This window comes from Ruditapes philippinarum, unplaced genomic scaffold, assembly GCF_026571515.1.
Source record: "Ruditapes philippinarum isolate M1 unplaced genomic scaffold, ASM2657151v2 ctg483_1_1_1_1, whole genome shotgun sequence".
Lineage (NCBI taxonomy): Eukaryota > Metazoa > Mollusca > Bivalvia > Venerida > Veneridae > Ruditapes > Ruditapes philippinarum.
Genome location: NW_026855476.1, coordinates 313,336 through 439,569, shown reverse-complemented (window position 1 = coordinate 439,569; position 126,234 = coordinate 313,336). Strand labels below are relative to the sequence as shown.

Sequence of the window (126,234 nt, the reverse complement as noted above, 5' to 3'; positions counted from 1 at the left end):
GAATCAGGATAAAATGATTTTGTTTTTTTTCTTTTGTTTTTTTAAAATAAATTGGTCGTTTTGTTTTAAAATTAAATCGACAAAAAACAAAACTTTAAAAAGAACTTGTTTTGAAAAAGGAACCCGTAACATTGACGAGTACCCAAAACAAAAAAATTTTCGGAAAAAAATTACGGATAAATTTTAGAAATCAAGATCAATATTTTGATCAACTGTAAAATTAACAGAAATTGTAGAAATCAGTAAATTTTATTTTAAAAATTTTTTCATAAACTGCTAGTTTAATTTTTTCCAATTTTTTAAAAATTTGGGTTAACCCTTTTAAATTTTTTAATCAAATTTGGAGGAAAAACCAAATTGGAATAGTTTAGTTTTTTTAAATTTGACCCCTGATCTTAAACATGGGGTCAGATTTTAATTTTAAAAAAATAGAAAATTTTAATTTCAGAATAACTTTAAATAAAAATTCCCATTTTTGTAAATTAAATGCAGGTCTGATCAGGGGCGGGGGGGGTTTTTTTCCCAAATGCCATAAAATTTAATATAACTTTTTATTCGGTTTAATCAATAAGAACCAAAAAAATATTGTCTGTATTTTAACAGAATTGGGCAAAGAAAAATCCGTTTTTGCCCGTTTTCGTCATAAAAGAGTTTAAAGAAAAACTGGACTTTTAAAAATGTTTAAGATTCTGGGGAACTCTAATTCAAAAGGGAAAAAAGGGAAAACTCCCTTTGATGATTGGAAAAGTTCTCCCTGTTGAGGGAAAAAATTTAAAAAATTAATGTTTAAATAATAAAACATTTTTTAAAAAAAGGGAAACAAATGAAAGGCGATTAGTTTTTAAGTTTTATTGCCGTGATTTTAAAATACAGGGTTTAAACTTTAAAAGATCCCGCATCGAATTAATGTCTTATTGTAATTACCCTGAACTTTGGGGATCCCACTCTTTTTTTTAATTTTAAAATTTTATATGTTTTTACAGACAACTGCACTTTAAATTAAAGGGAAAAATTACGGGAATCAATAAATGAAACATGATGTAGTTAACCCAAAATTTTACTTCCTCATTTGGGGGAGACTTTAGTGCCCAAATACCCGGTAAAAGTTCTAGCTTTGTCAGTATCATGTTTTAACGCAAACAGAGAAGTGAAAGTAAACAAAATTTACCTTTTGATGATTTAAAAAAATTTTTTTTTTTTTTTTTTGGGGGTTTTTTTATTTTCCAATTATAAAGTGCCCCTTTTGGGAATTTGAAAATCAATATACGTTTTAGGGGGAAGTTTAAAAAGGGGCCCTTTTAAATTTGGGGTTTTTTTTAAAACTAAGAGTTTTTGAGTTTTTTAAGGGCGGGCGTTTTGTAGTTAATTTATTATTTTTACCAATGTTTTACTTTTTAAGTTTTAAAAAATTTAAAGGTTACAGGTTAAATTATGACAGTTTATTCATCCCTTTTATACCTTTTGGGTTTACCATATTTGATTCTTAAAAAGCAATCGTTACTCGTTTTACTTCTTCTCAACGGGGGAAGAGGTTTTTTCAGGGCTGTCAAGATGAATGCGGGTGTCAACAAATTCTATAAAAGAAAAGTAAGTAATCTTGTTTAAAATTCTTGTTCATATTACAAAAGAATATTTCGTCTGAAAATTTTTTAGAAGCTATCAAAATAAACCATTAAAAATTTTTCACTTATTTTTCACTTATACTCTGTCTTTAGTCAGCGGGGGCGAGGTTATTATAAAAGGGTTTAAAATTTAAAAAGTTTAAAAAAAAATTTTTTTTTTTTTAAAATGGTTATTTTTGTTAAACATTGAAAATAAATTGTTCATTGCACCTTTCAAAAATCAATGTCTTTTATTTCTTTTTATTTACTTACTTTAATTTTTCATAAAAGGGTAATGAAATTTTTTAAACTTTTATACTGTTTGGGGGCCTAAAAATTGGGTTTATACTGGAAAAAGTGGGGACTTTTAAAATATTTTAGCCCCATTTTTTAAACTATTGGGGGAGCTTTTTTATTTTTTTTTTAAAATTTTTTAATACTTTTAAATATCACTATCGCATTTTTCTATTATTTTATTTTTTCCCATCTAGCATTTTTTTCAAACTTACAGGGCAATATAATGGGTCTTTTTGTAATTTCTAATTTTAAAATGTAACGTATATCTATACAAACTAAAATCATAGTTGAAGAATGCTTTCGAAATACTATACTAATCCGTTTATATGAAATAAATATAATACACATATTATTGATACTCTCTTTGTAATTTGAATAACTCGCCTTTTTTATAAAATAATAGTCTTTCCTGCTTTTTGTAAAATTAGAAAGGGAAATTATTTATATGGAGAATAGACTTTTCTTTTGATACCTTACAATTTCTTTTTTGTAAACCTTTTACTTATTTTCAAAAGTTTGTTTAAGATTGAGGGCTATTATGTTGTCAATGCTTCTTTCTATATTCTATCTCTTACATTATATTCTTCGGCAATATTTTCTAATCATTATAAAAATTCAATCAATAGACTTTTCATGATCCAAAAAATCAAATGAGGAATGCTGGGTAAATATAACAGTCGGCTAAGTTAGATTGAATGGCTATATTGATTAACTTTGTTCTTGTTAACCCAAATTTTGAATTTCTTTCCAAAAAATTTTGCCAAATAACAATATTCATGTTGGGTGGTTAGTAAAAAGCCCCAATTTTAAATAAAATCAAACAGGTCAATGAGACCTTTATTACTTGGGAAAAAACATCAATTTGTAATTAACAGAATATACCCTCAATTGGGGAAAAAAATATTTATTGGTGTTTTTGAAATTTCTGTTTCGTATGTTTTTAGTGTATGTTAGAAATTTCAAATTTAAATTTAATTTTTCAGCCCTCCCAAGGCTTACATTTGGGACAAACAAAATTAAAAATTTAATTTTCAAAGGGGGCTTTTGATTTCATCAATTTTGGGAATTTTTTAGTTTTTGAATGTTATTTATTTTTTTTACAGGGTTTTATCCGGAAGGCTTTCAAACCCTTTGTTTTTTTAACGTTTTTTTGTAGATTTTTTTTGTTTAATTTACTAAGGCAAATTTTGCTACGAAGAGTAAAGGTTAGTTAATGGCACCATGTTTTGAAATTCTAACAATCGGCTTTCTCTCAAAGAATGTGAAGTTATATTTTGTTCTTGTAAATGAAACAGGGCGGAATAAATTAGCATTGCTCCCGGGAAGCAAACACTCTCAAGGTTTTCAATAGTTCTTGAATATAATTTTTCAAGACAGAATTTAGAATGGCCAATTAACCTTTTAACACAGGGAAAAACGTTAACGTACTCTTAAAGATTTTTCCATTGAAAATGTTTTATTGGATTCAGTATGTTATGTTTGAACATTATTTTTTTGTTTCATTTGTTACATGTAAGATGCACGTTATTAAACTGTGAAAACCACATATTTTATAATCAATGTTATTTAATATTTTAATATTCTTGTTGTCTTTAGTGCTTTTTCTATTGTTACATCATTTTTTTTCCCCCTTTTTTCTTCTTTCTTTTTTTTTATTTTTTTACAATTTTTTTTATTTTTTTTATAGATTTGTTCTGGGCTTTTTTGTCCTTGGGTTGATTTTTTTTCTTTTACCCTTAAATCCTGGACGACAATTTAAAATTTTCATTTTTGAAAATTTTTAAAAAAATTATAATTGCCTATATCAAGAAATTTAAAATTTTTTCATTTTAAATTTTTTTTGAAAGTTTTTAAAGTTGAAAGGTAATTTTGGGATTAGCATTAATAAAAATTATTTTTTTGTAAAGTGGTTTTTTTATCCCCCCCCGAAAAACGGCGGGGAAAATAGAAAAAGTCTCCGCCCTCCCTCCGTCCGAAACCCTTTCCCTCCTTCCTTTCCTCCCTTCCCTCCCACATTTTTGTCCGGGGCATATCTCTAAAAGTATTTCAGTTATCAAACTTGAAATTCTAGGGATAGAAACCCCATTGAGGAGGAGTGCAGTGCAAAGAATTTTGATAACTCTACCTTGCATGATTTTTTTTTTTAGTTATTGCCCTTTTTTGTTATTATTCATAATTGATTTTTTCCAGAGCATAAAACTCCAAAAGCCTATGAGAGATATCAACATGAAACTTCATAGGTGCATAAATCCATTACTCAGGAAAGGTGTGCAGTGCACAAGAATGATAACTCTACCTTTCATAATTTTTTGAGTTATTGCCCTTTGTTAATTTTTCATACTTAATTTTCACCTGAGTGGAGCATAACTCAAAAAGGTGTTTGAGATATCAACATGAAATGTCATAGGTGGATAGATCTTTATTGAAAGGAGGAATGTTGTGCGCAAGAATGATAACTCTTCCCTATACAATTTTTAGTTATTTTGCCCTTTGTTCTTTTTCATGCCGTATTTTGTCCAGAGCTTATATCTCAAAAAGATTTTAGGGTTATTCAACTTGAAAACTTCAAAGGTGGATGGATCTCCATTGAAAAGGAGTTGCATAGCTTAAAGAATGATTTAACTTACCCTGCATTATTTTTTTATTATTGCCCTTTGTTATTTTTCAAAATTAATTTTTTCCATGCATAACTCAAAAGCCTTTGAATATCAAAATGAAACTTCATAGCTGCATACGATCTCACTCAGGAGGTGTGCACTGCACAAAGGAAATTGAATAACTCTACCTTTTTATTAAATTTTTGAGTTATTGCCCTTTGTTATTTTTGCATACATAAAATTTTCACCCGAGTGGAGCATAAACTCAAAAGTGTTTGAGATGTCAACATTGAAATGGTCATAGGTGGATAGATTTTATTGAGGAGAATGATTTGTACAAAAGAAATTGATAACTCTTTCCTGTACAATTTTTTAGTTATTGCCCTTTGTTCTTTTTCATTACTATTTTGTCCGTAGCTTATCTCAAAAAGTATTTGAGGTATCAACTTGGAAACTTTCATAGGTGGATGGATCTCATTAAGGAAGAGTGGTTGCAGTGCACGAAGAGCGATAACTCTACCCTGCATAATTAAATTAAGTTATTGCCCTTTTTTTTATTTTTTCAAAAAAATTAATTTTTTGTCCAGAGCAATAACTCAAAAGGCCTTTGAGAATATCATTATTTAAACTTCAACTAGGTGCATAGATCTAACTCAGGAGGGTGTGCACTGCCATAAAAATGATAACTCTAACCTTTTATAAATTTTTGAGGTTATTGCCCCGTTTGTTAAATTTTTTAAACATAATTTTTCAATTCCCAATTTTTTCTCAAAAAGTAAATTTAAGGTTTTCAACTTAAACTTTTATAGGGGTAGATTTTACTGAAAGGGGGGATGCGCCCCACCAAAAAAAAGATAACCTACCCGCATTATTTTTCAGTTTTTGCCCTTTTTTTTTTTCAGCCCTCAGTATTTACCCTAGGGTTTTAAATTTTGTAATCACTATAGGGCCCTCACTTTTTATTTTCCAAAGACCTTTTTAAAATGGAAATTTTTCTGCTCTACCCACATAACATTCTTTCCCAAAGAGCAAACAAAATTCCGGGGTATGGCCCTTTTTGACATGGCTTTTGTTTTAAAATTGTTTTTATTTAAAGGGAGTGTATTTTTTTTTTACTTTTGTTTAAAAAGTTTTGATTTTGTCCGGGAAAGTTTCCGGTTTTTTATTTTTTTAACATATTTTATTTTTACCCTAATTTAAAATCATGGATTTTTTCTTTTTCCAAATGTATTTGAGTTTAAAAATATTTTACAGATTAGTTAGGTTTGTTTCAGGCCGTAGACGGCATATTTGACGACAATAATTTGTTAGTTTATTTTTATTTTATCTTTGCATCTGGTATCATGGTTAAAAAGTTTTAAACTATTTTTCCTGTTTAGAGATTTTAATTTTCTAGGTACATATGTTAAATGGAACAGTCTCAATGATAGTTTTTATTTGACAAATATTCTGATAAATGAGTTACCTGACAAAATGTCATCAGTAACATTTAAGATAATTTTGTCTTGGTTTGGAATGATTTAGTTGTTCCCAGTAAAATGTCATATCTATATATATAGGCAATCTTAGACCAATATTTTTAAAAAGTTCTTTCGTTCATAATTTTGAGACATTTCGAACTAAGTTAACAAACGCTTTGTAATTTTAGGAGAGCTCTGCTTGCTCAACATGAAACAAGACGCGGAGAGTTTATGGCCAACTTCGGTAGTTTTCAAACGTCCTTGACGCTCGGCCGGAAAGCCTTACAGAAAATACAACACTATGAATTTAAGATTAAAGAAAGAAAAGATGCATGGCATGGTAAAGATGCTATTCATTTAAACCTTTTTATATATGTATGTATATGAATAATTTTTTATTGAATTAGTAAAATGTACGTGTTAACGTGGAAATGGTTGTTTAGAATATTACATACTTGAACATTCTAATGATTTTTGATTTTCTAGAGAAGATTTTTTTGGGAAAATAATGGCCATTTTACATGATTTACAAAATCACATCAGCAACAATCTTTTCTAAAATCATCAGAAACTTCATTGAAAATTTTCTTAAATGTCTCATTTGTTTTCCAATGTTTATACATTCTTTTTTCATGTGTGAGTGTAATGTTTAATCTATATACACTAAATTATATTTGACATAGAAATGCATCCTCAAGATTAAAAGAACCAAAAAGAAGAAGGTATCAAATCACACTAATAAACTTCAAACTCTTTTTATAACACGCTCGACTCTCTTTAAAGCTTTTTCTTGAGATGTTGCCTCAATCTTTCTGACGTTGTGGTTTCCGATGTCGCCTTTCAAGAAGAACATCTATATAATTTTTGATTCCACAACAAAATGATTATTGCTACCATGCAATTATAACGTTCACATAACAAATTCAAAATATCCATAATTTTTCACTTCTGTATATCTGTGTAACTTGTCTGTTTTTATTGTCACTGTTGTCACTTAATACGTTCTGCCTGTCACTATTTGTCTTGTGTCAATACTATTTATTTTATATTTGTATATTGTTGGCTTATTTTTTATAAATAAAGAATGAATTTTCACAATTATTGATAGAATAAAGATATTTTGTTTCATGCAGGGTAATCGGCTTAACAAGGTAAACATGTAAAAATGTATTTCATGAAAAACGAATGAGTATTTTTAACATATAACCACACTGTTTTTGCTGTTGGATAATAATTTCATAAATATTCTTCTGAAGTGACATTGTAGTAATAGTATATTTAAACATGTGATCAAACAAGTAATAATATTGTACAAACAAAAATGTCCAATGAATTACACTAATATTTACTACTAAAACTTTCACTATGCATAATTACATCCACAACCACACAAAGAGTACTTATACGTATTATATTAATCAAAATCTTGAAAAACTTCATCCTTTCCTCTGATCTTAGGCGATCTTTCGCAACTGCATGTGTCACAACTTTCTGTCTGTCTTGAACAATTCATTTTACACAATCGTAATATTCAGATATCACATCTTTGTATGCAGCACACCAAATATTGTCTTTTTTATATGCCCGAAAGAATTTCGGGCATATTATGTTATACCCCCTTGCGTCCGTCCGTCTGTCTGTCCGAGCATTTTGGGTTTAGGGGCTATATAACAGTAAATAGAACAAAAGAGAACAATAGGTTCATTCCGTGATCAAAGGGTTTAGGGGCTAGTAGCCCTTAAGAAAACAAAGAAAATAACAAAGAAAATAGCCCCTAAAGCCAAAATGTTGGAACGTCCGTCCGTCCGTCTGTCCGTCCGAGCAAACATTTTGGGTTTAGGGGCTATGTAACAGTAAAAAGAACAAAAGAGAACAATAGGTTCATTCCGTGATTAAAGGGTTTATGGGCTAGTAGCCCTTAAGAAAACAAAGAAAATAACAAAGAAAATAGCCCCTAGACCCAAAATGTTGGAACGTCCGTCCGTCCGTTAGCAATTTGGTTTCCGGAGCATTACTTAAGTTCCGTTTGGCCCACAATTTTCAAACTTCATAGGATGATTGTTCATATTGGGTAGAAGACCCCTATTGATTTTGGAGTCACAAGGTCAAAGGTCAAGGTCACTATCACCTTAAAACTGAAAACAGTTTCCGGAGCATAACTTAAGTTCCGTTTGGCCCACAGTGTTCAAACTTCATTGGATGATTGTTCATATTGGGTAGAAGACCCCTTTTGATTTTGGGGTCACAAAGTCAAAGGTCAAGGTCACTATTACCTCAAAACTGAAAACAGTTCCCACAGCATAACTTAAGTTCCATTTGGCCCACAGTGTTCAAACTTCATAGGATGATTGTTCATATTGGGTAGAAGACCCCTATTGATTTTGGGGTCACAAAGTCAAAGGTTAAGGTCATTATTACTTTAAAACTGAAAACAGTTTCCTGAGCATAACTTAAGTTCCATTTGGCCCACAATATTCAAACTTCATAGGATGATTGTCCATATTGAGTAGAAGACCCCTATTGATTTTGGTGTCACAAGGTTAAAGGTCATGGTCACTATTACCTCAAAACTGAAAACAGTTTCTGGAACATAACTCAAGTTCCATTTAGCCCACAATATTCAAACTTCATAGGATGATTGTCCATATTGGCTAAAAGACCCCTATTGATTTTGGGGTCACAAGGTCAAAGGGCAAGGTCACTATTACTTAAAACTGAAAACAGTTTCCGGAGCATAACTTAAGGTCTATTTGGCCCACAATATTCAAACTTCATTGGATGATTGTCCATATTGGGTAGAATACCCCTATTGATTTTGGGGTCACAAGGTCAAAGGTCAAGGTCACTATTACCTCAAAACTGTAAACAGTTTCCAGAGCATAACTTAAGTTCCATTTGGCCCACAATATTCAAACTTTATAGGAGGATTGCTATTTGAAGGAGGTAATACTTTATTTAATTTATGTAATGTCTTACAAATGCTTCATCCTTACACAAAAAAACCACTTTCGGGCATGTAATGCTCCGCCTAGCGGTGCTCTTGTTAATGTCTTATGAAATGTTGTTTTAATTAAGCAAGCTATTCACTTCTCTCAGAGTTCCTAATAGATGCCTTGATTGACAATAATTTTATAAAACACACAAAGTACGTAATTAATTTATTTTGACCACTTTCATATTTTGTTTAAAAAGAAAGTAAAAAGATAAGTGTTTTAGCAAACTAATCAGATGAAATTTAAAAAGGTTATCAGAAAAATTAGGATGTGACCCACCTACTTCTGATCTTTCTAAACTTGCAGAGGGCTTTGAGTAGAGCTAGAGAACCATTAACAGAGAAACAACGAAGGAAGTCGAAGAAAAGAAAGAATTCAGAAAAGAAAAAAGCAAAGCCACCGCCTATGACTAATGGTCTATCGAAGGACTATATAAGTGACCGTAGCAATGAGAATTTGCTCCAACCGGCAACACCAGACAAAATGATTGAAAAGATAAATGTGGAGTATAAACCTGACACCGGCGGAATAGAAATGATGGACATTCTTATTGATGTAATTATTTACTTAAAACTAAATAAGAAATATTCTATAACCGTATTAACTAGTCTACAACTATAATCTGTTTTACACACTTATATACAATGTGCGTTATCATGATGAGGTATTTTCACTAAAATGATAATATATACGTAAAGGTTTTGTTGCAAATATAAATATAGCTTTATATATGTTGTACTTAATAAAGTATTGGTTTTTATTTTGTAATGAAAAAGTTTTCTTCTTTCACAATATTAACTATAAACGTGTAGGACAAATTTAAGAATTGATAAACTATTTATATTCAATAAATCAGAATGATAATGGCTGATAATATTTTATTAAGGAGGAGGAGGAGGATAGTGCTGAGCAGATGTTTACTGATATGGACGAGAGTGTAGCAGATATGTTGGAATATAAGGATGATGGTTGTATTGAACTGGTACTAAAAGTTCTTGCCAGGATATGTGATGGTCAGCATGTTGGTCTACAGGTTTGTTGAAATCCTGGTGTTTAACATTTTCAAAAAACGTGATATGAATTCATTTATTAATGTATTGTGTTTTACTCATATCTGAAAATTCACATTCTCTTTTTGTCCCACCATATGTTTTTTATAACATTAAAACGAATTTGACTGCCTATACTATATGCCTAGACTTACTTTATTATTAAGGTAATTGACAAAACAAAGTTCAAGAAAATTTGATATTACTCAGTCTGATATTTAAATCCTTATTTGGAAATTATTAAACCTTTGTATAAATAAAGAACCTAGACATTATTATAATAACTTGCACTTATGAAAACATCTTTGAACAATGTGCAACAAATAAGTGGTTTATCTAATCGTTTTATATATGTTTATCAAATGTGTATGTTCATTCATATACACTGCTTTCTGTTTTAAAGAACTATCTTCGGGAACAGCCTGACAATGTCAAATCACTGAACATCATTGGCGAGACTGCACAGTTTTTGAATGTTGTTTACTCCAGTATCAACAAAAGGACAGTCGATCTTGTCATTCAACTATTTAGTACACTCAACGAATTTTGCTCGGTAAGAGTTGACTTTAAAAGATACATTGAATGTGTAGCAATGGTTTATTAAATGAAACGTGGAGTTTTGTCCCGAATTGCCTTTGAAATGTTTGTTGAATCACTTTTATTAAATTTGTACAAATAAAACTATTGGAAATTAGAGATTTAACTTTAGTAACTCTTGGACATTAATTATTAATATAATTAATAAAGCAATAAACAATCACCGAGCCAAATGAGTATGTAATGCAGCATATATTTCAGCTCGGTAAAATAGTAAATTAGATACAATGTAATGATAAATTGCATAGAATATTGTACAGATGATAAGAAATGTATTCGTCTATGCAGGGCAATCAAGAGAACAGAGAAGTGATTTATAACAAGAAAGCCATCGACTACATAAATTTTATTCTCAGGGCTGGTGAGATTGCAGACTGCTCTCCTGAGAAGGTATCCTAACCATCATAATCTAACTTTCTGATTTGTCAGCCATTTCTTACTCGCATTTACATATATTTTCTTTTGTAAAGCTTGAACTTGTTTTGCAATAGAGGTACTAAGTATTCATAAAAGTAGTTCATGTTTTCTGATTTTCTTTTCATGCCGTTGCAACATTGGCAAATATAGAGTGATGTTATCATCGTTTGTTGTGATGAAGTGTTGTGGTTCTTTAGGGGGTAGAGATTATGTCATACCAACACTTGGGGGTCATATGGCGACTTTTACAGCTTTCCTTAAGGAGGAAGACCTAAAGTGACCCTTCATGCATAGGCACAAGTTGTAAACGTTTGTAAGTGAAGAAAATTAAGCAATACAACTTTAGAATTACACCACATCTTTTTACAGGTACTTGATTTGAGAGAGTCTATTTCATCACTGATATTGTCATTGATCGAAGAAAACGGGCCTTCAGCCTCACAAGTTGCTAAGGTAATTTAGCAAATTTGTTTAATACAGTTTAAAGATGATTTGCTAAAGGGTAATGATTATATAGATTCATTTTATTTATTTATTGGAATGCAGTTCATTTTCTATTATTACGAAAAAAGGTAATTATAATTATCAAAAGCACATACCAATCAATAATTTAAGTTTAATGAAATCTTATAAAATTTCTGGAACCTTGTGATCTCTTGAAAAATATGAAAGCAGAAATGAGTACACGAAAGTCACATACTGACTTGAGTCTGATTGTGAGAGATAATGTAAAATGAAACATTTGTAAATGTTTTAAGCAGTATTTAAAGAATTAAACACCACAAGTTTGAGTTAATTATCACGAAGTCATCTATAAATATATTGTAGTCGCACTCATAACATGTATAATTTCAAAATGCTTAGGAGGTAAAAGACACGTTAGATAAGGAAGCTCTGTATCGCTGTATGGCACAATGTTATGAGATGCATCAATCGGAGAAGCCAAAACTTGAGGACATCGTTAAGTCAGAAGCTGGCTATATGCAGTCGGCGAAATCAATCGCTTCACTCGGTGGTAGTTTGATGAAAGGAGTTGTTGTAAGTGTATAGATTAATGTGTTTACTTAAAGAATTCCGTATAACCAGTCAGTAGATAAAAATTGAGTCAGTAGTACTGTAGTAGAAACAAACATGTTAATATATGATTAGATATTATATTTCAAATGTCTGAAAATAAAACTGGATTAAGCGTAGTCCGAGAATTATCAGTTACTCAAAGTGAAAGAAATGCGACAACTTATTTTGTCTATCAAGAACATCAGTTTGACTTGGTCTTTGACAAAAGTAACAGGATATTAACATAAATTTGATCTTGTGGCAAAATGTACTGCATTCAAATTACTGATACACGTATAATTAGAAATACTAAATATAATATTCCAGAAAGGACCACAAAAGAATGTTCTAAAGGAGAACCTCACGGCTGTAGGTTTCAAATTCTACTTGATTCTTGCACGCATGCATGACATAGATCCACAGTTGGTGGAACGTAAGTAAACTATGTTTATCCTATTTACTTTAACACGTTATACATTTTAACTTTCTCTTTTTTTAAGAAATTGTTAACTATATATTTTAATGATAGATCTATCAACAAATATGGAAAAGGAAATAAAGAAAGAAAGAAAAAAAGAACCCACCAAAATGTTTACACGTTAGTTTTTACATTTATTTACAAATTACATATGAATTCTCCTTTGATTTCTCATTATCAACAAGTTTAGCAATTAAGTTAATTATATGTTAAGTGATAGCAGTGTCTATTTCATTTGTTATTAAACATTCCATGTCATGTTATTTTTCTTAACGTTAACCAGAAAATTTGAATTATTTAACGCAACTGCAAATACATTTATAATATTAATATTTTTTGTATAGGTTTGTCGATAACACCAGAACAGACGAAAGCTTATGATTATTATAAGAAAAACAGTACGTCAGTCGAGATTGTGAAAGACGATGTGCTACAGAAAATAAACTTCAGGATCAAAAACAAGGTGTTACAAACAGTCATTATGATTCCTTCTAAATGAAAAAAAAAACGATTAAAAATATGCATTGTAAAGACAGTTTTTTCAAGAACACGTGACTTTTCTTGTCAATTTTATTTGCTCATACACCTACAGTTTCTAGATGAGTTCATCTCATGTGGTTGTACATACTGTCCTCATATTTTTATATATTTTCTTACAAATGTTGCTTTGATCAAATGAGTTTATTGATACTCCTTTTAGAAGATTTTTATGTTCCAACGTATTTTCTTTTAAAAAGTTTAAAAAGTTTAATGTTGTGGTAATTTCTGAACAGATACTTATAAGAGAAGAGGTGAAGGAGAAATTGAAGTGGAATGTTGACAGAACGTCTCCTAGCAACAAGATACGAGATCTAATGGACTGGACCCGGGATATTATGCAAGATATCTCATACCAGAGAAAGATACTGTTTAACCCTATTGCAATCATGTTTACCAAGGGCTGGTATGTACATGGCTATCACTTCAGATTACATTTATCATTATACGTTGAACCGTTTTGTGGGGTTCTTAACAATAACTCTTATAATAAATCCCAACAACAAAGAAGCTTGTTTCAACTAAATGAAATATGTTACATATATTTAGTTCAAATGCAACTGAAGACGTTGTTATATTTTTTATAAACTTGATATTATTATAGATCTGACGCACAAATAATAACAGACGATTAACATAAGACATTTCAGGTCCAATTTGTGGCATTACCTATATAATTTTAATAGAATGTGTGTTTTTGCAGGCTTCTATGGAATCATCTGGTGACGTTTCTCAGTTTTGCAATAAATATACTTATGTTGCTTACATGGAATGCTAAGGCAAGTCTCGAGGATTATGAGCGTATACAGAATGCTGGAAATACAACAAACGATACGTTTAACTTTGCATTGTTGAAAGAGTGAGTTATGTGTTTCTTAGTTGTGTGAGAATTGCATTTTCCATCCAAAGATTTAAGCATGAAAATTCAAGCTTTGTTTCTTTTAAATTCAAGGCTTCGTTTTTGTTTTTTTAATGTTATAAAATGCAAGATAATGTGATATATATGCCACTATTAGAGAAATGGTAAAACTATTCATAAACCAACTCTGTTTATCAAAGCATGTTTCGCTTTATTGAGCATCTGTAAAGAGACGATATGATAAATAAAAAAGACATAATGAGAAGTTGAAACATGAGGGAAACAAACATGTTGAAAAGTAAATATTTTGTTGTTTGTAAATCAATTAGATTATTTCTAATAGAAGTTAAAGCTTTAGATAATCTAAAAACTCTTTCTGTTTCAGTCCACAGCCTTCAATCGGACGCATACCAGAACATGAATATACTATAACCATGTATATTCTAAGTGGTGTACACAATCTTTTCTCGTTGTTTGTAATCATCAGTTACTTTTTATCCAATCATCCACGATTTCCCACGTGTTCAGAATTGGCTGACCCTTTCCGGTAAGAAATTTTGTAACAAACAAACAAACAAACAAACAAAATGTACTTCTTTAAGGCAAAATAATTGCACTCGTCCTGATCAGGGAAGCTTATTTGATGTCTAAACAGATATGATTGTGCAAATCAAGTTAATACAAAGATCTAGGGACAATTTCATGTGGATTGTCATCATTTCATTTTCACATTTTGTTTATTTTGTAGTCTTAAATAACATTATGCTCGTAATCTTAAATTGACATTACATATTTTATGTAATAATTCAAATGCAGTTTCTTAACTTAGTTACTTATCATACATGTGACTTATAGATAATAGCGCCATACACTGAATTTATAAGTCCGGTGCATTTGACGTACTCATCAAAGTTACTTAAAAGAACAAATTGAGCTTCGTAATAGTTAATTTGCCTCCCTCTCATGTGTATTGGAGTTCGAGTCCAACTTCGTCTCAATCATATTTCCTTAAATGAAATCAGTCATGGTTAGTTCCATGAGGCAAACGGGGAAGTGATTTGTACAAATTGCTAAAACAGTGTGACCTTAAATAAATAAATTACTTTCAAACGTATTTTCTGTTTATATCTTAGTTTTTTATTATTGACTAAGCTGGCAAACAAAATATGAGTTTAGTTTTAGAAATTTATTGTAAAAGTAGTTTTGATCCATCATTTTATTATCATTTTTCCTGTTGTAGTCAGTGCTGTAATAAGAACAAAGACAAGGGAGAAACGGTTGGGAAAAGGAGCTCCGAGGACAAGCCATCTAAACTTGATGTCAAATTCTTTAGTTTCACAACATTTTACTATATTGTAAATATATACATGTATATATATGCATTATCTTTGTTATGACTTTTTAACATTACCTAGATTTGTAATGACACTTGTTTGTGCTCTAATGAAACACGAATCGAATAGCGCCACATTAAACTTCTTTAAGATACTTTAAGAAATTTACTCACGAAAAATTAGTCTTTAGACAGTTTCCATTATTGTAAAATATGGCAATCCATTTTATTGATTGGTGATGAAAGTTTAATTGCAAGGAATAGTGAAAATCGAATACATAATGAATTACTTTGAATTTCCGTGTCAATCCGTATAAAATGGTACGTATGTTAAGTGCCTGCGTTATGTTACTTAATGCTTTATACCATCCGTTAATTTTCCGTAACTGACATTTTAATTCATTTTTCTTTTCAGCTTCTTCTTGCCATGTCTGCTGCAGGGACACAATTTCATGGCTATTTCTTTGCATTCCATCTCCTTAACATTGTAAATAATAATCAACTGCTAAGCGGTGTCATAAAGGCAGTCACACAAAATGGTAATACATTTGGTTTTATAATATAAATGATTTGTATTTACAGTCTTATCAGAACGTTATAGTATATCTGTATTGCCGTTAGGTTCTTTGCTTACTAGTGTTTAAAAACTTGTATGTGATATATTTAGAAATTAATAATTAATGATATTTTTTCTCTTTTGATTAATATTTTACTTTTCGAGTGTAATTCCCCGATATTAATTATTGTTTCGACGTGACACCTTTACAGAAAATATATTTTTAAATGTATGTATATTGTAGAAAAAATACTACTATTAAGCCAGTTAACAAATTAACCATTTTTGTATTTTTTGTAACCTTACTATTCAAATCTAAAATTATATATCTTTTTTGTCGTCAGGTGTGTCACTGCTATGGGTAGCTATTCTAGGCTTCATCGTTATTTATATATACTCTCTCGTTGGGTTCTCCTTGCTACGAGCCTACTTTGCACCGGGTGATTATCTGTATTGTTCAACACTTTGGCAGTGTACGGTAACAGTCATTAGATATGGTCTCATTGGTGACATGTTTGAGGTAAGAGTTTAGAGCAAGAAATATATATATATGAGCCGCGTCACGACAAAACCAACGTAATGCGTTTGCGACCAGCATGGATGCAGAACAGCCTGCGCATCCGCGCAGTCTGATCAGGATCCATGCTGTTCGCTATCAGTTTCTTTACTTGTTTTAGAGTTGGTAAGCGAACAGCATGGATCCTGATCAGACTGCGCGGATGCATTACGTTGGTTTTGTCGTGACGCGGCTCATATATACTTTTAATAGTCATTATATACCTGTTTTGTATTTTTGTGACGCTTGTGTGTGTCTCGTATCGGTAAATTTACTATATTGATTTACTTTGATTTCCAAATGAATATGAACAATAAATTGCAGAAACATTTCGTTGATAGAGGCAATGTTTCAAAGATATAAATAAGGCACAAATTATTCAATTTGTTAAGCTTCAAATCAACTTGTTTATTTTTCTTCTGCATTAGTAAATGCTAATATACAATATAAAATATTTCTTAATTATCAGGTTCATTTTTAACAAGTAATGTTTAGAGGTTAGTAAATTCATGTTCTATTCAATACATGAAAGTGTCGAGTATTGTATTAGATTTACAGATAAATGTCATTCAGTAATCTATTGTTGTTTTACATTACAGCAAGTGAAACAAGGAGAATCGGAGCGAACATTTGCAACATTCTGGCCTATAGTGTTATATCATGTGTCTTTCTTCATATTCATCACTACCATTGGCTTGAACATCATCTTTGGTATTATAGTAGATACCTTCTCCGAACTCAGAGACTTGAAGGTAATTTTGTCTAATCCGAATCTTACTTTTGAAATGTTGGGCAGTGTATCGCAGCTAAAGTCTGGACCTGTCGAATTTTTGTAATTAATTAGCCTGCTTTGAATTTGTAACTAGGGTGACTTCATAACCAAAATACAAATATTGAGTTACAAGTAAAGAGCCTGGTAACTCTGTATGAATTTACAGACTGGACTAGCTCTATAATAATGACGAAGACGTATTCCTTTCAGTTACAACAGGTTTAGGGTTTAAGTGTACGCACTATATTCTAACTTTAAATATTGTAGACACTGATCGTGATGTGCCCCTGGCGTATGGAGCACACTTAAATACAAACTTATTGGCAAAGTCTTTTAAGTCTGTTTTACATTCTTCACATAATGCTTTCCTGTCTTAAATTGAAGTGTAGTTTTAATCAGACATAAGTAAAGGTCTTATTTGAAATGTAGAAACGACTTTGTTTTGTTGTTGTTGTTTTAAAAGGATACAAACTATAATAATGTTGAATATTTTTATTTTCTATTCTAGTGGCGAGCTGAGTCAGATATGAAAGACACGTGCTTTATTTGTAGCAGAAACAGCTATGACTTTGAACATCACGGAAAGGTAATTTAATTGCAATATTAATGTTCATATAATTACTTGCACATAGTGACGACAATGCTTTAAGAAACGTTCTAACATTATGAGATTAAATCATTTGTTCAATGTTTCGTTCGAGATTTCTTACACTTGGCATATAGGTTTCTCTGTACATTTTTAAAGAATATTATAGAATACATTGGACATAGCATAACTCCATTTCATGTAAAAACGCTTTTATGTGCCATGTTTTATGTGCCATGTTTTTATTTCCTTGTAGGGATTTGACTTCCATGTGAGAAATGAGCACAACATGTGGTCTTATGTCTTCTTCTTTATACACCTCAATGACATGAAAACCAGCGATTATACTGCAATAGAGCTCTTTGTTAGCAAACTGGTGAGTAGTCTATCCGATCTATTCAGTTTTTGACCCTCTTCTGGCTGACTTTATTTCATGGACTTTACCTGATTTGAATTGGGAACTCTAAGTTGAGTTTTTTGGGGATTTCAGTATCTAAACAATTAAATCGGCCAGGTAATAGAGGCTTGTGCCATAAAGTTTTAATGATAAATTTAAGTTGGTCAATATATTTAAATTAAACATTTTTCTTTCCGTTGAACTCATCTAGATAGGTGAGCTAGAATATTGAGTTATGGGTCGATAGAGTTATCAAACGCTGCATAATTTGATTTTTTGATAGTAATATAAAACACGCAGTTGTTGTCATATTAAGGAAACGAGTTTTATATGTCGAAGTTTGCTAATATTTATTATTATCTCTTATTATTTTTAGCTTGAGCAAGAAAACTATGACTTCTTTCCGATGAATCGTGCCCTTTGTTTGTCGTCAATTGACATTGATTCTACTGAGTCAAAAATAGATGACCTTTTACATCAGGTGACTTCAATTGCACAGAAGCAACGTGAAGATGTAAGTTAAAATTTGATTTCGATATTTTAAAGATATGCATGCGGTTTCTTAAGTATAATGAATGAAGGAATAAATCCTTATTGTTTTAAATATATAAGGGAAAAATGTGTTAGTACTTTCAATATATATATATTATTGGTAGTCTGGACATTTCTATGAGTTATATTGAGGAACCAGTCTTTCTAAACATCTGATTTCTTGTTTATGTTAAACTTACCTGATTAAATATTCACCCTTTTAATGCGCATTTTCCAGGAAGCAGAAAAGAAACGCAAAGTTGAAAAATTGAAACAAAAGCGTTGGCAGGAAAAGCACAGACGATTTATATTTGGAATCCACCATAGCGCTGATGAAAACGAACTGGGTGACCGAGAACCATTAGTGCCACCATCTAATTCTAGTAATGACGGTGTGTTTAACGCACGTCAACCAGAAACTGGTAATATGATGTCTGTTTCTGACGATTCTGAATATTATAAGGAAAAGAGGGGTTCTTTATCATTGTTACAAATTCTAGAAGGCTTACCGGACGATAAATCTTCAAGGGCATCACGTGCCTCTTCAAAATCTCATATAATCTCGGAATCTGACGAAGAATCCGATACAGATTCAGCCGGAAGTACAGGTCCTGTTGAATCTTATGATCTTTTAAAATCGCGAGAGACATCGCGGGATAGAATAGACTCTATACCGGAAGAAGCTGTGGTTGCTGTTCCGATTCCACGTGCTGCAGCAGACGAAGAAGATGAGCTTCCGCCTCCACCACCGGAAGAGACCGAAGAACGCCACCTGGTGCCGCATCATGACAGCGATGAAGAAACTACTCATTTATAGTTTCAAAAATCATTCAGATTAATCGCTCAATGTTGTACGTGCAAAAATTAGATTATAAAAGCAGTGGATTCAAATTTACTTTTATTTCATTCACCAGTTCGAGTCCGGTTGCAATTAGAGAACAGAACTACATGTCCTTGGGCTACCATAACAAATGATTTGACATGTTTAAACGGTCTGGTTACATGTGTGTTTCCTGCAAAATACTTTCTACAATTAATCGAAGACAAGCCTTTACATGGTTTTACTAGTCGTTCTACAAAGTTTTAAGTAAATTAACATAGAACCATTTGAAATGGTGGCTAAAGTTTTATGTTGTGACAGTTATGAACCAAAGTAATGGTGAAAATACTTCTACAATGTAATCGCGAATCGTTGTAATATATATGAGATGTGAATTGATTTGTTGTTGCATATAGTTAATGTTGTTAAGTTTTTATTTGTTTTATCGAATAGTCTTCCAGCTACAGTATACGCACTGGAAATATTTATACAAACCGACCACAATGATTGTTGTTGTAATTTTTAATAAAAATATTTTAACCGCGTTCCTATATACGACTTGCAATATTAGCAATTGGCATTGCATTTTGTCTTTTTTGTTATATTACTTAATATCAATAAGTTTCTTGTGTCATTGCTCTACGCTGCAAGAAACTAGCCCAATATGTACAGGTCATTATATATCATTAAACATAGGCAAGGGACTAACAACCATTCACATACTTAACGTTTATTCTGAATATAATTTGGCTTTTAAATCTTATTTTCTAGACTGCCTCCGTGGTTAGGGTTAGAGTCGATGACTTCTAATCCAGTTACCTCTCTGGCGTGGGTTCGATCCCCGGGAGATGCTTTGGTAGTTTAGCGCGGAGGAAGGTTGACTAGTACTGGTGTAACTCTCCAGGAACGATGGTTAGGAAACTACCCGCCTATATTACTGAAATACTGTTGGGGAAAAGGCGTAAAATGAAACAAAGAAACAAACTTGTTTTCTGAAGTGTGGAAATGCTTAACATGCTCAGATTTTTTTAAAGACATCACTATAAAGATTGCATCAATATGTGTGCACATAATACCATACTGTATATTATTATAAATGTTCAAGGTCATTTCATCAACATGACCAAGCCATCGGATTTTTAATTATTCATCTTTATGCAGTTTGTTCTTTTTTAAGACAAGAACATCTCGGTCATGTTGTAAGACAAAAACATCTCTTCCATGTTTAACAGGATTGTATCCTAAACTTTCAAGATGTTGGCGACATTTCTTTCATGACATTTTGAGGTATATTGTACGCACATAAAACACGTTTGAAGGACAATAAGTTTTGTGTGAATGGAAAACGATGTACAATGTGTAATGTATAAATGTAAATGCGTAAACATCACGCACATTTCATGTCATTCAAGATAATATTTTGAAAATGAACAACATATTTTTGTACTAGGCAAAAACTATACCATTACATTTAAATTCTAAAACTTTCTAAAAGTTTATTTTAAATGAAAGAAAAAAATGCTATGCCCAATCAATATTACAACTATAATAAATGATTTAAGTTCGATTGTGTTCAATTCAATAGATAGTCATTAAAGATTCGTAGTTCTTGATAATATGTAGATATGATATGGTATGATACAGATACAGTTCGGAATACCTAGTCCCAACATGTGAATTTAATTATATCATCTGATATTACAGGTTTAAATAAGTTAAAATGCTAGGCTTAGTATTAAGACAAAAGTCCAGATGTGCGATAATTGGCAAGCCCGTATAGAACGATGTTACGCTTCCATGAACGTTTGATAAAAGAATGTATAACTTAAAACACAGTGAATGTATGAATTACAAAAGTTCGACTTATAATAAAATGAGCTTACTGCAAGTCCCAGACTACCTCTTGCAAAAGAAATTGGGGACGAAATAATGCATGATATTTGTTTGCCTATTTTGATTGACAACTGTTAAGAATGAATTAAAAGGTTGTATATGTTGAAATATGTTTGTTTAACAAATTGTTTTTGTCGACGTCAGTGCTCCTACAGCGCACTATACTTCCCTTTTATGTGTAGATATTAGAACCACTATACCATTAGTTGTAACAAATTTGTACATATGTATGTTATTCTTATAAGTATGTTTTATAAAATACCAAATAATTTAACTGCTGCATTGAAAATAACTGTTGTTTTTGTACTTATATTTTCCGTAAAATATTATACATGCTTGAATAAATTTATCGATCTATTGATAATTATTGTTGTTTTATTTGACTGACAAATATTTTTACAGAGAAACCAAAAATGTCTGTCCATTAGAAAGATCGTTCTTGTCTCCATTGAAAGCTAATAAAAAAAATAACTCAATGTGCATATGGTTATGCAAACAACAGTAGGATGGTAATCGTACGTTTACCAATTTCTTAGTTAATCTTCTGCAAAGAGCAAAGCCCCTGTAAAACTGCTAACCCGTCTTTCAGGCTCGGAATGAATCTCCGCACCGCCGCTGGATAGTCGTTTTGTCCATACAACGTCACCCTTGTTAACATGAATGATGACAGTACTGCTACCTTGATGATCATGGCCCCTTAGTCGGCTTTCAGCAACAGCTGTTGTCTGTGTTGATGCGTTGACAACTAGGTTTATCCAAATATCAAATATTGCCCCGGTTTGTCTAGCAGCACTAGACCATGAAAATATGTAAATACCAGATTTTGGAGCTGTAAACATACCGTTGTATACATTATACGCCGCGCCCTTATTCAGAAGAACTTTGTTGTAGACAATCGCCTGGTCGACACCAAGATTGGTCTTGTGATGGTCCAAATAGGCAGTGAATGCAACCGGAGATTGATTTTGACCAAAAGCGCAGGTTGATTCATCTAAAACAAGAAATATATTTAAATATTTATTTTTTCCTTTTGCACTGTCTTTTTATATTTACCAAAACATTCCAAAAGTTAACATCAAGATCTGGAAACACAATAGTTCATTTTTTCCAATACAATGGGTATCTAACATCTTATCTTGATTATCAACAATGAGGCCTTTTTGAAACAATCGGCCGAATACTACGAAACAACGATACGAGGGATTTAGTTTAAGAGCAAATCGAGGATCAAGTGTGTACTGTTTTAATAAACTATAAACAGTGAACGAACTGGGGAACTTGTTTCATAACGGAACGGGGTATTAAGTGTAAAGCAAAATCGGGGAACAAGGATGTATCAGAAACAAAGCCTTGATATTTTCAAAATAAATAGCATGTGCATCAAATTCAGGTGTTGATGCATTTTAATTTAGTAATCAAAGCATCAAGGTTAAGCATCAAATGTCATGCTATCAGAATAAATTTTATTAATATATTCAGGCTCGAAAGAAGCACATATTTATATAATGTACTTATAATAATGATTTATTTCATTATATAAACATTACATGGTACAAAACGAGTAACAATATCACATGATTATTGCCATGGGTGAAACAACAACAAATAAAAAGAATAATAAAAAACTAATTAAGATAAAACCTTAGTGATAAGAAGACAAACTAAATCACCATAAAATAATAATCATTTTGAAAGACTTTTTATAAAAGATAAATACGTTTATCAAATAAGATACAAGATATTAATAAAATGAAAGATGTACCAGAACATGTACGCATATTATCCAGGATGACACAAAAAGTGGGAGGTGAATTCACTTGTGTCTAGGATGTATAATAATGATATGTCCTATCAATGTATTACACTTTAGTGGCACCTTTAACTGTATTCATAATCGATAATAAATCGAGCCAATAAGGCTTTCTTTTTAGACATGATAAGTGTGTGGTATCTGGTAAACATCACTGCGTTTAAAGATTTAATTACATAAGGAGACAAACACAGCTAGAGCTATCACCGAATTCAATCCTGCACCCAACATCTACGATAGAAGCTAAATTGGATATGTGGAGAGGGGAATAAATTTTTCAGGAAAAAACAAAAGAAAACATATAAAAAGAAATTGTCTTTGGTAAAAAGAATGACAACATTACACAGGTCAGGTCATCATATCGATTTTATTTCATCCCAAAAAAGATTGAAACAGCAAAAATAATTAAGTGAAATTGACCTGTTTGGGTCTCGTATTAAAATAATTATAAATGTCAGAATATTTTCAAAGTAAAAAGGGGACACATTTATTAAAAAGCAACAAAAAAGTTCGGATAAGCTTGCTTAGAATTATAAGTAAATATCTGTTCTGGTTCATGAGACACTAAAGTATTGAATTAAATGCAAATTAAATTTCAGAACACTTTTTAACTAAAAGAGGGAAAACCTTTGTCAACATGTGGTGAAGAGTTAAAGAACTTTGGATTTTGAGTTTGCATGTAATTATTCGTAAACGTTTTAAGTATTTGCTTTCACATGTGAATTAAAGTAATTAGTAAGGTGCATAACTTTGTTAAAATACCTTGACCTGATTATCCTCCTTGTGACCCTGCCTAGATATCTAAAGTTTCAAGATTCTGTTCAAGTTTAAATCTAAGATCATTTTCTTAGTCAAAAAGGGCTATAAATTTGTTGAAAGTGCAATGAAAAGTTGAAAAACTTGACATGATGATTTTTGTGCTTGTGACCGATCAAGTACATTTGAAGTTTTGGTTTAGTTAATGTAAAATACCTTGAATAACATATACAATAATGGCACGCATAAATAAAAATTATTTATCTGTACGACCCGAAAAATAATTGAATTTATTGATTTAAAATGTATGTAATACATTTATAGAATAAAAATCTTAGGTATAAATAATAGTTTGAAAAATACTTGATCATCAGACAACTTTTATGCTAAGTCACCGTATTTCTGTAACCTAATGTTTTATTTTCGCGAACCATGGCATTTTCAATACCGCCTCTACATTACTGTTTAAGGAAAAATCAATTCTAATAACTTGATTTTGAACAAACGGGTAATGTAGATTCTCAAAACCAAACCAGCCTCTATTTTAGATAATGTAAAATTTCTAACATTCTAGTTACGCGTGTCATGATATAATTTTTCATTTCTAACATTTAACATTAAATTGAATTTGTATTTGTTATGAAATTAATTCTCTCAACATTAAATGTAACTTGTGTAATCAGCGTCTTTGATGCGTTACTGTCACGAACGTATTTCTGAATTTTCTGACTTCACTTTTTATATGTTAATGTTTTTATTACAACATATTTTAATTATTATGAAAAAATATATCTTTTAAGGCCGAGTACCTCAGCTTGTTATACGCCGTTATGAGTATACGCCGAGGTCATGTCTTTGGTCCGAAGGGTCGATGTAACTAGGGATTTAGGAGATATCTAAGCGATATCATTTATTTGTAATTAAATTATTATGTTGTTTAAAATTATTATTATGTTTATATAAATGCTTATATTATTGTCATAAAAATAAACTCATGCAAGTGTTTAATGTAAGATATTGCATGAAGTCGAACGTTTACACTGTTTTAAATAGTTCAACATGTATTTACTGTAGGAAAACTAGAACATAGCCAGGTGTTTCTATTGTAATCAAGATGGGTTTTATTTCCTTTGTTAACATTTTTTCTTTGTTTGTTTTTTCTTTTGTTGCATCATAACTTAACTTGAGATATAATCAAGGAAATTATCGCTTTAAAATGATTTGTATGAAGATAACACAAGCACAACAGCTTAAAAGTTTTAGTATGCTAGCATTCACACAACTGAAATTTAGTACCACACGATCATTTAGATCCCTTAAAAATATTTTAAGTGCGTATTATATCAATGTTACAGAATAATGATTATTGTCTTTAACATATTTTTTGTCTCAACTCAACTTTTTTAATATTTAAGTTATCCCATTACATAGTTAAATGTCTAACGCACATAAAAGCATGTTAATATAAAAATACATGACGTTTCTTATATGGCTATTAATTATAAGAATATACATTGTTCTCCTTATGTTTTTAGATGAGACTGCGTATAATAAATGGCATTGTTTGCAGAAATATGCAATTTATTTCTATACTCAACAAAATAAGACAATATAGAATTAACTTTCTATAGTGATATATTTTGTAAGCATACTCTTTTTTTTAAATAGAAAAATGTTGATAACAACAAAAGTTGAGTCCGGTTTGTGACAATCGATATGGAAAATGGTTCGTTGCAAACATTTGATTCATAGGGAGCAAACTATTATTGAATATAAGATGAACGAATGTTTCTTAAAATGGCTTCGCGTTAATATGCAAGAATCAGCAATGTGCTAACTCCTTTCTCTCATAACCTTTGATTGATTGTGTATACACATTATCAAAATAAGTAACATGTATTCGAATTAGGTAACATCCTATAAGCATACTGACAAAATCAATTTGCACATACGCAACTGTTGATCGATCTACTCTCAAATTCTCGATTTTACATTTTATTTTGAAATTTTATTGTTTTGAAATTCTGTTCTTCTTATACGCCCATGCGTATCGGTAAGTATGCCACAAATAAGATAAGCAAGATTTATTTTCTCGTGTAAGTTGGTGCGCTATATTTTGTAAACCATTTTTGGAATTTCTGATCCATTAAGACATTTTGTTTAAAAAAATGAACAGAAAGAACACTTACCTCTTTTTGATCGCTTAAGCCTCTTGTTTGCAATCATTTTCGCTTGAATCTGATCGTTTACGTGAAGTTTATCAAGTTCATTTTTCATAATTTTGTTTTCTTGTAAAAGTCGGGTTGAAGTCTTTCTATAGTTTTCAACTTCACGTTTGATAGCTTTCAGTTCTTGAAGCACGTTTTCGTATTTTTCATCGGCTTTTGCATTAGAATCCTCACTTTCCACTGGTTTTACATTTCCGTTATTTAGAAATGCTACGACAGAAATCCATACTATGATGCTAAACTTCACCATTTTAATTTTTTAATGAATACACAGTGAAAAAAGTAAGAATTTTTAATCTATAACCACTTTTCGTGTTTGTAATTACTTTTTGTCCATTAGGACTACAGTATTTCAAATGAATTGTACTAGGTTTAGTAAGTCGGCTTTAAAAGTCACTTATAAATATAGACTGTTTGTAACAAGATCCGTTTGCGCTTGTTCTATGCACCGGCGAAGGCGTAGCTAAGATGCGTGGTCTGCGTATTTTGTCTTGCATATCAGATAGGATTATAGATCTACTGTTTACACCGGTGCTAGAAAAACTTGCCTTACACCCCATGTAAAGCAAGTCGCCTGTTTTGATGACGTCATTCCCAGGCGACTTTTATGAATGAATTGCGTTCTTAGGAGAACGTCAATGTGCCCTTATGAATGAAGTTGTAAATGCTACTATAAGAAAAATGTGCTAAATGAAAATATTTTCTTTTCGTAATATCATAATTTGTAATATGCAAGAAAAAGAATCAAACACCGGCTATCGGTACAGACAGGAATATCTAGCTCTCGGGTAACTGTCTAACGGAAACTCGGCAGAGCCTCGTTATCGCCGTAAACAGTTACCCTCGAGCTAGATATTCTGGTCTGTACCGGCAGCCGGTGAAAGATTCTTATATTATATTATATTACACACGTATGAAAACATGGATATACATGTATTTTAAGATTAAACAAAAAAATCTTTTCCCCAGAAGACTATCAAATACGAATACATTGGGAATCGTATTTAAGTAATTTCTGGAAAAACATAACACTTAATTATAACACACAGCTGTGAAATTGTAGAATACCAAAAAAATATCGTCTCATATACGTCAAGTATTAGTAGAGAGGCAATAAATGCTTGTAACGTTAAATGCTCATTATTTATCATGTCATTACATTGATTTCTGTTGATAAAAAGCACACGTAATAATAGCTTTATCAGACACCTCATCAATACATATTGAAATAAAGTGAAGAGAATGGAATATTTTACCTCATGTATATTGTATTTAATACCGCATGAATAACAAAATTGATACTAAGTGGCTTATCCAGAACTAGCCTTCAAGTACCTACAGAATTCTATTGTTGTGCTGTTGTTGTTGCTGCTGTTTTCGTTTGTTTGTTGGTATTTTGTTGTTTTTGTTGTTGTTGATTTTTTTTGCTCTTCTCTTTGGTTGAAATTGTTTTTATTTATTTATTTTTTGTTGATGATTTTTTTTTTTTGGGGGGGGGGGTGGTGGTATGTAAATGTTATTATGTTATTTAAATGTTCACTTGTGCTTACCTTGACAAATATGACGATGGCTTCATTTATCTTAAATTTTCTAAACAAAGACTTTATGCTTATTTATAACCTAAAGAAATTCGGTGATTTGTTTTTGGTGACTACAAAAAAAAGAGTCCTGTAAAACGTCCCATGTTTAATGAATACCATTAAATAGTTGAGAAATGTAGTTTTTAGTAATCCTTAAGGCCGTTGTCCGAATTACACTCTCACTTGGCGGCAAGGGTACTGTACATTATCATTATTAAGATTGCTTATAATATGTCCATTGTTATGTTGATGTTTATTGAAGGCCTTGTTAACATTATATGTGTTGTCTCTAATGCTTTGATGTATGGTCTTAATAGGTCTCACCCCGGTACGGAATTAGAAAGTAGCCTAGTTTAAGTTCTCTCTAGTTTGATTGGTCTTAATTAAAGTGTATTTATTGCATGTGTGTGTAGTTTTTTTGTGTTATAGGATGACTTTAAAAGTTGTTTTTTGTGTGTTCTCCAGGAACTCATTTGTTGGCGCAAGGATTAAAAATGTACAACCCACCAGCAGTCAAGAGTTTTCAAAGTGGTGAATTTAAACAGTGTTACAACAGAATGAAGATTTCTGAAAAAAGTAGATGGCTAACATGTTATATTTTGGGCCTCATTTGACTTAGATAGTGTTGATGTTTAAAGTTGAAGACAGTATATAATTCATCAAGAACAGTGGAATTGGGAATTAAACCTCGAATGTGACTGATTTACTATAGAACAAAGAATACGAAAATTCACTAGGCCGACTCCAATTAATAAGTTACAGTCGTTAAATATTACATTCTTATTTCGTCTTCAAATTGATTCTTAATTCATTCTGAGATTGACTCAAAATCTCAATATTTTAAGGCCAATGTTCATTGCAATGGTTTCAGACATTTATTTATTACTTTCAATACGGTTTGAAAATCAAATCATCACTATCTTTTGTTAATTATATCTATAACAAGTACAAATGTTGCTGCAATGCAGCAATTGAGAAGCTCCGCGCAAAAAAATGTGCTCATTACAGATACCTTACCAAATTATTCCTACGCACAGGTCATGTTATATTCAGATTAGGTACTATTGTAGATTTTTTCCGAATGTTTTGTAAACCATTTTTTGCATAATTATACTTATCTTATGCACTGTCCATAATTAAAAAGAGGGGGAAATTTTTAATATAAAAATGCTTTCACTGATGCCTACCTGGTAAGGAAAGTAATTCCATTGAATACAAACAAGACTTGTAAATGTTATGTGACATGACTGTACTGTGTTCTGTTTGTGTCACTAGTCTACTGTAGTCAGTAACAGAAGATGATAGAAATATCAAAGTCTGTTATAATTTTAACAAATATACAAATAGTAACAAAAGGGACTAATATTATAATATAGTAATATTACATGCATATTTTTCATGTCAAATTAAAAAAAATGGTTTCTTTCAATACTGAAAGTAGAACACACTCTGGAATGAAAAAATGGGATGAATTTCAAAAAGACCAAATTCAGGATTTTTTTGTTTGTTATACACGCGTTACATGGTGATATAGTATTTATCAATATAATAGAAGACTGTTACCTGCATTTTAGGTAGGTATGAGGAAATTCACTAATATCATATTCGTGCGAGACAAAGATATGAAAGCTATTTGGCATTGGTAATATATAAAAAAAACTATTGTTAATTAATTTTTAGGGAGATCAATATATATTTTTTTTGTTGAATTGCTTTACAACCATTCATAAAAAACATTACACTTCATGTTCAAACTGCAGATCAAAGTTTCTGTTGTTGTCATGATATCTATCTATAGCCTATGCTTAAGGTGATTCCGCTTTGACAGCCATGTTTGTTTTCACTAAAGTCTGTCCAAAGTGAAAGTAGGCCAAAATTCATATAACAACAAAGCTCTTATTGTAAAATAATGAACCATTTGAAAGTACACTTCCAGGTTTATATTTTAAGGACGATTTTTGTATTTTCTGCAAAAATAGCATTTGTTTGCACTAAAATAGACTTTAAACTGGACTTTGCCATTCATGAAATGTGCATAAAACTTTGCAACAGAATGTTTTTGGTCTTCAGAAGTGTAGCCCATTCAAGGTAAATTTCTTATTGTTATCATTTTTATTTTTGTTTAAAATAGTCTTTAAAACATAGAATTGGAAGTGTACTTGCAAATGGCTCATCATATAACAATGTGAGCTTTGTTGTTATATGTATTTTGGCCTACTTTCACTTTGGACAGACTTTGTTTAAACAAACATGGCTGAGAAAGCAGAAACACCTTATTGAAGGTCCATCCGCTCGTAAGGGTACAACATGCAGACCCCCCGAGCATATCACCAGTCATACCACTAACTTTTTTCTTTTTCACAAAGTGGCATACTGTTCCAATGACGCATGTATGTATGTTAATGCTTAATGAGGGTCCATCCGACCTTCCGGGCACAAAAAGCAGCTTTCGCTGTCGGGTACGGACCCCGGACATGTCACCAGTCATGCCCTTAAAGTGACGCGTGTGTGTGTATTTGCGTTTATTTATACTCGCCACCGGTTGCCCATATGGGCGAGTCCTCCAGAAGAGTATTAGTCATTTTATTTTTTTGGAGGATAGTGCAATTACAGATACAGAAAGATGCCCCAATTCCAGAAGCTTCTCCTGGTTCTTTAACGTGCCAAGTGTTTAAGCACCCATACACGGGACCTCGATTTATAGTCTCATCCGAAAGACTGATTAGTAATTTTAGTTGGCCAGCCCGGGAATCGAACCCACAATGTCGAGATTGACGCAAAAGAAATGTAACATTATATACTAAAGTTTAATTATTTCAAAACAACCAATATATCAACATGTTATTATTAAACATTTAATTTCATAAATATAAATTAAAAATAATTATCAAAAGCAAAATTGTTAAAATCTTTTGCCTGAAATCTTCTTTATATTGACAAATTCAATCATTAATAGTATACTTGATATGCTGTGGGTAAATGTATTTCAAAATGTAACAAATTATAATTTCATGTACTACTTAAAAAGGGAAATACAAATATGGCTATTTATAGACAGCAGAACTGCTTTCCGGTTCTCATTCATTAATATGAGATGCTGCGAATCACCGACGGGGAAACCAATATAGAAATCGAAAGGAGTTCTTGAATGCAGATTTACTTTTAGCTGTTAATCGAAAGGATTTATTGCTCAAATCCGGGCCCATGGACAAAAAAAATAGTAAACACAAAAAGCTCCGCGCCTGTGGGCGCGGAGCAATGACATCGATTTATTAGTCTGACCCAAATAATTTTTAGCGGCGCGGAAAGACGTAATGTACAGGTTTTAGTGTATTCGTTGAGGACATTCGTATTTCTCTCCCTTTACTTGCTCTTCAGCGACCTTGAATTATGGCAGCGCTCAGATCTTCACGTTCAGTTTTCGGAAGTCTCTTGCAAAAGAACTTATGTCCTGCGATTTCTGCAAGGGCAAGGTATATCTTCATTATTTAATACATTACTATTCATTTGAATATAAGCTTACTGTGCTACATAATAACAACGTAATTTATTATGATCAGATGATGACCTGCTGCAAATTTTATTTATGTCAAAAACTGTGACCATGCATGCATGTGTTACATGAAGGAGGTCACGGTATTGAGTTGACATTGACAATTATTTAAATACAGCTATTTAACGACGTTAGGAGTTGCTAACAACTTGTATTGGCATAATCGATTGATTTCTTAGTAACTAATAATTTAAGCAGGCTGGTGAAAATGCCCCATCGGGCTTATGTCATAAAAAATCATACAATTTTCTAGAAAAGAAATAAAGATATTTCTTTTAAACTTTGTTTGTTTATTGAGAATAATATTTGACATAAACAGAAAGAAAAATATTTGGCTACTGTCACTTTTGTGAGATTTATTTCCCTTTTTTCATGTTTTTATAACACATAATTTTTGAAGACCTTAAAGAGTAAATTACATATGCAAAGTGTAAAACAAAATGGGTTAAATAACTTCTTTATACTCTTATTCATTGCGCCAACACCTGTCAGCATTAGTGATGGAAATCGGATGAAATTTGTCCCAATCGATCATCGGTTCAATCGGATGGGACATAATCGATAACTTTTCGATTAAAGTCGCGTTAAAAAGAAATAGGGAAGAAACATTTTACAGTTTTAATCCTATATAGTTAGTTATAATTTTAAGAAATACATGTAGATTTAATTTTCCAATGGATGTCAAATAATAACATTCACATCACATTATATATCTATTGTTTACATCACGTATTGATCCTATTCAACTCCAAATAGTCTCTGAGATAATTTTTTGCGATCGGCGAGGTGTTCCTAAAAGAAAATTAACGTCAGAATTAATTCCCTTTGATACTTTAAACATTTTCGACGACGTCGCGGAACAAATATATGTGAATCGATTATTGTCGCTTTACATAACAGTAACTGATTATCGGCAACTTGCGACAATCGGAACATCACTAGTCAGCATACATAATATTTCATTTGGTTTTCAGAGAATACTTCAAAGTATAATGTTCAGTGTCAAAGAATTGTCAAAATATAAATGGCAGAAACAGAATATTTAATCAAAATATATACAGTCTACTCCACTTATAACAAGATCGGTTTTAATGAGGTACCGCTTATAACGTACATTCTACTTTGTTCCGGCCTTTTTCCTTCTATTTCCCATTCATTTTATATCGTTAATAACGAGATCGGTTTTAGCGAGATATTGGTTACAACGTACATATATCCGCCGCACAATGCATATTTTTCACAAGTTATAATGAGGACTTGCGTAAAGCGCGTCGCCTGCAGTCCAGTGTTGCATCTAGAATTTCAAAATTATGGGGGATTGTCCCCCACTCAACTGAAAAATGTGGGGGATTTGAAAAAAATGTGGGGGACATACATTTACCTTACACTATGACTTATCGAAAAGAATTCATTTATTTTACGTTCAGGCATTTTTGACAGCTATCGTCCGCTCAAAAACGGAAGTAGAAAAAATAAAATATTGACGAATACTACAAAACACGCGCGAGATGACCCAGTCGGCTGCTACACGCGATTTAGTACGTATTTTAGTCATTACCACGAGTGAAAACAAACATGGCTGAAGCTTTCAAGATACGATGAAGATAAACTGAATTAAGTTAAAAAATCGTCAGATGCGCGACTTGGCGCGCGTTGACTTCATTAAAATGCGCGATCTGCATAAAAAATGCGCAAATCGCGCAATCGCGCGGCCTAGATGCAACACTGCAGTCTTACCAAAAAATGGTAGGCAATTAATGGGAGGGATCAATTAGAGAGTTATCGATGGTTACTTTTGCGCTACTGGCTAAATTGTCCTATAGGTGATGAAATGTTATCACGATATGGTTTTGAGTGATTAAAACAAATTTAAAGGCTATTTCATTACTCTTATAAAATACACTGCATTTTAAAGACATTCATCACATGGAAGTTTAAAATGGATGTTGATAATAAAAATCGAAAAGGTTGAAAAAGGACTTTGTTCTAAAGCTGAGCTTGCGAGAAAACATGGACTAGCATCCAGCACTCTAAAAAACAAAGAGTCATCAAATCTAATTTTGAGAAAAATTTGTTTCAGTCTAGTTGGAAGCGATTCCGTTCTTGTGAATACACAAACATTGAAGAAGCTCTTTTTAAGTGGTTTTCGTCAGCCCGTAGCACAGGGGTACCTATCACAGGACCAGTTTTAGCTTATAAGGCTGAATCTTAAGCCGTAAAATTGGGACTTTCTGATTTTAAAGCATCAAATGAATTTATAGAGCGTTTCAAGGAGCGTAGAGGGATTGTGTATAAAAATGTTTGTGGGGAAAGTAATGCTGTTGATGACAATATTGTACAGTCATTGAGAGAGAAATTGCCTAGAATCATCGAACAATATGAACCTTGTAACATTTTTAATGCAGATGAAACTGGCTTATTTTACAAATTGTAACCTGATAAATCATTGCATTTCAAAGGTGAATCATGTAGTGGCGGGAAAATATCAAAAGAAAGAATTACAGTAATGCTTGCCACAAACATGTCTGGAACTGACAAATTAAAACCTTTTTTAATCAGCAAATTCAAAAATCTGTGATGTTTAAAGACTGTTAAAAGCCTTCCAGTCAAGTATGAGCGTGGATGACAAGTATTTGTTTGAAAGTTGGGTACGGAGAATTGACAGGCAGATGCGTTTAGCAAACAGGCACATTTCGCTCTTTGTTGATAAATGTCCAGCACATCCGGATATAAACAGACTGACAAACATTAAGCTAATGTTTTTGCCATCTAACACAACCTCACACCTACAGCCTTGTGACCAGGGTATCATTAAAGCATTTAAAGTTTATTATAGAAAATTACTGGTAGATTCGGCATTGTTCTCTTTTGAAAATGACAGTCAATGAACCCTTGCAGCATGGCAAATGGTTTCAGAAAAATGTATTGTAAACTGTTTTAAAAAGACTGGGTTTGAACATCATAATCAGTCCGTCGGGAATATGTTTGCCGATGATCCAGAGGGAGATATCCCATTGAACCAACTTCGGTTACTTTTCCAAGAAAATTACCCAGATACCTCTTGTCGATGAATACATGAATGTAGACAGTGATGTTACTGTGACCGGACAATAACTGACGATGACATTGTCTAGGAAATTAAGTGTAACTTCTCCCAGATGACTATGAGGATGACGATGAAACAATGGACTTGTGTGACAATTCAGTTGTCAGTGTTTTAAACACAATGGATGCACTAAAAACATGACGTAGGTTCTGTGAGTGCGAGTCTGACATTAAATCAGATACATTCTCAAATCTTGCGAATATAGAACAAGTATTGCAAGATAAAGTGAAGACATAACAAAGACAATCTAAAATAACAACATTTTTTATGTGATACTTGCTAAATTTTACATGTATGGAATTTTTTTTTTTAACCTTTTCCCTTATAAAGACCTGTTTTGACGGCTTTTTGTCCCCCCCCCCCCCCCCCCCCCTTTTATTAACATGTATTCGTAGATATACATGCTATAAATAGAGCAGAATAAAATTACAAGAGTTACCTGCCTTTATAATTTTACTCTTCAAAACGAAGGTGCACAGAACCGAAAGTAGAAAAAATGGCTTAGCGGTGTTGAGTTCTAAAATTATTCTTGAGGAACAACGCAGAGTCCTGACAATCTCGTTGTATCCGGAGTGCACTGTAGAAAAAGGTATTTGCCCAATAATCTAGAGCAGAATGAAGTTGTTGGTCACATTTCTATTTAGAATTTTACATTACAATATAATTTTTGTAAACTTTAAATATTTTGATTCTAGAAAATGGGAAAAAGGGAAATAATTCTAAGGAAATAAAAGATAACCAAAATATTTTTATTTTGATTTGTATCATATATCAATGCTTAATAAACAAAACAAGTGAGAAAGAAATATAATATGAAATTAGGTGCTACCTATGGCACGGAAAGCTCCTATGTATTATGATTTTAGCATAACATGTTAAGTGTACATGTAAACCAGATCTTTTTTGCAGGTATTTTGTACCATAAACAAAACGAATAAATTGGTGGTGTTCAACCTATCATCAGAACGTAAAGGGGGACCACTGCGCATGCGTCGGCGTTTGGAAAATCCCGTCCGCCATTTTTGTTATTCTCTAATCACAGTTGTTGTTGTAACGTTATTTTTAATGTGCTTACAATGTATTTATCAAAAAGGATAGGTTAAAGTAATTTTTTATATTTATAATCGTTACTTTAATTCTTATCAATGAAATGCAGGTTTATTATCTGATTCTGTACATCATTCTTTCACCGGAAGTGTTACTTATCATGCGTCTGCTAGCAATAGTCTGAATAATGTAGACGCTCATTAAAAGCGCTCTGATATCTATATTTAGCTCAAAATGATTTCAAAATGGCGGCGCCCATTTAACTAAGGATTTTTTCACAGTTCATTAGGTATGGGATATATATTTTTTTGAATTTTTCAGTTAGTTTTAATTAGATTTCATTTGAATTGATACGCGTCATACATGTTATCTAAGAGCGCTACAGCTCTCGCGGGGCCTTTGCGTATTAATTATATTTCTTGAAATATGATATTTTTATGTCTAAGCCCGATCGGGCATTTTCACCAGCCTGTTAAAAGGTCGCGGAAAATATAAGTAAAATCTTAAAAAATGTTAACATTATAGGGCCTAGAGTATTTTAAGATTAAACTCAATCCATTTGTAAATTGAAGGTTTAGGTCAGGTTGTATAAATATTATATTGTCTCTTCTTGGAAAAGCAGCATCATATAAAAAATTGCACTAAAAAGCACAGACACTTGGGACGTGGAGCTCAAAACACATTTAAATTCCAAACAAAATGTATATTTGTCAATCCCAGCACATGTACTTATCATACATATAAAAAAAACTTAATATAAGCTGTTTTGATTAAGTTTAATATTTTAACATCTTTAATAATGTACAAGATAAAATGTTCGCTGGAAAAAATCCGCACGCCTACCGTCAAAATCACCATGTATTTTATTCCATTTCCAATGTTTTCAAATTCTATCTATCTATCTTCCATTAATGTCAAACCCCTCGCGGGGACGTAGACATGACTTAAGATTAGTCACCTCAGAGAAAGCTATGAGATACAAGGGAATCCAGGAACCAGTCCATAGCTCTTTAGTGGAGCGGGAAATAAGGTCTCTCCTGTCAAAATAGTGCAAATTGTGATACAAGCATGAAACTTTCAGGAAATCATCTTTAGACTATAGACATTCCAAAAGTGAAGTGGGCCCAAAAATATCTCTGCTCATCCAAGATGGCCGCCATTTTCAAAATGGCCGCCTATAAATTTGACGTTCATAATAGCGCATTCAGTGATTTTTTTGTACAGACCTAATACTTACACTTAAGCATGTATAAAGGTTCTCCTTTACAAAAATTCAAATCTTGAACAAATTCCGCGTTCATACTTCTTCAGAATTCAAGATGGCGTCGAATATGGCTGCCGATTTTATGCAAAAATTAATATATCTCTTTTGTCATATAATTTGTATCACAAATTATACAAATTTCGATAAAAAGTGTTTAAACATATCAAGAATAATCATATTATTATGTAAACCAGAATGTAAGTCAAACTTTTTAAGTTATTTATCCAAAAAATATCTTTAAAAATATTAAAGAAAAAGTGCTAATATTTGCATATTTCTCTAACATGGTTTTCTAATAGGTCGTTGTATAAAACTCAAAAAGTTACTTAGTTTCTTTTAGTGTATATGATATTTAATTAATATTATGTGTTTATTGTAAGCATAAAATCTGTAGGTTATATATTTTGTCAAAGTGGGTTGGGTAAATTTATTTGATAATTGAAAAACAAAAACAACAAAGTTTGTAAGTTAATTTCATTTTTTTATTTTTGTTAAACTTTCTACGAATTTTTAGGAAAATATTCACTGTTAAAAGGTTATGGTTCTTAAGAAATTTTTGTCTTCATTCAGGCCTAGAGGGTGTGTTAAAATATCAGTAAATTCACATACATTCATGTGTAAACAGTCAATTATAAAATTTGTTTGCAAGATATAACTTGTTTCAATATTCTTAATATTATCAGTTAATTGTAACGATAGTAGACTGAATATACATCAACAAAACATGCGTTAAATATTGTCTTATTTACGAATAAAATTAATTCCTTCACAACATATATTACGAAAAAGATAAAAATCGCTTTAAAGCCAACACAATGAAAAAATGAATTTTGCATGATATATCATAGTCTTACTGAAGCAGTCTTCGAAATAAACGCCAGTCCGAGGCCCGAGGCCACTAAATTAAGCATCGGTCTGGTGATTATTGCAAGGCTGGTGGTCCGACGGGCCAGCAGTTTTTTGCCATGAAAAAATATTATAAGAAAAATTCATCAAAATAATGAAGTAGGGTTCTCTAAAAGATTGATCTTTTTGCCTTTTTTGCAAATGAAATCCATCAATTCTGTCCTAAATGTTCATAACACAGCGAAAGATGTCTGAATTGTATTGAGTAATGGAGGCCGCCATTTTTTTCTTGGATATTTTCCGTACCGCACCGTACACTTAAGAAATTAAACCATTGTTTATTATTTAGCTATGATTTTGTGATTATTGAGTTAAGTAAATATTTTGTATTAAAGTGATTTGTTTGAAGCAAAGTGCTTTGTCCATGTTCAATTCTAGTCAATTTTGTCTAAACATTTGGTCCTTTAAATATTTCAAAGCTGTCAACATATGGCCCAGAATACAAGAAGTATTATGCTTCTTTCAAAATTATCAAGGGAAGCATGATAAAGTGTTTTCGTTTACCCATCAATTTATTACCTATCTATGTATTTGGTCCGGCTAAAAATCAACAGGTCCAGTAAGATTTGAAATTTTACTGGCCCGAATGTCCTGTGCTTTTAAAAGTTTTTCGTGAAGACTGCTGAAGGCTTGTTACAGTACGATTCAAAGTTATATCTACTTTCATATCATTGTAATTAAGTATAATTGAATCAGCACTGTTTATAGAATAACATATCTAGACATGGTATTTTCAAAAGATACAAAGTAAAATTAAGGCGACTGATACATCATATGATCTATGTGTAGTTTAATATGTATATCAATAGTATCGCTTGACCCACATATAGTTGTTGATGATTTAAAATATAAATTAACTGTCTGTCAAAGATTATTCAAGTTTCATGTTTCCCATTAAACAATCCTAGACCACTCGCCTAAGATCCACTGCAGGAAAATTGCCATAACTCTTTAATACAGAAGTAAGATAAGATCATGTTAGAAGTATCAATTTTTTTTCACCACATACAGTTATGATTTATGAACTACACGTATTTGTAAAGGTTGCTTTACAGGAAACATGCCCAATATCTAGGTACTCAGAACTGTTTCACACAAATACTCATATTGTTTTATTAGTCCCCTACCGGTTTAACCGGAGGGGACTTTAGGTTTACCCTCCGTCCGTCTGTCTGTCTGTCCGTCTGTCTGTCAGTCCGTCCGTCCACAAAACTGGATCCCGCGATAACGCAAAAAGTACTGAAAATATTTTTATGAAACTTGATATATGGATAGATGGCAGTATGGAGATTATGCACGTCTTTTTTTTTTCTTCCTATGTTGAAAATTCTGGTTGCTATGGCAACAAATAGTCTGAAAATATGGCAAATTTAACACATAAACTGGATCCAGTGATAACTCAAAAAGTACTGAAAATATTTTTATGAAACTTGAAATATGGGTAGATGGCAGTCTGGAGATTATGCACATCTTTTTCTTTTCTTCCTATGTTGAAAATTCTGGTTGCTATGGCAACAAATAGCCTGAATTTCAAGATTTCTGATTTAAATTTTTCAGCTTTTTCACTATATGTTCTTTATTTCTTAAGGTGTTTACTTCAAACTTTAAATATAAGTTTCTGGTCATCAACCACGTCATATGTGACAAGGTTTATAACTCTAGCACAAAAAATATCAGTATTACCTCCCTTGAACTTAGATTTTTTAGGGGAAAAAATGTTGTCTTTTTTAAATAACTTCTTTATTTCCTAATGTATCTACTTCAAACTTCATATATATGTTTCTTATTATCACTCGACATTTTTGAGAAGGTTAAATACTCTAGCAAGACTATTTCCAGAATTATGTCCCCCTTGAACTTAGATTTTTTTCGAGAAACTGGTATTTTCACTTCAACATCTTCATTCCTTATAGGATTTACTTTAAAATCCCACATCGTAATAATATGACAAGGTTGTATAAACATAATTTCCTTACTAAGCATGGAAACTTAACACATTACTGTGATATAGACAAACTTATTTTATTATGTTTTGTGGTTGATATTTTCAAATACAGACTTCATCCTCAAATTCATTATAAATGGCAATACACAGGAGTGTATGACAATTAAAGAACTTTTTGAGGGACCGGTAGGGGACTACTGTATTGCCCGCAATACTATCAAATGCTTGTTCCTATATGAGTCCATTTAAACTTAGAGATTTGGTCCTATGCCAATAATTTATAATTTTTATAGAGGTATCACAAAGTAATGTTTCATGATAATTTTTCTGTTCTGTAAACTTAAGGAACAGAGAAGATTTTTAAGACAGTTTTAAGTCTATGCAAACATCAGTAACATACCAGGGAAAGCCATTTTAGACTGCAGGAGCATGATTAAAAGGCCTGCCAGAAGGGGCGCTTAGTTTTGAAATACTTATATAGGAAATCACATGTAAGTCCTCTTTTGCAGATCTACAATGCATAGAACTTAGATATTCAACATACCGGTATGTTACATTGTCTAGCAGAAAATAGAGTGAAATAAGAATCCCTAAAGAAAGCCCAACGCGGCAAAAAGACCTCTTTAAAAGTTACATAAAGCGCTCTTTGCGTCACTTAGTGTACATAGATTTTACATAGTAAAAATGTTTAAAAAGTCTTCTCAAAAAGCAAAATGCACAAAGCATAGAACATAGATACTAAGCATGAACAATCATCTTGTGTCTTTAACAAATTAAATGAATCTTGCTCATAGAGCCACCCGGGTTTATAGACTTGTATAGGAAAACACAATAAAAACTTCTAGTGTTAAACTAAATGCATAAAATTGTATGATGCTCCTGCAGTTAAAATGGCTTTGAAATGGGTATCACTTATTTTACACAGACTTATGTAATAAATCTGTATTCTCTAAATCTACAGTACCCGGATTATAGACATTAATTATGTATCATCATAATCTTGTAATACTCTACAAATATTTGATAAATCATGGACAAGATGGTCAAAATTTATAATGCACCAGGGGTGACTAAGTTTATATGGACTCATATAGGAATATTAATAGTTATTTAAGTCCTCTCTGAGAAACTTGATATTAGGCTGTTTCTTTTAAAGCAGCCGAATACAAATATTTCACAAATCATATATGTTATGACAAAATTGATACACCCAATTACCTACGTTTATAAAGAATTATGACCATGTTTTTCTTTTATAATTATCGGATGAATTGACCCCACCCACTTTGACAAACTATAAAACCTACAGTTTTAAGGTTTTCTTACATGTTTTCTTACAAACCCCTATTTTTAATTGAATGACAAATAAGAAATAGAGTAACTTTTTTTGATTTTGCATATAGATTAAGAAAACCAAATTAGATATCTTACAAAACTTTACTTTCATTATGATTTACATATGATTTGATAATTTCTGTTGAAACTGTCATGCCACTTAAGTGACTAATGAATTTACCTTATATCATTTGGAATATATAAAATTTTAATGCTTTTATTGAATAGTTCAATGTATTTTGGTATTTAAAAAAGTATTCACGCATTAATGATGAATAAAACGTTTGGCAAAGATCTTGTTATATTTCTAGCTGACATCAAGGAAGATGTTATGTTACTGACAAAATATCATTTTAGTTTACAAATTCAAAGATAGTGAAAATTGATGTAGTGGAACATATAATAGTAAAATTATATCAATGAAACAGTAAGATTTACAAATGTTTTTGGGGTTTTATGTGCGAAATCACTTATATATAATGCATTTGCGCATAAATTGTCAAAATTAAATGAGAAAATTGCCCATGCGTAACTTTGTTATATGTTTATTTGTACATTAGATATTTTCGTGATAAAACGCAATATTATTCACTTCAAAATAAATTTCACATATACCATACCTCAACTTTAAATTAAAACCGTGATCAGATATGATGTTATTGAAGCAGATGTATTTAAATAATTAATCTTATTATATGATCTAAATATAGCTGCAATCTCATTGGTCCAAACAGTAGTCAACAGAACTTTTTATAAAATCATATTTACTGGGTGTAGTATCATATTCACTGGCTGAATTGGATTTTCCCAGTCTAAAAATAGATTGAGACTCATATTCAATGATCATACACCGGAGACTGTTAATTACGCCTGTTAATTAAAAAATAATTATTGCTCTTTTTTCTTTATGGCATATTTCTCGATTAAAATATCAATACTTTACTATTATACTTAAGGGTTACACCGCAATGATGAGTATAAACTTGAATTATTTTTGTATGCGCAGCGTTCGCGTAGTCGTTGCACGCCTAACACGTGCGTCTTTCTTCCCGCGCTTCAAAGAGGCAAACTTTGTACATGTATAATTATAAGGTTGCACTTTGTGATTTTTTGAATTTCTTAGCCTATTCATATAATAAAACAATTATTGACTAGTGAACCATTGAATATGATGTGATATTCACCGGCAGAAAGTCATATTGACCTCGGCTATCGCCTCGGTCAATATGTCATCTGCCGGTGAATATCACATCATATTCAATGGCTCACCAGTCAATAATTGTATATTAATTCATTGAGCTTTAATAGAAATAATTTGGTAGGATAATTTCACCTGAAATATTTATTGCATATTTTTTCATTTTATTTGCAAGTACTTTTTTTCTACTGCAGCATTTTATTGCCACTATGTTATAAACGAACAAAAAATGTCATATCATCTGGATATCCTGAGACCTTATAATATTATGTGATTATGAAAAGACATAATTGTAATGAAGGAAGGAATATAGTATTTGTTAAAACTTTTTTCTTGTTTAATGCGGTATAGCCAGTTTTAACTTTCGTACCTGCTATATAACTTATTACCTTCATATATAGAAAGTTACTGATTTTTTGTTTTTTGTAAAATGAACTAACTAACTCCCTCTGTCAATATGTCAGGATATTTTGTAACTTAGATATACCGTTTTAATAGCTTTAAATCAAAATTTCAATATAAATACTGCTGCACCATTGTCTTATACACATAGCTTGTCTAAGGAAAATGGCGGACTTCTCAGACATCTTAGCATGAAACTGAAAACGATCGCCTATTAGCTTATCTGTAAGACCCCTGCCAGCTTGATTGACAGGCGGCGTAATGTCAATTATACTGTAGAAATTATATAACAAGTTTGCATAAAATTGGCGGCCATATTGGACGCCATCTTGGATTGACAAGACGTATGAAGCGGAATTTTGGAAGATTTAATTTTTGTAAAGGAGACACTTTAAACATGTTATGGTGTAAGTTTCAGGTCGTTACAAAAATTTTGACCGAATGAGCTATTTATGTACGTCAAATTTATATGGCGGCCATTTTGAAAATGGCGGCCATCTTGAATGAGCAGAGATATTTTTGGGCCCACTTCACTTTTGAAATCTACGTGGTCTAAAGATGATTTCCTGAAAGTTTCATGCTTGTATCACCATTTGCACTATTTTCTCAATTTCCCGCCCCACTACTTATTGAATAGACCCCTTGGTTCTTTTACATGCCCAGTGTATAGCACTGATACATGCGAGGATTACCTGGATTTCTTACCAGTACACCTCTAGTTAGCTGGGAAACACTGAAAGTGTCTCTGAAAAATCCCACGGGTGTTACCCAGGATCGGACCCGGGACCTCAGGAGTGACAGCCAGTGGTCTAACCAACTGAGCTATCGCGCCACAAATTATCCTTTTGTCCATTGAGAATCCATTGTGGAGAATAATATCTTCTGTGTAATTGGACAAAAGGATTATGTCAAAATATTGGAAATGGAATAAAATACATGAAACAAATAACCTTTAGATAATTATACAGAACCTTTAATTTGATTGGTTGCATAATGGATTATAATAATAATATGTTGGGATGAAACTAACTAATATGCAAGATGGCTTGTCTCTTTTATACATTGCAGAATTATATTTTTATAAGGCTACCTTAATGCAGTTTGTAATCACAGTATTTACATGTTTTTGGTATGTGTTTTTGCTTTCAGTTCAGCATGGGCCAATGTACCTATGGGGCCACCAGATGCCATTCTTGGTGTCACCGAGGCTTTCAAGAAGGATACCAATCCAAAGAAGATCAACCTGGGAGTTGGTGCATACAGAGGTGATGATGGGAAACCATTCATACTGGAATGTGTGAAAAAGGTATCTCTATAGCTGCTCTAGTATTTGATGATGATGAGCTGTTATATGAAATATTAATCATTTTTGAGGCCTTTTTTTCACAGGTAGAGGAAGTGGCCTTACTCTTAGACATCTTAGTCTTAAATTGGTGGAAAAATAACACAGTATTTTGTGCATAAGTGGGAGTTAAAACTTAGCTAAATTAAATTTTAGGAGAAAATTGCATGTCAGATTTTCAAAGAATTTCATGAGATGAAGCATTCGTAAAATTTAATATCAGATACCACTGAATATTTTAAATTTTATTTATCATGTTTTGGCAAAAGTAGCTCATGTAGTCATACATTTTGCAGTAGGTTCTGGTTTTGATTTTGCCAGCTGCTGGGGGTTAAGATAAGCATTGCAGAATGATGTACAATGTTTATATAAATGTCTATGATGATTGGAAATTTCATTGGCAGTTACTAGTGCCCATTCCTAGAACTTTCAGAAGCTCTGTGGTACATGTAATCTTGAAGTCTTGTTTGCTGAGATACTTTAATTATATCTAATACTCAAATATAACATAACTGAAAAAACAACAACAAAAAACAACAACAGTAAATATAAAATCAGGTTCAATAAACCAGATATACATGTATATTGTCTTGATACACAGGCTAGACTGGAACTATTAAAGGTGATTTGTTAATTTACTGTTTCCTACATGTTTCTGTTAACATCATAATTATTTAGTTTGGATGGTTTAGAAAGTATTTGTATTTTCATTTTTTCAGCATTAATATCTTATCATTTGACAGTGAAAACTTTTAGCACATAAGAAAAGTAATAACATGCTGGATAATTTTTTAAATAACTACAAAACTTTTTAAATGCATTTGTCTTGTTTAAGTACATTATTTTAATAGCATAAAAAAGCATTATGAAAATGCACAGCTTTTTGAAATCTTAATATTCAATTCCTATATAAATATAAATGATCTGCATGAAATATTTTTCAACCACTCATACGATAAATAAGTATTTAGAATTTTACGCTGCAAAATATCCTCATTTATTAGGGGTGTAATCAATTCAGTTGATATTGGAGTATCAACGATATTTGCAATCTGATTTGATATTGATTCCATATTTTAAATATGGGGTATCGAATGCACAAACATTTCAAACATTTTTTTTTCTTAAACGAAAATGGAAATCAACGCCAAGATTACCTCCCTGTGTCTCTAACGAATGCTGCCGAATTTCGTTGTAATCTCGCACATCTAATGAGTTGGTGTCAAGACACACCCCCCCCCCCCCCCCCAGATTTTAAAAAGCAAGGCTTTAAACTTTATAGTTACTAGTCATTAAATGTTCAGTGTTCATAGTTTATTTGTCTTTCTTTGTTTTGTCACAAGATTTCAATACGCATGTGTTTAAATATAACTGCATAGTCGGTGTCCTTTGGAAACATTAAAAAAGACTTGAAAGCTAAAATATTGCCTGACAATCAATATATCTCAGTATCGCCGATAAATAATTACCGATACAAAAATCATTATCAGTGTCACCGCTAAGAGTTAATAATGTTATATTTTTCAACTTTCATTAAGTTCATTGCTTTGTAGATATTGAAGTAGCTAGTACAGATATCTGATATGGTTTGGCAAAAGAAGCAAGGAGTAAGTTCTACAGTAGCCTTGACTTTGCCTGAATTTTAACCATATGATGTAAGATGGAAAATAAGACCTTTGATTTCTTGTCTATACATTATACATTACAAACTGATGATATATTTACTATTTGTATACTTATTTAGGCTGAGAAACAGATGTTAGATGAGGGACTAGACCATGAGTATGCCCCTATATCTGGGTTTCCTGCATTTACAAATGGATCTGCTGCCCTTGCATTTGGAGATGACAGCCCAGTTGTTAAAGATGGTTTGGTAAGAAAAGCACTTTCATGCACTTTGATACTTACAAGTATTTAATGAAAAATGTTAAAAAGGATATTTGATCATCGGGGAACTTTCATGCTTTTTTTTAAATTGCTTAATATTTCTATATATGTAAAAAGTATATAGTACTGTTTTGATATTTTCAAACTATTTCTTATAAATATTAAAAAAATAGTGAACTGCAAATTCTTAAAATTTCCTTTCTAAAATTATTTCTTAACAGTCATGTGATGTACATGTATAACTTGAAAAAGTTAATACTCAACCAAATGATGATTGAAATACTAAAGAAATAATCTACCAATAATTTTGTTTGTAGCTAGTGTAATTTTCTCCCTCTTTTTATAAAAAAACAGAATGCCACCACCCAAGGTGTGTCAGGTACAGGGTCACTGAGAATTGGTGCAGCATTTCTATCTAGATTTTACTCTAGCAAACAAATTTATTTCCCCTCACCAACCTGGGGAAACCATAATCCAATATTCAAGTAAGTGTAGATGTGTGGTTCATTTTCTACCATTTAAGTAACTTGTGATATTACTTCGCTTGGGCCGCCAGCATAACACTTAGTTAAAGTTTTGTTTTTACATCTCTTATCTTCATTTAACAAATATCTTTAGCTTTATGATATGATTGCAGAAGTTTTTTATTCCAACACTTTTAAGAGTTGAAAATTGAGTTCCACTCAAGCCAGTGCTAGGTGGATGTTGCACCTTATCATTATCCCTCATGTATAGACTTAATCAAACTGAGTCTGCATCTTTCATGTAATTTTGTTGTGATTAGTATTTCCGAGGGATCACACTTTACCCTAATTTATGTAGATGATAAATCTTGTTGTTTTTAGGGATTCTGGAATGAACATTAGCACTTATAGATACTATGATCCCAAAACTTGTGGATTTGACTTTAAAGGTGCATTGGAGGACATTAGCGTATGTACAGCATAGTTTACATATTCTTTTGCTTTATTTTAGTTTTCACAGTTGTGTTAAAAAAATAAAAGAAAGATTTGAAAATAGAATACATAGGATGCACTTTTGACAGAAAATGATACATTTGATATTATAGTTCAGACAAAATTTATTGAATTACATTTCAGAAAAACTGTTATTGAAAGTTGTTGGTGGAAAATATTGTTATTTGCAAGTTCCTGTTTAAAATAATTTCAAGAATTGTGTTTTAAAAAAAGTGTTATCGTTAGTTCTTGGTGAACAATATTTTGTTTGCAATTTATTGCAAGGTTTTAATTGTTTACCACTATATTGGAAGTTTAAATAAGATATTATAGGATGAGAGTAAATTTATTTTGATACTACATCCATGTAACCATATAAATTGTTAATTTATGACAATGTTTTAAAATATCTTTCTAAGATTGTACACATTAAGCATATCTCATAAAAAATGGATACAAACTTAAGGAGATTTTAAATGTTGAAAGTTAAGAAAAAGTACAAAAAAAATTAGAAGAATTTTCAAATTCAGTGTAGAGTACTTAATCTGACTTTATAGACTGAGTTACACCATGAATATTAAAAAATGATCATTATTTCAGAAAATTCCAGAGGGCTCAGTTATTTTGTTACATGCATGTGCACACAATCCAACTGGAGTAGATCCAAAGGTAAGCTTGTCAGTTAAAAAGTAATGAACCAACCAAGGTAATGAATGCATTATATACCTTGTATATAAGAGGTACTACACTGAAAAATCAAACATGTGAAATTAAGTCCCATAATCAACTTGCCCTGTTTTGAATCTAGAACAGTCCATAAATAGTACAATGGATTTCAGTTATCAAAAAAATAGTTGAGCAGCCTCTTCAGGGAATATATAATGATACCCCCCTATCCAAAATGCTATTTCCTTAATTCATTTAGACTGATGTACCTATGTCCATTACATATTCATGTTACAATACTTTGTATATACAAAAATGAATGATTATTGACAAAATGTTTTGAAATTTACAAATTAGAATGGAAAATCCCCAAAAATTGAGAAGATTTTCCCAAGTTGACCTGGTTCTTTGCTGTGTCTCTAGCAAATATCAGGCAGATTTGACTTAGATGATAGTTATGCTATTCAGGTTTACTAAAGTAATAGCTAAATATTTATAAGTGATTATTTTAAAAGTTTGAACTTTTCCCCAATTTTTATTGAACTAAAATTTCGGCATTTGAAGATCATGCCGTCACCTTAGTGCAGTAATCAGTTAACTCCTTACATAATTCAGGATGAGTTAATCTGTTACTGCACTTAAATGGCACTGTGCTCTTGTGAATGTAATTTACAAATCACCGTACGTACATAATCATTTTACAAATGTTTATCTTTCAACAGCCTGAACAGTGGCAAGAAATGAGTCAGGTAATCAAGAAGAGGAATCTGTACCCATACTTTGATATGGCCTACCAGGGATTCGCTAGCGGAGATATTAACAAAGATGCTTATGCTTTACGATTATTTATCAAAGATGGCCATAAACTATGTCTTGCTCAATCATTTGCTAAAAATATGGGTTTATATGGTAAGTGCACTATATTTTGTTACACCTTTCTGTATGATTTTGTCGCATTTCACAAACAGGTATTTGGTTCATCTGCATTAATTTGCCGACCTTAAATCTTTGTCAGTGTCACTCAAAGAACATCAAAGACGTTGCCGATTTTAACTGTGCACACCATTATGTGTCAATAACACAGTGGCTGTGACGCAGCAGAGCTACTTACTGCCAGGAAAAATTGCATGTAAACTATTGAACTCACTTGTGACATGTACATGTTTGGATAAACATGTGCAATTTATAAAAATTATAGATTTATTTCATGTTTTATTAAAATTAGCAGAGACCGGTTATAATTTTAACTTGCATGTTGGTAATTTAACTTGTTCCGGACTTTGGGCAAGTAAATTATTACCAAGACTCTATACGAGTTGTATATCAAAATGAAATTTAAATCGGCTTGAAGTTACTATCACAATTCAGTTATGTTTAAACTAAATTCAACTGGTTGTTACTATGACAATCATAGATAATCTGCATGCTTCAATCTGTTCTGTTGAGTGATGTTATGTTATTGTTATATAGGTGAGAGAGCTGGAGCATTTACTATTGTGTGTTCGGACAAAGATGAGCAAGCTAGAGTTATGTCACAGATCAAGATCTTAATTAGACCGATGTATTCAAATCCACCAATCCATGGTGCTCATATTGTATCAAAGGTGCTGAATGATAAAGCTCTCAGACAGGAATGGTATGAATCTTTATTTATTTGTGTCAGATATTTGGCGTGAGACATTGCGTAGTGAACCCTCATGGAGATTGTTTAAATTATAGCCCTGGGGTCAAAATTGGTCACACCAGGGGGGTGCGGGGGTTTTCCTTGATTTTCAGTATGTACATATAGTAAAAAGTTAAAAGAACCTCTTGTCTGAAAGTACAAGGCTTAGAGCTTTCATATTTGCTGTATGATATCCTCTATAGGTCCTCTACCAAAGTTGTTCAAATTTTGCCTGTGGTGTCAAAATTGGCCCTGTCTGGGGGGGGGGGGGGGGGGGGCATTGATTTTCATTATGTACACATAGTAAAAACAGAAACTAAAACAAATGTTTTCTAAATAGGAGAAAGCTACAGCTTAGATATTTGACATAAAATGTTGTTTGGTGGACTTATATCAAGATTGTTTGAATTAAACCCTTGGGTCAAAATTTTGCCCTGCCAAAGGGGACAGTGACCTACTTTCTTGTCCTTTGATGTACAGCCATGAAATTTTGACCATGTTCACAGTTTTAGTTGTAAAATTGAACTTGATATCAGGTGACTTAGATTTTGATGATGTGACTTTCTTTCTTGTCCTTTGATGTACAGCTATGAAATTTGAACTATGTGCACAGATTAAGATGTAAATTGAATTTTAATACCAGCTGACCTAGATTTTGACAAAGTGTCTTACTGTGTTGTCTTTTGATGTACAGTCATGTAATTTAGGCCATGTGAAATATGACCTTCACCACCAAATTCACTGGACTCAACTGCATTGATAGATCCCTACTCTGACCTTTTAATTGAATAACAATAGATTTAACCACAAACATTGATACACCGCCTCCGTGGTCGAGGGGTTAGAGTCGATGACTTCTAATTCAGGTACCTCTCTGGCGTGGGTTCGATCCCCGGGAGATGCTTTGGTAGTTTAGCGCGGAGGAAGGTAGTCTAGTACTGGTGTAACTCTCCAGGAACGATGGTTAGGAAACTACCCGCCTATATGACTGAAATACTGTTGGAAAAAGGCGTAAAATTAAACAAACAAACAAACAAACATTGACATGTGCTCTTTTGTTAACAAATACTACACGACTTTTAGTGTTGTATTAATGCGGTGGCATAGCATTTTTCACAAATGCAATCTTGTTTATATTCCTATGATTTCTTAGAAAAAGAAAAAAATATCTTCAAGTCGACAAAAAAAACAGTCTGAATGGGAGCATTTTGCTAGTGCACGATGACGTAGTATCCTACCATTGAGAATTTAGATAGCCAATTTCAAATAGTTTTAATTAAGAAGTTAAGTCAATTTATTGAATATGAAAACTGGAAGAATTGTATTTTACAGGTTGGGGGAGGTGAAAGGAATGGCTGATCGTATAATTACAATGAGGTCACAACTAAGGGATGGTTTGACACGTGAAGGATCCAGTCATGACTGGCAGCATATAACAGACCAGATCGGAATGTTCTGTTTTACTGGACTTAAACCTGACCAGGTAAAATTAATTTTATGTTATTGTCCTTGCAAATAGAGGTGTCATTCATAAATAAATTTTGGTATATTGTTGCATTAAAATGTGGAACATGCAAAACCTAGGTTTTTAGGTCAAAGTGATTGGACCTTTACCCAAACATATCATTTGTGGTCACTGAGGTCAAGTTCTTTAAATCTGAAATTATGTTTTATTGCTTAATTATTAAATTTTGGCATTTGCATTTGATCAAAGTTATTCTCTGCCATGTCGAATTCTGATGAGGGATAAAAGGGTTGTCATGATCGTCTGTTTTAAATTTATACCAAACATTGTTAAAAGTAATAAAAAATTAATCTTGACAGGGACTTTGGATTCTTTTATATGAGGAGCTATCCAGCTGGCTTATAGAGCGTTGATAATTCTAATCGGGGTGCCTGTTCATGCCTGAAATAATGTTCATGTCTTCCTCCACCAGTAAAGCTATTTCAGGGGAGCAGTGGCCTAGTAGTTAAGGTGTCTTTCTCTCAACCTGTGGATCATGGGTTCAATCCCTAATCGAGTCACAACCATGTTTCTTCATATGACACCAGTACTGGTTGGTTCGGGGAAGCGGACTCAAAAGTGATTGATAAAAATTGCAAGAATTTGTTTCACAATTGAGCTTTAATAGATATGTTTAAACCAGTAAAACTGCAAAGTTGCCATATGACGTAATCTGTGTTGATGAGACGTTAAACCCAACAAAATAATAATATAAAAAAAATATTCATATATATTATTTATTCAAGCAAATTCTATTCAGTGGATGTAAAAAATGAACACAATCTGTTATCATGTTGATTAAATACAACTTTTTATTGATGTTGCATTATTTTTGCCTTGGACAGAAATGAATTTATAACTTCATGGTTAATTTATTTATATATTTTTTCCAGGTTGAGAGGTTAACTAAAGAATTCTCTATATATCTAACAAAGGATGGTAGAATATCAGTGGCTGGTCTTTCCTCCAACAATGTGGACTATCTGGCACATGCCATGCATCAAGTGACAAAATAAATTCACAAACAGTAGTGTTAGATGTTTTTTTTAATCCCTCGTAAATTATTTTTGGACTTAGATCTTTTTTGAATAACACTGAATATTGAGAACATTGTTTTTACCTTTTTTGTTTGATTTTTGGATTACATTTTACCGAGATTGAGGGATACGGGGAGCGCTGGAGTGGGGGGTGAATTGAAACATATTTTTTTTTTTTGCTTGGTTCTTTTTAATAGCAGGTTGTTTTTCTGATGTATATTGAATATACTTTAAAAAAAACAGGTTCTAGTTCACAGTAGAGAACATTTTGCAATATCTAGAATTTTCATATTTGTATTTAAAAGTATTTTTCAGTTCTTTTAAAATAAAATACATTGGATTTGACCTAGGTAAAGGTAACAGGTTAAGACAAATCTAAGTGATTTACCAAAAATGCTTATTATTAGTACAAGGAGGAATATGTTTAAATTTTAGTTTCCTTTCTATTTGTTACCTGGCATAAAAGAAAAAGTTTTTTTTTTCTCCTTTCTTTCTTTTTTTTTCCTTTTTTGCTTTTAGTTGTTTAGTCCCAGGCAGTGTATATGTGTAAATAAAGCTGTTCTTTCAAATTTGTTGAAGAATACTGCAGATATGATTTGTATTAATCATGGCATTTCTTGTTTATGTACATTATCACTTACTGCTTACATATTGCAGATTATCTATATTTTATAACTGACACTATGTTTAATTTCCAACCTTTATTTTAAGATTTCGGTGCCAACCAGTAATAATTTTAGTGCATATTAAATTGTAACTGAACCAAATTTAGAATAAGATTTGTTTCATATATTTATTTTTTTACAAAAAAAAAACAACAACATTGAGATGGAATTATTTACTCAGCAACTAGGGTAAAAAATTTATAAGGAGTATATTCAAAATGATTTCATTCTTTCATTGTTATAAGTTTTACGTTTATGCTTTAACCACCATTGTTCTTACTTATCCTTTCAAACCTATAATAAACAGGTTTTTGTAAATGTACATAAACGTATTACAATTAATATCAACTTATGGTTTGTACTGTAATATATATATAACATAACTATAACAATATATACAGATGTATTGTTACAAGAAATTGATAAAAGCATAATAATTTTGAACAAGAGAAGAAGACTGCTGGAATAAATCACTTGGTTAGTTTGATTGGAGAATTTGTCATGTAATAGATGGAGTTATGTAAATGTAAGAATAAAATAGGTATGAATTACGCTGAGTGGTAATGGTCTTAGGACTATTTTGTTAAGCTAGTCAGAGGAGCACAGAAAAGTGTGAAGGTACTGCTGGTACAAGAGGACAATTTGAAGCATGCACAGAGAGTCGCTTTTGTGATTTTCTTTGAGGATTTGGTTGATTTTGGCCATGTGCCATCCATCATCATTCACCACTGTTTCAATGATTAAGTCAAGTAGTTTGGCAGTTATAAACAGAATATTGTTGAATAACTGCAGGTCAGTAAAATACTAATTAATCTTACCTAATAAAACTAACACTGTCTATATCATACCATTCTGTCTTGTATTTAATTAATATCTTGTATGCAACAGATACAAATCAAAATGCTGCTGTTGACATTTACAGCATACTACATGTATCCTCCAAATATGTGATGGTTCTTTTATTGATGGGGCTTTCTTTAGGGATTCTTATTTTCTCTTTTTTACCATATTGAAAAAGCAATTGAAATCCTGTTTGATTACATTTAGGAGATAGAAATTGGTAAATAAGATTATAATAGTGAATTTGTTATCTTTCTATAAGCTATGTTACAGTTATTATAATGTAAGATCATCTATCCATTTAAAGAAATGTACAATATATTGTAAAAATTGTTGAAGGAAAATTATCACTTGATTAAGTTGTTTTAGTATTATTATTTGAGTTTTAAAATTTAAATTCTTTTGAACTTTGAAAATTGTCAGAATGTATGAGCATTTAGTTTGAAAAAAAATTATGAAAGAAAGTTAATTTTTTAACTTGTTAAAGTATTATAAAAGAAAGTTTATTTTACTTAAGAATTATGTTAGAAAGTTAATGTTTTAACTTAAGAGTTTCATATTTGAGACCTAAGAGTAGTGTAACATTTCTTTTGAATTCACCGTATTTTTTTTTTCACCACTATTTAAACAGAGTGAAAAGAAAGTAAATTTATGTTTATTTTCATCAGCTGTCAAATACAGAAATCATATCAAAACTTATTTATTTTATATAATTTCTGTTTGATATGATTTCTGTTGATAAAATAACAAAAACACCTGAATACAATAATTCGGGCATTGTAGATTCTAAATATTTGAAAGCACTGTAGAATAGTTCTTGCCACTTTGATTGTACACTTTGTTTTAGATCTGTACATACAACTTACAAGTGCTAATATTTTATTGTAAATGTCTGCTTGCAGAATATCACTACACAAAAATTTTTATATTGTAGAACTTTCAACGATTAAAGATAAATAAATATATTATAACAGTAAATTATAGTACTTTTATTTCCTAAGACAAGAAATAATTTCCAGTTTTTGCTTCTAAAAAAATTAACTTTATAGTAAAACCGGTGAACAAAGGTCATCTAAGGGAGATACTGAACACGGCCGTTACAGACAAGTGGTCTTTTTTGTAAGTTACCCTGGTCTTTTAAATAAAGGGTTAGCGAAAATTGGCCTTTATTGACAATGTGACCATTATCCAGAGGTGGTCTTTACCCATGTTTGATTGTAGATTGTTCTTTGTCGGGGATTGTTATATAAAAGGCAGACAATTTCAAATGCATATGATTAAATCATTTTTGGCCGGGTTGCACTGGTGCAAACCCGGGTTATAGTATGGTGAATGTTGGGCGGCGGGCGGGCGGGCGGCTGAAAAAACTTTCGTAACAGTTTTCTCAGCAACTACTTATCACAGCCTTTTGATATTTGGTATACAGCATCAACACATGGTCCCATGCTGTGGGATTCGATTTCAGGTCTGTCGCTCATCTACTTCCTGTTTGCCGACCTAGTAAAATTTTCAGCATTAATGGTCAATAGTAGGAAATTTTCGTAACAGTTTTCTCAGCAACTACTTATCACAGCCTTTTGATATTTGGTATACAGCATCAACACATGGTCCCATACTGTGGGATTCAATTTCAGGTCTGTCGCTTATCAACTTCCTGTTTGCCGACCTAGTTAAATTTTGATCATTAATGGTCCATAGTAGGAAATTTTCGTAACAGTTTTCTCAGCAACTACTTATCACAGCCTTTTGATATTTGGTAAACAGCATCAACTCATGGTCCCATACTGTGGGATTCGATTTCAGGTCTGTCGCTTATCAACTTCCTGTTTGCCGACCTAGTTAAATTTTCAGCATTAATGGTCAAAAGTAGGAAATTTGCGTAACAGTTTTCTCAGCAACTACTTATCACAGCCTTTTGATATTTGGTATACAGCATCAACACATGGTACCATAGTGTGGGATTCGATTTCAGGTCTGTCACTCATCTACTTCCTGTTTGCCGACCTAGTTAAATTTTCAGCATTAATGGTCCATAGTAGGAAATTTTCGTAACAGTTTTCTCAGCAACTACTTATCACAGCCTTTTGTTATTTGGTATACAGCATCAACACATGGTCCCATACTGTTTGATTAGATGTCAGGTCTGTTGCTAATCTACTCCTGTTTGCCGACCTAGTTAAATTTTCAACATTAATGGTCAATAGTAGGAAATTTTCGTAACAGTTTTCTCAGCAACTACTAATCACAGCCTTTTGATATTTGGTATACAGCATCAACACATGGTCCCATACTGTTTGATTTGATGTCGGGTCTGTTGCTAATCTACTCCTGTTTGCCGACCTAGTTAAATTTTCTACATTAATGCTCAATGGTAGGAAATTTACGTAACAGTTTTCTCAGCAGCTACTTATCACAGCCTCTTGATATTTGGCATACAGCATCAACACATGGTCTCATACTGTGGGATTCGATTTCAGGTCTTTCACTCATCCACTTCCTGTTTGCCAACTTAGTTAAATTTTCTACATTTATGGTCAATGGTAGGAAATTTTCGTAACAGTTTTCTTGGCAACTACTTATCACAGCCTTTTGATTTACAGCACTATCACGTGGTCCCATACAGTGGGATTTTATTTCAGGTCTGTTGCTCATCCACTTCCTGTTTGCCGACTTAGTTAAATTTTGACATAATTAATGATCAATAGATAGTAGAAATTTTCATAACAGTTTTTGTCAGCAACTACTTACCACAGCCTCTTGATATGTGGTTCACAGCATTGACATGTGGTCCCATATTGTGGGATTCCATTTCAGGTCTGATGCTCATTCTTTTTCGGTTTACCAACTAAGTTAAATTTTCAACATCAATGGTCAAGACAGTGGTAGAAAATTTAAGTAACATCACAGCCTCATGATATTTTGTATACATATGCAACCCGGCCTTTTCTGTCTTTGACCCATTTTAATAATACATGTATAAAGAAATAATTGAGAAATTAGAAATATTTGAATATCTGCTTTGGGGGAGAGGTGATGCGGACGGATGCAAGTTGTACAATGGTTAATTTTGCTTAAGATAGTTCCTCACCATACCTATAATAAAGACGTTAGACCAGTTGTTTACACACTTGAACAGAAACATGTTCTGAGAAAGATTGCATTTCATTTGTATCTGAACCCGCTTTGACAACCAATATACAAACTGAAGCTTCTTTAAGACGGAGTTACTCCAGGAAACATGAACGAACAGGCGTACGAACGAATGAATGGATATTTTCTTATATTGGTTCATATTGCAACCTGCCTATGACATAAACCAGGCTAGTAATAACGTTGGGTCAGTGTATATATAATATTCTACGTCATCAACAATGTAAGATTAATGAGGAAAAATGATACTTTCAACAATATTTTGTAGGAACATTTATATCTGCGGATGTCCTATTAAAAAAATTGCACCATTTTTATGTTTAAATGTTGAGTTTTGCGTAAGCTTGGTATTAAATCACTGACCATCAAAACCAAACATAGTCTGCTGCAACAATTTCTGTGTTGGTCTTTGTTTAAATTTTCCATTTTGTCGATTTCATTGTATAACTTAAAAAAAACAAATACCCGACCTTTCGCATTTTTGTCGTATTAAAGTTATAAATACTTCATTAAATCAGGTTATCTTCAACAAAACCATTTCATTTTATTGAGTTAAAATCCGAAAAATGGTTGGACATAAAACTTTTGTGAAATTTTAGCATTTTTGGCCTAATATCTTTATCAATATTTAGTTATTTGTACACGTCAAATATAACATGCAAAATTTTTCTATTATTGGCACACTTAAATCAATAATCTTATCTATATACATTTATTATTAAGTGTAGAAAGTAACACGTGCCCAGTCGATCATTTAGTTCAACACAGTCGTCCGCGAGTGTCATCTACAATAGTCCAGACTTGTTTCAATATGGAGGAACTGAAAAACTCGTTTTGCGGTACCTGGAACCATGCCCGGGACGAAAATTTCAGAGAATCAATGGAAGCTAGCAGTAAGTTTATTTTTTTCTATTTTATATAGTAGATCACTGTCTTATCCGAAATAACGTCTATTTTGATTTTTTTTTCAAAACGCTGTATTTTTCCCTGTCTGAAAAGAATACAGTACATTATTTCTAACCATACCATTTTTCTTTGTTTTCCATTTGCGTTCTTGCATTCTAGCTTGTTCTTTTTTCGTTATGCGTGCGTGTAATGCGTACGAATTATGAGTTAATGAATAAAACACTGTTGTACCAAAGGTGCTTGTGGCATTGATTTGACCTAAATATGTTTAATGCAACATAATATAAAAAAACTGTTGTTTTTTTATCTTCTATATAACAATAAAGCAAACAAAAAACTGATTTTTTTCTTGTTTTATTTTCTTTTAATGATTTGATATTACATTTCATAAATAACGAGATTAAACATATTTTAGGTCAAATCATTGCGACTGGCACCTTTGTGATGAACTGATGATATCTTATGGAAGACGATGCTTTTACTGTTGAAATCCTTCTTTTCTTGAAGTATTGTATATTAATAGTTATAATGTTCATATGTTTATATTGATCCCCGAAACTATCACTATGGCTGTTTGTAAAAGATGGAAAATTAACCTCATTCCGCGCTTTTTCAGACTATACTCCGCAAAATTTAGTTTTAGTTCTGTGCATCATTCTTTGAATGGTATACTTTATAAAGCAAAATTCTCAAATATGAACCTTCACTGGCCATTAATACATTAAACCCTGTTTAAAAATACGACCCAACCGTGAAACTGTTATCCAACTTTTATAAGTATGATAGGAATCTGTTTTCCCACATTTGTAATTGTGGAGATAAACCGTATTCCCACTTTTGTTATTATGGTGGGAAAACATATTTTCAATTTTGTATGTGCGGCGGGAACCGTATTTTCTAAGACCAAAAACAAAAGTAAATACCGTCTGGCTTATTCAAGTTTTAACTGTATAGAAAAAAATATACATGTTGAAAAAACTAATCAAGGTAGTTAAACAAGTATTTACTCTGTCTAGACGAAAAAAGCAAACATTAAGATAAAGACAGGCACTCGTATGATACTCTAAAACTTAGAACATATTTGTTCAACAATTATTTGTGCAAATATTTAGAATCTATTCATATTGCTGTCACACAGACTATGACAAAGGGATGAACAATTTGCAATGTAATTTTTACACTTTTCATTGAACTTTCAACTTGTAAATCATTTTTCGTACAGACACGTATTTTTACCTCACATTAGCATACATCATAATCTGTATGTTTTCATTTATCTCAATATTTACATACGTTTTGTTTAAAATCGAACATGCATTTATATCAAAGCATTGAGGGCGTCGCATGTTACAACTAGACACCGTGCTGTCCCGTGACTAATCTGTACATCGCAATATGGTATGGGTTATTTTTAAGCTGCCTTACAACATTTAATACGCCGTGTTATGGACCTAAAATGATTATTTGTGCATCTTTTAAAAGCTGACTTAATGCTGGTATCAATATATGATTGCAGAGCAAGTTTCCTAGGTCCCCGTTGGAAAACTAATGTGTGTGCGTGCATGCGTTGGTGAATTCGTTGGTGCGTGCGTGCGTGTGTGTGTGTGTGTGACATTTTATAAACAGCAATCATTTTCTCAGAATGCAAATTTTCATGTCATAAGCTAGATTCTGAACAAACCATATGCTCTCTATAATCTCTCTTTTACGGCGTTTTTTGTTAAAGGCACATTATGTCATGGAAATACATACATTTTCTCTTTTTAAAAAAGGGCAGATAAGAATTTGATAATAATTAAATAATGGTTTAAGATAATGTTAGATATTATATTCCCTAAAGAAAGTAGCGATAAATGTGAATAAATTTGTCGTGAAGGTAGCAAAATGTAAACAAAGTAGTATTTTGACTTCCATACAAAATACTGATTCACTATTACTGTATTCATGGCCTAAAAGCAACAGCTGAATGGTTCAGGTAATTGGCCAATGAGTAACCTTTTGGATACTATAAAGGTACCAAATTAAACAAAAAAAGATTTTGAGAAATGAAAAAAAGAAGCATTCCTGAGGCATAATAGGCTTTTAAACGGTGGACTATCATTTTTTAAATTCCTTTTACAGAAATGGCAAAAGAAGACATAGATTTTATAACGTCCACGAAACCGACGATGACAATAAAGGTTGAAGGAAACAAGGTTGTCCACTCTACGGAACTGATGAAAGGCGTAGTTGATGACGTCACTTATGAGCTAGACAAGGAGTTTGAAGCAAAAGATAAGAAATCACCAGAGAATCCCTTGTACCATAATAAGGTTTGATTTGCAAGACCTAATAACTTCTAAACAGCCATTATTTTCTTCATATTTCAAATTGACAATCCAGTATGTCACAATTCTCAAATGGTAGCTTTATTGTACACTCAAATAAACTTGCCTCCAGTCAAAGCCATGCTTAACTCTGAGAATTAGACCATTAACCTGATGGAACCCAAAGTGTTTAGCCTTTTGATTTGCCACCAGTGAAGGTCCATGATGCAAACCCACATACAGAACACATTACATTACATTAAAGAAGTAAAAACATTACAGAAGTAATTAATATAAAGGCACATTGAATCTAATTTCAAAATGTAATTTCGTTAAATGGTCAGTTATAAGAATAAATAAATAAATAAATAAAATAAATTATGTTTTACAGGTTCTATGCACCTTTAAAGACGGAAAACTTACATACGAGAGCAGATCTCAGCTCACTGGTCCTAGGAAGTTCGACAACGTCACTGTTATATACATTAAGGATGGTGAACTTGTTTCGGTAAAGTTGATTGTGTTATAAAGCTATCAAGTACATGCAAAGAGGAACATAAAATATTTAGTACATTCTATCCCACTTTTATTAAATGCATCGGAAATGAACACATTCCTGCTCTGGTCACCATGTCAACTCAATCAAAATGGGTAAGATATGGAAATAAGTGGAAATAAGTGTGTACTGAAACCTCGTTCAGTAATTGTTAAAAATGTTTGTCATGCAGGAACATAAATTAATTGTAAGTGACAGAATTTACCTAGCAACAACATTTTTACTTTGGAAGAAAATGCTTCCATTTACAAAATGTATGCAATGTAGAGGCCGTAAAAATATAGCAATCCTTCTTATTTTCTAAACTCATATGACGGACCGAAGAAATCTTAAACTTTATTAAAAGAAGTTGAGTCCATTATTTCCCGATTAGAGCTAAAATAAAACTTAAACGGTAGCGGCGTCCTTATGGTTAAGGTGACTGCCTCTCGATGTAAGGTTCGTGGGTTCGAGTCCGACTTGAGGCATGACCAAGATTCTCGTTTGACATCAGTACTGGTTGTTGCAGGAAGCGAACTTGAAAGTGATTAATATCAGTTGTAAGAAGTTTTTTGTTTGTTTCTCTTTTGCATAATCGAGCTTCATATCTTGGCCTGCTCTATGCCTGTTACAAGTACTGGATTCTATAAAATATTATTGACAAAAAAAAATGCCTAACATTCAATACACCACAGATATGAGTTTGATTAGATTCCAATATGTAAATATTTCAGGAAACAAGCCCGATGGATGACCGCAGCATTGTCGGTAAAAGATTCTACAAAAAAGCATGAAGAAAAATTATCGAAATTCTCAGGATTTTAAGGCAGAATTCAGCAGTTATATTATTTTGTTAATCTATGAATCTATTAATTTTAACTGAGATGAGTACGTTAATTTGTGATAATAGAAGAATGTGTTCTCTCCAAATTATAATACCAACATTTGAATTTATGATAATTATCTTAAATTATTTATATATCCTTAATTGCTGGTGTTGTTAACAACTGCTTTATCATAAGGTAAATCATCCATATCAATTGATCTATATTTCGTCGAGTTGCCGTAATCCAAATGAGACAATTATATCTATACATTAAAATGATCTAATACTGTTTTAATGAAATATCGCAACTTAACTTTTAGAATAAGAAATATAACCAATTTATTGTAATGTATATCTCTAGAATATCTATTAGCGTAATTCATTAATTACTAATGTATTTATATTTCTTCTGATTATTCAAATGCAATAAAATGTTTGAACTATAAACGTATTGTTGTTTTTCAATGTTATGTAAGACGTATTTTAGGATTTGCATTCTCCAGGCTCATGAAAAAAGGAACACTGTGCATTTATGTGTGGTCACAATAAGTTTCACATGTAATTACTTGCGTTAAAGTGGCATTTATATGCTCATTTTATCATTGGTCATTGTCAAGTTGAGCTTAATTTACTGAATAATATTTCAAAAGACTGACTGTTAAAATCATTATTGAACAACAATTGATATTGAAAAATGTTTAGGATAAATTATGAAGCAACATAAAATATAAAAGGACTGCCCCACTCTTTTTACAAATTGAACGTTACATGTATTCGAGGGGTATTTGCAGAAATTTCCTTGCGTCACGTGAGTTATTTATCGTTCTAGCGACGTTAAATTATAAATTGAAAGGAGTTATGGCAAAATGTAAACTAATTTTGACTTTCACCAATGAACTTACTATATACCCTTGCATGGACATAAAGTCATATAAAATGCAATGAAGAAAATATTTTGTATGATTGAAAAGATAGAGACCAGACAGATAACTCGCTCTTGCCGACTATAGGAAGCATTTGCGTAATCACAGGAGATTGACATTATATATAAATACACTTTTTTATTTATAGTATAGAGGGGTATATTTGCCGTTTTTTTTTGTTTTGTTTTTTTGGCCTATAGAATGTCATTTTCCTGTGGCGTAATACATGCATAAGTGTGGTTCACAGTTCAAAATATGGGCTGAAAAAAGACGCCTTATATGAACATGTCTGTCTGTGGCTACATTTGGACATGCATTTTGTGATACATGTCATGGTGTCGTATTAATTTTTAGAATAGAAAACTGCGGAACACTGACTTAAAGTCTTATTCATAGCCCAGGTAAGGGACAATCTTGTAGGCTTATTGTCTTATCCAGCGTAGCCTAATTTATTCACACTGCTGCACAACGTGAAGTGTGCAGGGTAAATAAAAGGAGCACACAGTACCCAGTGCTAACACTATTTAACTTCGCGAGTTTGACCCTCCGCTTCTTCAACAAAATAACTAAAAAGTCTTGCCGACTTATTTGAAAAACCCGAAGTCCCGTATAATGGTGATTAAGATAATGTACGTTAAATAACAAGTAGTAGTAGTCTCGATTCGTGTTATTTCTGTATACTTAGTGTCAGTCGCTAGAACTTAAAAAAAAGAACTATCAGTTTTTTCGCGTGAGACACACACACACACACACGCGCACGCACACACGCACCCACGCACGCAAAAGCACACATACACACACATTATTGTGGCTGATTTGGTACACTTTGCGCGTATATATATATACAATGTGACATCGCGACAACACGCTGTACGACAACGCTCCGTTTGGTGAGCTTCGTTAACGACGGGACGATAAGACGGCAGTGCGACAACGCGCCGTTTGGCGCTTTGTCTAGCTGTCGCTAGCGACAACACGACGCACAAAAGTGTTCCAAATCAGCCACCATACAAATCAGATGTGAATCGTGGGCAAACAACATTTTCATACATATACTCATAATTTCAGGGGCTAATACAAGTTGATTTTTTTAAGTAATAACCAATTCTCATAATCTAATAATCCCCCAGAAGAACAAAAAATACCAGTCACGGTGAATATAGAACGTTCTTAAATCGATAAGAATTATGCGTGATCCGATATAGATTATTTTTTGAAGTGTTCAAAATGTCAAACTTATGCATTTTAACAGTGCATTTAGATTAATGTTTTCATTTAGTTTATTCATTTCTTGACCGATACACCATATAGTCTTGCGTGTGGTCGACTGGGAACAGTGTGGTTATAGTATAAAACTTAAAATCAAACAATGGATGAATTCGAGAAGTTATTTAGTGGGTCATGGGTATGTGACAGGGACGAAAATTTGCGAGAAACTATGGAAGCGATGAGTAAGTGTATGCATATTTTAATGATAAGTATTTTCTGCTCAAAAATAAGTGTATAAAATTTTCTGCGGAGCTTCAAATTACATCTTTTCGTTTGTCAGAAGTACAAATCATAGACTTCCGTTTTATCAATTAAGAGTTACTTTATTAATTCGCTTGTTACAATAATGCATCGAAGTGAAGCAAAGTCGCCATATGGCTTTGAGTGGTGGGGTTTTAACTGGTGGGGTTTTGTCCGTCTTCCGGCTTTTACTGTGTCGTGCTATAAACCCAAACATAAAACAATTGCATTAACTGCTATAGTACAATGTCATATCGACTTGGATGTATTATTTTTGTATTGCTGCATATACATTGTATGTTCTGTCAATCAAGTTGTGATGGATTGTTTCCTTTAAAGATTCATGCTCATTTTCATGAAAATTTAAAAGAAGTAAAATATTGTTAATGGAACAAAAGAAGTAATTTACACATTACAAATATGTATTAAAACTTTTGTTAAACGTGATAATGGAATATCTTTAAAAAAAATACGTTGTAGAACATGACATAAAGCAGTTGTTACTGACGCAAACTGTAATTAAGTGTCGTGTAACAGTTATAAGGATGAACTCGTTATCAAAGTTGGTTTTTACCATCTGTCACAAATAGGTGTTATCCAAGACTACAATTTGGGATCCGGGGTACGAAATACTAACAAATCTGTAAATACTGTTATGCTCTTCATCTTTGGAGGAAATAAAAGTATCTATCTATCTATTATAATCAATGTATTTTGCTGTAGTTGTTACTGTAAAAAATGTGTTTGTACCGCGGGATTTGATAGGGGGGAAATGAAAAACAACATATCTGCCGAGTTCCGGAGTATCTCTATTCTATGGTAGATAATTTGGTACACTGTGTGCGTTGCATTGTCGTTAGCGACAACACATAACTGTTATCATTACCGCCGTTTCGTCTTGTCGTCTTGTCGATAGCGAAACGTGCCAAACGGCGCGTTGTCACACTTTCGTCTTGTCGTCCTGTCTCTAGCGAAGCATGCCAAACGGCGCGTTGTCGTGTGGCGCGATGTCGCCCTGTCGCTTAGCTTATAAGCCAATTCTTCGATTTGAGCCGAGCGACAACGCGCCGTTTAGTGTGCATCGTTGGCGACGGGACGACAAGACGAAAGTCCGACATCGTGCCGTTTCGCGCCTTGTTGTGCTGTCTCTTGCGACAACACGACGCACAAAAGCGTTCAAAGTCAGTCACCATACTATTCTACAAAGTATTCTCTTGATCTCAAGTTGTTATCTCCCTTCTTTTCTATAAATTGATTTCACATAAACGCATCGAAAGTTCCTTGAGAAATTTTACCAGTATATTTAGCATTAATTCCGTCTGTTTCATTTTCTGTAAAGAAATGCCAAAAGAAGAAATGGAGTTTTTCGCGACAATGAAGCCTGAGATCAAAATAGAACGAAAAGGAGATAAGATACATCACTCTACAAATATGGGAAAAGGAGTAATACACGATGTCATATATGAGCTTGGGAAAGGATTTGAATCTAAAGATACGAATGAGCCGCCATTATACCATAACAAGGTACAGTAAAATCGGGTATGTGGTACCTTCACTTTGTCTTCCGCTTAACTGGGTAAGGTTGGGAAAAATGCAAATACGTAAGGGATTATGAATGGAGTGTAATTTGACTTATTTGCCGAGTCATTACCTCAAAATGATGATTAAATCATTTGCTTTTGGTGCTAAAGCACTTTGCACGAAAGATGAATAGGATAGCTATATCATGACACGATGCATTGGGCTTAAAATCTTCTGTTTGGTTTCATTTTGATACATTATTTATAGTAATTTGTTAATTCAATGATAACAAACCATTTCCAAACAAAATCCATTTGCTCTCATTTAGTAAGGTATTTGAGGTGTAGGAGTGCATACAATAACTGAACCCTTTAAACGAACAATGCTCAATATACTTGCTACTTTGTTGCTGTTAGGCATTTTTAAACTCCAGTGCTTGCCTGTTTAGGTGTATTTAACCCCAGTGTGTGCCTGTATTAAGCATATCAAACATCATGCATTGTATGTATAGCTTAGACGTTTTAAATTCATGGTGTCCTTTTTTATTTTTGTTTCCTTTAGCATTATGAAACAGTTGTGTTTTCAGGTAAATTGTAGATTTGAAGATGGAAAATTGATCTTTGAGAGTAGATCACAACTTACAGGCCTCATGAAGATTGATACATTAGTTGTCATGTACAGGAAAGGCGATGAACTTATATCGGTAATTTATATACACATGTACAGATCACGTATATATATATGTGTGTATACTTCTTTACAGTTAATGATTTATTGTACTGATTTTTTTGTAAGATACTGGTTTATTGTACTAATTATTCTTGTAAGAAAATGATTTCTTGTAAAGATTATTCTTGTAAGCTACTGATTATTCTTGTAAGATACTGATTAATTATTAAGATTATTCTTAAGTATCTTATAAAAATAATCAGTACAATGAATAGCTATCTTACAAGAATAATCTTTACAATAAATCAGTATCTTACAAGAATAATCTTTACAATAAATCAGTATCTTACAAGAATAATCTTTACAATAAATCAGTATCTTACAAGAATAATCAGTACAATAAATCAGTATCTTACAAGAATAATCAGTACAATAAATACTGATTTATTGTAGAGATTATTCTTGTAAGATACTGATTTATTGTAACGACTATTCTTGTAAGAAATTTATTTATTTTAACGATTATACTTGTAGATATATTAATCGAGTTTTTGTTTTGATTATTATTGTTAGATACAGATTTATTTTAACGATTATTCTTGTTAGATATTGATTTATTGTAATGGTTATTCTTGTTAAATATTAATTTATTGTATTGATTATTCTTATAAGATAGTGATTCATTATGACATATTTTATTTTTCAGGATAATTCTCCTCTTAGTGACCATAGTATCATCGGCAGGAGAATTTACAGAAGAGCATAACCATATCTTTATTATAGGATAATAATATTATAATTGTGAAGTGTATCCATGACAACAAGGAAGGTTAAATGTTCCAGACAGACCTTAAATTGATATGTCAAGAGAGACAAATATTATGTAAATATATATATGAAGCATTTGAAATACGTCAGTGTATTGTTAATATGATATCTGAATAAGCTCATTACTGTATGTACATTTTTAAATTAAATAAATATACAAATTATCCGTATTATGATTCAATAATTCATTAAATATATTACTGATTTTGGCAGTGATTTAGATTTGTTATGACTATATGTATCATATTTCATGCAAATATAACTGTCTACAAAATTGGGCCATGTTGACAAGTTATATTGTATCATTGTATATTATGTGTTGTGTAGCAAGAAACGCCATGTCTACATCTAAAAATAAATATTTTGAATCTTGAAAAAAAATATCTATAGACAAACTAATGTGTAAGAAAACGCATCAAACAGTGTTTGTATTATTCAATAGTTTAACCATGATTGTAATCGGGTATAAATAAATTAAGAGAAACACAATGCCAGTAGCCCGGGGGGGGGGGAATTATCTATCATATCTTATATTTTGTCAAATTTAGATTTGTGAACTGGTGAATTTTTTAAAATGTATCGTGTAAAGTATTAATACATAAATGAACTCTTCTGTAAATACCAGTTAGTGTCAGTTTTACTAGAAATAGATAAATAGTTTACTTCATACTCTGATTTACCATCTCGGGTATACTTTATATGACACAATGATAGAGTAAAGAAACTAAAATAAATTACCCCATGAAGCCCATAAATGCTATCATGTTAAATTCTTTTTCTTAATTCACTTTTTGGCGGTCTGTAGTTTAAAATATCTGCAATTTGTCTCAGTATTCGTCCGAGTAAAGTTCGCTGTAATCGAGATCTTTATTTTTCAACTTGCATGTTCATGTTATCTGGGTATTCATGTTTTGTTACCGTATATTGCTCGTGATGCGATCGATATACACCATGATTTTCTATAACACTGTCTATAACATTGACATACCAGATCGTTTAAACTAACCGGTAATGAGATTTGTCTTGAAACATGGAGGAATTTATTAAGATTTTCGGTGGCACGTGGATATACGAAAATGGTGAAAATATTGAAGAATCTTTAAGAGGATTAAGTAAGTCTTTTTGAAATTGTTATAAAAGCTGCTTTGGAAAAAATGACTAAATTGGGCTATAAATCTTGACAAGACCATTTAATTATTTTAGTGAAAATTTCAAAATATACATGTATAATGACTGCCGTTCTGTACTAATCTTGTTACAAGAGTAGATGCTGTAACCGCCAGCGGGATATGCCATATAGCACTGTGGGTACATACGTGTGTGTTTGCCTGTATGCTATATATGTTTATATAGTTAATTGTCTCATTTTTTACATATCACATACATGTATATATTAAAAAATCACATAGCATTTCCATGTAAAAACAGCTTTATGGGGACACTTTTCATTGTTTGAAACATGATAAAATACTATGTTTGATTAAACGTGGTGTTTTGGTAGTCCCGACTATCTTTATACAAAACCAAAGAAATAACAACTGTGCTGTGCGCTGGCAAGAAATGCTAATTGCTTTATTGTATGTGCACGATTTTACATGATACATGTTTATCAAATATTAAGTAAACCAAAACTGAGAAAATGATGGATGAATACACATTCTACCTCAGTATATAATTATCTAATATATGATTAGTTATAAAGATTTTTGACATGTTATATGACCCTATATAAACAGTTGTTTGTAAATATAACCAGACCCGATAGGCGAGGGTTATATTGCAAACAACTGTTTATATAGGGTCATAATTATAATCAGTCAAAAATATTTATAACGAATTTTAAGCAAACACAGCAAGCATCATTTTATATGTACTGCGAGATAAATAAAGATATCAGCGAAAAGTTATCATTATCGAATAATTCAAGATTTTTTCTTATGTCAGGGCAAATGATTTTTTTTTTTTTTTTTTTTATTTTTTTTTTACAGAAACACCAGAAAATATGATAGCATTTCTCGCAAACAGCAAACCGACGATGACAATCGAACAAAGAGGGGACTCAATCTTCCACAGAACAGAAGTAGCACCGGGAGCTTATCTTGATATCACTTATCAGCTAGATAAAGAATTTGATGCTAAAGATCCCAACGACCCGCCATCGTATCATAATAAAGTAAAAGACAAAACAAAATAAAATAAAAAAACGAACGAAAGTCCTGTTTAATTGTTGATTATATCATGACATATCATGACAGCTTTATATTTGTTATACCACAATATAGGTAAATGTTCCTTTTTCTAATAGTCATATTGATGATTATGATAAATTATTTACATATGGTAATGAAGTATAAATATGATTGCATTTCATGTTTTTTTTCATGTTTATTGTATGTTCACCAACTTCAAAGAATTTAGTTTACACCTGGTCACAAAGCCGCTTAATTTCCTTACTGAGTCTCTCACTCCGTTTATGACAGCCACCATTATGACGTAACGGAACTCTGTCGCAATGTTCTTTAGAAAATGTAAACATCTCATTACAACCTGTAAGACCCTTTAAAAATCTTTGAACTCTTTCAAAGACATTAAAGCATCCCAAAATTTCTTTTTCATTTGGCAGGCATTAGTAACATTCAACAACGGACGGGCAGAGTTCACGAACCGGACTCAGTTGCCTAATGCAGAAGATAATTTTACGGTATTTACCGTATCTGGGGACAAGCTTACCTCGGTAAGTTTCTTTTACATGAAGTTGCAATGAAGTCAATTGTGTGCAGCATGTTTTCAATATTTCCATGTTAACATACATTTATGATCAACATTAATGTATTTTCTAATATCAAGCGGTGACAAGCAAGGATGAGCAATATATAGATGTAAATATATTAATTGTTAAACTTGATTGGATGTCCTATATTATCACCTCTACCGAAAGACGCATATAACCATGACCTTATCAATCATGTCTGAACGGGCTTTTATAAATGTATGTTTGAAAAAAAGAGCTGCATGTATTGATTTAATTGATAAAATTGAAATACAGCAAGCATTGTGTGTCTTATATTATCTGATCATGACGCTCGTTTTCAAGTTGAAACCTCGTAATCTAAACTCCGTGCAAAATACCAGCCGTATCGTTTGTAAATGATATATTTGATATGTAAAAAATGTTTTGAATATACAAACTTTTCTTAAATGAGGGAAATGCTTTAAAAATACAGTGGAAGTAATTCGATTACTATAACCTTTGCTGAAGTCTTTTATTAAGTTTTCGTCGGATACCAACGGTTGATTAGCATGTAATGATAATGGTTCAGCCGTGGGTATCCGGTGGTGTTATTTAGTAAGAGAGTTTGGACACTTCAGTTAAACACATTTTGAATGGCATAATATTGTTAATACTGTTAACATTTATAGTGCTATTCTAATAAGACATTTTTTCTTATACAGGAAACAACCGGGCTTGAAGGAAATAAAAAGAAAGGCGTTGTAGGTCGAAGGTTTTATATAAAGAAGAAATAAAATGACAAATTCCTACAAAAGTGGCGAAATATAACTTCTTCCATGTTGTTTACATTTTAGAGATTAAATTATAGTTCTTTAAAACATACATATCATGATAGCTAAAGCTAGCAAAAGATTTATCCAACAGCAGCTGCTATCATATAATATATGTATGATAGTCGAGAACATTAATGAAGTGACTAGGTAAATTACATGTAAACATCTTTAGAGATTAAGACGTATATGACATTATGATTAATCAGGGCTTTTCAAATAGTTTTTGAAAAACCTTGAATTAATAAAGAATATTTTACAAATGCGTTTGTTTGTGTTTCTTTCATATCACTTGAAATAGATATGTGTATCACATTACTTTTTAACTGAATCAAATTTAAGAAAAAAGATATATATCTTTCAACAAATGGCATATATATGAGTTTCTACATATTATTTGTAACCTACATATTTTAGCATCGAATGAATCATATAAAATGGATTTAACAGTAGGTACATCTTTTCTACATGTTAGCGAGGTGATTAGAAGCTGATGTATACGGTCTTGGGAAATTATTTATTTTGGGACTGCGGTAAGCTGTCTAGTTTTTGTAAATATATTTTTGGACTGATGTTTGTGGTCTTGGGGAATTATATTTGTTTGGACTGCATGAAGCGGTCTAGGATATTATATCTGTTGGAGATACAGTAAGCAGTCTTTGGGGATTATATATCTTTGGGCTGCAGTAAGCAGTGGTAGAGAATGTTATCTGTTGGAGATACAGTAAGCAGTCTTTGGGGATTATATATCTTTGGGCTGCAGTATGCAGTGGTAGATAATGTTATCTGTTGGAGATACAGTAAGCAGTGGTAGATAATGTTATCTGTTGGAGATACAGTAAGCAGTCTTTGGGGATTATATATCTTTGGGCTGCAGTATGCAGTGGTAGATAATGTTATCTGTTGGAGATACAGTAAGCAGTCTTTGGGGATTATATATCTTTGGGCTGCAGTAAGCAGTGGTAGAGAATGATATCTGTCGGGGATGCGGTAAGCGGTCTTTGGGGATTGTTTTTGTTTGGATTACGGTAAGCGGTCTTGCGGGGATTGTATTTGTTGGGACTGCGGTAAGCAGTTATTTCGGATGGTATATTTTGGGGCTGCGTTAAGCGATATAGTTTTTTAATTTATTTTCGGGCTGAGGTTTGCGGTCTTGATTGATTTATTGTTTTGGGCTGAATTAATCTTATAAGATATCTATTGGTTGTCACATACATGTACATACTATATAATATATTGACAATGCAGGCTGCAATCATTCTTTATCTGAACTTAGTTGCAATGGTGCAGAATACCTCTTCATAGAAATTAAAGTTTTACTGTCATGTTAGATATAAACTTTAACAACGGATGAATTTGTACTGAAAGACATAATCGATATGTCATATATTTACATTTTTTATGACTCACCCATGTAAAAATAGCAGATACAGCAAATCTTAAGTTCCTTCACCGACAAATCTTTTTGTTTGTTCAAACTAGAAACACAACAACACTGCTATTATACGAATATTACAAAATCATCTTTTATACAATAATGTACTTGATAATAGAATAAAATAACTCCAAAACGTGTCTATAGCATAATATGAAAATGAATGTGAAAAAGGTGTATTGAATAAGTTCGGCGAATTACAAACAGATTGGATTCCAGATTTTTTACTTATCAATAAGAAATTAGAGCTACATTATGTATACAGAAATCTTATTTTGTTTATGTTTACTTTTTCAACTGAGAACTTCAGTGTTTATTTTATTTTACTTGAATCACTTGAAATATGACATACATTCAAAGCACATGTACAATACATGTATATACAAATGTATGTCCCTAGTCACTGAGTGGTTGCTTTTACAGATTGAAGCATCAGAATTGCACCTTGCGTAAGAGGTGACTAAATGTGTTCGGATTATTGGAGGAGGCTATGCATCTGTTAATTGTTGCTCCAGCAAGTAAGGTGGTTTTGACCTCTGATGTTGCTTTAAATTTGTAACACCCGTGGGTGAGTCAAAACCATCATTCCATTTCGGCGCCATATGACCTAAATTATGTTGGTGCGCCGTAAAACCAAACAAACATAATATGCAGAATGATATCAAATCATATCAACAGATCTTGCATTGTTTCTAAAACACTAGATCTTAATGCAAATGCTCTGTATAGAAATTTATAATATTTTACTTCTATTTACTGATGACATAACTAGAAAATTTATATTAATTTTGAGTACATTGTTGCAGAATAAACACGGTTCAAGTCCAAATGATCATAATAAGGAGTATAATCACGAAGGCCAATATTCCTGAGTGATAAATTAGTTACCAGACATTTGAACGATAAACTGTGCATTGTTTAATTTTTTAGAAAAAAAAGTTTGAATAACAAACAATCTCTAAAACTTTATTTGAAGTGGATACTTTAGATATTTGGATTCTATTTTGTCTACAAACACTTTTGGTGTGTTCTCGTGTTGCTTATGTAACTTCACTTAATAAAGATATGTTCTATTCTATTATGTTGATTAATAAGTAACTATTTCAATGGTTGTGCAGATCAAAGCTGTCTGATGATTATATCACGGCATATACCAAGTCAGGAAATTACGGTTATTAACATATAAAAGATATAGCCCCGAAGCTTGATATGTAAAAACCTACGTTCGCATCGTTGGCATTCTTTGCTAGGATTTTCTATAATTATTATGTCACATGCCAATTAATAAGCAAGAGTTTTGATATTAAAAATTATATTTTTTCATAAGAAATATGAACTGTAAATAAAAAGTATAGAACTGTCCAAAATTTTGCAGATTAATGAGATTGATATATGAAAATATTCTGAATGTCTAAAGGCTCTTGAATAAATATTGATTAAGTTGAAAAATGTCGACCACCTAGTAAGCAATATGTGGTTAATCATGCTTATTCATGTCAGATTACAGCTTTATTATTTGACAGAAGATTCAAGGTTATTGTTTTATCTCAACAATGTAAATTCGTTAAATCTTATAATCTAAAATTTCAAATTTCTACAACAGTCCCTAGCCGTTGCTAGGAGGCGTGGACGATTGCTTGTACTTGCAGGCGTTGACGGTTGCTTGTATTTGGAAGCGTGGACGGTTGTTTGTACTAGAAGGCGTGGACGGTTGATTGCACTAAGAGGCGTGGACGGTTGCTTGCACTAGGAAGCGTGGACGGTTGCTTTCACCAGAAGGCGTGGACGGTTGCTTGCACTAGAAGGCTTCGACGGTTGCTTGTACTAGGAGGCGTGGACGGTTGCTTGCACTAGAAGGCGTGGACGGTTGCTTGCACTAGAAGGCATGGACGGTTGCTTGCACTAGGAGGCGTGGACGGTTGCTTGCACTAGGAGGCGTGGACGGTTGCTTGCACTAGGAGGCGTGGACGGTTGCTTGCACTAGGAGGCGTGGACGGTTGCTTGCATGCACTAGAAGGCATGGACAGTTGCTTGTACTAGCAAGAGTGGACGGTTGCTTTGACAAGAAGGCGTGGACGGTTGCTTGCACTAGAAGGCATGGACGGTTGCTTGCACTAGAAGGCGTGGACGGTTGCTTGCACTAGAAGGCGTGGACGGTTGCTTGCACTAGAAGGCGGTGACGGTTGCTTGCACTAGGAAGCGGTGACGGTTGCTTGCACTAGGAGGCGTGGACGGTTGCTTGCACTAGAAGGCGTGGACGGTTGCTTGTACTAGAAGGCGTGGACGGTTGCTTGCACTAGAAGGCGTGGACGGTTGCTTGCACTAGAAGGCGTGGACGGTTGCTTGCACTAGAAGGCGTGGACGGTTGTTTGCACTAGAAGGCGGTGACGGTTGCTTGCACTAGAAGGCGGTGACGGTTGCTTGCACTAGAAGGCGTGGACGGTTGCTTGCACTAGAAGGCGTGGACGGTTGCTTGCACTAGAAGGCATAGACGGTTGCTTGCACTAGAAGGGGTGACGGTTGCTTGCACTAGAAGGCGTGGACGGTTGCTTGCACTAGAAGGCGTGGACGGTTGCTTGCACTAGAAGGCGTGGACGGTTGCTTGTACTAGAAGGCGTGGACGGTTGCTTGCACTAGAAGGCGTGGACGGTTGCTTGCACTAGAAGGCGTGGACGGTTGCTTGTACTAGAAGGCGGTGACGGTTGCTTGCACTAGAAGGCGTGGACGGTTGCTTGTACTAGAAGGCGTGTACGGTTGCTTGCACTAGAAGGCGTGGACGGTTGCTTGCACTAGAAGGCGTGGACGGTTGCTTGCACTAGGAGGCATGGACGGTTGCTTGCACTTTCCACTACCGCGGATGAACAGGCTCAGACAAACGGAGTCTGGCACATTTTCAATAATGCCGTGTTTTGAGAGCCTTCTTTTTCAAAGTAATTTAGAAAACCGTCTGTTTTAAATTTTAAGATCTAAATCTTTAAATCTAGAATGCTCAAAACTTACAGCATGGCATTGTATACATATTTAACTTGGTGCTTTCATTTCTTATAGTAAAATTCCATTATTGTCTTTATAGTTTCAATTTTATATCATTACCCTCATCTGGGTATATAAACCAAACTACAATATTCATATAATTCTAAATTGCGAGAAGAAATATATCTATTTGTTATGTAATCGAACTGTTTCCATTAGACTGACACGGTTTGTTATTCTTTAGGCAGAATAAGTTAAAGTCTGTTTTTATTATCCTGTCAGTTATGGATACATTATATCATTTATAAAACTAAAATAATGGCAACAGCTTGTTTAAAGCAAAGGAAAATTACACATTATTGTCTGAATACAATTCGTGTCCTGCATTATCTACATTTAGTGTTTGAAATTATTTTTTGTCCAATAGAATTGCAGTATTTCAAATGAATCGTAACACATTTACTTTTGTAAATCGAGAAACAGTTAATCAGTCTAGTAAGTCGACTGTTTATAAAAATAATTTAAAACACTAATTTATTAGTACGTTTTTGCAAAATTAAATTGGTCGCGCTGTTGTCCCGCGCCTGACTAATTAAATTTTGTGAATAAGAATACATAATATGGCGGGATTCTGTCAAACTCCTTTAACAATAATAACTTCTACTATTATTATTTCTTTGAAACTGTATTACATGATTCACGAATACTTGTTGGAATTAAAATATAACAAAAGAGACAAATACAAAATTAATGATGGCATTTCAAACTCACTTTTTCAAAATTATCATATAAAATGAGTCTTAAAAATAAACTGTCACCTTACAATAAGTAATATTAGATATGTAAGTGTGATATATAGATATCCTTGATATTTTGATTTAATCAATTCTTCAAAAAATCGATTATTTGACTAGAAAATACTGTCTGAAAGTGACAACTTCGTTGCGTTTATTCCTTTTAAACAAATTGCCGGTATCTAAAGAAGTTGTTTCCCCTTATAGTACAAATAGTCGCAGATAAGTATAGCAAGTAAGTAATTTAACAGCAAGTAATATCCGTCCTACTGACAAGTAATCTTATCTTGAATCGTAAAAACCCTCTAAAATGGGGAGTGATTTAGACAAAGTTGAGAAATTATTTTGTGGTAAATGGAAATATGACAGGGATGACAATTTTAAAGAGTCCTTGAAGTATATAGGTGAGTAACGTTTGCTTATGTAAATATATACTTTAAACTGCGATAATCTGATAATCTATTATTTTAAGAAGATTAAATTAAACCATTTGTAAATTATACTGGTGACAATCGGCATTGAACTGTTATATTACTTAGTAATTTTCATAAAATGATTTTAGATCATTAATGTAAAAATTCAAAATTTTATACCAAAATTTTGAGTGAATCACATTCTATGCAAATCTTTTTCGTGAAAAAAGACGATTAGCAAAGACAGTCATGTCTGTATGACATATTTTAAAATCAACACCATAAATGAGCATCTAATACATTAATTTCAATATAATTAATGTTGTTTTTAAGTTACTTTTTACGCTTGTAAAATTATCAATCATCAATAATAAAAATAATAATCACGTTCATAGTTTGTATATTTTAGCCTTCCCGGGCATGGCAACATGTATATTGATTGACTAGGTGTATAAATAGAATCAATTGCAGGCTATTCTGACCGCAAAGTATACAATGCTGACCGGCAGTTCAAATTTGATCGATAGCGTAAATTTCACAGTTGTACATATCCGATTTATTTCAAACTTGAAAAAAAAAAAACATTTACATAGACATATTTTCATTAATGTACATGTATGTTAAACATATTTCAAAAGAGTTTGCACGCATGTGCTACATTTCGAACCCTTACTGGTAAGGCAATTTTCCAAGTACGATTCAAAATACGAGTAGATTTAAATTTGTAAAAGTATAGAACTGAGATAACATAGCATAAAAACAGTTGGTAAATCCCTTGTTGAAATATAAAGCTTAATAAAGTCCATGCCAAACAACTTACGCCTGTAAATTAAATATATGATAAAGCTGATGACCCCTGCTTTACATTATAAATATTTTATTAGGGAACGATTGATTAATAAACATAATATGTTTCCTTGTGTGAGGGAGATGAAGGCACTCCTATTAAAATTGTTGAGCGTTCTTTATGTAAGTTATTCTTCGCGGTAATTTGACGCGTTCTCCGCCATGCTTTTATGAGAAAGAACAAAATCAATGAATAAACAACATAATTAATCTCTTCTGTATCAATATCTGCAATTTGACCTGGCTAACAATTGCATATTGACTTTGTTTTGTTAGATTTGAATACATGTATACTAATATGAAATCAACAGGACTGCACTATTTTTTTAATACTTTACCAGCGAGAGCTTTACATATTTGAAATATTAAATATACTTTTAGGGTTCCCGGAAATGGAAGTTGAGTTCCTAACGAACGCGAAACCATGTTTGGAAATAAAACGAGATGGGGACCACTTGATAATTGATTACGAAATTATGCCAGGAATGGTTCATAGTGTACGATTCAAACTTGGCGAGGAGTTTGTGTCCAAAGATATGAAAAATGATCCACCAACATTTGATGCCAAGGTACCAGTTGAATATTAGTTACAGTCAACCTTGAGTTGAAGACAACAAGCGAATAAATATTAAACACATAAAATATTCGTCACAAAGCTAAGGTCACATTTCATTATACAAGTTGTATTTTTCCCATGAAAGAGACCGCCTGTCGAATTTTTAATCTGCACACAGTAGATTTCGCTGTAATTGCGATTGGTCCTTAAGACTTAAACTGTCAAAACGTGCATCATACGTGGGTAACAAAATGAAATAACGCCAACAAGTTTCACTCACTTCTTCTGTTTAAGGTATCTTGTTCTAAAAACTGATATGCAAAGTAAGTTTGAATTTATAATACTAAACTATCAACATGGCTATCTTTTATTTACTTTTCTATACACAATGATGTTACTAGGTGTGTAAAATTTGCCTTCCTATTACAGAAATTATGTTTCCGACCATTTCTCCCTATTCGTTAAGGCACGCAAAAAATTTACTTGATTGTCTTTGTGTGACGTAGAGATAGATGAACAAAATTCGGGTTTTGGTGCTATCGGTCTTTCGTTTCGTTGTGAAAAAGGAAAGTTTGGAGACCCCAAAAAACCTAAAATATTTGTTTTATCGCCATAATTCTGCCATAATTCTGTCGTGGAGATGCATTGTTGTGCTGGCGGAGCGAATTTCACGAAAAGAGACAGAGTCTAATTTCGTTTCTGTGTCCGACCTTTCTTTTACTTACTTGAGATTTTTGAATATTGTTTGGTTTATTAACGGTTCGTTTTATATTTCAAGGAACTTGTTACGTTTAAGGACGGCTGTCTTGACTTCAAGAACTGGTCTAACATGGGCGGTGCTTACTATCAAACTGTGATGAAAATAGAAAATGGCGAGCTTCATGGGGTAAGGCTCATTAAAAAACTCAGAGTATATATGAACAGCTAGTTATAAAATTTCTTTACACTGTTTATTTTGCTTGTCGATTCCGTTTCCCGTTTCCACACATATCGCTTATTCATGCAATTTACCATATTTTAGCACCTCTAATTTCTAGTTTAACTTTTTTTTGGGTAATTTTGAGACGTCCCCCCGTTGCCATGGTAACAGGAAATTAACAATTGAGCATGCTGTTACAGAGGTTATGGTGTAGTCAACATTTGTCCCAAGTTTCATCAGTATTGAAGCATTTTTCATAGTTTCATAGCAGTTTGAACTTGTTACAGGAGGCTTTTCAATGAAAACGGCCATTTTTCGCAATATGCTCATGGGGTAAAAGGTTAATAAGATGTTTATTTGTTTGTCAAAAAATAGATGAAAGTAACAGCAAAATTGCCATTGGTTTTGAATTCCTTTATTGATAAAAATATTTATATTCAATTTTTCTCATTGCATATATAATCTTCTTACTTTACATAGGTAATGAGTAAAATTGATGACAATAGTGTAACTGGTGACAGAATATACAAAAAGGTATGAACTCATCTATCATCACTGGAACAGATCAAAAACCAAGCCGACATGAAGAATTCAAATACATGTATATATCATTATAATTGTTGTTGTTATTTTTTTTTGTTTTCAACAATTTGTAGATCCATACAATACGACAAATAGTGTTTGGTACAATAAAATGTATCTATAAATCGAAAAGAATTAAAAATTTTGAATATGTCAAGTTTTTTTCCCCGATGTTTTCCATGTTTTTTTTTTAAACACATGCATTATTGAGCAGTGATAAATAAAGTAAAATTGTCACTATATTTAGTAGTCATAGATATACATGTATATTGAAAATGAATATTGTTCCATTTTAATACTGTACCAAACCAATAACATAAGCTGCTATTGATAACATGTACATTGTCTAGTAATACTATGATATACATATATACATGTATATGAGTTATATCATGTTAATAGCAATTAAATTATACATTTGTCTACAATTTGTTTGTTTTGTTAAATACCTTTACCCGACGATCATCTTTTGAAATACTAAATCAAACCTTTTTTCAGTGTTCTATATTCATTCCTAATTGATCTTGCATATTAGCAGTTCGTTAAAGTGATCACTAGCTGTCAGTATCTTTCTTTATATGAAATGTAAAATTTTAGGATTATTTATTGTATATATTTAAAGGAACTTAATTGACGACCAAAAGCAAGGCAAAAAAAATTGAATTCCTAACATAGATCAGCTGGGTCACCTAAAACAGAAATATGTGAAGAAGCTAAATAAGAAATATATATTTGTACTAAGAAATAAATCGAATATCGTCTTTTAAGCTATTCGCGTATGTCCTGTACCAATATACGTGAACAGTGTTGCAAAGCTTTTTGAACAATTAAGGGGACTTTTCAAAATTATAATAATTTTCCGGGAAAACGTAATAGCGAATGATGTAAAATTTTGTACACAAGCTATTGGTCTAGACAAACGTCACTCGAAAATAAATATTTCCAGTCCCGTCATGTCAAATTACCTTAGTCGAGTCCCTTTGATGTTAAAATAAATTTGACCATCAAAGTGCTTCGAAGACTTATAATTAATGTACTATTAATAATAACAATTCTAACTCAAACCTTTTTCCATTGAAAAAGTGTACTTTATTTGATCCTCATTGACCTTGCGCATGTATGTATACATAGTTGGTAAAGCGGTCACAATCAATATCTTAAATAGAAAAGATTAAAATTTGTTTATGTTTAATGTTAAAATAATATTCGATTTATCCGCTAGAGGATTAAATCTTTTATTCAAATCTTACAACTTAACATTTTTTATTATAACACCCCAGTAGGGCCTCAAAAAGAGTTGTCAGGGGAGACAACTTACACTTGAATATGTCATATATAAGGCAGAGCAAATTCTGGGAACGGTCTTTCAATCGTGGCTCACCATAGAAGAGGTAGACTAGTTTATCTTCGTTTAAAAAATCTAAAATTTACATTTCAAATCTTGAATATCAACGAATATTATTTAGAATCGCACAGGAGATTAAGATACATTTTATATTTCTGCTCATTATTATTTGTTTTAATATTTGGGGTTTATTAGAAAAGAACTTTGACCAGATCTAATAACCACGTGGTGATGACCAGCTGTTGTTCTCTTCAAGGACAGTAGTCTAAAAAAATCAATTTTGGATGCCTTGATTACACTAAATATATGTCAAAGTCAATCGGTTTCTTTGAAATAATTAGTAAATAAATAAAAAATTGGATTTAAATCTAGATCTTGAGTTTAAAACCTATAGATTTTATATTTATATGATGTTTCAGCACGTGATCTATACTTAAAATCTAGAGCATTCTCTTATGAATGAATAAATGAGCATAGCTATAAAACGCATAAAAATACAATATTGATTATATGGCTCGATTATGACAGGTCATGTTTTCCAACGGGAAAATTATCAGTCTCATTGAAATCCACTCGCGTGACATCATACCTATGACGTCATTTCATCGAGGCTAAGAGAATAAAGATAAGAGTAAATAGAATCTAAATATATAAAGTAGGAAATAAATAAAATACACCAAAAGAAAAATTGATAATAATAATAATAATAATAATTTAATTAGATCTACACAAATTTATTTAATTTATTTATTTATATTATTTTATTTTTCGACAATGTTAAAACATCGACAACAACGTGGCCATACACGAGACACGCTCCAACAGCAAGTCAATAAGAGGAGGAACATTCGGACGTCTGTTTCTACAGCCATGCCTCCAGCTGACAGACCTGTTAGGGAGCCCTGTGAAGAAAACGAAATGGATGGCCAATCCGGACCTCCGGTAGATGTTGATCTTCATCACCAAGAGACAAATAAAGGTGAAGTTAAAAAATATCATGATAAATTTATACTTGTTCCGGTACAATGCTAGCCGCACATGTATCTGTCAGTACTAGAGATAAAATATGGAACAATCAATTTGTAGAGTTTAGTTACACACTTTGTTGCCAAAGAAAAATAATAATTTAGGCTTAAATAATTAATCGATTTTAAAGTGGCAAAATATTGACTCGGAATTGTGGATGACATATATGGATAATGCAGACTATACAGTCCTTGAACCAGCCGGCACTTCTGAATATTCAAAATAATGTTACGACTTTAATAACAAAGGCTTTTGTACAAATAGATCATGTACTTACAAACACGTTTGCATCGAATGCTTTGGTAACCACCCTTCAATACACTGTTATGCAAATAAACAAACAGCGCAATTCACACCGCGTTATGTATTTATATTGCCAGCTCAAAGAGTGCCTATGGGACCTGGGGTTTTCACCAATTAATATCTAGTTTCTCGCTGATAAACTCTTTCAATGCCCAAATAAGGATGATGCCAATTACATTTTATAAGGATTCAGCACTGGTTTTAAACTCGAATATACGGGACCAAGAATCCCTATTTTTTTGTCCAAAAATCTCAAATCGGCAATTGATCAAAAATGCTTATTAAGTAAAAAGCTTCACGACGAATTTATACTTGGGCGAATCCTAGGACCGTTCAAAAAAAGGCCAATTACTAATCTGAGAATAAATCCCGTAGGTCTCGTACCAAAACAAAACGGTGCTTTCAGCTTTCATACCCACCAGGCAAAGTATAAATGAATTTATCGATCCTGAATTTTGCCATGTTTAATATTCACAATTCGAAAATGCAGTAAGAATAGTTCAAGAAATAGGGGATTCTGCTATTATGGCAAAAGCTGACATTTCTTCTGCATTTAATTTATGCCCTATATGGCCAGGTGATTTTGATTTATTAGGTATAAAAACCGAGGAGGGATATTGAATTCAAAAAATGCTGCCACAAGGCGCATCATGTTCATGTTTTATTTTTGAAAATGTTTCAAAGTTTTTTACAATGGCTTGTGTCTAAAGAATCAAAATCATACTACATTGACCACCTACAGTACTAGATGATTTTTTTATGGCAGAAAAATCTTTTGAAAAATCATAAATGCTTGAATTTAATGCGAACATTTGATAAAATTTGCAATGAACTTGGTGTCCCCCTAAGTGTCGAAAAATGAATGGGACCTGTTATAACTATAACATACCTGGGTCTAGAAATTGATTCAATCAACCAAATGGTTAAGGTGCCTTTAGAAAAAATAAGGAAAGCGAAAACAGTCTCGTTTGGGTGAGAAACACTAATAAGATTAGACTCAAACACTTACTTGTAATCAGTCGTTGGTCTATTTAATTTTATATCGAAAGCTATTCCCAGTGGCCGTGCCTTTAAAAGACGTTTTTATGGCGCCATGTCGTATGTAAAGAAACCGTTCCATTTTATTAGTCAACCAAGGCATGAAAGAAGATGCACATATTTGGCTAACATTTTTTTTGAAAAATTCAATGGTTATGTTATGTTTAAAAAAAAAAAAATTAAAAAAAATGGGTAGATAAGTAAGATAACAGCCATTTAGAACTATATATTACGGAATATATTGCATACATGTCTTTACGTCAATACTCATTTTCAACAGTAGCTGTTCACGTTTCAACAATAAGTTATTTTAATAAAATAAACAATTTGGTTGACAATACAAAACAATTCATAGTCAATACTATGCTAGAAGGGTTCCGTAGATTATCGAAAAGGCATGACACAAGACACCCGATAACACAAAATGTACTGATACAGCTTTTATCAGCCCTACCTAACCCTTACAGATCACAATATGAGTGTTTAATGTTTTCTGATGCTTTCTGTCTTGCCTACATAGGTCTGTTAAGAATAAGCGAAATTGCATTGCCTTAAAAGAAATCAAAAAAGGTTGTTTTTAAATGTAGATGATGTAACGATCAATCAAAATCTCATTAGACTCTATTTTAGATGTCCAAAAACGACCAGAGATATGTCGGATGTTCTATTGACATTCCGATAACTGACCAAAATCTGTTATGAAAAACTGAAAGAGTTCTTACATTTTAGAAGTAACGTGCAAGGGCCGTTATTCTGCTATTTCGATGGAAGTCCCTTAACATCCTTTCAATTCAATTCAGTATTAAAAAGAACTTTGAACTCGATAGGTCAGAAAAAAAAAAACAATAAAAAAAAAATAAAGCACACTCTTTTCGAATCGGCGGGGCTTCTAATATGTTCCGTGAGGTTTGTGCTATCAATGATATAAAATACAGAGTCCGTTGGCGATCTTACGCTTATAAATCCTACATCCGATAATTTTATAGTATTTCATGGAAAAAACTTATTTTTTTAGGATCTGCCAAAATGGCTGTAATGTGAATGCCGGCGATCCGAAATTTGGCTATTTAAATAAAGAACGTATTTGTATTAAGAAACCGTTACCGGGTCTTAATACACATTAATGTATTAAGAAGAGCAATTTATGCTGTTGTAATAAAAAGATGTTATATATATATTGGCATTATGTGCCTGGCATTATGTGCCTGATATTGTTTTTTGAATGTGTTGATGTATAACAAGCAGTTGGCATTATGTGCCTGACATTATGTGTCTTTTATAATTTATAACACCCAGTTGGCATTATGTGCCTGACATTATGTGTCTTTTATAATTATAACACCCAGTTGGCATTATGTGCCTGACACTATGTGTCTTTAATAATCTATAACACCCAGTTGGCATTATGTGCCTGATATTATGTGTCTTTAATAATTTATAACACCTGGTTGGCATTATGTGCCTGACATGTGTTTTGATAACATTACTTGATAATTATATATATTAAATGGATAGGTAATATATAATCAAACTTATTTCAGCCTGTAAAATGTCGGATGTTTGGATTATAGGCTCTTCATTTATTAGGGATGCCTTTCAAACAGCATGCCGCAGAAGTGAGGACATAAATTTCTAGGTTATAATGTTATATGGGAATATCAGGGGGGCATGGAAGTTTCTGATTTAAAACCTTCGATAGAATACTTGCTTGAGTTTAAAAATGCGCCAAAATTTTTGATATTACACTGTGGCGGGAACGATTTAGGAAATCGACCTTCAGTTGAAATCATATGGGACATCAAAAACTTTATAACAGGGACTTTATGGGAAAATATGCCTGTTACGAAAATAATTTGGTCTCAGATATTACCAAGAAGGTCATGGAGATATGTCCAATGTAACAAAACTGCAAATAAAACCCGCATGCGTATAAATAGTTGTATCAGTGCATTTGTTATTAAACTCGGGGGTTATTATATTCGTTACCCTGATTGACCTTTTCGAGGACCTAGCTGGGCGCCGTTTTCCGGTACGTTGCCGTTTTAGCTCTGGGGAATTACACCAAATGAAGTACATAACACAGTTACGAGATATTTCTATTTTGCTATCATTATTTAACCGTTTAAGGTGAAAAAAAATTGATCTTTTTAAAAATTATCAATATTCGTTTAATATCTATTGCAAATTATTAAAAAAAAAAAAAAGAAGTTTATAATGAAAATCAATAAAATTCAAACAGACGTAGTGGAATCTTCCATAATAAATAAGGTTATTTTCTGCGTAAACTTGTGTATTTACTTTATTTTTTGTATGGAATTATTCATACAATAATATTTAATTATTTTCTTATAAAGAAATAACTGTTTTATTTCAATTAAAAAAAAAAAAAAAAAAAAAAAAAAAAAAAAGGCCGAAAACATTGAGTTCGCTATTACACTTCATTGGGTGAATTCCCCGGGGCTGTGTACGGGGAGTGCCGGGGAGCGGCGTTTGGCTGGGTTTTCGAATTCGTGAATATTACAGAAAACCCTAGGTTGTATAGGCCGGATGGCACACATCTGTCGGACTTTGGTAACCACGTTTTATTGAATACAATATCGGGCGCTCTCAACACATTCACGTCCATGGCTGGGTAGGGCAAAATTGTAGCTGTGGTAGCCCGCTTTGGCGGAAGCCCACAGTCAAATGTTTCACTTTGCTTGTGGGCTTTTTGGCATGTGCTACCACGTTTTTGCAACCGTTGCCGGGGCAAAAACAGTTATAGTAAAGACATTTAGTAGTCTTAAATCGAAACACATAGACATTTCAATAGGTTAAATTATTAAAATGCTTTTATCCAGCCATGGCCATTTTCATGCCAACACGTTTTTGTTAATAAATACTAGTAAGTTTTTTAGACTGATTTCTCTTTTCTTTTATTCCCAAGTTGTAATGTTTGAATAATATTCGATTTATCCGCTAGAGGATTAAATCTTTTATTCAAATCTTACAACTTAACATTTTTTATTATAACACCCCAGTAGGGCCTCAAAAAGAGTTGTCAGGGGAGACAACTTACACTTGAATATGTCATATATAAGGCAGAGCAAATTCTGGGAACGGTCTTTCAATCGTGGCTCACCATAGAAGAGGTAGACTAGTTTATCTTCGTTTAAAAAATCTAAAATTTACATTTCAAATCTTGAATCCCACCACAAACCCACCCGTTCAATTTCATTGTTTTTCCTTGTTTTTGCTTTCTTCCCTTTATATTTTCAGATAACACTATATTAGCACGTCATGGCTGGAACAGAAAGATATAGAAAAAGGAGAATGCTTATAATTCTCAGCGACCGTTATCGGAGCTGATCAATTTGTAAAACAGACATGTAAAGTGATTTCATCATCTGTACCTGTGTACCTTGAGTTGAAGCATGTGCTACCACGTTTTTGCAACCGTTGCCGGGGCAAAAACAGTTATAGTAAAGACATTTAGTAGTCTTAAATCGAAACACATAGACATTTCAATAGGTTAAATTATTAAAATGCTTTTATCCAGCCATGGCCATTTTCATGCCAACACGTTTTTGTTAATAAATACTAGTAAGTTTTTTAGACTGATTTCTCTTTTCTTTTATTCCCAAGTTGTAATGTTTGAATAATTATATTTAGCCATTAAAATGCTTCAAATCATAACAATGTATGTAATATGTGGTAAAACTGCCTGTGTAATGTAGATTGTGCCAGTATAGACCAAAGGCTGTACATGTTTATATGACTTTTATTCAGAAAGTCTTTTGCCATAAAGACACCTTGTCCTGTGATCATCTCGAAAGTATGGTGGCTGGTTGACGCCATGTCATATTTTAGCTTTGTTGCCTCGAAAATGCGAAAAAAGCGAAAACACGAAGATACGACAAAGTTCAACTTTGTCGTCCCTCCGTGTTTTCGCATTTTCGCATTTTGAGGCGAGGAAGCGAAAATACGACATGGCGTAAGTCAGCCAACATACTAAAGTTTGAGAAACTGTCACAAATGTTAACTTTATATATAGAGACTTTTATGAGAATCTGATATTTTCACTGATTCGAATTCGGGGTATTCTTTCGCATTTTATTGGTGCATAAGTGTTTTTCATATACCACTTTCATACCGTACGTACATGTAACAGTTGGTCAAGAATGATCCGGACAATCGATTAAAATCTAAACCACGATCTGTAATTAGAGTTACATGTACATGTTTGATAAGCAATGTAGTGTACGTCACAGTTGGTCATCAAAACATCACGTAGAAACTGGTAATATTTCTCCTTACGTTCCTTCTTGAAAGATAGAATTGTGTAGTAATGTACAAAATCTTATTCTTTAAAATTTCATGCAAATAATGACAGGTCACGGCTAAACTACATGCAATCAGTTCAAGTCGAGGACTGGTTGAACAATAGATTAACCAAAATGTTTATAAATTTACATTTAAAGATACATGTTACAGTCATTATTAGGTAGAATGTTGCACATAATACTAGTAATTGCTTTTGTAGCGTCATGGCAACAAGCATCATCCAACAACTTGGACTTATACCCTCTATATATAGCAAAGTTCTCTTCAAAAAGCTTTGCATAAATAAAATGTGAACGCAAATAAACCATGGTAATATTTGCTTAAATTTAAGCCATGACAAATATTTGAATGATCATACGTGTATTTGTTGTATAGCAAATATTGATATATAACACTAAATGTACATTAAAGAGTCGTGACTGAACGTGAACCGCGACTAAGTGGTCCGTATCGAGCGTCAGAAATATTATAACAGGTACCGCAAACAGAAACTTTTCGTCATATTGTGAATACTCTAGTTATCTACGGTTAGTAAAGTACTCACTTTAGAACAATTTTCAAAATGGCAGACGACATGAAAGCATTTGAGGAGACATTTTGCGGTGTTTGGAAGTGGGATAGAGATGAGAACCTGAAAGAAACAATGACGAGAATGAGTGAGCTTAAGTTTATTTCATTAGTCTTTTTTTAAAACAATTATCATATTTAGACAACTATTATTCTAGAACATTTTAACTCTTGAATAAAGCAATGAAACTGTATTTTACATTATTTTTCATGGTTCATACGCTTTTCTTACTTGTCAGTCTGTAAGAAAAAAAACTAAATTCTAATATCTTAACAAGCTGTAATTAACTATATTCATGAAAAGTTAAATTTACTTAAAAGATATGTTTAAGTTCTAGATCTTTAAAATATGTACACGTGTTTCACGTCATTTGACATTGATGATATAAATATAAACTTTTGTATTTGTCATGACAAACTAAATAGAAAGTAGATCATATAGTAGATATTTTTGTTGTACTCGTTGTACGTATAACTCTATTCTTGTGAAATTGTAAACAGACAAGCCACACAAACACGAACATTCAGTAATTATTTAATGCATACATTTCGGCTATATGCCTTCATCAGTGCAAAACATAACTTATTTTTCCTTGTGAAATTGTGAAACTTTAATCAATTATCGTGAATTTAAACACCTGACTTTCCTTATAGAATATCCCGAGAATGAAACTGATATGTATTGCTTAATGAAGCCGACTATCTACATCGAAAGAAGAGGTGACGAAGTTTACATGAAGTTTGATATGGGTTCTAATATTGTACATGACTGCCAGTTTCAGTTTGGTGTGGAGTTTGAGACAAAGGACGATTTGATGAACTCCTTTCACAATAAGGTGATGATTAACTTACATAATATTTATCAGAGCTGATTACCTCCCCTCAGATTTTATTTGATGCAATGAGATAATTTTTTCATAACAAGAAATAGCGACATAATAAAGCAGCGACATTTTTTAAAATCTCTTTACAGTAAAATAGTAACATTTTAATTCATATCACCAAATTGCGATATTTCATTTCTTTACAGTAAATTGCGATACTTCATCTCATTACAGTAATTCTAAATTGCGTTATTTTATTTCTTTACAGTAAATTGCGATATTTTATTTCTTTACAGTAAATTGCGATACTTCATCTCATTACAGTAATTCTAAATTGCGATATTTTATTTCTTTACAGTAAATTGCGATATTTTATTTCTTTACAGTAAATTGCGATATTTTATCTCGTTACAGGAAATTGCGATATTTTATTTCTTTACAGAAAAATGCGATATTTTTATCTTGTTACAATATAATAGCGACATTTTATCTTCTTACAGTAATGTGTGACATTTTATTTCACCACAATAAAAAGGGACATTTTATCCTCTTACAGTAAATTGTGGCAATGAAATGACAACATTTTATCTATATGCAGAGAGTAGCAAGACTTAATTTCATCACAAAGATTATCAAAATTTTATCTTATGAAATGAAATAGCGACATTTTGTATTTTTACAGGAAACAGCGACATTTAAGGACGGAGTAATTACATTTAAAGCCAGAACACAGTTAACAGGTCCGGGGAAATGCGACACATACTCCGAGTTCTTAATTAAAGATGGTGAACTTCATACAGTAAGTAATTTTCTTAATGAATTTTCTCTCGAATAGACTCGATAAAACAGCGTTTGAAATAATCTTAACTTCATGTATTTGCTTTCTCTCGGGGGGCCTCTTCTATCCGGAATTTTCATACACTTATCAGCAGATGTTTTGCTGAAAATTGTCCTCTATCTATCTCTGTGCTGTTTTATTCTTCGGCTCTTGTAGAATTGTTCATCCTAATAAAATTCGTGTATATGATTAAGCCGTGGTCCAGAGTGTTCATGAGATGTTGCACTTTTTATTGTCGCTCGTTAACAAATTAATCAGCAGTTTCGAACTGTTTTGTTTTTGCTCTCAGGAAGAACACAGAATATGAATTGGTCTCAAATGCAAGAAAACAGTTATGCAATATTACATTTATATATAAGTTTACAACCTCGACTAAAAGTAACACGCTGTCTCAACTGTTAAACTATGTGTTTGTTATAGGCGGCCCTATGCCGTCTAATCTCTTTATCTTTGAAAGTTGTGACATGTATCCGTGTCGTTGTGAATGTCGGTTTTATAATGTCAGTAGTTTGCATGAGAACCTCTTTTTGTTTCAACGAGATCTTTTAAACATGTTTATTTTTCATGTACATGTATTCTTTCGACGTTTTCAGCCGATGAGTCCACTGGATGACACAAGCTTTAACGGCAACAGAATTTACAAACGTGCTTAGCACCACGTGAATCATCGTAATAATATTGCTGACGTGATAAATGCTGATACAACACTTAGACAAGAAATAAAATAAAAGTGGCATAATGGTGACAAATATTGCTGTTTTTTTTTTCAAAAATACAGTGACAACTCAATGTTTAAATTGCTGAAATCATCACACCAAAACACTGATTTTATAAGCTTTTATTAAACAGAAAAAGGCGTAATATATGCTTTAATTATATTGGATTAAAGATGGTCATTGTGAGTCTGTTTATCTTTCCTAAAATATATTTTATCATACTTGGAACAGTCAGTATTTTGAATGAAACTGACGATGCATGTCCAGACATAACTGACATAACTGACAGAAGAACACTGTTTTTGTGGTGTAAGGTTATGTTTGACAGTAACTTATATAATGATGATGTGTATAAATCTAAATACGTTATTGTTTAAACTAGAACTGTTACTGTTGATATTCCAGTTGATTGTCTCAGTGATTGTAGAAAACAGTAAAATGAATAAATGATAGTCATAACTAAATTTCGTTTTGTTTAATATATATCCCTAACTCATCGACCTTTAACAGTGTTACAATGAACGGAGGTAATGTTGTCTTCTTAACGTTCAGCTTTCATAACAGAATGAAAGCATATTCGTTATCAGGAAGATATTAATTTCTTGAAAATAGAATGATCGAAATAACTGCAATGTAAGATTAAGTTACATAATTTCAGTTGTTACACATTCACGAGAATAAAAATCAAATATAAATAAAACATAACAAAAGACTTATGTACATTTAATTCAGCGACCTTGTCGAAAATTACCACAATTTTCACATTCAGGTTTCTCATTTATAATTTAAATGACCGATATTCCTAACAAATTCTTATATGATTTTCGTAGAAAAAGTTCTAACATGATATCTTAAATTAATGCTACAAGTATTTGAATTAATTTTCCCAATGTTGTTGTTGTTGTTGTTTTCGAGTCGATCAATGATTACTGAGTTGGCTGTAAAATTGGAAGAAGAAACACAATTGGCATTGTTAACTTGACGTAATGAAGTTGAAAGAAGTACACTCTTAAACGTGCAAATGTTTTGAACTTTTTCCAATGACAAAGCTGTGTAAATAAAATATAAAACAAATATTTAATGTCAATGAAGATTCTACAGCTGTTGTCGATGATGTGGAGTTATTCATATTACCTAGTCATATGTCATGCCATTGTTCTAAGATTATTGGTGACTTTTTGTAATTGAAATTGAGTACTTTAAGATGAAGAAAAATGATAAGCGCGCTGAGTGTTGAACAAAAAATTACTAAATAGCTATGTCTTAATATTACAAATTATGTTCCGAACGTCAACAAATAATAATGTTTTACAATATTTTGATTATTTGTTGAAAAAGAACAACACTTACATATCTATAAAGCAGTTTCTAGTTAAATATGCCTGTGTTGGTATAATGTGTTGTTTCTTGCTAGCGGAAGCAACAGCTTGTGGCAAGCAATCCTATAGATAACTAGTCCGACACGTTAACAATTTGGTCATGTCGCCACTCATATATACCACCAACATGGGAAATCCACGGTTGATTAACATGTAACACGTAATCAACCGTGTCATGGGTAAATCAAATTGCGTTGATATATAACAACAGGTGCCATGGTTAATTAATTAACAATGCATCCATTGCGTTATGATTAAATTAAAAGCAAAAAGAAAATAGAAACTTTTTCAGCAAGTATAAATGTTATGAAAAAAAACAACACAAAGAATGTAGAGCTATTTCATGTGTATGAATATATTTATTTTGCTATAAACACCAGGTTACAATGCTACTCTTACCTTCCATAGTCTGGCCTTTTTTTTAAATTTTGAAGCAAACATGTTAGCATTCAATTTGTCTAAGTAATTTTACTGCTTTAAACATGTAAGTCATGCTTTCTTCACCAAATCTTTACTTTATTTTTTCAAATGTAAATATTTAATCATTGAACTAAGGTCATTGTTTTTAAACATGTAAACAATTAAAGTACGCTCCAAGTTTTGAAAATATAAACTTAAAATAATTCAAATTTAATAATTGAAATGTAACTTTTCAAGTTTTGACAGTTTAATTTTAGAACGTGCACACGCAATATACTATCATGATTATTGCGTAGTTCTCTTTGTTTTCGTATATATTCCATATCTTCACTTCTGTACCTTCTTGAAGATCCTGTTACATTTGTAGCTTCGGTCATCTAGTGGACTTGATGGCTGTAACATATAATGTAATCACCCAATTTAATACATTTAAAAAAATCTTGATCAATCTATATCTAGATCTATTATATTAAAGTGACATTACGCTAATATTTTCAAAGTCAAGTTGAGCTAATTTGACTTTATATTTTAAAAGATTGACTGTCAAAATGGTGTTTGACCAACAGTTGATATTGGAAAATGTTTAGGATTATAAATCTGCCTAAAATTTAAAAAGACTGCCCCACTCTTTTTATAAACTAAGCTTATAGGTAAATTCTAATGGATATTTTCAGAAATTTCGTTAGGATCTGTGCGTTATTTACTGTATATGTGAACTTAAATTTTAAATTAAAAGGCATTATGGAAAATGAAAACTTATTTTGATCTTCACCCGTTCACTCACTATATTATACCATTGGATGGGCATAATGTCACTTTAAATCATTGGCACGTCGGTTGTAACACTCTATTTTCTGTTGATAGACAACAATATCGTTAAAACAAACCTTGATCAGTTACATAACCTTACCAGTATCATTTTCATTCTTTATAAAATTTATTAGGGATAGTAATTAGGATAACACGTTTCATTTAGACAAATAATCTGAACATTTACCAAACATATATATGTATACATTGCGCTTGTGTGAATTATGCCTATGTCAAACGAGCTCTGGTGAAATCTTTACCCATCGTGATATAAGAATTATTTGTTCTACATCTGTAGTTGACGTAATTTGCATATATATGGATAGTCCTTTTCAAAATACATGTAGTATGATATTATATTATTTTGAAAATGACTATCCGTATACTGTACGAAAGGTTATAATTCACTTTGATACATACAGTGTGAAGTTCTCCGTCCTTCACAAACCATTCAGAATACGTATCAATCTTTCCTGGACCAGTGAGCTGGTTTTTAGTGACCCACACCATAACTCCATCTTCTGTCAAGGTTGCTGTTTCCTGAGATAAAGGGAGGTAACAACAGATATTTCCACAGTGTAAACTCTTACTCTTACTAGTACAAAACACATGTGTAAATGCACTCAACGTTCCAAACAACAAAATTATTTTTGATATTTCAGTCATTAACATGATTGTACTAACAAAGAAAAAGAAATAAAGAGAAAACATATGCAGAGAATAGTCATATCAAACATGAGATAAAAACAAATAAATAAATAACATAACAGAAACAAAACATATATACAAGTACACGGTGCAACATCGATATAGCGGTCTTAATATAGAGCAACAGTATGTCTTCCCAAAGGTTTTCACAATAAATCAACATTAATCTTCAACGCAACAACCACCAATATCTTTGTCTCACACAGGATGTTGCTATGCAGAGGATGTACTGTACTTGCATCCTGTTAGACTGTTTCATGTTTATAAAACTATCAGCTAATCAATAATAAACAAAAACAATCGTTTAAGGTAGGTCATATAACCAACTAATAGTATACATGTTTATGTTTCATCTAATTATCCAATCAATTGTCAACTCTATTATATTCTTGATGATAATTTAGAGTGAACTATTACCTTATTATGGAATGTAGGATTATCCCCCGAGAGTTCGTCCTTGGAATCAAACTCTTCATTAAACTTGAATGTACACTTGTGTCCCATACCTGGGACCATTTCATAGTTCATGAATGCGTAGTCGCCTTCAAGTTTGAATGTTATGGTTGGCTTGCACCCAGCAAACATCTCGATTTCTTTCTCCGGATTTCCTGTTAAACAACAAAATTGCTAAATCTTTACCCATGTAACAATTGAAGTCAGAATAACATAGAGTTTCTAACTTGTGACATATTGTGTATTTTAAGTTTTAATAATGAGCATATGAGCAAATTAAAACGGATTCAAGTTTATATAACCCGATCTACTATAGGCGAGGATTATATATGGCAAAACAACCATTCAATCAGTGCAATATCCAGTCAAAGGTCTATTACATCGACTTCTACAATAGGCACAATTTCTTTTATTGTAGATTACGGGTAGCAGATTTGTATGTAGACAATATAAATTTAAATGAATACGACACAAATCATTATCATTACATATAAGATTGTTATTTTCTTAACATTGATATAATCCTCAGCTTAAAATAATAAAAAACTATATTCTAGCTACAAGTACATCAATTAATGATGTCAAGATAACGCTGCAAAACTTTTAAAATGTTATAAATGATCCATATCTGATTTCAAATACAGACAAATAAACTTTTACCCATTTTTTTCATTGCTTCTACGAGATTTTCGTCCCTATCCCATTTCCATTCCCCTTCAAAAATCTCTTGAAATTTTTTCATATCATTCGCCATTTTGGCTTATTCACTAGCAAACCAGTAAATAATGAAATATCAATTTTATAATAGGACTATCCACGTTGACAGAGTTACAGATGGCCTTCGCCAACTATACTGCTATATAAAAACTTTGTAAACGTCAAATAGCATTATCGTGAAATAATTATCTCACAGTTATATAACTTTTGTATGTTTATTGTTACTGTTTTCTTTTATTTATATCGTCGTTATTAACTTATTATCATTGTTTTAGTCATTTTCGTCTTCGCCATAGGCGCCGTCGTCATCATCATCATCATCATCATCAATTTATCATATTATTTCATTTCATTTTAATTTTTAAAACCATTGGGGTTTAAAATTTGTAAACTTGATTTACATTACTTAAAATAAATTTTTTAAGACAGTGATTGGTTCTTGATAAAAAAAAGGGAAAATCTGTGCCTACGGGTTTTAAAGGTTGTTTATCTAAAATTCGGGCCAACTTGTGCATCACCTGTCACTGACCCCCCAAAAATGATTACGTTTTGTTTCGAGCAAACTTTATAATTTTGGTTGTAAAAAAGCTTCTTTGGAAAGGAAAAAAATCAGAATAATGATGCTTTCTTTAAAATTCGCAGAATTTACTGCTTTACGAAACATCTATTTGCTGGCAAAATGGCAAATCAGTGTAAAATAAAAGTTTTGAAAATAAACAAGATTTTTTAAAACTTATATCTGGGAGTGAAACGTAAATTTTGGTAGGCAGTATACATTTTCATGGCTCAATGCATTTCCAAAACTCAAATATTTACACTTCTTATTTACCCAAAGTATTGGAGAAATTATATTGTACTTTTATACAAGTTGTGACAATACGATCACCTATTGTTGGTCGAGGCGACATATTTTCAATTCAATCCAAATATAAGGTTACAAACTCTTTAATCATTGACCGGCCTATTTCTCGCTGATTGATATATTCTCATTTAACTCGCCTAATCTTAATTGAATATTAACCTGAACCGTTATACAATATTATGATAAAAACATATACATAGCAATGGTATTTGGTATGGTATTTTTAAACCTAATGCAAGTGTCGGTCATAACGGTTCAAAGTAAAGTGTTTTTCCGGATTATTTCAGAAGGAAAGTCATAACAAGAGCTGTCACAGGAGACAGCCAAACTCGACTAATAAAATACTGGACGCAGTAAGGAAGACAAAACTAAGACAGAAAAACCAATTATGTATAATTATGTATTAAGTTATAGTAAAAAATATCATTTGTTAACATATATTAAAAAATGATAAAGGGGAATAATTCTAGAAATAGTCATGCTAGAGTTATGAACCTTTTCACACAACATTTGTGTAATGATAAGAAATATATATTTGAAGTTTGAAGTAGATACCTTAAAAAGTAAAGAAGTTTTAATATTTCTTAAATAAAATCCTAAGTTCAAAGAGAGATAAATCTGTAAATATTGCTTCAAGAGTTATGAACATTGTCACATAAAATGTAATTGATGATAAGGAATTAGTATTTGAAGTTTGAGGTAAACACCTTTAAAACTAAAAAAGTTAAAGTAAAAAAAAAAAAAACATTTTTCTGGTAAAAATATCTAAGTTTATTGGGAGTTATGGGGAGATAATTCTTGCAATATAAGTGCTAGAGTTATGAACCTTGTCACATAAGATGTGGATGATGATAAGATGATAAGTTACATATATTTGAGGAATAAAGTTGATCCCTTTAGAAATAAATAAGTAACAGTAAAAAATAATATATTTTAAGGGAAATTCTAAGTTCAAGGGGAGATAAATCTGAAAATATTTGTGCTAGAAGTATGGACCTTGTCACATAAGATGGGGATGATAATAAGGTACATATATTTGAAGTATGAGGTTGATCCCTTAAGAAATAAAGAAATAACAGTAAAAAAAGTATTTTTTAAGAAAAAATTCACAGTTCAAGGGGAGATAAATCTGAATATATTGGTGCTAGAGTTATGAACCTTGTCACATAAGATGTGGTTGATGATAAGGAACATATATTTGAAGTTGATACTTTAAGAAATGACAAAGTTATAGTGAAAAATATTTTACTGCACCAAAACTTTAATCTGAAATCTGGACGCGGACGCGGACGCCGGGGCGAGTAGGACAGCTCTCCATATACTTCGTATATTCGAGCTAAAAATGTAACCTTAACCAACTGATATCAACATTTTGGAGCATTATATAATGCGGTTATATAATCTTATTAAAAATATGCTCATTCCGCCCATCAGCTTAAAAACAATGCTAATATTAATAATCGTAGAACTGTGAATTATTCTTATAATAGGCATTTTGAATTCATGTGTACGCCAATGTCAAGTGTACATCATTCTAAACTATTCTAAATAATCTTAATTAAATACAAAATTCTGAAAGGGATTTATCATTGTAAAATAAAATACTCATGGTACCTGGCGATATCTTGTCACATGAAATAATCACGCTAAAATTGGTCGTCAATCAGTTTTGTAAACATTATAATCTGAAAAACGTTCTTAAAAAGTATGAAATGCAAATATTTAGAATGGCACTGAGCGTTATCATCATGTAATTGTTCAATATGGAAATTAGCTCAATTTAAACTAAAATCAAGATTAATGCACTAGTTCTTAACCAAACGCCTAGTCTATAAAACCGGTATCATAGCGAGTTACGGCATCGCCGTGGCTACTGGCACCTGGAGAACTCGAACCCATGATCCCTGGATTGAGGGGTAGACCCCCTAACTACCACTAGAAACCGTATTATACTGCAAGGATTATACTGCACTATCACGACACTTACATAATTTAGCATAGATCATAGCATGGTTGTGTTTTGGCGGTAGACTAGTCGTAGATCAACCGCTCCCGCATTTGTGGGTTCGAGTCCTACATGTATCAAAGACGCTTCAACCAGGTGCAAATGGGTATCTTAAAGACATCATATTGTAGACTAGTACAAAGGGAGTGACAGGCCCAAAGAGAGATCGATCCGTATCTCTGTCAACTGTTTTGTCAGTGAACAAATTTCACTTTTTTTTCCAGTAGTAGTTTGTGTATTATACTGAAGGTGAAGTTTTGAAAATCAGATTAGCACCTTCATAAACATGTGTGACCATAAATCCATATTTCTTACTGACCATATCATGTTTCAATGACTAATTGACTAAATGATTGATTGAATCGTATGTTCCAACTGTACAAACATCATTATTTTCATTGTTTTGTAATATATATGTGTATAGTAAATACTATTGTATAAACAACAGCTGGATGGATTCATTATTTTCTATCGACTCTAAAACGTTCTATATTATACTGTATACATATGTCATAATTATACAGAATATATAGAGGAATAATATACAGAACATTATTTGTTCAAGCATATCCTAGAAAAACAGATTATATACATTAGATTACACGATTTTAATGTCATCATTTATCAGAAACATAGTTATATAGTAATACTACTATGGACAACAGATAGACGTCAATGCGCATCTTTGTATTGGAGTTTACTAGGTTCGATTTATCATTGCACGAGTTACGATTTGATTGAAAGTGTGACCAAAGTCGGATATTTGATCAATTTGTTCATCATTTCTTATTGATATAAAATAGTGATTCCGATATACAATCATTTTCGGCAAGTATTTTATTTTGGTAAAATATGAAAATGAATATATTTACATCGAACCAAACTTATTTGGAGTCATTATTGTGGTACCTTTAAGCAAATGTCCAACAATATTTATCGAAACAACAACCATGGTTGATATGGTACAAGCCACACAATTCATTAAACTCATTAGTTTATCATAAACATGGTTTGAGTCATGGCATGCAAGTTATTTCTGAGCCAATTATCATCAAAGTATATCTCATTGGTCACCTGGACAACGGTATATAGGAAAGTCTTATAAACTTTGGAATTGGTGAAACGCATTGTGTGATACCGGTATTTAGTGTCGAGGGTGTCGTGATAATGCAAATTAATGAAATTTTCCCTTGGTAGCCAATATATAAATATTTGTTAATTTTTCTCTAAGGTATAACACACTATTTAAATTTACAGTGGACGTTTAAGTTCAGTGCATATAGAAATGTTTAGGCGTGATCTAGTGTTAAATAAATATCAGCAGACCCGGAGCAATGGTCAGCAAGTTTAAGTATAGAGTAGGGACGGCACTAAAATCCAGTTACTAGTTGAAATTATTATTTTAATCTTATGTACAGCGCTGATTTAAAGCGGGTAAAACCTGATTAGAACTACCAACGTCCCATTACCTAGCCGGTTGGCTTACTAGAATCCAAAACCAAAGCGTCCAGGGACAAGCGATTTCATGCCAACAACTAGAAAACACGACACAAGAGGCCCTCGTCTACGGTATCTATTCTTGTCCGATGAAAGTTAGTACAGTATTACATCTTAGTGCGCTTTTGTGTGGTAAACGAGTATTTGTCGCTTGGACGACAACAAATTTCAAATCATGAAAAACGTAAACAATCTATTCCACCAGTTTGCTACTGTAAATACAAGGGAAGACAAACGTTTGTTTTCATATTCAATCATTTATTTGTTTTTCATTTTAAACTCAACAATAGTTGCGACTTGCCAATAAAGCAAGGCCGAAACAAGTGTGACGGTGAAATGATGCAAAAAATTAATGATAAATGAAACTTGTGATGAGACTTTACCTGTTATTTAAAACAAACAAAAACAAATTTAGATTGCGAGCAATGACCGCGAAGGGCATTATAATTATGCAATTTTAAGGTATATAGAATGATGCGTTCCTTTCAAAAATAAACACAAAAAGAAATATAGCATAGGATTTTTCACTAAACTTCAAAACCAGCTTTCATATAAAGCTATCTTGTAAACAGTATTTAGCATTTTACCTAACTAAGAATTTTAATACGCATTGAATTTAAGTTTCTCATTACTTCGAGAATATATGTAGTAACCAGATCAGTTACTGCATAAATGCACGAGCTTTAAATATACAACAAAAGTAGCCGGTATAGAGCCATGTTGTCAAGAGTAAATTTCTTTAATGTCAAATACTCGCTCTTATGAAGAGCATTTTTCTTGTTATTCCTATTTCTTTTCCTATTTCAAAACAATTATTATGCCTTTATAAAGCCTTTTAAAAGGGAGGTAATCTGAAGTCAACCTATAGACATTTACAGTGATGAAAAGTAGCAGCGTCGAACGAATAAATGGTTCACATTTCTATAGTAAACAATAACTACATGTACTTAAAACCAAATAAAAATTATATTGTAAAGGGGGAACAATCATTTGTGCACATCTTCTAAATGCAAAGGGGAGTTAATCCTTGAAATGTTACTATATGCAATACGGTTACTAATAAGTAACAATTTAAGCTTCAAGGAAATATCAGTCATAGAGATGAGAGGAAAATATTTACAGAAAATTCAGATTTTTAGCAGGAGTGCTTAGAGTTATCAGCCTTGTCACATGATGCTCGTGTGATGCCGTTTCAAAAATCAATGACAGTCAACATCAAGAATTTTCATATAAAAAATCTAAGTTTTAACATATATGTACTAAAATTATGGCCCTTGTCATGTGATAATACGGGGCAACTATTTAAAGGTTGCAGTAAATCCATGAAGGATTTAATAAAATAAGAATACGAACCATTTGACCACAAAAAACGATATATCTAGTTATGAACGTCAATGTTGTGAATAGCATAGCTCTTCGTAAATTTCATAAAATCACCCTAAATTTGTACTTTTTTATTACAAGAGCAAAATTTTTATTAACCAAAATTGTAAATTTTTGACGACTTGTCATTTAGATAAACATTGGTTTTCATATCCTCAAAATTTGTTGAACAAAATCAATGCTTTCAACATTTTTGGACGAAAAAAAATATTGGCTTCCATAACTTTACGATTAAAATAAAAAATAACTTCAGATTTGTGATAAGAAACAACTGTTATACACAATTTTAGAGTTAACTTCTAGACAGCTGTTCGGATATATATTATACATATCACCTTAAAATCAAATTTAGTTCTTATAAACTGCTTACCTAATCTGGATTTGAGAAAAAAATTACTAAAAAAACTATACTTTCTATTGAAATTATTAAAAATATCTATATTTTAATCATAAGCTTTAACATAGACTAAGCTCACAGTATAAATATATTATAAAAGGTGTAAAAATGGGAATGTTGACACATTATATGATGTCAGATATGACCTCAATAAACCTTAATATAATAAAATTATATCTAGATAAAAAAGAAAATAATGAAAATTATACTTGCATGAGGTTGGTAATATTCTTCTGGTTGCTTTCAAAATGTCATTAGATATACAAACCTTCTCAATGAAATGAAGTCTGTCACTCTTTTAAAAATGTAAAATATAAAAATCCACCTCGATTCATTCAGGAAAAAATTTACATTCTGAAAAAGATTACACAACAACAAAAGATGTGCCCCCCTGGAGATAATAACTTCAACAAAGACAATCAAAATTGTTTATATAAAACTTACCAACGTAACAAAAATCTCTTATTTTTTTCTGTTATTTCAAATAAAAAAAATCATAAAAATTCATAAAGTAAGGGCATGGGTCCAGAAAAATGTTATTGTTTTAACACTTTAATGAATTATTATTGCACTTTTAATTCTGCTGTAGAATTGTGATTATACCTGTTTACTGAGCATATCTCTTTTATTATAAAAACAAAAGTGAAGGACACATACAACGTTATAAATATTAATGATATACTTTTAGTAAAAATCTGTATCAATAAATTGAAGTGGTCAACTATATACCAGAATCCACCTCTTTGACATTATATTACATATGTCTGATATCTAAGGGAAAACAAGTGTTATCAAAATATCGTTTTGAACTTTCAAGTCACAGTATCTAAGGACATAGCATAACTGGTGCAGGAAGACTTCAATACTATATTTTAAACACAAACTGGCATCACAATATAAAACAGAAACTGCCAACAGAATTGACATATACCATTTGACGTGTTTTAAGGAAGAATTAATTCATAGTTTTTTTAATTTGTTGCCCAAGGACATGTTAAACTGTCTAGTGGATGGAATGATAAATGCATGTTGCAAACTAGATGTCCATTCTTCTAGAATGTCTTAACATCTACTGCCCAAACTCAAGCTATTACTCTTGACCTCTAAATAAAACCTTGACCTATGCTACTGTCTCACTGAGTTTGTTTCAAGTTGTAACAGAATTAAGCAATGCATGAACAAATTACAGCCCGGACAAGCCAAACCACACCAATTTTTCATGCTAGATTAAGGGTAATTCAAATATGAGCCTGGTTTTTACATTGTTGCAATATTGCTGGTGGTGCCATAGTACATGGAAAATATTCCATGCATGAGCTTGTTAGTTAAAAAGTAAAAACTGCACCAAATTCTGACCAAATCAAGCACCATTGAATGGTGAATCTTGTTCCATTATGTCAGTCACAGTCTGAAGGATGCATACATATGTATAACATTTAACTTGAACAAATGAAATCACAAATAAAGCTTGTCCTGAAGTCTCACAACTGGCTAAACAAACGTGAATAAGGTAAGGTCTTATTTTGTCACATTAAAACAAATATGAATTGAAAATCTTAAATGTGTAAAAAAAATCGTTAACCCAATAAAGAGTTCAATTAAAATCATATTTTTAACTTACATAACTTGTTAACTAAAGACCAGGAAAACTTACACAACAGAATAACTCAAAGAACTAAACATGAGAGAACACACAAAAACAAATTTAACATAGGTGTTGTTTTTTTTCCTTCTACCTTATAACTAGAAATATATGTTATGTTAATTCCATATCTGTACGGTCATTAAAGGGTAATGTTAGTGTTTAATGACTAAAATCATACAGCAGAAAATATTCACTTTTTAAACTTCTAACTAAACTTTTTAAGTTCTGTAAATTATTGCTTGCATCTGTAAATAAAAAGACACTTTTAATTATCACTTAAATGACATTTAGCAACTGTATGAAACTAAATTAATTTAAAACTATCACTTTGAAAACTATAGATCAAATAAATAAAAAATCCATTAGTTTTTTGTGACAGTTACAATCTCCTGCTTTATTTTAAAGTCATGAAAGTGGAGGGGAAAAACTTGCTAAATTTTCATAAAAAAATGCTTGTGTATGAGATAAAATAGGCCAACAAATAGTTTCATTTTATATCATTTTGTTCAGAAATATATTTTCATGACTTACAAGTCATATTGAAGATTGCTATGTTTATTACCTTATTAAAACAAAACTATGATATTCAGGGTATTTGACACCGTGAAAGTGGTCATAAGACTTGTGCTTTTGTTATGAAGTTTATTAGTATTCTCAAATGATGCCTTTAAGATATAAAATTAAAAATTTCAAAGACATAACATCAATGCATTTTAACCTTACTTTCAGTTGGATAAAATATCATTATTTGAAGCATTTGTGTAAAAATAATATATGTCCGGAGAGTGTACTGAAAATGTTTTAAGTTAATCATCTAAACTTCAATGCTGTCCTTTTCGAATAAATCAATATATTATTTGTCAATTTTAGAATGATTGCATTTACAAGATATAAAGTCTCTGCACTTTATAGACCATGTTAGTTTAAACACAAACAAGAATTTAAAAAAATGTGTATGGGTATGCACAATTTTAAATGATGCAAACTTCAAACTTTAATTTTCTGACATTTTACTTCTTAACTTAAGTTTGGCAAAAGGAATTGTGAATTTTAACAAGTCTATGCCATCAATAAAGGAAAACATTTAAAGTTTTCAGCATCTTTATAGACAAATTATGAACAAATTACTGATAATTGCTGCTTTGAAGATAAACCCTGAGGTGAAATTGTATGAGCCTGTAATGACGGACAATGTGGTAAAAATGATATCTTCTACTTATAAAGTTCCCAACACAATATGTTAAAGTATTACCAAACCTACTATAAAATCTAAGGCAACAGCCAAAAATTTCCAGATAATTTGGTGTAATCCATTGCTGGGGCTAAGGTGATGAAAAAATATATAATAACAATATCTCAGCACATCAAAACTCTGAGGGCAAATCACTTGCACATAAAATCTTGTAGACGACTAGATTCATTACATTACATGGCAACTGAGAGAGAACACAATTACTGCATGTTATGCAAATGGCACATTTCTAAAGGAGGAAAATATAGCATTAATTTGTAAAAACTTATCACACTCATCACTCTCAATATGATAAAAAACTTGTCAAATATTTGTGTCCAGTGTTGGTTCTTAAAGTTACTCCACTGAGGTCTAAAAGCCTAAAAAATAAAATTTTAATTCCTTACATAGATCAGCTGGGACACTAAAAACAGAAAGATATGCAAAAAATAATTAAGACATACACGAAAATCATTTTTGTTGTTGTTCTTAGTCTGATTTGAGTGAAAATCATTGCATCATTTTTCACAATAAGAATAATTATTCTGAAAAAGTGGGAGTGAGTGAAAATCTTGATAAATAATTTCCAGTCCCATCATGTCAAGAAACCTCAGTGGAGTCCCTTGAAATAAAAAAAAATATAAAAAAACAACCAAAATTACCATTTCCTTCTGACTTAATATTAAAGTTATAAATTTCTGTTGTACACAGGGAATGTAAAACACTTGCCATTTCAATTCATTATCAAAATCTCTTTTTTTAAATACTAACAACACAAAAAAATTGCAACAATGTGAACAGAAAAACACTGTCCACAAGTCAGTTAAAGAATTCAATAAAAAATAATACTAGAAAAATAACAATTGAAAACAAAATTGCCTGAGGGTCAGTTTATTTTCTATATTAATCTAAATACACCATGACATCAAAACAAAAAATGGTGACAAAGAAAATACAACATGATCATAATATGAATATTCTTTGTTTTAACATGATTTCTTTAATAATGACACAAAATTACCATCATAACACACTGATTTTTTTAGTAATGACACAAAATTCAACATATCATATCAATGTAAATATGCAACTGTACATTTTTATTTTCTTCCAATGAAAATAAATCATAAAACATATGCAGCTGTATGAGTCTTATCAAGTCTTTCTTTGGAGAAGATTACATCTCAACAAATGTTTAACCTGACCTGTTATAGTGTACACAGATATACATGTTACCTACAACAGAACTATATACATATAAATGGTAAAAATACAAATGAGCCACGTCATGACAAAACCAACGTTATGCGTTTGCGACCAGCATGGATCCAGACCAGGCTGCACATCCGCGCAGTCTGATCAGGATCCATGCTGTTCGCTATTAGTTTCTCTACTTGTAATAGGGTTTGTAAGCGAACAGCATGGATCCTGATCAGACTGCAAGGATGCGCAGGCTGGTCTGGATCCATGCTGGTCGCAAATGCATTACGTTGGTTTTGTCATGACGCAGCTCAAATGTCAGCATATAAAATGAGAATCTTGTGATAGCCTCAACTCATTCTAACTACATTGTACTTACACTTATAACATCATAACAAATTATGTCCAGAGAAATTCCACACTGTCGACACAGGCAATCAGTTTGTACACAAAAATACATTTTTAAATCTAGAAAACTGGAAATTAATGTCTATACTAGAGATGTTTTGACAGACTTTACTATGCAAAGATTATTTTGTACACACGTCTATAAGGAAATACACAACAACTATAATACTGTGCAACAGTATGTTTGCTTAAATGAATATGCACACATAAATGAAACATCAATGTAACATTTTTAATCCACACATGATTAACAGAGAAATCGTTTTTCAATATTTAATAAAAGTGCATCTATTGATGATCGTCTAATCCAAACATAATAAAAACAGCATTCCTTATTGACAATTAGCCTTAGATCAAATTACAATCCACACATGCTACATCAGAGAAAATCTACATTCAAACATAACAAAACTGAACGATGAATTTCAAATCCATACATGAACAAATAATCAGTATTTATTTTCTAATCCACACAAATTAACAAATATCTTTAGCTTTTGATAATTATAACAGTGTTTATTATCCACACATAATATACCACAGTAAATTTTACATGATGTATGTTAACAAGACTGTGACTTCAAAATCTACACATAATCAAAATATTTGAATAAACAAACTAACAATATCCAAGGAAATTAGTAAATACACTAGTGTTGAATTATTTATCAAACATTATAGCTCTGAACTGTTTTTCATATGTAAGTTTAAACATGTTATAGTGTAATACAATGATCATTTGTGGCACATAATTATAAATGATCCCTGTCAATAATGATACTTCTACAATAAAAAACATGCACATCTTGTACCAGATCTCTTGTCTTATCCAATGCATTACAAGCAAGAATGTAGATTAGCTGACAATGCACTTATATGATTGCAGAGCATCATAGTAAAACAAGAGACACGTATTATTAATTCAAGTTCACAAATGGAAATAATTGTGAATGAGTTATGGGTCTTAGTCATTGACCTAAATTATGAACCTGAAAACATGTATCCGTTGTTTAAGATATGGCAAAACTGTAATAATGATTTTTTATGAATTCAGTAAAAATCCATGCTAGTGTACTGGTTATGCAACAAATGATTAGTGTTTCACGGAGCCAATTCGTTTGAATTTTCAGAAGAGATAAAAAGTTTGCACAAATGCACAAAAATTGATGTTACATTGTTGTTTGGTTTTTTTTGCATACTAGCATTTTGATTGCCTTGTTGACTTCCACACATGATCCTTTACAATGCTTGTTTCTTTGTTGTGTTACATAAACACTTGTCTTACCAAGTTTTGGTAATATTTTCTTATACAAATGTAGCATTGTATCACCTTATTTTTACATAAAAGCTTATCTTTTAACATTACTTATTCCACAAATTTTAGCATACATGGCAGAAACATCACATAAATGATCACACCATTCTTATTCATGTCAGCATTTATATCAACTGTATAGAAAACATAACTATAAAGAAGGAAGCCAGAATGAACACATACAAGTATATGTACATAATAGTCAGCATTTTCATGTACACAGAATTTTGACTTATACATTTATAGAACACAACACATGTAAAATTAAAAATGTCAATATGAAAACAAATGGTAGAAGAAATTATTAGATACCTTTGCAAGTTCTGAAACTTGTTATATAAAAATTGTGATAATTCTTAACACAATACCAAACAAAAGATGCATTTCTTTTGTACATTTACACAACATATGCCAGTTTATAACCAAACACACTGCCTTAACTTTAACTTGTTAATAGGTCATTAAAAATATAGTCAAGCAAGAGATGTTGGAATATTGAGTTCAACAATTATTATTCACTAGACTACTAAAATTATGCAAGTACATTAAAGCTTGTGTCACAGAAGCAGAAGTATATTGTGTCTACTGTATCTAGTAGTTTCGTTCAAAGCATTGACAATGGTTGTCTGAACAATTAGCTAAACTTTTTAACATGATGAATCCTATTTTAACATCATTGTAAAGAGGTGATTGTTTTTGTTGTTTTGTTAGAAAACTTATTTCAAGAATACTAATATGCAGTATCAAAAGAAACAGATCATTAACACTGGCAAATAATTGGCAAATAATCAGCTTATACTGCAAATATTCCTGCCTTACAACAGATTTACATGCTTCTTACATGAAATTAATAAAATTAAATGGGAACTTTTTTTATATGGCCTTAATAACCAATTCTTCAAACACTTTATCAACAAGGAAATAAGTCAACAAAATTCCTAGGAACACACAAATAAAGAAATATTTATCAACCTTGTAGCTTCTGAAGTACTCAAAGCAAATTTCAATTCTTTATATATACATATAATTTTACATCTTTTGCGGAAGATGAACAAATAACTTTTGTGCTGTAAAAAAAAAAGAAACCAAAACTAAATGAAGATGTTATCATGTATAAAACAAAGTGCAACTGCTAGTCTCATTAAGTCAACATGTGTATTTAGAAAATGTCTCATTTGTTTCCTTCAACAGTTGAACTATAATAGATTTTGAAAAAAAAGAAAAAAAAACCTCTTTCATGTTATATGTCCTTTAATGGTTTACATGCTGCTAGAACTGTAAATTCTTCCATGTATTTTTTCTTCTCTGTTTTACATTCATTCTTCCAGGTCATTTCACATATACTCACATGAAACAGAGTTCATTCACAGTGTACATATATATATATATATGACTCTCAGACCTCGGCATTTTACGGAATATTTACTGTACATGTTACCAGGAGATAATGTAGAATGAAATATACAGTCTTTTATCTTTTCTTTGTCCATCATTCTTTATCTTTGTCACCGTTCACTTCATTACTTTCTGTCTTGTTTTCGGACTCCACTTTAACATGCTACAAATTAGATATTTACAATGAATATATTTATTAAACTATCTAAATATTTTGAATTGTATAGGCAACATAGTGTTCAACTTTCTCCTCAAGTACAACAGCTTCGCTTGTATTTTTTAACTATTTTTAATATTCTAAAATCTAGCTTACGGAGTGTCAGTGGTTCTACTCAGGTACCCGTTTGTTCCTGAAATAATGCACGGAAGGGCACCCGAGGTGTTCCTACACCAGTAAAACTGGAATGTCGCCATATGACCTATACTGTGTCCGTGTGACGTAAAACCCAATCAAACAAACAAAATATTAGAACATACATAATAGCATAAGACGAGACATGTAGAAAAGATAATAATAGCGTTTATCATTACAATATAAATGTTTACTTGTAAAACATGATATTTCACTTATCTTGGGAGATTTTGATCTCTGGCTCTAAAACTACAGTATACAGTATTTACACGTCAGTGTATGATAGCACTCATGCTATGATATGAGGACATTTCTTACAGTACTCACCTTCAAACACTGTCCTGTTCCTACCCTTGAAATTTTTCAACTTATTTTCAGTAACCAAAACTTACATGTATTCTACTCTTCTTACATATTTTTATGTTCCTAAACTATTTTCAAGTTATTTTAAATGAGCTAACCCTCGACATCAAAACTTCTCAATTATAGTTTGTTGTAATCACCTTCATTAAGAAATATTTTTTGGTCTTGATCAGTTTTACTGTACTTTCATTAAATATTTCTGCCCTGTGTGCATTATCTCAGACACAAACAGGCACCTCACTAGAACCACAGACACTCCATAACCTAGCTGTCCCAAATAGCTTTCTAACCTGACAAAATAAAAAGTGCTTGGGGGCTTAAACTAAAAGGCAAGGCAGGGGGTTTGCAGTCTCAATTTTAAAAAACCACTCGACCTTTGACGCCCCTGTTTACTGCATTTGGCTTTAGTTTTTTGGTTTCTAAACTACAAACACTCATCAATTTTTATTTTTTTTTATGTCATAATCAGTTTTCTTAAAAAGGATAAATTTCCCTTTTCTATTTTTATTTACTACTACTTAAAAATTTACTTTCTCTGGTATAATGAACTTACCTTAAATATTTCTATGCTATGTTCCTCCTGACAATGTTGACATAGATCCCAGGCTGTTTTAAACATGGCATCACACACTGCACATAACAGATTACGCTCAGGTTCTGCTGTTTTAGAGGCTGTTTAAAACCACATAAACAAAACTTAAATCAATCTAAATATTCTTTTTTCATTAAATGTTATCAAGTTTTTGATAACTGTAGGATTCTGTCTTCCAGTGTTCAACTAGATTTTATCTAAGGAAATTTTACACAGTATTTCCATCATCTATTCTCCTGTGAAGGAATAATTTTTGATGTGATTGTAGATGTGGCAGTACTGCATTGCGGAACATCAATTTAAAGAGTAATATTGTGTTTTATTTGGCTTACAGTCACATCAACCATGTAAATGTCAGCAGTACTAGTGCAGGAAGTTCAATTTTGCACATCTAAGCATCATTTTAGGCACATGCAGAGTATAACCACAAATCTTACATAAATGTAAATGAAACAAGTCCACAGCAGAATTAAAACCCACAACAGTAAGGGGCAAGTAGTTCAAAGTCAAAGACTTTTACTATTTTTGCCATGGAAGCACGGCACCAAAACAGACATATTTAGTGCAAAAGCCCCCCTTTCAAGCTTTTCTGGCCAGCTGAATTTTAACAACAACGAAAACTATTTACATCTAATACTAGCTTGTTTGTCAAGATTTCAAAATTTCTATCTCTGAAACATGAAACATTGTCTATAAGCATTTGCGGCCACAACAATTTCAATACAGACAAGTGATCTTTTTATATGGCTTACCTTTTTCTTCAGCATTAGCTGCCAGTTGGTGACATTTGCACTGTATTTTTAATTCACATTTCTGTTTTTTATGCTGAACAAATGTGGCTAGACTACTGTGTAATGATTTACAGTTACCACAGATTAGTATGTCATTACCCGCTGAAATACAGGCAATAGATACAGATTATACATTTTGTCAAGAGTTTAGTTAAAATCTCAACAAAGTTTGGAGAAGATGCAGTTATGGACACAGTTCACTGAATTGGTCCTTTTTTAGTTATGAAATAAAGTAAATGTGGAAAAAATGAATATCAACTGTACTTCAAGTATGATATTTCCAGAATTTTAAAATGCTTGGGAATCAATAGGAAACCTGTTCATTTACCAGACCCATATCAACAGGGAACAGAACTGGTCATATGACAGCATGTTTTGACTGTCCTCACTGCTTGGCGGTAAAAAACCTCTGTTAAAAAGACAATTCAGAGTTATGGGACATGTGGCCATCATGTTATATTATCCCAAAGAACAAGTATGTTAAGTTTCAATCCCTTTCTTTCTGTAGTTTTGGAGAAACCAACTTGCAAGCATAAACTTTATCAAACAGTGATTGCATCCGGTGTGTCAAAAACTCCCTATTCTTCCTAGTTGAGCTAAATGTAACAGTAACACTGTTAACTCATTCAATGTTTGCTTCATTAGTAAGTTTATGCAAGAAGTCTATAGCAATAACAGTCTTTAAATCTTTAATTCTATAAATTTACTATTCAAATGTATTACACTAGTATATAAATTTATATAAAAACTCAGTCTGGACAGTTCAAATCTTATTTTATTTTAGTTTTATGTTGTTTTTTGTTGTTTTTTTACTTGGGTTTTCATTAAACAACTAAGGAATTTTCCTGCTACATTTTTTAAGAAATATCTCTGGTGACTCTTGGCACCTTGTTTCAACCACAAGCTCTTAAATAAGTCCACCGACTTATCATTTAAAAGCTATCTAGTTAACTTTATAGAAACCAATGCATTGGCTGAACTGTGCTCTGATAAATTCAATGTGGCTTAATGCTGTGATAAGATTTCGAGTGAAAACTACTAACACCACCACCACACAGAAAATCTCTGGCGGGATTTTACCAACAGCACTGAGGGACAAATATAACCAGTTCAGGTTTCTCATTTTCTTTTGTTACTTTCAAATGAGGAAAAAAGTACTTTATAAAAGGGACTCCACTGAAGTTTTTTAACAAGACAGGACTAAAAGATTTGTGTACCGTTTGATGTACCATAAGTCTGAACCAATAACTTGTGTGCACATTTTCAGCGCTTTTCACTCACATTGATTAAAAACAAATACACTACTAATTTCAAATTAAGATCCCAGTATATTTCTATATTATCCTGAGCAGATTTGTTCCATTCTAACTGCCTTATTTGATTTGTAAATATTTCTAATTTTATGGTTTTAGGCTTGTTAAACTCAGTGCTGCTCCTTTTCAAAATTACCACAGTATCAATCTAATATCCATCAAAACAATGCTTTTCATGCCAATATACAGAAACAAAATATTCACAGAAACATACTTGATATAGTAGTCTTTTTCAACGCTTTCCCTGTTGGTCTAGACAGTGTAATGGAAGTACTGGATGCATCTATAGTGGCATCTTTCAGACTTGATCCCAGTGATACAAGATTTCTACCTCCAGCTGCAGCATCTACCTTGGCTTTCTTCTGAGCTGGTGTTTCATTTGTGTTGGAATTGTTGCTGCAAATATTCAAACATTTGCTTGTATAAAAAAAACTAAAGATCCTAAATCAAGATTGCTGTGTTGTTCAAATCGAAATAAATCAGTTTTTTCTTTTGCTCAGACAACTTAATTATAAGTATAATATTCTAACTTAGGGCATTCAGATAAAATTCTGAACATTTCTACCCTTTTTGACTTTTCAAATGTTTGTGTAAATTCAGTTATAGTGTGAAAATTGTTGTTCCTCCATCTCTAATATGTAGCGATCAAACTGCTTAAAAACATAGCTTGGTAGTAAATTGACACAACAACCATGAAAATTCCTATGACAATATTTTCATAAACAAAGAACCTGTAGACAACCTGTCCATGCATGCGGACATTCTTGTTTTAAAAAAAGCTCAATTGTAAAATGTGGATATAACTAACCAGTAATAACCAATATCCCCACAGTGACTGACTACTACTACTAACAGTCCCACATGATTCTTTTATTAGAGCCATCACATACAGGCATACAAATAAGACAAACAAATCTTTATACACCACAGAACATAGATCAGATCTCCTTGCACTAATAATCAACAATTAATACAGATAATACTGTATATTGCTCATCTAACTTTTATCTACCAACACAAACTTTCTGAATATTAGATACAACAATGCAAACTCCACAGAGCAGTCCTCTGCAACAACAGTATCAATTCTCATTGCTATAAATCTAACATCTCTAGAGAAATGCCTCTCAACAACAACCCAAAGTTTTATCTCCCAAAGGATGTTGCTGTGCAGAGGTTACATTATAATATTTCAAATGGTTACTTACGCAGCAGGGGCAGCTCTCTTGCTTCCCTTCTTTGGTTCAGATGCAATGTTTATATCTGCAAAAAGAAAAAAGTTCCAATGATAAATATGTACACAGGCATGTTTATATCAGACTACAGTCGAGACTGTCATAATTATGTGACTTTCCAAGGGATCAAAACAAGAGGGCCATAATGGCACTAGATCGCTCACCTGACACATCAAACTCAACAATTACCTAGACAAGCATTCTGACCAAGTCTCATGACAGGTGAGTGAAAAATGTGACCACTACAGTGTTAACAAGGATTATCCATATTTGAGCAGTGTGACCTAGTTTTTTACCCAGGTGACACATATTCAAACTTGACCTAGAAATCATCAAAACAAACTTTCAGACCAATTTCCAGGATACTTGGATCAAAACAGTAGCAACTAGAGTGTTAACAAGATTTTTCTATTTTTAGCTCCGGTGACCTAGTTTCACATGCCATTTCAAACTCATCCGAGCAATTACCTACACAAGCATCCTGACCAAGTTTGATGATAATTGAGTCGAAAATGTGACCACTAGAATGTTAACAAGGTTTTTCCATATTTGGGCGGTGTGACCTAGTTTTTCATCCAAGATGACCCATGTTCGAACTTGACTTAGAAATCATCAAAACAAACTTTCAGACCAATTTACAGAATATTTGGATCACAACAGTAGCCACTAGAGTGTTAACAAGATTTTTCTATTTTAAGCTCCTGTGACCTAGTTTTTCATCCGAGATGACCCATGTTCGATTTAATCCCAGCAATGACCTAGACAAGTTTCCTGACCAAGTTTGATGACAATTGAGTCAAAATTGTGACCACTAGAGGGTTAATAAGGTTTTTCTATTTTTAGCTCCGATGACCTAGTTTTTCATCAGAGATGACCAATGTTCAAACTCATACGAGCAATTTCCTAGACAAGCATCCTGATCAAGTTTGATGACACTTGTGTCAAAAATGTGACCGCTAGAGTGTTAACAAGGTTTTTCTATTTTTAGCTCCGGTGACCTACTTTTTCAACCGAGATGACCCATGTTCGAACTCATCCGAGCTTTCACCTAGACAAGCATCCTGACCAAGTTTGATGATGATTGAGGCAAAAATGTGACTGCTATAGTGTTAATAAGGTTTTTCTATTTCAAGCTCCGATGACCTACTTTTTCATCCAGGAGACGCTACGTTACTTGATAGTTGATACCTGTATACATGTAAACTGTGTAACTGAGGCAGTGTTGTGTAGAGTTTGTTTAAAGAGTACTGACAACTGGATTATAATTGGACTTAATTATTATGGCCCTTTGGGTGTTAAAACAGGTATTACTTATCTGATTAACGGACAATTAAAAGGTGTGAGTCATTTAAATCAGACAAAGCAATGCATTGGGACCAAACAATTAGGGTCGCTTGTCACATATGACAGGGAGTCATATAATTCAGACCATTCATATAGGAAAATACGTTGGGAGGACTGAAACAAGGTCGGATAAGACAGGGAGTCGTTGAAATCAGGGGGTCGCTAAGGCAGTCTCGACATCAAAATTACTTATAATTCAGACTTCCTTTACCCTATAACTTGCTTATTTTTTAATAATATATGTAGCCAGTGCAGTAAGGAAAGATCACAACTAAGGTATAGTAAGTACTGTCAATATATTTACTATTTAGCAAAATAATCAAAATGTGCCTTTTTCAAAATGACTGCTGTTATCCATGAGTTTTTAAACACACAGTCATGTTCAGCATGAGAGATCTTATAAAATCTTCAATTTTTCACTTTTAATCTGCCATTTATATTTTTACTACATTACTCTACAATAAAAAAGACCATGGCTTAAGTATTTGAGACACCCTTGCAGTTTTAGACATCCAGGTAAAAAAATCCAACATAACTGTTCAGATTTATCCACTGTAAAATGTCTTTATTTATAATTGGTTTGTAATGCTGCAGGCACAAAAAGAATCACTGGATGACAACAAAATCATGTAATGAGATAAAAATCATACCTAGTGTTTGACCAGCATATGTTTTGCCATCTTCTGAGACTGCAGCATGCTTTGCCTCTTCATGTGCACCATACTGTACAAAGGCATATCCTTTATGCATTGATATACCCTTCACCATACCATATCTGAAGATTTCAAATATCATAAAGACATTTCAAAGACATATTTAAGGTATTACGACCCTAATGGGCACTATAAGGAACTAAAAAATTGACATCATAGGTCAGATATATACCTTAAAGTACACCTGTATGCAAAATTTAAACAAAGTTTACCGTACGGAAATCAAGTTATGGCCACTTTTCTGAACTCAAGCTAGGATGTTATGAGTGCCCTTTTTTAGAAATGAGCAACCTTTAAATAACCTGCAATAACATTCTAATGAAAAATGTTTTTCCATTAATTTTTTGTAAGAAACAAAAAGTACCATTCAGCTAACAATCCACATAAGCAAAATTATGGTTTCTACTTAAAATGTATGAAATCTGTATAAAAATGTTACCCTACCCCACCCATTTTTACCACGTGTCTGACCATTTTCCTACTAAGGGAGCCTAATTTACCCAAATGAGTGCCTGTTTTCAAAGTTTCCCTAAATTTTTAAAGAAGTATATTGGTTGATCTTGTAAAATATTAAATACTTTTACTGTCTAGTTTTGATTTAATTACACTTTGAAAATATCAGGTACCATATTTATTACTAAATTTAGCATAATTTAGCCAATAAATACCTATGTAAATTAAAAAATCAAAATTAAACACTTTTTTCTTTCCAAATGGGACATGAGAGATACATAAATAATGTTAGAAGAAAAAAAGAAAGAAAAAAAAAGTTGACCCTTCTGGGGATTGAACCCACGGCCCTCATTTTCAATGTAGTTAACAGTAGTTCTAGCCTATTTGAATACTCTTCAAAGCGGAGGTAATGCATTAGGATGGTAATACCTTAAGTTAAACAATACTCAAGATAAGCTTCATCTCCAGTTTTGTTTCCTGTCTGCTTTCTTTTGTTTTGCTTTATACCTATCTTTTCAGTTGTTTCACATTTGGCTTAAATTTTGTTAATACTCTCAACATAAATGTTTTTGTACAGGTATTGTTTTTCCAGTGTGCTTGAATGCAAGTTTGTGAGGAGGCTGCTGATCACTTCTTGCCAAATCTTATTTGGGGATTTTCATTTTTTTTTTAAACCTTTTAGTGGTCACCCTTATATGATCCTTTTCATTTTCAGTATCTTTTTTTCATTTCTTTTATAACAGTCCTTAGGCTTGGTCAAGATCAGCAGACTCCACACAACTTTTAATCTAATTTAATTTTTTTTGTACAAGTTAAATGTGTTCGGCAATTTTTATCTAGATATATACAGACTTCCCGAAATACGTCGGTCCGACGGACATGTCCGATAAATTTTGATCAGGTCCGACAATTTTTTATTCCGGATCGGTCCGACTGTCCGGCTTTTATCCAAGCAGCATGTATACAAAATGGCGTCGCTAAAGGTGCCAAACCTGGGAAAAACCGAAAATCTACGTCAGAAGAGTGCGCAGAACAGCAATAAAAGGATGAAAAGAATAGACCCGAGACGAAATTTAATGAAAAATGGAAGCAGAACCATGAATCATTGGTGTATGACAGGGAGGAGATGAAAATGCGCTGTACGGATTGTGCCGATTTTTACGGCGAAAAAATAAAAAACAAAAAGTGTCTTAGAAATACAAAAAGTGTCTTAGAAATACAAACACAAGTTTTTCTTTGATTTTGATCAATTTTATTTGGTCTGACAGATTTTGTTTCGGTCCGACAGATTTTCATGGTTTGTCAGACCGAATGTCTGACAGTTTTTTTCAACTTTCGGGAAGTCTGTATATATTTTTCAAACTGTTTCACTTACATAATATATGTCATTAAAGTAATTTAAATGTTATCTCTAGCATGTCAATATAATTCATTATTATTTCATTTTTAACTATTACATGTAGTGTCTACATACCACATTATAGTATTACGATTAATTTAACTTGTTTACCAATTTGTCTTTCAAAGATTATCATAATGTGCTTCTTTTACGAGTTTTATGTTTACATGCATGTATGTCGGTCAAAAGCTATAAATAGTTTATGTTTTGTGCAATGTTATATATATATATATACCCACTATAAATAAATTTTAATTTGACAGGGCTCCAGATAAGATGCGTATACGCGTAAATTACGCATGGAAATAACACGTTTACGCATTCAAAACAAAATTTAAGCGTATGAAAACGCACACAAAATTCAGGTTACGCATTGAGCAACATTTCTTTCGCGTTAACGTAACCGAAATTAAACTCGGTGATTATCTTATTTTTAATTTTGTCTGAACGCTTTGCAAGCGTCTACCGGTAACTTCCAATAGTTCCGACCGTCATCGGTTGTTATCTTATGTATAGTATGGTGGTGGAATAAACTTTGTATGAATGCTTTGCAACGTCTAACGGAAACTTCCTGTAGTTCCGACTGTCATCGGATGTTATCGTATGTATAGTAAGGTGGTGGAATTAACGCAATTTCATAAACATCCGGTACAATGTCGCTGTCAAAAGTTAAAATAAAACGATTGACTCGTATTTTATGCCGAAAAAAATCAGTTAAGGTTATAATTAATGAAATAATTAGCGCTGCCATGTATGAGCAATAGAAACATGCCTCAGGTTCAGATAAAACGTTTGCCGTTTGGAAATGCAAGATTATAAACCAAGGGAGTCCAGAAAGCAAAAGAAATGACTTTGACATATCTTGTATTACAAGTATATACGATAATGCAATAAACATGGAAGCATAATAAATGTTTTACTCTTTTACATACATTTTAAGGAGTACAAATACTCCTGCCAAATTTCAGATTTCAAGTTTTACTCATTCACAAAAAAATCAATGAGTAAATACTCATTGCCCTAAAAAATTATCTGGAGCTCTGATTTGATTTGAAAGGATCGTTATTTTTACTTCAAGTCATGCAGCTTTGCTCTCATGAATAAAGGTCAATACCAATCCTACCTATTTTATTAAGCTAAATCAAGCATTTTAAAGGCTTGTGAAACTGCTGCAATTCTTAGGCCATAAAGACGGAATTATTATCTTTTGTGTAATACCCTCTATATATGGCTTGGTCAAGTTTCCAATACCTTGGTTTAAAACTTAGTTTGAAACTTTTTCATATATCTAAAAATTTGGGAAAGTGTTAAGAAGTAAAGCTCTGACTTGGAGCACTCAAGTGCTGTGCAGACAGGGATGTAATTACGTATGCTAAAATGTCTGAAAAAAACACTCTGTTGTATTTGATAAAACCAAAAGTTGACTGTTTTAAATTGAAAACGGACAGAAAAATCTTTAATGAAAACCATGCGAGATAATTGGTCATTATAGAATGATGGTAAAGAGATGCAGGTTAGCCGAGACCAAAATTTATTCCAATTAATACCCTTTCATCTTGACAGCTACTAGTAAAGCAAACATCATGTTGGGATCCTGTAATGGTCAGAATATTTAAGCAGAGTCCCAACCAGCTGTTGAAGTTGTAAAGGAGTCATTAATACTCATGTGCTTTTGGGCCATTATCAGGATGATAAAGTTTCTTGGACCCAGTCACCCTGCTTTAAGGGTGTTAACATTTTCCCATAATAATCCAGAACTTTTTCTTTCTCAAATGCTATGACATACTTGAAATTTACGTACCTTCTAAATATAACTTCAACATCTTCTTTTTTCATAGCTATAGTGTTTAAATTCCCAACAAATATTCTACAGTGAGCACCACGTGGATCATTTGTGACATTGGATGCTGCAGCAGGGGGTGGTGCCTGTGGTCGCATTTGAGGTCCAGGGCCCCCTGGGCCTACAGGTCCTTGTGGTCTCAATGGTCCTTAGAAGTAAGACAAAATTTTTATTACAAGTCATATGTTCAGAAATACATTTCATGATCAACAACAAGTTTTTTTATAATGTATTATATATTGCATGATCAACAACAATTTTTTTATATTATGTAAACTACTTAACTTTTTAAGTAATGAACTAAACTCTTAAAATTCTTAAACAACCTTTCCTTTAATGCCTAAATAAAGCAAGAAGCCAAGAACTAAAAATGTTGAACTACAATGTATCCAAAAACCTAGTGTCACTGTTAATACACAAACAATGAACATTGTCAAACCATTGTAAAACTAGAAAACCATCAAACTTACCTCTAGGTCCCATACCAGGAGGGCCAGGAGGCCTCATACCTGGTCCTGGAGGTCTCATGCCTGGTCCCATAGGTCCCCCTGGACCTGGAGGTCTGTTTGGACCTGGCATACCATGGGGACCTCCTGGACGTGGCATTGGTCGAGGGCCTCTCATATTCTAAAATGCAAAGAAAAAAGTGAAAATGGCTGAATGGTTCAATGAAAGTTAAAATTTAGAGCTCTTCAGTTTTATCAAATATGCAAAAACAGGTTTTTCATTTTTATCTAAGGCAGCAGATGCCTTAAAGAAAACAACCAATTCAGCCATGGTCATGAATAGGTGATATTTTAATAAAAAGGCTGAAGAATACAATTGATTTTAACAGCATCTTTACAGATGATATGGTAACAAGTGTCTTCACAATTTAGGGTGTGAAGTGCCTGGGGACTAGTCATAGTATCATATTTGTTATTTTTTATTGGGATTTAAGTCACACCAACAAAACTATCATATAAATGGCAGCTAGAGGTGTAACAATAACTTGATTGATTACGACCTATACAGATCTGATAGTAACCTCATCATGATCTATCAATAAAAAAATAAATTACTTAATTTTGATGGTAATCTGATGAAAATTTCAAATACATTTATTTGTCAGACCTGTCATAAATTCAACTCCTGTGGCATATTTGTCAGTAAGTATTGTTTGCTTATCATTATGAATTAATAATTGTAAACAATGTCCTGAATTTCTAAGCAACAGCTCCGCTTCAAAGTACAATAGGCAGGACAAATTATCAACACCTGATATCCACCTGAACGGAACCCGAGAAGCTAAAAAGTTTCATGTAGAATTTGATGCAGATGTTAATTTGTTATTGAAATCAACATGCCATCAGTGATTAATCTAGAAATTCCTTACAATGCGTCGGATGACGCACATGTTTGAAAACAATGAGTCCTGTAGCAAAATCAATGAGTCATGTAGCAAAAAAAATGCGTCTTTTTAATAGCAGATCCTTGACATGATTTGCATGTTTTTATAACAAGCGATTAAGTAATTAAAGTGCATAAAAACGTTATTTTTGGTACTAATATTAATTGCAGGCAAAACAATTTTTATTGGCTGCTCAAAAATCTAATTTTCATAATTTATATTTTCTTACTACTTATGTCTAATACTGTGCATTATCCATTTTAATTGTTCGTAATTTGCACAAAATGTCCCTCTCACACTGTATACATACTGACGACTTTTATTGCTCCTTGTATGCCTCTGTGTAGAAAGCATACACAGACAGACCTTTTGATCATGAAAAAAAGTCATGCACAATGTTACCCTGATTGGTTAATCACCCTGTCAAATATTCTGATGACGTAATAGACATCTTTTTTTTTTACACTCCGCGTGAACTTGAGTGACCTTAGGGGAAATCATTACACACCTGTCAGATTATACTGTAACTTACAGCATTTCTTAAAATAGCAACACTTTTTTCAGTTACCGATAATTATTTAAAATATTAAGTAGATAAATGATTTTTTGTTTGCTTTATTGGATTAAATTTACGGTAGTAGAAATGCAGTAGTAGGTGGGAAAGGGATTAGGTATGTAGATAACTTGGAAAAATGCTATAGGGAAATGGATAAACTCAAGAATATGCGTAATTACAGGGGAATGGGTAACCTGTTGCTGTTGGTACCAGTTTTGTCTGGATGACTAAATAACATACAATATAAGTCTGATGGCCATTTGCTGACGATTTTCCTGTGCCCTTCTCATTTTTTTGCGCCAATGTCTGCATATTTCACCATTGTAGGCGAATCGCTCTTATGCAAAATGGACGCTCTGATTGGCTAATGCCGATAATGGGCGGTTACCGATCACAAGCAACAATTGCTTGGGATTTAACGTTTTAAGCAAATGGGGGATTAGTCTTGCACCTGATATCAGCGGAAATTAAATTATTCAACTGAAGAAATTGAAAAATTATTCAACGAATGAAATTAAAGTAATCAATCTGTACATAGAAATCACTAATCGTGATATTTTGGATTATAAACTTCCTGATTAGCATGCGTCAGATTGAACGCACATATTTTGAAACTGTGCGTCTTTTTCGATTTTTATGCGTATTTTACGCAAGACGCACATCTAGATTAATCACTGGCCATAAAAGTTAAATTGAAAACGTCTTTCATTAATCTAATTACCAACAAGCTACAGCACCAACCCACCTGATTTTAACAAAATAAAGCTTAAAATGAATCACTATAAGATTTATAAGACATGATAATCTTTATAATTCTGGGATGGAAGCTGATGCTGTTTGAAAGTTTTACTTAGGCTATATCCTTGAATAGACCCGGGGTCTAAATCAGGAGTGTATGTAATGTTCATTCCATTTTCTTGGACTTTAAGCCGTCCAGTTACCTCAATAGGTAGAACGTTGGACTGTAAATCAGGCGACAGGTTTGATTCCCGGAAGGCACAGTTCACTTTCGTTGTGACCAATCAATCCTTACTACGGTCATTCACACTGTACCTCTGCTCTTGCGTGTACAGAAGTTATCAGTTCCTTGCGAAATGAAAGCAACTAGTACTGGTAAACTGCTTGACAGCCTGCCCAGGAACAATGCAGTCCTCTGGTAAATTCATTACAAGTGGCTTTTCTGGTAAATTCATTATAAGTGGCTTACTGCGTAATCTGAAATGAAAACTACCAACACCACCACCTTTGACTTTGGTGTACTGTATTATGTCTAAAGTTTTACTTCTGTAATAAACACAGAGGTCTAATCCAGGAGATTCACCGGCTATATCCTGGAAATATTATAGACTCACGAGTTACGGGACGGGTTTGACACAGTTTATTTAAATATCTTTAAATTATAGACGATTATTGTGGTGTTATTTCGAAATGGTTAATTTGTTAGAAAGTTTCAAACATTTATTTACCATCATAGTAAAAATTAACGCGTCAGATCCTTTATTTAAGAAAGCCAACAGCGGGGACCTGGCCTTTCCCGGTTTTTTTCTTGGAAAGATTGCAAGAAATCTACAACGGTTATTTATTGCATTATTCGCTGCTCATCAAAAGTATAATGTGAAGATTTCATAGACAGTAGCCTCTTACAATATTAAAAGACAATCTTTAAGATATTTTAAGAGAACTTTTACACATGTGTATTTTAAAGAAGTTGATTTTAGTACCACACCAGATGGCGTGTATAATACTTCCGGTTTCAAGAGTGGCGTTTGCTTTACAGACTTTTATCAAAACGAATTTTTTATACACCACTAAATTTTTTACGGTGGTTCAATCAGGTCAATGAGACCGGGAACGTACACTATAGTTATAGAAAATGCCAGGACTGTCGTGTCCTGTTCCATTTCGATCCTAGTCACCTCAAATGTGCTAGTCGCATTAATTTGACCTAAAATATGTTTAAAATTTATCTTGTTATTCATGTAATATAATATCAATATATTAAAAAAATATTGTCTGTAACAATATAACAAAAATCAATCTTTTTTTGTATTTTTTTTTTTTACATTGATATCATATTACATGAATAATAAGATTAAACCTATTTTAGGTCAAATCAATGCGACTAGCACCTTTGAGTCACCTCAGTCTGCTTTTAAAAGCTTCAGCTATAACATCCGCAGCTGGTACACATGTAGGATCTTATGTTCAATTATTTTGTCCTGAAAATCTTCTGCCAATGCCCTGTTACTTTCAACGACGTGTACACACTTAAATATGGAAGAGATAGCAACACATTAAGGCCAATATTATGTTACTGTTATTTGACATTTGGTTTATATACAGGACATTCCTTAATTACAAGGTACCGACTCGAGCCTCACTTATTATTTATTTATTTTCTTTTTTAAACCTTATATTTGATATGAAATTAAGAGGGCATCTAAATAAAAAATAAACAAACGAGCAAAAGTACCACAAAGGCCGGGTAATATATGTACCCGAAAGATACTTTTTTTGTGTACTCAAAAATAATCTTTCAATCAGTGAAGAAACCCATTCAAAAACGTCAACAAAAACTTTCTATTTTAATTATTCTTTTTATATAAAATAAACCCCAGGTACATATCTGGCTACATGCCTCTAAACACTGTAGTTATCCACATAAAGATTTGATGTGATTTCTAGTACACCAATCTACATAAGGCATGGTGACCCCCAGGACAGACAATTTTGACACCAGGGTCATGGTTAATACATGTATACATAACTTTTGTAGAATACTATAAATTGATGCTACATGCCAATATCAAAGCTCTGCGGAGTAATTAATTTCAAGATATTTTAATAAGTCTGCATAAAAAATGAACCCCAGGGTGAGCCTAATCCTTACCTAAGAATCATGATTTATGCCACTGGTGTAAAGTTTAACACAACAATGTAACTTGCCAAATCGTCGTTTCGACTGTGGTATATACTGGAGTTGACGCAGTTGATGCGAAATTTCAGTTCAGCCAATCGAGATACAGTAATACATGTATGTCTTCTTAATTTAGGCATAACCTTTAACTTCAGATTGAGGTATGTTCTCATGGACCTGCTATCTTTGTTTCAGACTGTGACATCTCTAGTATAATGTAGTATATATAATGTAGTTACCTCACTAGAATAGACAGAGAGCCACATTTAACTAAATTGAGCTATCTGCAGATTTAAATAGTAAATACATTACATCAATTATCGAATGATCAAACAATTTATGCTTCAATATACATACAGTAAAAACCCGCTTTACGACCACCCCGTTTTCGAGACCAACCCGCTAATACGAACGATTTTTTAAAGACCCGATTTTTTTATTCTTTATTTTAATGGTCGCTAACCCCGGTTTTGAGACCACCCCGTTATTCCGTAATACGACCAGTAAATTCAGTCCCATTTCGTAAATTCTGTACATTTGGAAACCCATAAATACGACCGCAGGCACTTTCTCACCTTGATATTGACAGGCATGTATATTGCTGAAATCTTTTTGACACCTGATGTAAACAACAGTTGTCCTAGTTTTACGACATTTAACGACATCCAATTTACGGCAGAGGTCAAGGTTACTTTGTATCCAACCCGTAAATGATCAACAAGGTTAGCTTTTAAAAAAGCTAGTAGCGACTCGCTTCGTAATTTTTTTCAAGGGGTGTGTTTAAATGAAAAAATGACAGTTCTGTTAGCTGAAGAGACTTCAGCGAACATCAAAATAAAAGTGAAGTCAACACTGGCCCGGTGCCCGATGGCCAGTGTATATAAGTTCAGGCCAGTGTAAATTTAAGAAAATTTTGTTAATTATTTAGTAGAATAAATTCAAAACTGGAATTCGGGCCAGTAAATTCAAAATCTTAAACTCATTGACTGAAAGTGACATATAAAGTTCTCTCAGTTTAACCAAGATGAGTTTGAGTATATATGAAGGTGCATGTAAACAGATTGAATGAAGAACCTATGTCTATGCACATTTACTATATGGCCTGTTGACCTTGACCACAAAATGTTAGATAGGTAGATTTCATAAAGATGTCTCTTTATACAAAATTAAGTTGTAATACATGTATGTTATTCAGTATTGGAATGAGAGGCACAAGTCCTAAAGTAAACACAAGTTGTCAATCAATTCAGCCAGAAAAGCCGGGATCCTATTAAAAAATATAGGGATCCCAGAAATTGACCAGGCTAAGAAGATGTTTTTCAGATAAGCCGGGATCCTATTTTAAAAAACATATAGGGATCCCGGGAATTGACCAGTTCAAGAATATAGTTTTCAGAAAAGCCGGGATCGTATTAAAATGTAAATAGATCTCACGGATTGGCCAGTTCAAGTATATAGTTTTCAGAAAAGCTGGGATCGTTTTAAAACATACAGGGATCCCGGGATTTGACCAATTCAAGAAAATAGTCTTTGATTTTTCCAATTAATTAGGCATATAATTATAAGTATTGTGATTTCCGCATTTTCAGTTTGTTAATAAATAGCTCTAAATATATCTATATTCTAAGTTAAATTAATTTAACGTTCATTATATACAATAAAAAAATTAACGTTTTATGGCCTTTCATTACGACAACAATCAACACAAATATAGTTTATTAGGTTTTTCCTCCATATCTTATACTATCCCGGATCCCGGGCGTTCCGGATCCCGGCCAGTAAATACATACACTAAATACCGGAAAGGATAAAATGACCGGAAAAAAGGAAAAATAAAAAATGCACAGAACCAGATGTACACTTATGTTAATTAACCAAACGAAAACTTACTACAGAGAAAACAGGTGAAATCGCTAAATCAGAAGTCAGTGTAAATATGATTTATTGAAAAGAATTCATAAAGACAAACATTTTAATCATCATTATATCTTTGCGCTCAAAACAATACTTGCTGATTTTTAAAAATGGCGTGAAAATTGAAGGTTTTTTGACGCTATGTAAGATTAAATTTGATTGGCTAAATAATTTTGGATCCTAGCCCTGATAGATAAATTTTGTAGAAAGCTGGAAGCCAAGCTTCGATTAAATTTTTGGATAGCTTCGGAGTTTTAGGTTGTTTCTCAGTAAAATCCTACCGTAATACCGGCTCGCCGTGGCGAGCCGGCATAATATTGTCGATAATTTCTTAATTTCACACCTTTAATGTCATAACTGGAGGAATAAAACAACAAAATATTGAACAAAAAACTTTCAAAAACGTTTTTTAGAGGTGTTGCTGCTATCATTATCTCTTTCGTTCCATAATTTTAAACAAACATAAACATGATACGATTAGGTTTTTGAAGTTGTTATCGGCAATGAAAACTGTGAAAATAATTAAAGGTCAATTGTTCGGTGTGCTTTGTAGTAAAATGGTGATTTAATTGAGTAAGTCATGTCATTCTTTTAACAAGAATGTAAAAATATTTTTGTGTTTAAAGACATTCATAATACATTTTGTACCTCTAAAGAAGTTTAAAAATTTTATAATGTTAAAAAGTAAAAGAAAATAAATGAAAATAAAAAAATAATAGTGTATGCTTTATATCTTCTCATTTGAAATAGGTTAGCCCAGAATTAAACATGTGTCCAGTACATGGTATCCCTTAATATATTGCCTGGTTTTCTGTTTGACCAAACTCATTAATGAGACCAACCCGCTATTAAGACCAGATTTGTAAAGTCCCATCATTGGTCTCATTAGCGAGTTTTCACTGTATTCTATATGTATATCATATCCTATATATCCTGTACTTTTTTATTTTAAAATCGATCAAGGACAACACTACCGAAATAATCGATTTTAAAAGTTTGAATGCGTTTTTTTTTTCAAAATGGAGTTAGATCATTTTAATAATAAAGCAACAAAATATCTTAACTATGGGCGTTTTTGTTTCAAACAATAAAACTAAAATATTTTATCTTATATAAGTCCATATCAACTAAATGGTCCCTGGGTGGAGTAAATGTTGACCCAAGGAGAATGATATGAATAAGTTTTGTGGAGGTCCACAATGCAATGCTACATACAAAATATTAAAGCTCTGGCCATTATTGTTTTACAAAATAAGACTAAAAGGTATATCCTATACAAGTGTATATAAATCAAGTGACCCCGGACTTGGGCCAAATGACATGGTCAATATCACTTTTGTAGAAGTCTACAAGGTAATGCTACATGCCAAATTTCACAGCTCAGGGCATTGCAGTTTCACAAAATAGAATTAAATGTGTTTTCTATATAAAGCCTGTATGAATCACGTGACCACCGGGGCAGGACCAATATTGACCCAAGGGATATGATTTATATCACATTTATAGAGGTCAACAAGAAAATGTTACATGCCAAAAAATCTAAGCTATTGGCAATGTTGTTTCTTAAAATAAGACTTTAATGTGTTTTCTTATATAAAGCCTATATAAATCAAGTGATACCCGGAGCAAGGCCAATATTTACCCAAGGGGCATGATAAAAATGAATTTTGTAGAGATCCACAAGGCAATGGTACATGCCAAATATCTTAGCTCTGGGCATTGTAGTTTTACAATATCAGACATAAATTTGTTTTCCTATTCAAAATTGACACCCAGTGTGGAGCCAATTTTGAACCTGGGTTTTGCATGTCGCCTCATTATAAGTAAGATTTCTGCCAAATAGTTTTAATTTCATTCCAATGTTTCAAAAGATACAGAGTGGGCACGAAATTTTGAAATTAATTCAAAATGAGTAAGTGTGACCTTGACC

The 126,234-nt window shown here is 32.3% G+C and overlaps 10 protein-coding genes and 1 long non-coding RNA gene across 12 annotated transcripts; 8 read left to right on the top strand and 3 right to left on the bottom strand.

Annotated features, from left to right (window-relative positions):
- Positions 1-6,633: 6,633 nt before the first annotated feature.
- Positions 6,634-21,036, top strand: LOC132743489 (inositol 1,4,5-trisphosphate receptor type 3-like). Of its 2 annotated transcripts, none has more exons than XM_060732006.1 (20): positions 6,634-6,677; positions 9,255-9,503; positions 9,835-9,981; positions 10,401-10,550; positions 10,883-10,984; positions 11,381-11,464; positions 11,876-12,049; positions 12,395-12,500; positions 12,890-13,008; positions 13,319-13,488; positions 13,786-13,941; positions 14,327-14,488; positions 15,182-15,296; positions 15,690-15,813; positions 16,175-16,350; positions 16,986-17,138; positions 17,667-17,744; positions 18,001-18,120; positions 18,518-18,655; positions 18,911-21,036. In XM_060732006.1, exons 2-20 carry the CDS (start codon positions 9,354-9,356, stop codon positions 19,487-19,489), a joined length of 3,003 nt encoding a protein of 1,000 aa, XP_060587989.1. In that variant the 5' UTR covers positions 6,634-6,677; positions 9,255-9,353; the 3' UTR covers positions 19,490-21,036. The 2 variants fall into 2 exon arrangements, with proteins under 2 accessions (XP_060587989.1, XP_060587988.1); XM_060732005.1 differs by lacking the exon at positions 6,634-6,677 and adding an exon at positions 7,068-7,106.
- A 642-nt stretch (positions 21,037-21,678) lies between these two features.
- Positions 21,679-26,631, bottom strand: LOC132743488 (complement C1q tumor necrosis factor-related protein 3-like). The gene is made up of 2 exons (XM_060732004.1): positions 26,141-26,631; positions 21,679-22,376 (listed from the first exon to the last, which is right to left on the bottom strand). Exons 1-2 carry the CDS (start codon positions 26,427-26,429, stop codon positions 21,922-21,924), a joined length of 744 nt encoding a protein of 247 aa, XP_060587987.1. The 5' UTR covers positions 26,430-26,631; the 3' UTR covers positions 21,679-21,921.
- Positions 26,632-31,072: 4,441 nt separating this feature from the next.
- LOC132743486 (aspartate aminotransferase, mitochondrial-like) lies at positions 31,073-54,053 on the top strand. Its single transcript, XM_060732003.1, has 10 exons — positions 31,073-31,232; positions 43,665-43,821; positions 45,602-45,730; positions 46,099-46,229; positions 46,590-46,677; positions 47,301-47,369; positions 48,089-48,275; positions 48,837-49,002; positions 50,362-50,512; positions 51,427-54,053. Exons 1-10 carry the CDS (start codon positions 31,150-31,152, stop codon positions 51,547-51,549), a joined length of 1,284 nt encoding a protein of 427 aa, XP_060587986.1. The 5' UTR covers positions 31,073-31,149; the 3' UTR covers positions 51,550-54,053.
- A 2,891-nt stretch (positions 54,054-56,944) lies between these two features.
- Positions 56,945-61,041, top strand: LOC132743467 (uncharacterized). The gene is made up of 4 exons (XM_060731987.1): positions 56,945-57,118; positions 59,253-59,443; positions 59,829-59,945; positions 60,707-61,041. Exons 1-4 carry the CDS (start codon positions 57,037-57,039, stop codon positions 60,764-60,766), a joined length of 450 nt encoding a protein of 149 aa, XP_060587970.1. The 5' UTR covers positions 56,945-57,036; the 3' UTR covers positions 60,767-61,041.
- A 1,979-nt stretch (positions 61,042-63,020) lies between these two features.
- On the top strand, positions 63,021-66,365 carry LOC132743466 (uncharacterized). The gene is made up of 4 exons (XM_060731986.1): positions 63,021-63,172; positions 64,570-64,754; positions 65,338-65,454; positions 66,127-66,365. Exons 1-4 carry the CDS (start codon positions 63,091-63,093, stop codon positions 66,184-66,186), a joined length of 444 nt encoding a protein of 147 aa, XP_060587969.1. The 5' UTR covers positions 63,021-63,090; the 3' UTR covers positions 66,187-66,365.
- Positions 66,366-67,198: 833 nt separating this feature from the next.
- On the top strand, positions 67,199-70,072 carry LOC132743465 (uncharacterized). The gene is made up of 4 exons (XM_060731985.1): positions 67,199-67,360; positions 68,237-68,421; positions 68,872-68,982; positions 69,702-70,072. Exons 1-4 carry the CDS (start codon positions 67,279-67,281, stop codon positions 69,771-69,773), a joined length of 450 nt encoding a protein of 149 aa, XP_060587968.1. The 5' UTR covers positions 67,199-67,278; the 3' UTR covers positions 69,774-70,072.
- Positions 70,073-75,225: 5,153 nt separating this feature from the next.
- LOC132743484 (fatty acid-binding protein homolog 7-like) lies at positions 75,226-78,720 on the top strand. Its single transcript, XM_060732002.1, has 4 exons — positions 75,226-75,415; positions 76,652-76,839; positions 77,605-77,712; positions 78,226-78,720. Exons 1-4 carry the CDS (start codon positions 75,322-75,324, stop codon positions 78,283-78,285), a joined length of 450 nt encoding a protein of 149 aa, XP_060587985.1. The 5' UTR covers positions 75,226-75,321; the 3' UTR covers positions 78,286-78,720.
- An 807-nt stretch (positions 78,721-79,527) lies between these two features.
- On the top strand, positions 79,528-85,633 carry LOC132743485 (uncharacterized). The gene is made up of 2 exons (XR_009627580.1): positions 79,528-79,897; positions 80,899-85,633. It is a non-coding gene; the product is annotated as an uncharacterized LOC132743485 (long non-coding RNA).
- A 1,137-nt stretch (positions 85,634-86,770) lies between these two features.
- LOC132743483 (uncharacterized) lies at positions 86,771-89,771 on the top strand. Its single transcript, XM_060732001.1, has 4 exons — positions 86,771-87,018; positions 87,584-87,765; positions 88,436-88,552; positions 89,185-89,771. The coding sequence occupies exons 1-4, from the start codon at positions 86,925-86,927 to the stop codon at positions 89,242-89,244; spliced, it is 453 nt and encodes a 150-aa protein (XP_060587984.1). The 5' UTR covers positions 86,771-86,924; the 3' UTR covers positions 89,245-89,771.
- Positions 89,772-91,027: 1,256 nt separating this feature from the next.
- LOC132743482 (fatty acid-binding protein type 2-like) lies at positions 91,028-93,923 on the bottom strand. Its single transcript, XM_060732000.1, has 4 exons — positions 93,738-93,923; positions 93,042-93,232; positions 92,337-92,456; positions 91,028-91,499 (listed from the first exon to the last, which is right to left on the bottom strand). Exons 1-4 carry the CDS (start codon positions 93,829-93,831, stop codon positions 91,434-91,436), a joined length of 471 nt encoding a protein of 156 aa, XP_060587983.1. The 5' UTR covers positions 93,832-93,923; the 3' UTR covers positions 91,028-91,433.
- A 9,766-nt stretch (positions 93,924-103,689) lies between these two features.
- LOC132743481 (RNA-binding Raly-like protein) lies at positions 103,690-121,229 on the bottom strand. The gene is made up of 9 exons (XM_060731999.1): positions 120,940-121,229; positions 117,998-118,154; positions 117,489-117,675; positions 113,773-113,897; positions 111,752-111,806; positions 110,758-110,939; positions 109,192-109,332; positions 108,401-108,519; positions 103,690-107,295 (listed from the first exon to the last, which is right to left on the bottom strand). The coding sequence occupies exons 1-9, from the start codon at positions 120,943-120,945 to the stop codon at positions 107,227-107,229; spliced, it is 1,041 nt and encodes a 346-aa protein (XP_060587982.1). The 5' UTR covers positions 120,946-121,229; the 3' UTR covers positions 103,690-107,226.
- Positions 121,230-126,234: the final 5,005 nt, after the last annotated feature.

Excerpts from the sequence above, each read along its gene's own strand:
- LOC132743489 (XM_060732005.1), top strand. The coding sequence starts at position 7,083 with ATGCAGGGTAATCGGCTTAACAAG. Across the intron at positions 10,985-11,380 it reads CAGACTGCTCTCCTGAGAAG|GTACTTGATTTGAGAGAGTC; the intron begins GTATCCTAACCA and ends ATCTTTTTACAG. Across the intron at positions 17,745-18,000 it reads ACTTTGAACATCACGGAAAG|GGATTTGACTTCCATGTGAG; the intron begins GTAATTTAATTG and ends ATTTCCTTGTAG.
- LOC132743488 (XM_060732004.1), bottom strand. The coding sequence starts at position 26,429 with ATGGTGAAGTTTAGCATCATAGTATGGATTTCTGTCGTAGCATTTCTA. Across the intron at positions 22,377-26,140 it reads GCTTAAGCGATCAAAAAGAG|ATGAATCAACCTGCGCTTTT; the intron begins GTAAGTGTTCTT and ends TTCTTGTTTTAG.
- LOC132743486 (XM_060732003.1), top strand. The coding sequence starts at position 31,150 with ATGGCAGCGCTCAGATCTTCACGTTCAGTTTTCGGAAGTCTCTTGCAA. Across the intron at positions 31,233-43,664 it reads GCGATTTCTGCAAGGGCAAG|TTCAGCATGGGCCAATGTAC; the intron begins GTATATCTTCAT and ends TTTTGCTTTCAG. Across the intron at positions 47,370-48,088 it reads CAACTGGAGTAGATCCAAAG|CCTGAACAGTGGCAAGAAAT; the intron begins GTAAGCTTGTCA and ends ATCTTTCAACAG.
- LOC132743467 (XM_060731987.1), top strand. The coding sequence starts at position 57,037 with ATGGAGGAACTGAAAAACTCGTTTTGCGGTACCTGGAACCATGCCCGG. Across the intron at positions 57,119-59,252 it reads AGAATCAATGGAAGCTAGCA|AAATGGCAAAAGAAGACATA; the intron begins GTAAGTTTATTT and ends TTCCTTTTACAG. Across the intron at positions 59,946-60,706 it reads AGGATGGTGAACTTGTTTCG|GAAACAAGCCCGATGGATGA; the intron begins GTAAAGTTGATT and ends TAAATATTTCAG.
- LOC132743466 (XM_060731986.1), top strand. The coding sequence starts at position 63,091 with ATGGATGAATTCGAGAAGTTATTTAGTGGGTCATGGGTATGTGACAGG. Across the intron at positions 63,173-64,569 it reads AGAAACTATGGAAGCGATGA|AAATGCCAAAAGAAGAAATG; the intron begins GTAAGTGTATGC and ends TTTTCTGTAAAG. Across the intron at positions 65,455-66,126 it reads AAGGCGATGAACTTATATCG|GATAATTCTCCTCTTAGTGA; the intron begins GTAATTTATATA and ends TTTATTTTTCAG.
- LOC132743465 (XM_060731985.1), top strand. The coding sequence starts at position 67,279 with ATGGAGGAATTTATTAAGATTTTCGGTGGCACGTGGATATACGAAAAT. Across the intron at positions 67,361-68,236 it reads AGAATCTTTAAGAGGATTAA|AAACACCAGAAAATATGATA; the intron begins GTAAGTCTTTTT and ends TTTTTTTTACAG. Across the intron at positions 68,422-68,871 it reads CGCCATCGTATCATAATAAA|GCATTAGTAACATTCAACAA; the intron begins GTAAAAGACAAA and ends TTCATTTGGCAG.
- LOC132743484 (XM_060732002.1), top strand. The coding sequence starts at position 75,322 with ATGGGGAGTGATTTAGACAAAGTTGAGAAATTATTTTGTGGTAAATGG. Across the intron at positions 75,416-76,651 it reads AGAGTCCTTGAAGTATATAG|GGTTCCCGGAAATGGAAGTT; the intron begins GTGAGTAACGTT and ends ATATACTTTTAG. Across the intron at positions 76,840-77,604 it reads CACCAACATTTGATGCCAAG|GAACTTGTTACGTTTAAGGA; the intron begins GTACCAGTTGAA and ends TTATATTTCAAG.
- LOC132743483 (XM_060732001.1), top strand. The coding sequence starts at position 86,925 with ATGGCAGACGACATGAAAGCATTTGAGGAGACATTTTGCGGTGTTTGG. Across the intron at positions 87,766-88,435 it reads TGAACTCCTTTCACAATAAG|GAAACAGCGACATTTAAGGA; the intron begins GTGATGATTAAC and ends GTATTTTTACAG. Across the intron at positions 88,553-89,184 it reads AAGATGGTGAACTTCATACA|CCGATGAGTCCACTGGATGA; the intron begins GTAAGTAATTTT and ends CGACGTTTTCAG.
- LOC132743482 (XM_060732000.1), bottom strand. The coding sequence starts at position 93,831 with ATGGCGAATGATATGAAAAAATTTCAAGAGATTTTTGAAGGGGAATGG. Across the intron at positions 93,233-93,737 it reads AGAAGCAATGAAAAAAATGG|GAAATCCGGAGAAAGAAATC; the intron begins GTAAAAGTTTAT and ends GTTGTTTAACAG. Across the intron at positions 91,500-92,336 it reads AGGACGGAGAACTTCACACT|CCATCAAGTCCACTAGATGA; the intron begins GTATGTATCAAA and ends TATATGTTACAG.
- LOC132743481 (XM_060731999.1), bottom strand. Across the intron at positions 109,333-110,757 it reads GAAAAAGACTACTATATCAA|CGGGTAATGACATACTAATC; the intron begins GTATGTTTCTGT and ends CCTGTATTTCAG. Across the intron at positions 107,296-108,400 it reads ATAGCATAGAAATATTTAAG|CATGTTAAAGTGGAGTCCGA; the intron begins GTAAGTTCATTA and ends TCTAATTTGTAG.